The 144,179-nt window shown below is 40.1% G+C and overlaps 2 protein-coding genes and 1 long non-coding RNA gene across 8 annotated transcripts in view; 1 reads left to right on the top strand and 2 right to left on the bottom strand.

Moving 5' to 3' along the window:
- The window catches only part of MAST4 (microtubule associated serine/threonine kinase family member 4), a 294,272-nt gene extending 270,656 nt beyond the window's left edge, over positions 1-23,616 (bottom strand). For 4 of the 5 annotated variants that reach the window (XM_035309516.1, XM_035309517.1, XM_035309518.1 and 1 more), the window contains exon 1: positions 23,271-23,615. In XM_035309516.1, the coding sequence (XP_035165407.1) occupies positions 23,271-23,474 (204 nt within the window). In that variant the 5' untranslated portion in view covers positions 23,475-23,615. Of the gene's footprint in view, positions 1-23,270 lie in introns of all 5 variants that reach the window. The other variant, XM_035309515.1, reaches the window with a different exon arrangement.
- Positions 23,617-72,189: 48,573 nt separating this feature from the next.
- LOC118155707 lies at positions 72,190-99,258 on the bottom strand. Its single transcript, XR_004745977.1, has 3 exons — positions 99,217-99,258; positions 93,026-93,031; positions 72,190-72,616 (listed from the first exon to the last, which is right to left on the bottom strand). It is a non-coding gene; the product is annotated as an uncharacterized LOC118155707 (long non-coding RNA).
- A 9,051-nt stretch (positions 99,259-108,309) lies between these two features.
- On the top strand, positions 108,310-143,678 carry LOC118155703 (interleukin-6 receptor subunit beta-like). 2 transcript variants are annotated; one of them, XM_035309105.1, is made up of 15 exons: positions 108,310-108,675; positions 111,108-111,155; positions 111,357-111,407; positions 118,648-118,759; positions 122,192-122,358; positions 123,492-123,631; positions 124,470-124,611; positions 124,766-124,848; positions 127,695-127,905; positions 129,944-130,102; positions 131,224-131,346; positions 131,816-131,968; positions 133,722-133,865; positions 136,082-136,178; positions 138,316-138,403. In XM_035309105.1, exons 2-15 carry the CDS (start codon positions 111,113-111,115, stop codon positions 138,401-138,403), a joined length of 1,713 nt encoding a protein of 570 aa, XP_035164996.1. In that variant the 5' UTR covers positions 108,310-108,675; positions 111,108-111,112. The 2 variants fall into 2 exon arrangements, with proteins under 2 accessions (XP_035164996.1, XP_035164995.1); XM_035309104.1 differs by lacking the exons at positions 108,310-108,675; positions 111,108-111,155; positions 111,357-111,407 and adding an exon at positions 142,097-143,678 and having other exon boundaries at positions 118,455-118,759; positions 138,316-138,379.
- The last annotated feature ends 501 nt before the right edge of the window (positions 143,679-144,179 follow it).

The raw sequence follows: 144,179 nt of genomic DNA, 5'->3' as shown, positions 1-144,179 counted from the left end.
AAAATAATTACCCCTGAGGTGAAACAATTCCGCCTGTTAATTTTATATATAAGCTTTTAAGCTGCATGCACAATTCAGCTGTGCATGAGTAAGACACATTCACAGATCAATTCAGCTTGCTAGAAGGAAAATATTTATGAGTGTTCCTCTTGATTTTTTATTATTCTTGGATTATTATTTTTTTTTAAATAAAATACTAACTACCTGCAAAACAAGACACTTACAGTTTACAGACACCTTTTCAGCAACCCCGATTATTTAGTACCATATCCCAATATGGAAAAACAGGGTAGCAGAAGCACTCCTAAGTCTTCGTACATGGCAAAAAAAAAAAAAAAACATAGTGTACCCCAGGCTGCAAGACCAAAATTAAAAAAATAATAATACAAGCATGCTTATTAAGTGTGTAAACTACAGACTTACTAGTTTATAAACATCGCCTTTGAGTCACGCACGTACAGCTACAAACACAGAAACAGCTACAGCCCTTTCCCCCAGCACAGGGAATCGGCCCTGCCAACCAAGCAGGAAACCTAGGACACGAGTCTCAACTGAATCAAACAAAGCAGAGATGCAGAATGAGACCTGTTGTGCCCCTACCATGTGCAACCCAAGTGTGTGGCTACCATGTGAACAGAGAGGTAGACTGGCAACTTTCTTAAGAAAAGATTAATAAGAATCCAAAGAATACGGATTCTTAAGAATTTTAATAAGAGATTCTCTCTTGAATCAGGAAAAAATACATGTATCCATTAACAGAATTATTATGACTGCTGCTGCAAACAGCTCTGCTTCTGTTCTCAACAGAAGATCAGTTTGGGAGAAGGCACAGAGTTTGGGACAGAGCACAGAGGCTTTGTCAGTACATGAAGGCCTATATAAAAAAATATCCAATATCATATAGTCCATTGCAAACTGGTGAGTAGTTACTGCAGCATTCCTTTCATTGGGGATGTTCAGGATTCACTATCAGCATTCTTAACTGAAGCCCACGGTGTGCTCTCCTTACAGCATCTTTAAAGAAAATCAGCCAACCCAAAACCTTGGATTTATCCATTTCCAATATTTGGGGGGTGGGGGTGTTTCCTCTTCTATTTAAGAAATTTTTAAATCACATGACCATGCTGTCACATGTTTCAGTAGAAGGCAACAGAGAATAAATTGCCAGTTGATTATATCCAATTATCCATACCATCAAAATGAGTCTGTGTGGTCATGCTTTCATGAATCCAAATGACTATGTTTGGATTTGTTGAAAGTGCAGGTAGGACTGTTGATCTCAGAGATCCAAAGTTATGACAGCTCAATAATCATCTTTTATTCTCTAGTTTGAGCAGGTGTGTCCTAGGAATACGAAAGATGTTTGAAGAAACAGAGGAGTCACTTTCTTTCATCTAAAAAAAAAAAAAAAAAAAAAATAGCTCAACTTCCTACTCAAGTAATAAGTGCCATACCACCCGAGAATCAATTAGACCTCTGACCTGAGGCTCTTGCAGTTATTTTCCCCAAATTATGACAAAGCTGTCCTCAGGCACAGGAATAGGGTGGAGGGTTTTGTGTTTGTTGTTTTGTTTTTAAACCTGTGATTGCTGTTCTGTAAGCAAGATGGAGTGATGAGGTAGACAACGGTAATATAAAGTATACATAATGCATATAAAGTCAATTTTCAGGGTTTACCCTGAGAAACCCTCAAGGTTTACCATGACAGAAAGTGCATAAAACGCTCTCTTTTTTATTAGAATAGCTACAATGCTTAGAATCAAAATAAAATACACACCCTACCACATTTTAATTCTAGCTGACATTCACCTAGAAAGAGATACATACAGATAGGAAGAAACATTCAGGTCATTTATAAAGTCATTTATGATTTACTATCGTTACAAGAAATGACATGCAGTAATGAGCACCAGGCTTGTTTCCATGAGCAACATAATTCCATGGAGAAGAGGGACATTCCATTCAACCAGCGTAATCCCAAGCACAACCAAGCAGATGAAACCTGGAAACACCTACAAGAGCCGCAAGTATCACTCACCTCTTCCCACGTCCTTATTGAAAACAAAGGTGGCAGAGATGGATGAGTACGCATGATAAGTAGCTAGCACTCCCTGAAGCACTGAGAGTGCAATGTTACAGCAGCCTGGATCACCAAGTACCAGCCAGTGTGAGGAACAGTACAGGACAACATCAAGTTCAGAATTAAGACATGCTTTAGAGGAGCTTCTTCACGTGTTAAGTAGCTCTCAAGATAGTCTTCATGCAACATGAAGAGCAAAGAAAAACAGGCATAAGCAGGAGCATGAACCACAAGAATATTGCACTAAGACATTCAGATATTCCTACTTAAACACCACCTATTCAAGCATGTCAATGGAATATTAAAGTCTCTCAAAAGCTACATTGATGCACTAGTCTAAAAACAGCCTTTTAAATGAAGAATTCTATATAGCTCAGACTGCAACTCTTGTAAAAAATTATAAAGTTACAATGCAATGTTCTACAATGAGAACTCAAATTTTGAAAAAAGTGGATGTCAAACAAGCTATCTGACAAAGACTTTCATTAGCATTGTAATCAAGAGCCAATAGATTTTTACCACAATAATCACTCACAAAGCACGTGGGACAATACATCTCAATTATGAAGACCCAGGCTAAACATCTGCTGCTATAAATTCACTTGGGGGGAGGGGAAGAATCAAATCAAGTTCAACTGTAAAATTTAAAGCCTAGAGATCTCCTAGTTTATTTTACATTTACACTGTCAGATGAGCAGCAAAGGCAGTGCAGGTTAAAACATCCTGAAAATATATATATATATATAAATATAAGTTTTATATATAAATATATATAAAGCTTCCTGCTACTTCCATTTATAGTACACAATTCTGTAAGCAAGCAACCATATTATATACTACCTTGGCATGTTATTCTTTATGGTCTCTTTCTGTAAGGTTTCCGATCCCGTCTTGCATTGCAGCATAGTATACAAGCAAAATAACCTTCTCTGTTTCTGTGCTGTGACCATATTTCCTCCATATATAGGTCAGGAGAATAAAATTTTAAATAAACTCCCCTGGTCTCAGCTACTGCTCAATTGGAACGCACGAGTTTTCTTCTGTACCTGGAACCATTACTTTTTGGGAGTATGTTGAATGTGTCCATTTAAAACAGCTCTGTGCTTGTTAAGGTAGATTTGCAGCATAGTTAAAAATTAAGATTTCAACCTTTCAACTTAAGTTTATCCACATTTATCTATTTCATTATTTATTTTTTTAATCTGCATGGAGATGCCCTATTCCAGCAAAAGGCTGAAAGTGAAGCTGATAAGCATTATTCATTATCTTAAAGTCAAGCAGTCAAGCAAACAGTAAACTTGGAACAGATGTCCTCGCTTTCAAGGAGGCTCAGTCCTTCAGATTAGCAGCAGAGCACTTCCATCAAAAATAACTGGTTTACTTTCTCCTGTAGAATGAGCATAAACCACAAATGTTACTGAACTTGCCTTCCCTTCCACCCCTCCTACTCAGCTATGCCAGTAGCTTCACAGGGTGGGATCGCCCTTTGTTACTGCACAAGGGTACCTGGTCATCTGTGCAGACTACAAATGCAATCATGTCTGCAGAGAAAAGGGGAAGGATGGAAATTAGATAGACATTTATATCCTCCAAACATGCTGAGAGACAGACTCAGCTGAATTGTAACTTTAATTAAGAAAAATAGTTTAGCAACATGTAATGGAAACTGGCTTATTAAGAGGCATAAAACAAGAAAGCACAGAAATATCGCCAACATCTTTTGGAGATGACAGCAGTATTTCCTGAACTACCAGTGTCATCAGAAACTCTTGATGAAATGAGCCTCAGTGCATTCATAAAAAAGGTACAGAAAACTGCAGGAAACATTTTACTGCTCTTGTGCAGCAATCAGACCAGTGAGGTACAGAGATATCAGTGGAAATAGCCTGAAAGAGAAGGAAGTCACTAAGAGGACCAAGCCATGCTATTTCACAAAAATAAGTAAGTTTTCACATTCCTTCTGCTGCTTCCTGCACACTCACAGTACTGAGGTCTCAGTAAGTTTCTTTCTTAACAGGAATGCTGTTTCTCTATTTGCCTTCTGCCCCCTCTTATGTGTCCCAACATCTGAGTGACAAACACGCATCATGATTTTTAACCACTGAACAAAGGGAAAAAAAAAAATACAATAGCCATCAAGAGCATGGTACTTCAATACTAGGAAAACAACCTTCTAGGCTAACTTTGAATACATATAGTTTTCTGTTTATTTGTGGATTAGGTTTTGATTCATATGCAACAGAATGGGTTTCTTAACATCAACTACCAGACTTCTGTGCAACACATATATTTCATCATTAATTCTAACACTGTAATAGCTAACAGATCATTAAGAGTTCATATACAATGCAAAGAGAAAGAAGATAACCCATTTACCTCTTGACATTAATCAGGAAGAAAGGGAGCTCATTTATGTGGCCACACCACTAAAATTACCCCCTCCCCCCCCCCTTTTTTTTTTTCTAACAGAAGAAGATAAATGTGCTAACAGAGTGGTCATGACATTTCTGATGTCACACACTGCTGTGGAGAGACCAACAAAGCATGAACTTTAACATGTCACATCAAGGGAAGCCAATTTTCAAGTGTTGCAAGTCTCTCAAAATTTGCACATCTTAAAAATATAGTTTAAATATTTTCTGTTAGCATGAGCTCCCAGGCCGCCTGCCTTTGTTAATACAGTGTAATCCATCACGCAGGCAATCCAGCTCACTTCCATTTGGTTACACAGCAGCAGGATTATTTTACCTACACTGCAGATTCTGGGCCAAACCTTTCCTCAGTGCCCAAAGCCTGCCCAAAAATACTCATCTTTTTTTCCAAGCACCTTATCTTCAACTAAACTATCTACCAACATTTTCATCAAGTTTTAACTTTACAGCAATATAATATGCAACAGCGTGACACCGTGAGGGTGAAAAAAAATGCTGAGTTTCTTGCATTTGAGGAAATGCAAGGTTGGAACAGATAATTAGAGGCGTGAGACTGAAGTCTTGCTGATGCCTGCTCTTGGGGCTTTAAAAGAAGAATATTTTAATGCTGTCACTGCTATGTTTGAGAAGCCTGCCACTAGCATCATACCTAGAAACACTTCAGCTTCAGAATTACCTACTTCAAAAAAAAGTGCACAGAGCTGTATCCTTTCCCCCCAGTGACTTAATGATCAAACAAATTCCTCATAGGCAGATGCAATATGACAACAAGTACAATGGCTTAGAATATTTAATAGCAGTCTAATGTACTGTATCATCAAAACAGACATGGAAAACTAAGAATAGCAGATCATATAATTTTCTATGGCATTCCAATTAAGCTAAACAAATGTTAAAGAAGTTATTTTGCTAACATTTGTCTAGAAAAAAAAAAAAAAATCCCAATTGCTGGATTCTAACCATGTTTTCTTGACCCTGCTATCCCATAATACAAACGAAAAGTAATTACGACTTTAAAATCTTATCAGCATAAATCCCTTCAAAAGGGTCACACAGGGCTGAGTCTTTTCATCCACCCCTGTATCTGTAGCAGGCTGTGATGAACAACACCAGTTAGGAGGTTACAGGTAATCTATTTTTTACCTTCATTTGGAAAGTTATCCTGGAAGTCAGTGGAAGGAAGGCCTGGGTTCCTGCAAGTTTATCACACCACTGTCCCAACACGTGCATGCAAGTGGAGTATCATGTAGGGACTGTACCATCTCTAAGGCCAAAGCTACTGGACACAGCTAGGACCATCACCATTGTTACCAGGGAGTTGATTATATCTGCTAACAACACAGCTTCCAAAGTTCATCAGCCTCTGTATGGGTCAGATGTCCTGTGTACCAGGACACACACTGCAAGAATCTTCAACTGAGAGATGGGGATGCTACACAAAACTTAATGAGGTTTCCAAGCTTCAGGATTTTCACATGCATTCATGAATCCTTCTCAACCTGAACCTGAACTTCTAAGCCACATTCACAACCAGTTTGTTGTAAAGACATTATAGGAGAGAAGATTAAATTCCTTTCTCATTTGTTTTTCTGAATCTAGCCACCACCTCTACTCTGGAAACATGGTGTCATCTTCAATTTTCTTGTCAATCATTATCTCACCGGGGTAGACAATCTGGACCACAATGTCTTGAGTAAAGCAGCCTGATTATCGAGATGAATCCACAATGCTGCAACTCATCTCTCTTAGGTAATGATAGGGTAGGAACCTCTCCCAAGATTTAACAACTTAAAATGCTCATCAGTTCTTAGAAATTCCCGTTTGTGTGATGCATGAGACAACTTCGCATATTTCATCAGAAGTATATGGATTAGAGAGTTCTATTACAAGTAGCTTTTGGTTGGTTGGCTTCTTTTATAGGTGTTCTCCCTACAACAGGAAAGTTGTTCCTGGAAAAATCTTCAGTTCAGCTGTTGGTTTGAAATGCATCTCCAAAAACCCCATCCCACTTCAGACTGCCATGCTCTATTTTTCACAGACGACACACAGACAGCTTTAAACAGGCTGAATGCAAAATGTCTGCCAGCTCTAGTTTTATTTCTGCTGAAAGATCTGTCTTATGGGTATGTAGGCAAGAACTTGCTACTGACATTGCAGATAAAGTAGCACCAGTGCTCCTGCTACTACTGAAATCATCAAATTAGGCCAACACAAATAAACCAACTATTATTTTTCCCCTCTGTGCTTGAGTAGCCAGACTGCCTCCTCCTTTGCCTGTAAAATCTCTTTTTTACATTGTGTCTCTTAAACAAAGGAATCCAGCTTTTTTAGCATCTAACCTCAAAACATATCTCTGGAACTGAAGCATTGTTACAAGACTTTCACTGCTCAGAAGGAGCTTGCATGACTTTACTAAAGCAGCACATGCTGGTGGCTGAACTGAGGTAAGAACCACCACCCACTGAAGGAAAAAGTGGTGTCAACGAGCTTGGTGAAAATAAACTGAAAACACAGCGGAGGAAAAAACTCATCTCCACAAAAACAATTCTGTATACTCTTACACCCACACCAGGGCCCTTACACAGCAGGTAAATCAGCCACCCTAGCAAATGCTGGAAGCTGAAGCCAGGCACAGGCTGAGGAACGAAGTGAAGGCAGCAAATGGCAGCTGCAGACCCGTGGCTGCGTGCGTCCATCTTGCCACACGATCAGCCACCACAGGCCTGTGTACCACACGGCGCCACAGACCCCTAGCTGAACAGCACAGCCATCTTCCTAACTCATCACCTTCCCTGGCCCAGGAAACACTTTTTATAGTCTGCAGAACAGCAGAAAAAACAGCAGTTGTCTTGTGTCTTTTCTGCGATACCACCTGTTAGGGGGAGGAAGCCTTAATCCAATTAGACCTGGAATTTTCAGTCATTCCTACAAAACAAAAGGTCTGGAAAATCCAGCATCAGAACAGACAAGCCCTCAACTTCTACCATATTAAGCCTTTCTCCTAAGCCCTACACTCCTACTCTTAAGATACTTACAACATCCACCTTTGACAAATTCCACATATTTTTACAATATTTGTTGAAATGAAATGTATGTAGTATGTTGCACAGCATGCATGCTGATTTGATTTCTAAAGACTTCTCAACTGACTCCACTTATTAATCTAGTCAGTCCTGTAACCTCCCAGTGGAAAAAGTTATACATCTACCCAGATGAACATACCAGCACCACTGAGGTTACATTAGCTACTAGGAGAGTCGATCACGTCACATAACCCAATTTTTCCAAGCCCTCTCTTTATTCAAGTATTCCATCTTATCAGTAGACTTATTTTATCTTGTCTCAAAATAAAAACCAAATAGTCTTCCCTTCCTAAAAGTAGAGTTCACTTTGGAGGCACACAGTTGAAATATAAGTTATTTGCATTTCCAGTGTTCAAATGAATGTTGCTGCTGCTGATGATGAGATGACAACTAACTGATGCACACACACTGCAGCTCTACATAGACAGCTGTTAGAGCTCCCGACCTGAACTCATGGTCGCTTCTACAGAACTCAGCAGCACCAGTACCCACTTCCCTACATATATTTAAGGACTTCATGAGAAAAAAATAAAAAAATAAAAAAATAAAAAAAGAAATACATTTTGTATATAGCTTCGGTAATTATCTAAAATACTGCTGCAAGAAGAAGTCAGTCAGAGCTCTTCCACAAATAAACACTCCCATGATTCACAGAAGAACAGACTGGTTTGGATTGGAAGGGACCTTAAAAATCACCCAGTTCCAAGCCCTTGCCATGGGCTGGGACACCTCCCACCAGACCAGGTTGCTCAAAGCCCCATCCAGCCTGGCCTTGAACACCTCCAGGGATGGGGCACCCACAGTTTCTCCGGGCTACCTGTTCCAGCATCTCACCACCTTGAGTGGAGAACTTCTTCCAAGTATCTGTTCTAACTCCCCTCCCTTTTAATTTAAACCATTCCCCTTCGTCCTATCACTCCACTCCCTGACAAAGAGTCCCTCCCCAGCTTTCCTGTAGGCCCTCTTTAGGTATTGGAAGGCCACTGTGAGGTCTCCCTGGAGCCTTCTCTTCTCCAAGCTGAGCAACCCCAACTCCCCCAGTCTGTCCTCATAGAAGAGGTGCTCCAGTCCCTTAATCATCTTTGTGGCCCTCCTTCAGGCTCATTATAATATTTCCACAAAAAGGTGATTCCACACCTACTGTGCATAAATAAGAGTTAACAAACCCATTCTGGAATCATAGAATCGTTAAGATTGGAAGAGGAGAGCTTCAAGATCACCTGGTCCAACCAACTCCCTACTACCAACATCACCCACTAAACCATGTCCCTAAGCACCACATCCAACCTTTCCTTAAACATCCCCAGGGACAGTGACTCCACCACCTCCCTGGCAACCCGTCCCAATGCCTGACTGCTCTTTCTGAGAAGAAATGTCTCCTCATTCCCAACCTGAACCTCCCCTGGTGCAACTTGAGGCCATTCCCTCTAGTCCTAGCACTAGTTATCTGCGAGAAGAGGCTAACCCCCAGCTCCCCACACCTTCCTTTCACGTAATTGTAGAGAGCAATAGGTCTCCCCTGAGCGTCCTCTTCTCCAGACTAAACCACCCCAGTTCCCTCAGCAGCTCCGCATAGGACTTGTGTTCCAGGCCCTTCACCAGCTTCGTAGCCCTTCTCTGGACACACTCCAGGGCCTCGATGTCCTTCTTGTAGTGAGGGGCCCACAGTACTCAAGGTGCGGCCTCACCAGAGCAGAGTACAGGGAGACGATCACCTCCCTGGTCCTGCTGGCTACACTATTCCTGATACAAGCCAGGATGTCATTGGCCTTCTTGGCCACCTGCGCACACTGCTGGCTCATGTTCAGGCAAGCATTGACCAACACCCCCAGATTCTTTTCCTCTGCACAGCTTTCCAGCCACTCTGTCCCAGGCCTGTAGTGCTGCATGGGGTTGTTGTGACCAACGTGCAGGACCCAGCACTTAGCCATGTTCAACCTCATCCCACTGGCCTCTGCCCATCGACCCATCCTGTCCAGGTCCATCTGCAGGGTCTTCCTACTCTCCTGCAGGTCAATACGTCTCCTCAGCTTGGTGTCAAAAGAGATAAATCACCTGCAAACTGAGCAGTGTTCCATCTGTCACTGTGTCAACCAGTAGTGCATAGGCCTACATCTTCAACACACACGTTTTTTTTTTCCAAACAATTCCTTTAGAAAGGTTTTGAAATGAATTATATACATAAATTAAGGATTGTGGTGGCTTGTCCTGGACCAATTGCCGGATCTCCACCCAGCGACTCTCTCACTCCTCCTCAACAGGAGGAGGAAGAAAATAAGCTCATGGGCTGAGATAAAGACAGGGAAATCACTTAACAATTACTGTCATGGGGAAAACAGACTCCACTTGGGGAAAATTTAATTAAATGCCAATTAGACTTGGATAGTGAGAAACAAAGACAAATTAGAACACCTTCCCTTTTCCCAGGCTCAACTTCACTCCTCCATTCCCAACTGTCCCTATGCAGCGCAGGGGGAATAGGGATTGCAATCAGTCCATAACACTTTGTCTCTGCACCTCCTTCATCCCCAAGCTTTTCCCCTCCTCCAACATGGGCCCTTCCTAAGGCTACAGTCCTTCAGCACAAACCTGCTACGCTGTGATCCCCTACATAGGCTGTGGGGAACTGCTCTGGCACCTGGAGCACATCCTCTTTCTCTGATCTCAGCACCTGCAGGGCTATTTCTCTCACTTCCTCACCATGCAATATACTACCATATACTACCCTTTTTATGATACATTTTCCCAGAGGGGCCACTAGCTTGGCAGATTGTCTGCTGGAACAGGCTGTCCCCTGCTTGGGTTGACCCAGAGAGCTCTCGCAAAGGCCTCAATGCCAGCATCTGGGCACCTGCACCCAACACAGCTGAAGGGTAACAAGAATATCTGAAGACTTCACTGAGAACAAGACGCACTTGCAGAACCACATCAGATATGATGGATTTACACAGGTGTTCACAAGCACCAAATCTGGCTTTCAGCTATAGAGAAAAACAGAAGAAACACAGCTCACATTTTGCAAAGCTACACAGATTTTTGTTTATAGATGCCCTCAGCAAACTTGACCTGGAGCCATCCAGACCAGACTGCAAAGCCAAGCTTTAGTCACTAATGGCACGAGACAGCAGCATTGGTGGAGAAGCTGAGATTGAAAACAGAACTTGACTTATTCTGACAACTTCAGACAAATTCAGAGCCTTAAAACACCAGTGCTGCAGCTGTGTGTAACCACATGCAAGACTCATGCAATGAAGGTCTGACTCACCTGTGGTACATGTGTCCAGTACAGTTTTCGCCTTATGACATTTTACACAGGCTTACAAATCATTTCTGTTCATCCACATAAAAGCACTTAAAGGATAATCACCAGTGCATGAGTGCTTGACTGAGGTATGATGAGTACAATACAGTAAAACAGAAAGTGATTAATTTTGATGGAGGAGCTTTTATAATCATTTATGGGCCTTTGTGTTTAGTTGTGTTGTACTACAACTCCAAGCACCCCTGCACAGCGCTGAAGCACTCAGTAATATATAGGACATATCTCAGTGGCTTCAGAAGGCTTTCCTCCACATCACCCACACATGCACAGTCACCAGAATTACTGAATTTAAGTGCTACATCTGTAGAAAAATGCTTTCAAAGTTAACTTCCCCCACACTTTCACTGCATTAATTGGAACTTTAAAAAGTGTATTTATGTTTATAAAAATCTTGCAGTAAGAAGAGTTAGAGCTGTCCTAACATACAAGTAAATAAGAACAGCTATACACTCTACATATACCTTCTGTCAATATACACTCCAATATATCAAAAACAAATTCAAGCTTCTTCTGAAGGTTTCTGATATGCAAGTATCACCAACCCACTACAGAGCAAGTGTTCTACACACATGCACTAGAACTGTAGTGGTTCCAGTCCTTAAAGCCTGTGACCTAGCTCTACACTTACAGTAAACAATTATCTACTGTTAGGAGAATACATTTTGCCCACATGTTTATCTAAGCAGCTTAACTGGCTTTATTTGGATGCTATCTGTACAAGTACAAACACGGCACAATTACCAAAAACACACTGCAGGAGGCATCTGTTAGCAGCACCACCAGAGAGAGATAAATACATGCCAAGATATTCCTCTTGCCCACGTCCCTTACAGTGTGAGGCAGACAACATAATTCCTCCATGTTTACTTATGTATGTATAACATCTTTAAGGATTAATAGCATGTGTAATGGTATTGCTCTGTCTCCTAGGAGATGGGCAAATCTGTTTAGAAGTGACTATACCTAAACACAGGGATGAAGTTGCCAAGGAAGCTGCTGTGTGTAGGAAGAAAGTTCCTGTTCTAAAAATCCAGGCAGACAAAAATCACAGCCTTCGACATGCAGGGCATCTCAAAGGTGATTATCAAACTCAAATCTAAACAGAAAGGATTAACACACCAACCACCTGTTTATTCTCTCATGAAAGCACATTACCTCAATAATAATCAATGAAGACAGAGGGATTAACAAATAATGAAAAACACCACACCCATCCAGAGATTTCAAGTGAAATGATTTTATGTTTACAGTTTAACCAAAGCTGTAACTGCAGCACTTGCAGACACATTCAACTTAAGCTCATCCAGAAAAAACAACTCATGATTCAACAGTTGCATGAAGCTCAACAGACACTCTAAACAAGTCAGTGAGCTCCCCCCCGTCCTTTTGACAAGCCCTGAAGCATCTCCAGTTCCTGCACAACTGGCAGCATGTCAGTGCATCATCCCATAGGATCAGACGAGGGCTGGTCTGAAGTCAGTTCCCCCAGCGTCAATGCAGTCCCCAGCACCGTCTGTTTCCCTCCTCAGATCTATTCCCCATGCACCATGCTACTTGCTTACGTGGATGGGAAAGACTGTCTCTACTGCCCTGCATTTTGTAGGAAGAGGATTTCTGTACTTCTTTCTTCATATAAGGCTCATCACCAGACAACCATAGCATCCGTTTTCCAGAAGCTGAGCACAAGAAGTTTTAGCATCAAAAGAACTTCTCTGCAACACAATCAATTAAAGCTCCCAAATGCAAAGAATTAAAGGAAAAGCATTAATGTAATTAGAGGGAGAACACCACCATTGAAGTAATTTGTTTATAACAATAGCAGTTGTTTGTTTTTAGAAGAAATTCAAGTAGCATCCAAGATGTCAGTAACTGCAACTAGCTACAGGCAAGACACTAACACGCACTTTGAAAGAGGTTCCTTACTTAACCTGGATTAGAGCCCAGGTCCTCAGAGATCTTCAGCTTGCTAATTCCAACTCTATCTTTATTTTCTAATGACAGATCTGTGACTTACTGCATCTACATTTGTCATCTGCAGTTTCTGCAATTTACTTTCTTAATATAATTCCCATGCCAAAAAACACCATGTGTAAGTGTCGCATTGGGAAAACAGACCTGGAATGAAAGCACTTTAGCTCCTACAGCTATAAAACCTGTCCCTGCTTGCTTGTAAGTCACCAGGGCACACAGAAGGCTATTCGTCTGCTGTGTGCAAAGTACATTGCCACAGCCCCTGGCACAGCTGCTCCCTTGGGTAGCATGGGGATGAGGTAAGATGGTGCTCACATCTCCCAGCTGTCTGAGTGGTTACTGACATACCAAAGTTCACAAGTACACCTTTTCCTCACCCTCCAACAAGTTTACACCTGAAGTGCCTGACAGTATGGCTTTTAGCTTTTGTGTATCTTCGACATGCTTATTTCTTCATTTTGTGTCTACTGGCTCTCTTAACACAACATAGTCACATGCTTTGAAGCATGAGTTGTTGAAAACTGGAAGTTTTTCCTTAGTGGATGTCATTATACCTTAACTGAACCTCTCACTTTCTTCATTCATATATCAGACTTCACAGCCTTACCCTACTTGTAGCTCTTCTACTTTAACAGTATGACCAGAGCTGTCTGTGTGTAACCCTTAGTTTCAGCTGCTTCAATCCCCAGCCATCAATCATTACCCCAATGAGAATTAAGCATTTGAGTTGGGATGTAAGTAAAACGGGGAGATGACAAAAACAGCAGCCAGGATGAAAGGTAATACTCAGCGGAGAGCGATAGCATTGTAAACCATTACGGATATTCTTCAACCCACATCGTCTTTCTTAGAAGAGCGGATACGAAACGACTACCTAAACGCATACTTTGTTTGAGGATATATGCTCTCTAAGCAGAATTCAATGCAACTGCGCGCAAGCTGTAATTCCAACTCACAGTCAGCAACTCAAGATCTAGCCACAAATTCAGTGACTATAGCTGTTCTCCAGTGACCAACACGTGATATGCCCAAGTTTACCTCCTTGCAGTTTCAGTTACTCAGTCTGTAATTTAGACAAATGTGTTTTTTTGTTTATTTTTTTTTTAATAAAAACAAGGACAGCACATTCAAATCAGTACCCTGCTTACTACAGATTTGCTCCAAATCAATCAATGGCAGCTTTAAGTGTGGAATATGTCCTCCAGTGGTGTAACACATTATTGCCACTGCTCCACAAATAACAACAGTATTTGAACAAAGGAAGGAACCATAGATAACAGGTTAAAACAAATCCAGAAAGTTTACATTACTCTGTGTGCTTATCAAGACTATAAAGACCCAATTGAGCTCCAGGCTTTCCCATGACTTTTTGTAAACAACCTATTCTTTTAGCTAGCTCAGAACATCGTATATCAGGCACATTTCTTCCTGCCCTTCACTGTCATGTACTACACACAGAATCTGAAATGCAGCATGAACAGCATCTGAGACATCTTTGTTATATGATCTGAATAACATCCTTAAAATAAAAGCATCCACTGAGCCATAGCTACAACATTATCACATTCCAGTAAAAGTTTCCTGAGATAACAATGAAAATCAAATTAACAGTTTAGTGCAGTAGTTCATCTGCTCCATTCACCCACAGCTCTAATAGCCCAGCAACCCTGAGGAATACATACAATAGGATCATTAATAGTCCAGGTACAATTAATTATGCAGTCCTACCAGAATGTCACTATGGCCTCACAAAAAGTTTGCCACTCTATATGTAAGCACTACCCTCTTGGAATTAAAAATAAAAATAAAAAGAAGAAGAATATATTGAGATACACACTGTTGTTAAAATGCAACACTGCAAAACACCTCTAATACAATAAGTTTATCTGCCAGGCAACAGGGAATTCATCTTTCTCACTTGGCTATACAGGCTGCCATCCTATAATTTGTTATTGTCATCCACATTTAATCATTTTGGAAGAGCTTTGTGTCATCTGCGTGTCTTTTTTTTTTTTTTTGCACTGGTTGAAAATTTTAAGCAAAAAATTCTCATTTAGCAGTTCAAGACTGTCGGTGGTAGCAGTTAAGGGGAAAAATAGGGAAAAAATGTTCATCCCACATTCTCACATGAAACCTAAAACATTCACTAAGAAAGGTGGTGACAAGGACTACCAAACTATACAACAGAACACTTAACCCCTGACATACTTGCAATTCATCTTTGGATGGACCAAACTCATCAGTTTAGTTATATTGGTAGATCAGGGCAAGATGCCCATTCTACTGTTTCCTTGGCTGGAGCAGGACAATCTTTCAGCTGGGAAAGGTGACCAGAGCATCCTTCCCAGCTATGAGAGGATTAGTAAAATTACCTGAATATGCAAAACAAAAGTGAAGACTGGTTCCTGGCTTGATATTAAGGTGGAGTTTGCTACCACTACTCAACATTTATTTTCACCTTCTCAGCTAGCTTGTCCTCAAGTACCTGCATCTCTTTCCTTCCCCCCATCACTTCACACAGAGCTACCAGCACTTCAGTTTTAAGCACAAGTCTGTCATACATCTCAATGCCTTAATAACACCCAACTATAAAAACCTTGTTTCAAAAAATTTTGAAGTCCACAGCTGCAAGAGAAGAACTCAAAAGCAAATCTTAAGGCTGAAGCACAAGGTTACAAAAATTTGTGGGGTTGGCCTGTCAATTATTTGAAGCCCACATAACAACTTTGAGGGGCTCAGGAGAGACTGAACATGCCATTTTCCAACACAGCAGCTGAGCAGGACAAAGCCTGACTCCCAAATTCTTAACAGGCATCTGCTTCAAGGTATTGACTATAAGAGAAAAACTTTGTCTGGTGTCAGAGCAGTTCTGAATAGAGCAGTTCAGCTTTAATAGAAAACTTTGCCTTCATTTGCATTCCTATGTTTCTCACATTCATCACACCTCTTCAAGTCTCTGAATTCTGCATTTCAGATATTTACCCTTATTTTAGCAGCAAACATCTTCTCTTGCCTTGCACAGAAGAGTATTGCTGTTAATGTTCACCAGCACAGTGTAACACAAACAACAAGGTAATAAACCATGCAAATTGATATGCGTTGATGCTTCAGCATGGCAGTGTATGAGATGGCACTTTTCCATTGGTGGCAGGAGGGTTGGAACATACCAAAACAAAAACCAAGAGGAAACAGAACCAAGTGAAACAAAACCAAGAGGAAAGGAACCCCATCACAAAGATTCCCACAGTAAAAGGCTGTCTAGCTGCTCAGCTTACTAGCTCAAGTGTCTTCTCATTTATGCTGCACTTGACAGCCCTCATACTTTCTGCCTCAAGACTTAGGACTCTTTCATCCCTTTGTGTAAACACAACTTTACACAGGCTGTTACTGCCAGCACTGCAGCCCCATCATACACAGCTTCCTCACTGTACAAAAGTAGCACTACGCTGTTGCATTTCCTGACATTCAGTTCAAAGCAGCTTACATCTAGCCAAAATGCCATCAAAGCAAAGACAGCAGACTATGCTTTACAGAAGTCCTTCTCCTTGTATAGAGCTACAGCTTTTCAGGAAAGGTGTTTCTCCACATTTGATTTCACAGTTAAACATGCAGATACTATAGATACTAAAATACTAAGAATAGCCTGGACTATTTTACCTTGCTTGTAAAGTTTAAAGGGCACAAGAGGCCCACTTTTATGAATGCATTCAAATTTTGTTTTGAACACTAGAATTACCAGGTCTTCACCCACTGCCTTTCATGAGGATTTTAAGTGCCCAAAGAGTTTTGGCACATGAAAACATATACACAAGTCAATTTATGAATCGGTTTCTTCAGCTCTCACTTATTCCAAGTGGGAAGGGAGATGCTCTCGTTATAGGTTTATTTATACACACCAGATGTCTGGAAAGTCGCTCCAAGGAGCTGCAGATATTACTATTGTACAGATAATCTAGAACCTCAGGAAACAACACAGCTGTGTTAGATAAAACCCATAACCATGAGCCTCTCATCTTCCCAGCACGTTTCTGTGTCTGTAAGGTTGCAAATATGTGTTGGGTTCACATGGAAAGGGTTTGGTAGCAGGGGGCTGCAGTGAGCAGAGCCCAGCAACTGCCCCATGTCAGGTCAGAGCCAGCTCCAGCCAGCTCCAAAGGAACCGCTGCTGGCGAGAGCTGAGCCAGAGTGACACTGGGTGGGTCGCTGGAAGAGCAGATTGAAGAAAGGCTAAAAGTCACCATGAAGCAGGTTGCAAGAGGGAGGAGTGAGAAGCTGTGGAGAGAACCAGCCCTGCAGCCCCCCAGGTCAGTGCAGCAGAAGGGCAGGAGGTGCTCCAGGCCCGCAGCAGCAGTTCCCCTGCGGCCTGTGGAGAGGCCCCTGGTGGAGCAGGCTGTCCCCCTGCAGCCCATGGGTCCCACATGGAGCAGATCTCCACGCTGCAGCCCGTGGAGGAGCCCCTGGTGGAGCAGGTGGATGTGGCCTGGAGGAGGCTGCAGCCCATGGAGAGCCCCCGCAGGAGCAGGCCCCGGGCCGGAGCTGCAGCCCGTGGAGAGGAGCCCACGCAGGAACAGGGGTCTGGGGGGAGCTGCCGCCCGTGGGGGACCCGTGCTGGAGCAGTTTGCTCCTGGGGGATGGACCCCATGGCACAGAGCCGTGTGGGAGCAGGTCTTGAAGAGCTGCTGCCTGTGGGCAGCCCCTGCAGGCTCAGTTCGGGAAGGACGGCATCCTGTGGGAGGGACCCCATGGGGAGCTGGGGCAGAGAGTGACTGTGACCAGAGAGATGAAGTGCCAGGACCTGATCACAGTCCCCATTCACCGTTTCCCTGCGCCACTCAGGATAAATGTAGAAGAGGGTGGATGGGGGGTAAGTTATATTTCATTTGCTTTTAGTTTTTGCTGCTCTAGTCTGTAAGCAATAGGCAATACATTAAACCAGTCAAGCCAAACCATTTTATGCCTGTGATAGCAGTTGCTGAGTATTCTCCCCATCCTTATCTCAACCCACAAGTTTTTCCATCTTATTTTCCCCATCCTTCTGAGTAGGAGGAGTGGAAGAGCAGAGACCAGCTGAGCTGGCACCCAACCAAAGTCAACCCACCACAACATCAGCATGCACCTTAAAAGTCTCCTTCAAACTTAGGATAGGAGAGAAAAATATTCCTAATTAAAAAAAAAAAAAAAAAAAAAAAAAAAAAAGTGTTTTTACATGACTGTTGAGACAGCCCTACAAAGACTTTAGGCAATAAGTATTTAATTCTATAGGTAACTTATCACAAGCATATCTAAAAATGAAGGCAGTGTTGTTTCTCTGCCTCACATGACACAGAAACAGTTTGAAGCCTGTACTAGACTAGATGAGTCTTTAGTTAATTCCACTGCCATCACATTAACACAGAACTATACATTTTATGACTGCATTACCATTCCTTAGTGTGATCTAAAGATCACACTCTTGCAATTAGGCAATTCATCTTTGGGTAGCTGCAGCATTCAGGCTGTGCAATAACAGGGAATGATCCATCGCTATCAGAGACAAGAAAGTCTGAAACAATTGAAAGAGGAAGTCCCTATGATATCTCCCACACTGTTCAAGCGTGTCCCACAGTTAGCACTTCAGCAGGACAAGCAAGAGGGAAAAAAAGAAAAATCAACAAAAACGTTACTGCTAGCTGGGTCACAGTGACATAGGGATAGAATTGCAACCATCTCCATTACATATGGATGCACATGCACACATTACCACCACTTGTCACTTACTTTATCCCAATGCATTTTGATTTCTCCCCCTCCCCCAAATTACAGTTTTGTTGGGGTGAAGATCTGGCAGACAATCTGTAATATGGAAGGACTGTAGCTCTATAGCAGACATATGCTTAAGCTCAAATGTGTGAAAGAGCAGCTTTCAGAGCAACACTCTCTTCACCGCCCCTGCCACCTTGCTACGAATATTTTCACGACAGAATCTTAGCTTCCCAGTAAAAAATTCCTACCACACAGTCCTCCTGAAGCCACAACGGATTGGACTATGAACAACAAGAAGGGAGATTCAGGTATTTCTATACAAGCAACAACAAATAAAGCTTTTGTAGTTTTCTGCACAGTGAAGGATCTTTTTGATACGTGACACACACCAAGTAGATAGTGTGGAGGAAAATGTGGAACAATGCATATCTAAGGTGAGTGACATTTTTACATCAGAAATCAAGTTTTTTCATGGTGCTCATCTTTTCAGTGCAGGTCCAACTCTCATCAACTTTGACAGCCACCTCTCAATACCAAAGATTTAATTTACAGAAAATTAATTAAAATTTGAGAACAATACTATGTTTGCTTCCCCTCCCCCTTTTTTTTCCTTAGTTCTGTTTTTTAGAACGCATCTAAAGTATCCAAAATAATGAAAAAAGGACCCAATATGGTAATTCAGCAGATTCTGGCAGGTTCAGAAGCTTTTGGAACCATTTCAGACAACGGCAACAGATGTGCTATGTGACAAAATATTATCCTCTGAAAAACTACTGATCCACCCCAGGTTACTACTGTGCAATGGTAAGCAAAGTGTATTCCCTGTTAGTGTGACAAGGTTTGCAGAAAGACGGGCTATTTTAGTAGATCAACTAACAGAAATGGAGAAGACTCAACTCAGACAAATTTCAGATCCTTGAGATTACTGATGTAGGCAGAGAATCTATAGCTTGCCTTCACCTTCATTTTAAGAAATATGAATAACCCAAGGGAGTTCTCACATGCCCTGTAAACTTTAAGATTTGGAAGCCACCATCTACAAAGGGTACATCCCATGCTTGACTGAAGTGTATAAAGCATTTTGAATGAGAGCAACTAATGCAGCCAGTGACATTTGGCATCATTTCTTTCAATAAGCCTCATAAAACAAGCTTCCTGTTCACAGTTACTTTTTTGCCAAAAGTAAGACTAGTGTACAAAAGTTAGAAATGCAGCAGAAAGGAAAATGGGAAAATCCTGGGGCATTTTGCATTTATCCCTTCCCCTGTAGTCCCAATCTGGTATGCCATCTCCACCATGCAGTTCCATCCTGCCTGCTTCTGTCAGCATAGCCACTCACTCATGTCACTAGAGCACAGACAAACTATTTGCTTGAATTAATTTGAACTTCATGCTTTTGCTTTCCACAGCATTCAAATGCGCTGAGACTCCAGAACCAAAGTCTTCCAACATAAGGTTAAAGCTGGGTTTCATTTTCATGTGTCTAAGGTCTCAGAGTAAGACACCAAAAACACTTTACTAACTAATGGTCATAATCTGTTAACCTAACATTTACTCTTGCATTTATGAAATGAGAGAAAAGACAGCTTTTCTTTCATTGCTTTTTTGTTCTTGTTGGTTGTTTTTTTAAAGTGAAGTCTATGGAACAGTAGATTAAATAATGATGGAGAAAAGCGATCTATCTTCTCTTCCCAACCTGACCTCCTTGCCTCATTTCCCTCCAGGAATTAACTCTTTCAGATGCGATACTTAGAACACCAGTTACCAACCTTTCAGTCCTACTGTTGAATTTCTGGACATAAAAGAAGCAGCCCTTTTGTAAGTGACAGCACCAAGTTTCCTTCACTGAGGCAGAGGAGCCAAACCATTGTTTTTTTAGCAAAATACAGATATTGATATAATTTTTCAGAAAAGAATATAAAAATCATACTGCATTACAAACTGCAAAACAGCACCCTGGGCTGTATACAATAACATCCCTTGAGAGACATGTGAAGTAATCCTCCTGTTCCAGTCAGCTCTGGCAAGACCCAAATTTGGGTATGGTATCCTGTTTTTTGATGTCACACTTCAAGACAGATGTGACCAGCTGGAAAAAGTCCACGAGACAGCAATTAGAATGATCAGATGTCTAGAAACACGTTCTATAAGAGAAGATTAAAGCCACTGGAGTTGTTTAGTCTAAAGAAAAGGTCTAGGAAGAGACAAGATCAGAGTTGTCAAGAATATTATATACAATGTCACAGGAGAATAAATAGCTCTACTGGAACAACACATGGAGTGTATGGGAAAATGCGCATGCTTTCTAATTACTCGTTTAGTTCAAAAATAAATTTTATGTCATAGCCCTAAACAACTTAGTGACAGGTGAAGTAGCAGCAAGGGAAGTATCAGGACAATCAGTTTCACAGCTGTCTGGTGGACACTGAACAGCAGTGACAGACTCACCACTGCCAAGCTGACAAAGGAACAAGGACAGGGCAAGAGAGAAATGAAACCTGGATGAACGTGACCAAGTACTGGAACCAAAAGAACTGGGAAGACAGAATATCAACATTTTCATTCTGTGACACTACTTAGTGGAACATAAATATGAAGATGGGATCTTCTGGAATTTCTCTCACTGCTCGGCTTTCGGCAGGCAGCACAAAGTCTGAAATTATCTGTATATTCATCTCAGACTTTAGTCTTGTCTTTCTCCACTAGCCTTACAGGTTTCAGTGTGCAAGTAACAAAGATGATATCTCAGTTTTAAGTTAGTATGCCTTGGTTCATTTCTGCACCCTAATGCATTTTGGTGTCCTTGCACAGAAACAAAAATAAAATAATGATGATTATACAGGTTGCTTTGTCAGGTGGCTCTGCAGGTACACAGGAATTCAGCTGCAAGCACTGGTTCCACAAAATGGAAGGGCTAGCAAAGCCAAAGCACAAAAATCACAGACATAAAAAAGGTCAGTTTTTGAAATAATGAAACAATCTAGCAGCGAGGAATAAAGAAGAAGGGAGAAGGTTGTATATTCTAAATAACCTTTCCCTATTACATTAAAGTGAGTTTACACTGGTCTCTTCCAGAATTACTAACTGCAGATGAGGTATCTGATTGCCCATACAGAGTATCCAAATTCCAATGAATTCAATGTTGACTTTGGGGGGCGCTTAACCTTCCTATATTTTCAGCTCAGAAGGTGCCTGTAATTCACTTCCAAAGCACACACCAAAATAACCAGCCTTAATCAGAAGCTAACTGGTCTGCCAGTGACTGTGAGGTCAGCAAACTGAACAGGCGAGCTTTGTGTGTTTCTACACAATATTTTGTAGGCTTACCAGCTAAGCACCCAACCAGCTAGACACCACATAGCTGTGGTAAGCACAACCTCCAGCCTACGTGTACAGGGCCTGCTGAGAAGCAACATGTATTACCTCACAGTAAGCACCATTGTAACATCAACTACAGACCTTGTACTCAGTTCGGGGAATAAAACAAGTTCATATTTCTATGAAAGAAAAGATTAAATGTGTATATATCCTCATTTATTCTTCTGTTATTGCTACCAGAGATGGACCATGCAGTCAAACAATTCCGCCCCTTAAGAGATCATGTAGTTGTATTATACCAGGAAGATTATCCAAGACTGAGCATTTGAAGTAAAAAAAGGAACAAAACCAGGGTTTTTTTGAATCCAAATCACCGTGCATTAACTGAATAGAGTGGGTGAAGCGGAAAACAGTAGCTACATAAACAAGCTGTTACTATAGAAGGAAACATTCTCAGCAACCACAGCTGAACAAGCTGCAAATAACTTTAGCCACTGCTTCACGGACATCCCATTAAAGATGCCAGGGTCTCCCAAATGCCCAAAAAGGCTTTGTGCAGACAGCCGTGTAAAGGCATGGAATAAAGGAACCTCACCTAAAAGGAGATCAAAAAGTTGCCCACAATAAAAGGTAACTCTGCCACTACACTAAGGCATGCAAGCAACTGTGAACTGAGGCGAAGTAAAGCAGCAGTCAGGGAAAATACAGAGTGGTCGGGGTCAGGGAAAGAAATACCTTCAAGGAGTACAAACCACACGAACGATGATAATAATAAAAAAGCCATCTCAGATATAAAAGGGTGATTTTACCGTTACACAGGGTTTTTTGTTTTGTCCCCCGCCCAAGCGTGCCGCTAGCAGGTATCGTGGCTCAATCAGAAGGGAAGGGAGGGGAACAGCACGCGTATCCATGTATCAAGCACGGATCTATCACCCACGGAGCTCTTCCATAATCCACGGCCTGTCACCAGCTCTCCCGAGGGGATTACCGTAGTTCGGGAGCCTTGCCCATCGCTTCCCTCTGACATTGAGGACTTTGCTTCGGAGCGACGCTACTCAAAGGTGATCCGCTAGCACAAGCGACACCGCTTAAAGCCCAGAACACCCCCGCCAGACAAAAATAAAATAAAATAAAATACAAGAACAAAACCCCCAAAGCCAGAAGCTTCACCCAGCGGCAGCCCCAAGCGGCGAGCCGCGGAAACCACCGGGGCGCCCCGGGGCGATGCTGCGGAGCGGCTCCGGGGGGTCGCGCAGCGGCACCGGGGGGTCGCAGCCGACCCCGGCTCCCCATCCCCATCCCTGTCCCCGTCCGCATCGCACCTCCTCGTCCCGCTCCTCCAGCGATGCGGCGGCCTCCGCCCGCCCGCCGGGGCTCCCCGGCTCCTCTCCCGGCCGCCGCCGCCCCGCCGCCGGCCCGGCTCCGGGCTCCCCCTCCTCGGAGAGAGTTTCGGAGCCGGAGGAGGAGCCGGAGCAAGAGGAGCCGGCGCCCCGCGGCCGCTCCGCCGCCGAAACTTTCTCAGCCATGGCCGGGGGGCTCCGAGCCGAGCCCCGCCGTGGAGCGGCGGCGGGAGGTGCCTGCAGGCGGGGCCGTGCCGAGCCGAGCCGTGCCGCGATGCGCGGAGCCGGGCGGAGCTGGCGGCGCGGGGCGGGCGCAGCGCTCGGGCAGGTAACGGGGCGGGGACCGGGCTGCTGAGGGCTGGGGGAAAGGGTAGGGGGGTTGGGGGGTAGGGGGAAAAGGGATGTAGGGGAAGGAGCAGGACCCGCACTGCGCTGTGCGGAGGGGTGATGGCAGCGGGTTAATTAGGGGCAGGTGCTCCACGTGACGGCAGCCTTCCCTCCTCCCCGGTGCTCCTCCGGAGCGAAACGAGGCAGGAAAAATTCAAAGAAGAAGAAGAAATAGCTGTCGGGGGCGTGCAGAGGTGGCTTGGCCAGCCCGGTGTCACTTACGAAGGGCTATCTATCGTCTGCAGCGAAGTCCGTGTGGGTGTTTGACTTTGAAACGGGCATTGACATTGGGATTTGTGGACGGGCTTTCAAAGGCACTGAAACCAAAGCAGCTCATAGGAGTTAGGCGCCCGAAAGCTTTTGCAAATCCTCCTAGGGAACTCCTTCATCTTTAAGGACCTAAATGGCTTTTAAACCTGAATGCCTTTACAATTTTTAAAACACTCCTTTAAAACACTTTTTTTTTTTTTTGGTCCTGAGATGTCTGCAATCATAACATAGGTCCTAGTCTGATGTGCCAATATTATATTTTTCTATATATATCTATACACTTGTGCATACACAGATGCCAGAGTGCTCATGCTTGTGCAGCCCAGAGTCCCCTGGGCTAATCCAATTGTGGAATCAAAACAGATTAAGCGCTTTGGTAATGAATAAAGTCTCACAGCATCACTATAGAGTAGATATCATCTTCATTTTGTAGAAGAAATGTGAGCACAGACTAGTTATTGATGTGCTCTAATTAACCAAGTACATAGATAATGAAAATAGGAGGTATTCTCACTTTTTCAGATTTGTGATCTGACCATTTATCCAGTACTCCCAGATGGTAAATGAAAAAAAAAAAAAAAAAATACTTTAATGTTATGATGACTTTGTGGATTATCAGATTGATAGTGGAAGAAAAATGACTCTATAAAATGCTCCAGATCTCAGTCTTTCTCTGCTTTGAATGAGATATTTAAGCAGGATAGTATGCTGTAACCATGCTGATAGTTCTCTATGGTTTCTTGACAGAACTTTGATCAAGCACTTAAAATGCCTAGAAATTAATTTGTTGGGAAAGAGAATTAAAATAGTCCCTAGAGAGAGAATTTGACCCAGAAATTTGTCTATACCTGCATTTAATGATAAGAAAAAATGAGCTATATTCAGGAAACAAACACACACAAACAAAGCAAAACAACACAACAACAACAAAAAAAACATAATGGTTGAATGAATTATACATATATACTTCTCTAAACCTAACCATAACGATTTTAGCTAACCAGATAGAATAGTTCCTCTCTAGCACACCAGGTTCTGTACACTGGCATTTGCACCTCCAAAACCTGGACTTACTTGTAATTCTTGAGCCCCCAGACTTTAAAGCCAACCCTCCTCCAGTCAGATTCAGCCTCTGGTTTAGTGTCATTCCTGTAGCAGAATAACTGGCTTAATTTCCTAACTGGGAATTTGCAATGTGTAAGAAAATTGCCAGGTGGTGAAAAGCAATGCTGCAGGTTTTTGTCACTTCCTTTTTCTTTCTCTTACAGCATGAGACAAGACTAGGAAACAAAAAAAAAAAAAAAAAAAAGCTTAGCCAAAGTGCTTCTACACAGCTATTATAGCTGCCAGAACAGTGCCTGTAATCTGGGGACAGCAAGGCGTATATTAGAATAGTCACCGAACTGCTCTAATTTATGCCATAAATTGAAATCTGAGAAAGCACTCAAGATTTTTAATATCACCCCAGAGTTACTGAAGACAAGTGAGAGTATTGTTCTGCTCTGGCCTATAGACTGTGTCAGATCACGTGCTCTGGTAGCATTATCTTACACTGACAGGAGAGGGTTGCCATGCTGCCCGTAGTTGTTACAAGGAAGCTGAAGCCAGAAGCTGCAAAAATAGAAGTTTACAACATTTTCTGTCCTGGTGGAAATGTTACTTACACTTTGCTGTCACAAATCAGTGATACACTCCATGGCAAAACACTGCATATCTGCTGTGGCTTGAGAAGCTCATTTTGAAAGCATTTCTAAGAAGATGGCCAAGCTTTTGTAAGCTTTGGGCACCTCTTGTCAGGTATTATGTACATTTGGTGGGGCAGTCCTGCCCAGCTTTCCCCTTCTGTTCTGCCCTAGCACACACTGCAGCCTCCCACTTCTCATCTCACATCAGCAGCAGACTACTTCTACACCACCACTGCTCCTTTCCTCCCCCTCCTCCCTGCCAGCAGGATCATGCCCCCTCCCCACAAGCTGTGGTCAGCACCACACAAACTGGAAGTAAAAGACAATCATCACATCATTTGTAATTAAGGAAAACAGTTCCAAGGTTTTGTGCAATTGTTCACACTGTGTGCTGCTCAATGATCATAAGTCAGCTAACTGAAAAAAAAAAATACAAGAGAAATAAAATGCAACTCACCCTCCCCTCTGAATTATATATATATATACTCAGCAGTTAATGATTGGCAAATAGTTATGTTGTTTGTGGCCTCGAAGAATTGGAACATTGGTTGGCTAATAGATACTGATTGACAAATTTAGTACAAGGTGACCAGGTGTAAGGGAAACACTGCAAAAAGCATGATCAGGTATAGCAAAATCGTCAGTAAATCTTAGATATACATGAGACAACATGAAAAGACGTAGGGAAATATCTATTGATTTTGTTACTGGGCCTCAAAGGTAAGGGTCAGGGTCTTTCCCAGTAAAAGATAGCAGGGCTTCAGAGAAGTAGGTGTATGGTTGTAGTGGGTTTACGCAGCAAGGTTTTGGTAGCAGGGGGCCACCGGGATGGCTTCTGTGAGAAGAATCCAGAGGCTGCCTCATGTTAGATAAAGGTCCCACCACTGGCCAGAGCCGGGTCAATAAGAATAAGTGATGTTGTTTCTGCTTGTGTGAGAGCAGATTTAAGAAAAAGAAAAAAGAAAAAAAAAAAAAAGGAAGAAAAATAGAAACAACAACAAACAAACAAACAAAAAACCTGCTGTGCTATGGCAGCTGGGAGAGAGGGGTGAGAAGCAGCCCTGCAGCCCCCCAGGTCAGTGCAGCAGGAGGGCAGGAGGAGCTCCAGGCAGGCAGCAGCAGTTCCCCTGCGGCCTGTGGAGAGGCCCCTGGTGGAGCAGGCTGTCCCCCTGCAGCCCATGGGTCCCACACGGAGCAGATCTCCACGCTGCAGCCCGTGGAGGAGCCCCCGGTGGAGCAGGTGGATGTGGCCTGGAGGAGGCTGCGGCCCATGGAGAGCCCCCGCAGGAGCAGGCCCCAGGCCGGAGCTGCAGCCCGTGGAGAGGAGCCCACGCAGGAGCAGAGGTCTGGGGGGAGCTGCCGCCCGTGGGGCAGCATGTGGCACCACGTAGAGCAGGGGCAGAGAGTGACCATGAAGGAGCAGTGGAGACGAAGTCAGGGACTGACTGCAGGCCCCATTTTTCCCAGCGCCATTCAGGGGAAGAAGGTAGAAGAGGGTGGATGGGAGGAAGGTGTTCTTGGTTTCTTTCCTTTGTTTCTCACTTCTCTAGCTTATTAATAGGCAATAAATGTTACGATCTCCCTTCTCTGAGTCTGTTTTGCTCATCCCGATAATTGTTCCGATCACCCCATCCTTATCTCAAACCTTGAGCCCTTTGCATAGTATTTTCTCCCCCTTCCCTTTGAGGAGGGGGAGTGAGAGAGCATCTGTGGCTGAGCTCAGCAGCCTACCTGAGTAAAAACACCACAATGGTAAAAGCGACAGGCAAAGAAAGTGAAGATAGTAGCAGTTAATTGGGCCAGTTTGTTAAGTAAACCAGAGAAAAGCCACAAAGTGTGTGCAACTCAGAAAGAATTTAAAACCAATAGAATAAGTACTTTAGCAGAGAAAACAACTGTCCCATGGTACAGCTTTAATGTGTCAAATGCAAAATGTAGGGCTTTGAAATAGCTATCACATAGTTTTATGACATTAATCCTCTTCAAATCATTGCCTGTTAGAACTAGGCAATGTTCCATCAAACTCCTTTTATACTCCTCAGAATATTCTCTTTTTGCTTTGACTCTGTGTAGTAAGACAAAGGTTCACATCTACAAAAAAAAAAAAAAATAAATGAAATTTCAAAGCACACTGCGAGGGTGGGGTTAGCACCTGAGGAAATCCCTAGACAAGACTGGGAGCTCTGGCAAATGCAGGCCTCTCCTGTTATGCTACTGGCAATAACAGCACACTGCTTCCCTCTCTGAATAGTAAACATGCATCAAACCTGACCTGGGATCACCACTTCTTTGGATGAATAAGCCTCCATGCTTATTCAGTTCTTGCCCTCCCCGGTGAGACTGCCAACAGTATTGCCAATTAGTGCCAATCCTGAAAGCAAATTGTAATATGAATAGGCTTTTCAATTTTTAATTCCAGACTCTTGCACTGGTGGTGTATAAATGTTTCATTAGCACTTTTTTTTTTTTTTTTTTTTCTTTCTGTAAGAGGTTCATTCACTTCTATTTCTGCCTTACCTTTGGAAAAAAAAAACAAAAAAAAAGAAAAAAAAAAAGCTGTCTACCTGGAGTACTAGCAAAGAGTAGACTGACAGGAACATACACTTCAGTGTGCTCCTCCCAGTCAAGCTCTCAAATCAGAGTTCTTTTCTTGGGAATCCAGATCTATTGAAAATCCATATTATGGTGCCTTGAATACCACCTTAATTTTTTACCTGATATGTTGTATCTCCATTCTTTCTCTCTTAAGCAGTATCCAAGATGATGAATTCAAAAGTTTTTCTTTGGTGGAGTACAACCTATTGGCATCGATAGTAGGAATACATGGTAGGTTGGAGGAAGGTAATGCAGTGGCAACTCCTGTCTCAGGGCTGGGGGCAGGCGCTGCCAAGCATACAGCATGGTGTGGAAGTCCTTTCTTCTTATATCTGAGGGTATCCTTAGATCTTAGGGTAGGGTGAGGTTCCTACTTCAGAGTAAGCAGAACCCACTTCGTTCATTCCAAAAGAATCAGTTCAGAGTCTCTTTCTCTTTTAAAGAGACAATGAATGTGAAGCACAATATACTTTCTCTATCACTTGCAGAGCATGAAGCAAGGGCATTTGAACATGATGATTAGCCGCAGATCATCTCAAGAAGCATTAACAGGCTGGTCATGCTACATATAAATCCTTGCAACAATAGGTACATGCTTGAACAGAAATAGCCCATTGAAGTCAGCGGAACATGTGATAAACCTGAGAAAAATGTCATGTATTGTATATTAATTGAACATGTTACCAGATGTAAGGTGTCCCTGCCAAGGGAAGAAAAATAGCTGCTGGAGGCCTCCACCTGCTGCAGGTGCTTTTATCAAGTCCAAGCAATGCCACAATCTTGTCAGCTAGAGATGATGTGATCAGGACTAAACAGTGTAATTGCTAAAGACACTTTCCCTGATTACTGGTACTTGAGGAGCTGTATGAGCAGTGTATGAATCACTGTCAGAAGAACTGCAGAAAATCATGCTTAGAGGAAACCTCTTGCAAATGTTTATACTTTGACATTTACAGTTCTGATACCTTCAGGGTAAAAAACAAGAATTCTGCCTGACATTCTTTAGGCTTTTTTGTACCGCAGAGCGTCAGGAGGTTATATGGAAAGAGGGAGGCCAACCCCATCAGTTCACTCTTCAAGTCTCCTTCAAGGCATTTCTGTGGGGTCGTACCACTGTGAGTAAACATCAGAAAACCCTGCTCTCAGTTTCAGGCAGGTTCAGAGGCGCTGTCAGGCTGTGTGTCAGTAGGGACCAATAGAATTGATACCATCTTCATTTGAGTTGAGACACAGAAATGTGCCAGCAGCAAATCCTGAAGAGCTTTTCATAGAATAGAATTGTGGAATATCCTGAGTTGGAAAGGACCCACAAGGATCACCAAGTCCAACTCCTGACTCCACACAGAACCACCCAAAAATCAGACCATGTGTCTGAACAGAATCATAGAATATCCCAAGTTGGAAAGGGTATTTTGCACAAGTCCCACTGACTGTGGCACTATTCTTATTGATGGATAACCTTTCAGCAAGGAGCCTTCCACAAATTCTTTTTCCCCTTCCTAACATATGTGTAGCAGAGGCATACAGTGATACATCAACAGCAGGGAAGAGCAGCATGAGCCTGGCACAGGCCTGTTACCAACTGGCATACGACAGCAAGGTTACTCAGTCTAGGAGTCCCATTCCCAAATTCACATTCTGCTTTACGAAGTCTGGATTTTATATAAAATTCAATATTATGACTTTCATCAAACTATTGAGAAACTATTGCTTCTCACATCACATTTTAACAAAGGTTATCAATTCCTTCAGAGTGCTACAATCAGAGAAGTATGAAGGAAATGAAAATCTCTCATTGTACCATGCAGGAAGGAAATGCTAATCTCTCATCTTACTGCACAGTATCCTAGTGTCCAGTCAAGAGCTCTTAAAATGAACAGATAGATGGTTCAGATATGGTTCAGACTCAGGGTGGAAACCAGAGATAACCAAAATCTTTGCTGCAGATAGAGCAGGGAGACGCAAGGAGTTATTGAGAGCTTTGCTGTGCTATGGCTACATGGTCTAGTTGAGAGGTGTAATCAGCTGTGGACTGCTAAATATAAACTAGACCTGCATGACTGCATCCCGCTGTGTATTCTGATCACTACCTTGAGAGTTGCAAAACCATGTTTTAATTTCTAGCTCAACAGAAATAATGTAAACCTATTTTACACCTGAACACAGAGCAATGCTGGATTTTCTAGGCTCCTGGATCTGATGGACTTCCCTGGGCAGGTTTATATGTCCTCAGCTTTCTACTCAGCATCCCTTCTTTAAATGTCAAGACCCTATTGACAGTATTAGTACAGGTTGTAGACAGAAATCCTTCTCAGCAAATGTTAGCCAGAGACTCTTTAAAAAACAGCATGAAAATGGGGAGCGAATATTAGATCCAGTGATTGCCCTGAATTGTCAAACTCTCCAAAGCTCCATGGCAACAACTGAGGCAGAAGCAGGTTTGAGGCAGCCCACGAGGTTTTTCTAAGCTCTGCCTGCCCTCATCCCAGGCCTCACAATTCCTAAATAGAGCAGGCACTGTGCATGGGGAAAAGCTGTGATTTTCTCACAGAAATCAACTCTTGTGTGGGAGCCCTAAAAATGGTGCCACAGTATGTGCACACTATAGTTTTGTTTGTTCAGACAGTCTTGCTTACAGAAAGAATAAAAGCTAAGTCCCTATAGAAAATACAAATAGGATGAATATTCTGAATTTCAGTCTGTTCTGCTCTCTCTTCCATTGATAACTAGGGCAATCTTCTCCCAAATGTAGAATGTCATGACACAAAAGCTAGGAAAACATTACATGCTTAAGAAGATGCATTCAAGTTTTAGTGCATATACCTTATGTGTAAAGTAATATATTTGAAAGCTGATTTTTACTTGCTCAGTCTACCAGAATTAGAAAAAAAATTGTTTTACTTTTTTTTTTTTTTTTACTTTTTTTTTTTTTCCCATGTATTGCTTTACTTTTCTTTGGCATAAGATTTTTATAGTAAAAATGACATCCTTCATCTTCATGGCCTGCTTCCCATTTTCAAAGTAAAATCATATGGTAGAGGGATTTACTTTTTATTTATTTATTCTATAATTCTTATTTGGGTTGACAATATTTGTGTCATACCACGTATCAAAACTCAGTTTTGTATTTGTAGGGGAGACTGAGTAGGGAAGAAATTCATTGTTGAAACCATAATTCCATTGTTGAAACCATCATGTATGCACTTTTCCTGAGGTTTTCTAAAGATGAGCAGATTCTCTGCTTAGATTATCTGAACTGGAAGCTTATTACTGCCAGGAGATATGCTTTATGTCCAGATCTAATGTATCTTTGCCCAGGCTTTATGCAAGGTATGAAATAAGGGTAAGTACTAATTCAATGGATGCTAGGCCAAATCTGGTCTTTTTTTGATCTGTGTTTTGATGGATTAATTATATCAGTAGTACTATTCTGTGACTACTGGTATACTTTGCTGAAAATATTACCTAAATAATAGTTTTTTCAACTTGTTTTTCTGTGTTGTATTTGCCTGATTAGCAGTTTCATATTATGACAGTTAGGTCTGAAAATAAAGTAGTGTCTTGGGTGCTGAAGTTGACAATTCCATATTCTTAGATACACTTACTGCCAAAATTTCAATTCTATTTTGTATCAGAACTGCCAGTTTAAAAGAAAAAATCTAATTAACAGGAATGTAGAAAACTCTCAGCTTATGCACAGATCACATGTTTAAAATTCAAACATTCTATTTTGTGTGTGTGTTGGACAAATTGGATGTAGTGGCCAACACTTAAAAAAAGTCAATGCTTGAAGTCAGATTCCTAAACACCTACAAAAATTCTTAAAAGCTACTTACAAGTCTTCTGAAACCAGGTTGGTTTTATGTAGGGAGCTAATGTGACGCAGCTAGCTGTGAAAGTATTACACTTCATTGTGCATTTGGCCTATAAGAATTGTGGAAAAACTTAAGGGCCAGTGCCAGATGGGTTCATAGTCAAGGAGATCATTCCAGATTTGGAAATCCAACCAAACTGTCAAATGTACTAAGGCAACAAATTTTTCTCCCAGACAAAAATTAGTAAGAACTTCAAAAAGAGATAAACTAATATTAATAATAATTATTATAATGATGATGAAGTAATTCAAGATTTGTATGCATCAAATATGCATTTTCTCAATGTGTTATTCTATTTCTTTTATTTTCTAAGCAACTGTCTCTGAATTTTGGTTTTAATACTCTAGATTATCTTTGCATATGTTACATTTCGTCTTTCTAACCTGTTTATGGAAACAACTATGTAATAAAGTTGAAATACTTAAGCAAACTTGTCTTTGTGTATTACCTGCTGAGAGTTTATGCTTCTCCAGTGATAGTTTTTACCTGCTGCAGTTAATGAGTATGGTAGTGGATGCACTGATTACCAGAGCTCGGAGATATGGTAAAGCTATTCAGATCGAAAAATACAATCTTGCGCATTAATGAAAAGCTGTCCATATGAATCACTGTCTTAGACTAAGCTTTTCCGATGCAAACAATTTAAGTGGTATATCAAAAATAGGGACATATACTGAAATAATGATTCATTCTTTATACCAGATTGAAATGTGTTAGTACGGTTGCCCAACACTTCCCGTATCATAAAAGACTGTCTTGGGTTGTTTATAACTATGCAAAATTTCATCATTCAGGCTATAGTTTTCCATGACAAGAATTTAACTGAGTTTATAACCCATACATTTTTTTTTTTGTTTTGTTTTGTTTGTTTGTATGTTTTTCTGTTGTGGCTATTTTTTAATTATCACTTTTAATTGTGGAATTTTCAAACAAAACAATTCAGACACTTTCCAAGCACAACATAGCATTTAATGCACTACTTAATTACTATAAAAATTCTTACAGCCATTCAGTACAAAGCTCCTATGCTTTTATACTTTAAAGACAGGGAAAAAAAAAAAAAAAAAAAAATGGTGGGAGGATCACCTAGCTGTCAGGGATGCGATTTTAGCATCACTATGAGAATATAGCCAAATTTGACAATAGACCTACCTTAGTTCATTCAGGACCAGTAGGAACATCTTTGTGTATGACAGATAATTCACACAAAGTTTGTCTGAAATAAGTGTGCTATTCACACATGTATATGAGAGTCATAAAGACTAAGAGAAGACTTTACTGGCACTGCTTTTCAAAATGCTGAACATTGCTGTGGGATGTCTTTCCTGTGCTTTCAGTGTCTTTGCTTCTGAATCCATATAGCAAAGAGCATGCAGATACAGACTGGAGAGAAGCAAAAGCAGTAGGAAAAGAAGACGAGTGGAGGTAAGACACTGCAAAAAGAGCACAAGGTAGGTCAGAGCAAGAACATGGAAGAAAGTGTGGCAGGTAGGGTCACGAAAATGATCAGAGGGCTGGAGCACCTCTCCTACAAAGAAAGGCTGTTCAGCCTAAAGAAGAGGAGGCTCCAGGAAGACCTCACAGTGGCTTTTCAGTACTTAAATGGGGCTTATAGAAAAGATGGAGATTGACTCTTTGCTCAATCAGATAATGACAGCACAAGGGTGAATGGTTTTAAACTAAAGGAGAGGAGATTTAGATTAGATGTTAGGAGGAAATTCTTCACTCACAGGGTGGTGAGGTACTAGAACAGGTTCTCCAGAGAGGTTGTGGATGCCCCATCCCTGGAGGTGTTCAAGGACAGGCTGGATGGGGCCTTGGGCAACCCGGTCTGGTGGGAGGTGTCCCTGACCACGGCAGGGGGGTTGAAACTAGATGACCTTTAAGGTCCCTTCCAACCCAAGCCATTCGATAATTCTGTGATTCAGGTGGAATGAGTATATGCAGAAATTATTGGAAAGAAAGCACAGCATGATCTCAGGTGAAATAATAATAATAATAATAATAATAATAATAATAAAAGCTTTAAGTCATAGGAGACAGACACTGGGGCACCAGGGCATATCCGTTGGGCATAACCTGCATGCAATCGCCTAATCTCAGCTCCCTATTAATACTTCTGCAAAATGACCGTGGTGAAACCTTACAGTTGGATGGAGACAAAAGAGCTAAGGTGATTCTTTGTGTAAGGAGAGCATTTCTTCCCTGCTAGTGGTTCAGCAACATGAAAAGTAAAAAGCTTCTGTTTGTGGTGAGTTGCCATCACCCCCAGCTGCTTGCTCTCTCCTGACCCACAGCAGAATGGGAGGAAAAAGCTTGTGGATCAAGATGACAGGAAATTGCTTGCCAATTACTGTCAAGGGCAAAATAGTCTTGACTTTGGGGGATTTAACCTAATTTATTGCCAAACATTCATTAACTACTGACTTAGGTTTGGGGAAGCAAAACCAAAGGAAGATAGCAAACATTAAAAGACTGAGGGAAAACACCTTTTCTCCACCATCCACCTCTCTGTTCCCTCTGGTGCTTCTCACTCTATTTTTTCCCCCTTCCCCTTCTTCTGTGTTGTGTTCTACCCTTTCTTGAAAGCCTTTTTGCCAGTATTGCCACCAGCTTGGCCAATGGGCTCAGGTGAGTCTCACAGTGGGTCCATTGCAGAGCCAGCTGGATCTGACTGTGTCTGGCTGTGACCACCCAGGGTAGCCCCAGCCTCTCCTCACAGAAGCCCCCCTGCAGCCCCTGTGCTGCCAACACCATGACACAGGCACTCAGCACTCCTACTTGTACTTAGTGCATGAATTCAGGTGGTTGAAGGCTGTATTGTGGGGCCTGATGATGGTCAAACTAGTTCAACAACACAATTTTTATGCAGGCAGAAATTGATAGGAAAGGGGGGTGGTTTTAAACCAAAAGGGAAGGGTTAGATTAGATGTTAGGAGGAAATTCATCACTCAGAGGGTGGTGAGGCACTGGCACAGGTTGCCCAGAGAAGCTGTGGATGCCCCATCCCTGGAGGTGCTCAAGGCCAGGCTGGATGCTTTGGGCAACTTGTTCTGGTGGGAGGTGTCCCTGCCCACGGCAGGGGTTGGAACATGGTGGTCTTTAAGGTCCCTTCCAACCCAAACCATTCTGTGGTTCTATGATTCTGTGAAGATTTAGATGGAGGTTGAAACTTGCTGAGAGGGTGCAGGGGTGGGGTGGTTTAGTTTGGTTTGGTTTGGTTTTCTGCAGACAGAAGAACTGTATGGCTGCATAGTTAAGCACCCCAAATTTAGGAAATATCAGAACTAAGGTTTCCCTGGTAACCTTAGCTTGCCTCTGTCAGCATGCATATGCTTTACGGTGATCTTTAATGATGTGTTCAGCATCCAGCCTTTTCAAAAAGACTCTGTTCTATTCAATGCACAGAGAGGCGATAATCCAGGAATTAATTGGACTTAGGTAGGGAATGAGACAATCACATAGGTGCCTCTTTTACTTGTAACAGAAACGAAAAATGTGTCCGGAATGATAAGGGGACCATGAAACAGAGTGCTATAGGGAAAGAAAGAAAGCAATCTAATGAAGCTATCTAATGAAAACTCAGAGAGTTCGGCAAGAACAGGAATTATACGGAAGGGGAAGATCAGAAATGCCCGTGTAACAATTAAAACATGCTTTGCTTTATGTCACTCAACTACTTCATACTACTTAATTGCATTACTTAGACTGTAAAAATCTGGACTTTTAAATTATTTTTTTATTATGCTGTGTTTTAGTATAAGGTAGTTATTTGCTGTAAACATTCTTTACTATAAGAGAAATTAGATAGGAAAAATCTACCAGAAAAAAACTTTAAATAAGCCTTACCAAGCTCTTTGAAAATCTGGCCTCTTGCATCTTCACCAAAGCTCACCACATGAGTTTGTCCTTAGCAGTTGAAATGCCTGTTTTCCCTGAATAAAGATAAGATCTACTTCATTTTCAGAACTGTTGCAAGAAGAAATTAATTAATTTACAAAATATTCTCATCTTAAAACAGTAAGTCTCACAGAAAATGCCAGGCAGAAATTAATAATGCTATGTTCATTTTAAGGATTGTTTTTTTTTTTTACGACTTATGTCAGGTTTGAGGTCATCCATGAGGCAAGCAAATATAAAAGAATATAAAAAAGATGCCTACTCAACAAGCATTTGATATATAAGCTATAACATGAGTCTGTTTTTAACAGTCATAATGCATATGATTATGATTTTGTGCAACTACTCAGGAAATACTGTTTCTGACCTGTTTAAAATTCATTAGTTTATTTAGGGATTTTAAAATCTTTTTAACATTGTAGGTATACAAAACATTATACTCTGCAGAAAGTGAGTAAACTGTCTTAGCCTTCCCTTTAAAATGAAAATAAGCAGTTATTTCCAATAATGCAATCAACGGAATGAAAAGAGGTTCAATTACTTTTAAATAGTAGTTTAAAAGGCTTTTTCAACAGACATACTTTATCCTTTCATAAAGAATGTTTTCAAGTTCTCAAAACCATTTATAATGATTTTGATGTGTGACATTTTTTCTGTCATTGCAGTGCATTTAATGTGGTAATTAGAACTGCTAGCAAATATAAGGGAACTTTATAGGGATATTAAATCATTCTAACACAGCTCTAAGTCCTCATGGATTTAATAATAACTTCTAAAATAAAATACTAGACAAATCAAACAATTAAATGCTTGATCCAATCAAAAAAAAAATGTTGCCAATGACATTTAAAGTATAGAAATCTTGGAAAGGATATGTATATATCTCTCAACTCTTATGTCATGATAATTTGTTGAATGAAAAACTTACCCAATTTTTCAGTTCAGTTGTTATGGTTGGATTTAGGGAGTTAACAGTAATAAGTTCTCCTGTCCCCGCAGCATCTTATTCCAACTCCAGGAGGATTAAAACCATAATTATTTTCCATAGGGAAATTATTCTGCTATTAACCCACTATTATATTTTATGTAGTACAGTTAATGCAAACACCCTATAGTCTTGTGTAACTAAAGCACAATTCATTAAATGAATACAAATTTTAAGTGATATAAGTAATACAAAGTAATACTTTAACTTTTCTGCCTTAGAAAACTGAGGTCAGAAAGTTCACTGGGAACCAGAGGGGAGTGCCTGCCCTTCACTGAGTGTGTGTGGGAGGCTGGCACCTTGGGAAAATTTCAGCAGGAATCCAGACTGGCCAGCTGTGACACCACACATTGTCCCCTGTGACAAGTCTCACTGGAAGCAAGGGGGAGAGAGATAAATATATAGGTAAGCCTGTCGTGACAGACATTTAAGTAATACAGTAATACAAAGATCTGAAGGTTCAAAGAAAAACTTACACATCTGTAAAAAAATAATTTCAATGCATAAGCAGTGTTTTTATCTACAAAATAATACCTTCAAGGGGGAGAATAGTATTTTAGGTTATAAACATTATTTTTTTACAGTCAGAGTATTTATCCAGATTGCATAAATACTTAAAATACATGTAATAACCATTTGCCTAACTTGAAATGACAGTTAAAATTTTATTTGCCAAACTATTTCGGCTCCGCAAATGAGCCAGTATGTGCACTAAGCTTATGGTTTGTCTTTCTTTATATTTTATGGCCATTTAATATGTCATCAAGTACATTTAAATATTAACATATATTTTCAGACAAAATTCACTTCTGAATACTGTAAAACATACACATTAGACCATTGATTTTTAAATACTCAGTTTTATATCACAGAAATGAGTAATACAACTTTGAAAACACAAATCTCAAACAAGTCATAAGTTATTGTGCCAGGGAAGCCTAGTTCCTTAAGGAGCTTCTAAAAGAGAAACTCAATCAAACAGGCAAGGTTAAAGTGCTTAAGTCCAGGAGAGGGCTGTAAGCTGGTCAACCACCTAGAAGAAAGCAGACCATTTTTCAGATGGCTGTCAGGTCCCAATATCTCAGAGAACAGCATTTATTCTCTACGTTTCCAAATAGCTACATCTAAATTGAGTATTAGATTCAAAGTCTTAATTCTCCAACTGTCCAGTTTGTGAACTTGAATGACTACACTCCGGATTTTCGGGGGATAAAGTACCCAGGATTCTTTGCAGCAGAAACCATAACAGGTTTCTCGGGTGTGAAGAAACAAGGGTGTACACAGTGATCTCACCCAAACATACAGCTGGGACAGAGCCAGAGCACATTCCTGGACCTGGGAACTAGAAACTGCTATCAGCTCCCACAGTAGCCTTAATATCACAGTTACACCTAAGGGCCTCCATGAGTATAGGCTCAATTTCCATGCATTATGCTAGAAAGAAGAGACAGCAGTATGGCCAAGGACAAGAGTGGACGGTTCAACTTTCCTGCCAGATTTGAGTTCTTTAGCAAAAATTCAAAGAATAGAATCGTATGTTGCATATAATATGCATAAAAACATAAATGTATGTATATATGTTGCAAAGTTTTATAAATTTTACAGACCTTCTTCATTTATTACTTGCTGGGTCTCAATGTTACAAAGTAGAGGGTGAGGGAATCATTCATTTCTGATATCCTAGAAAACAGTTTAATGATTACATCTGGTTCTTCTCATAAACTAGAAAGAAATCTGAAGGTTAAGTGAAGTGTTGTACCTATGGACATTAGATTGTTTCAGGCCATTATGGTACACGCTTGTGTACAGTGGTTGAAGCTAGACCATGTTTCAGATTGGGTTTATCATGTCTGCCTTACTCATGTTTAAAACAGTGTATGTTGTCATTGTTTCCATGTTAGGAGGCAAAATGGGTGTCACAACTGTTATATACAAATACACATTTGTGTAGGAAATTTCAATGGCAATGTAACGTGTTTAAAATCATCAGGTTTTGCATGCGTACCAAAAAAGTAACTGCAAATATAGCACAGGAGTCAAGAAAAGGAAAAAAAGACAAAATAAGGAAGAAGGAGAAAATCAACACAAGAAAGGTCTTCTCAAATTCCCACACATATTTATCATTCCTTGTTGCTATTGCCTTTTTTATTTTTTCATTTTTTCCCCTTTTCTTTCTTTCATTATTTTTAATACTAGGTCACCACTCCATCTGGAATACCCATGCCCATTGGATAGCAACACAGCTCAGACTCGGGTGTCTCAAGTATCAGCTTTTTTTCCTAGCTATTCAAACAGATGTCAAGGCCTTTATTTCCTGGCAATATCTATTTTTAATCTATCATTCTTTGCAGATGATCAAAATTATAGTGTCACAGAGCTAACTTGAGGCATCGCCCTGAAAACAATGGATTGTCTCATACCATTGTGTCTCCTTATGTTCTGGAAGGGTTGAGAACCAAAACCAAAGTATAAAAGATGAACACAGAATCCAGTTTAAGCCAGGCAGGCTCTCATTTCAGCAGGCTGCTTTGCAAGAATATGAGTGATTCCTGCTAGCTTTTCACAACCTCAAGGCACCCTAGAGGCAGATCTTTGCAAGCTGGCAGTAAACTGACTCAAGTGGTAAGAGACAGTGCATAACACTTTAAATCATAGCCTAATCCCTCAAGCAACCCTCAGCTAAAGGCTGGGAGTTGCAGCAGTATCAAAGTGGTATTTTTAACACCACTAACTAACACCACTAATGACTAAGAGAAAACAAAGAATGAAGGCTCACAGTTGTCGTGTTATTTCATACTGAAAACTGCATAGCAACATCTCAGTTTTAAAGGGTGATCTTGGCAAAGGAACCTTGCAACCTGGTGTTAATGGTAAAATCTTCTTTCAATGAATGACAGTTGCTCGTCCAACCTACCTAAAATGAACATTATTGAGTCCATTGAAAAAATTTTACCTATTTTTCAGCAATGTTTGTTTTTTAACAAGAAGGATTTCTCTAGGGGCGTGCAGATCACAAAGCATTCCTCTGCAAAACAACCTTTCTAACCAGTAGCAGCACAGTTCATCTTCTTTGCATGCAGCAAGCACAGAGTAATAAAAAAATACTAATCTTTTGAGAAACATACAGCACTAAATTGTCTGTTTGTTCCAAATATGCATCCAGAAAAATCCAGAAATTATCACCCAAAGTTGGCAGCTTCTATTCTGTTTCACTAATAACAGTTCTTCTGACAAGAGTTTCTGATTTAAACTTATTTACACCCAAACACAAATGGGACTCACTGTTCTAAGTTCTTATTTTAGAAATGGACCCCCTTTTCACTGGAATTCATACAATGTTGTGCTATTTTTCTTAAACATGAGCAGATGTAGATGATAAAAATGTTTTGACACACACTTTGAGTTTGCAGATTTTATGATCACAGAATCAATTGTAGAACAGCTTGTGTTGGAAGGGGCCTTAAAGATCACCCAGTTCCAACCCCCCTGCCATGGGCAGGGACACCTCCCACCAGACCAGGTTGCCCTGGCCTTCACCCTGCCTGTGTCATGAGCACCTCCAAGGCTGGGGCATCCATAACTTCTCTGGGCAAATGTGTTGTATGAACAAGACTGGCTTGATCAGAGAGAGACATTCAGGCCACCTCAGGGCTTCATTCAGCGATTTTATTTTTGTATCTCTGCATCTGTGTCTTCAGGAGGAATCTGAGTTTTTGTTTTCCCATTTTTAAACCATTTTTCCTGGTTTTAAACCATTTAGAAATAAGTGCCATGCATAAAATAGACCATATAAAAGGGAAGAGAAGTAAGCTGCTTTCCAGTTAATCCTTATCCAAAAATCTTCCAGTTTTAAGCTGAAAAAGTGTATTTTTTACCATAATTTCATGCCTTTTTTGAGTTATTTCTACTACTGTTACTTATTTCACCAGCTTTACTGGCATTAATGGTGCTTTTATTGTTCTGTGATGTGGCATCCTGTATAATGCAGTACACCTACCAAAGGGCAGAAAATATTGCTGGGGCAAGGAAAATACTAAAAAGTTTTTCACTATTTGCTCAGGTCAATGTAGTGTGCATGTCTTTCTAGTTTCCTTTTTTGTTTACAAACGTCATTTAGTTTATAGCTAAAATTCTTTTGAGTGTTAAGACAAATAAGTAATTCATGTATTTTTACAGTGCTAGTGAGAAAGTATGGTAACTGGAAGAGAGTAGAGAGGCTCTATTCCACAATATATTTCAAAGTGTGTTACAATAAGCCCACAAGCTTTTCTAGAAAGAATATGAATATCCATCAATTTCTTGACACAGATTGTACTAGGTGTTTACATTTGTCATCATGCGTGTGGGGGAAATACTTGTAGTCCTGCACTTTAATAACCACAGTGCCACAAAGAACTGAAGGACCATATGAAGATTAAGAAGTGAAGGTTACTAGTTCAGACTATACAGCATGCAGAGTTTAATTTGATTCACAGCAGGCTCAACAGAAACATGGTGTTTGGTGTACATACTGCATGGAAGTAAACTCTTCTTCCATAAGGAGATTTTAAACTGTCAAAAATGTGAAACAATAATCAAAATGCTAAGTTATTCAGAATCTTCAAAAAGAGGAATGTAAATAAAACACTTTTCAGAACCCACAATTGCTAGAATACTTATTAGCCTGTGGGGCATAACTAATGGTTTGTCATTAACTCCAAAGAACCGTGACAAATGTACAACTTTTTGGCTTCTCTCTTAATTTGACATTAACACCGAAGCATAGCTGGACCAAGCAGATTTAGTGCCATCACTAACTAGTGGTGAATTTTACTCTGTGTGAGACTGTGTAGAAATGCAGAGATGGGTAAGCGCTTTCCCAGTCTTACTGCCTGAGATGGAGCGATGCATGTAGCCCCAGGTACATTACGTCTCCATGCAGTGTTTCATTTCTTCCAAAGTCAAAGGCCAGCTAGGCAAAGTAACATCACTGTGGAAAACAAAGTATCGGCCACATGGTGCACATCTTTAACACATGAATGTTTCTGTAATCAGAAATTGTGGTAGAAGGATTGTGATCCTGCTTGCCATGAAATGTGCGCTTATGTTTGCCTATTGAATCATGCAACAGTAGTAATACTGGTACAGTATACAGCTTTTAGTAGAAATGAAACATTTTAATATATAGTTCCCACATAACCTATTTGAATTAAGTAAAGTGTGATCAATAATTATCCTTGCTTGCTTTATACATGGCAGGCTGAACTATACATGCAGTGGGTAGTAGCTATAGTTCATGCTAACAAATTATCCACATCCCATAGTGTGCAAGAACAATCTTAGTTTTCTACAAGACAAAGCAGCATGCAGCAACTACTGACAACAAAATACATGTTTTTTTATGAATTTGCTCAAGTAGCAAGCAGCTTTTGCATAGCAATTATTAAGCATGTGTTACAAAAAAGGGGGGACAGGTACTGAGCAGAGTAGGGCAGTGGGTAATGAGCTTAGGTGAACAAAGGGTTTTCATCTTGCTTTTGGATGTAATGTTTCTACCCAAGTTCTATTACCTCTACCTCTCTCACACGAACCTGACTGGAATTTTAACACTAGCCTACATCTCCTGGAGAGCTAAATTTGATAGAGGTTTTCTCAGCTTATTTAACGTGCAGATAGGCTCAGGCTCCCATAAAATGCAGTTATTGCAGCTTTCTTCCTAAATGCAGCTGCAGAACCTCTCCCTCTCCCTGATCCTTTGATTAAAAGCTACGAAACTAAAGCATTCACTTTGAAATCAAGAAAGGAACATCACTACCTCAATAGAATGGAAGATAAATATACATTCATACATTTAAATTAGATATTAGAAGAAAGTTCTTCACTCAAGGGTGGTGAGGCAGTGGCACAGGTTGCCCGGAGAAGCTGTGGGTGCCCCATCCCTGGAGGTGTTCAAGGCCAGGCTGGATGGGGCTTTGAGCAACATGGTCTAGTGGGAGGTGTCCCTGCCCATGGCAGGGATTGGAATTAGATGATCTTTAAGGTCCCTTCCAACCCAAACCATTCTGTGATTCTATGTTTTTAGGTCACAAGAGAGTCTCCTCCTGCCTGCTGCCAGTGGGACACACCTCACCACCACAGCTGATGCCATGTCCAGAAGGTCTTTATGGGAAGTGCTTTATATTACTAGGCACTGTGTCGGGAAGCAATACATCTAAATCAGCAGAGCACAGATTAGTGGATCAAGTGGAATATAGATTGTGCTTCTGTGCACAATGTCTCAGATGTTTATTTTTCTTTCCATAGAAAAGTGGTCAGTACTTTTCCTTCATCTCTTTTTGAAATGTGGTATAGAAGATGGTTTAGTAAGGCAATGATGCAGGACATTGTAACACCTACCTTTGAAAAGTCTACATCTTTGGCATTAGCCCAGGATAAATACGTGATCCTTATTCTTTTACAACATCGTTCAAACACTGAAATAATGCCTGCTAATGGAGTTAGGTTGCTTCCTTCCAAAAAAAAGTATAGAGCCAAGGTCCACAGGATATACAGCATAGGGTGCAAACCAATCAACCATAACTGTTTAACTTTAATCCCCACACTGTCATTTCTTTTTAGGTCTCCATTTCACCTCTGGAATTACAAACAAAAGTGATGGTTCTGATTAATAGTTTTGGCCACAAGAAACTAAACTGAGATCATCATTTGTTTTAACACAGTCATTAAAATCCATCTCTGTCATGTTTACAGTAAACTAACTGATTGTGTGGTCACCATCTTACATACCCAGAAGTTATCTCAGCATGTCCTGCCCAGTCTGCCTGAAGTCTCTCATCAAACAGTTGGGCTGAAAGCTCACTACATCAGGTTGTGTACCTGTACAGTACCTTGAGGAAGTGGGCTAGACTCTGGCCCTTTGCCAGCTCAGCTTCAAACAAACAAACACACGCCCGTGCACACACACATATTGTTGCCATGGGGTGCCTCTGGCTTGTCTAGAAGCATCCATCTACCACAAACACGCCTTGTGGTCAGACCAACAACAAATCTCTTTAACCTTATGGCCAGAAAGTTCAGGAGCGCATGGCCAACTATAGATGGCATCTCTGATGGCACTTGCAGATACTGTTGTGGTGCATCCTAAGGGATAGCGAGGGTCTAAATTTTCTCCATGGCCTTCTCTGAAGGTCACTTTGACAGGATTTACAACCCTTTGGAAACAGAGTGAAATTAGTTTTATGTAGACCCTCAGCCTTGGGCTCTAAACGTTGTTGAAATGTGGTATTTGTATATCGTATTTAACACAAAAGGGATGATAACTTTTTTTGGACATGTCAGCATTATGTATGATTGACAACAGATCATTGTTACCTGGTATTAGTGTTTTTCTGGTAACAGTTAAATAACTGGACTAGGAAGGAATTGATGTCAGAATGTCGAATCAGGAAATACTGTGTCTTTCTGGACTGAGGAAGCCTAAGCATTTTATTATTTCCATTATCAGGTTTCTAGCTGTCTGGTGTTTATGTGGCAAGGATTTGGTAGCAGGGTGCTGTGGGGCGTTGTCTGTGAACAGAGCCCAGCAGCAGCCCCAGGTCAGGTCAGAGCTGGCTCCAGCTGGCTCCAAAAGGGACCCACTGCTGGCAGGAGACGAGAAATGAGGGACACTGGGTGAGCCTCTGGAAGAGAAGATTGAAGAAAGGGGTAAAAAACCTGCTGTGCTACAGCAGCTGGGAGATTGAGGAGTGAGAAGCAGCCCTGCAGCCCACCAGGCGGGTGCAGCAGGAGGGCAGGAGGAGCTCCAGGCAGGCAGCAGCAGTTCCCCTGCGGCCTGCGGAGAGGCCCCTGGTGGAGCAGGCTGTCCCCCTGCAGCCCATGGGTCCCACACGGAGCAGATCTCCACGCTGCAGCCCGTGGAGGAGCCCCTGGTGGAGCAGGTGGATGTGGCCTGGAGGAGGCTGCGGCCCATGGAGAGCCCCCGCAGGAGCAGGCCCCGGGCCGGAGCTGCAGCCCGTGGAGAGGAGCCCACGCAGGAGCAGGGGTCTGGGGGGAGCTGCCGCCCGTGGGGGACCCGTGCTGGGGCAGTTTGCTCCTGGGGGATGGACCCCGTGGTGTGGAGCCGTGTGGGAGCAGGTCTTGAAGAGCTGCTGCCTGTGGGCAGCCCCTGCAGGCTCAGTTCGGGAGGGACCCCATGGGGAGCAGGGACAGAGTGTGACCGTGAAGGAGCAGCAGAGATGATGTGTCAGGGACTGAATGCAGCCCCCATTCCTTTGTGTTGCTCAGGAGGAGGTGGTAGAGGGTGGGTGGGGAGAAGGTGTCTTTATTTTTTTGGTTGGTTTTGTTTGTTTCTCACTTCTCTAGCTTGTTACTAATAGTTAAAAGATTTCTCTAGTCTCTCTAAGATGAGTCTGTTTTGCCCATGACAACAGTTGAGTGATCTCCCTGTCCTTATCTCAACCCTTGAGCCCTTTCATTGCATTTTCTTACACTTTCCTTTGAGGAGGGGGAGTGAGAGAGTGGTGTGGTAGAGTTCAGCTGCCCAGCAAGGTAAAAAAACACCATCGTAGCCCAAAGGATGAAAGTGTATATTGGTTGTCTTGTTCAGGACAGAAGTAGCATCTGCATTTCAGCAAGATCTTTTTGTATAATAGGTTCTGTTGAATATTTTGTATTTAAATCAGGTATAAGGTGAACTGATTTTATATGCATAAATAGCCACAACTAAAATACCTGTCATGCACTTCTTTCAGATGTAATCTCTACAGCTCAAGCAGTTTGGACCAACAGCGGTCAGTACCTCACACAGTTAAGCAACCTCTAAAAAAGCCTTGAGAAAGTTACTGGATATCAAGCATAATAACTAAAGACACATATTAAAAATAGAGAGATATGTTAAAAATATCATGGGGCCAAAAGGGAACTGACAGAGTCAGAGGCAACCCTTCTTGAAAAGTTCTGCTCCCTACCACTTCTCAGCTTCTGGCATTTTCAGTAGCAGACTGCAATTAGTGAAAGGATGAATTCCCAAATGCACAACGTGCCCTGCTCCCCCCTCCCCCCTAACTGCTCCGTGCACACAAACAAACCACTGGTACCCACTAATGAAGCAGCAGCTTTGTAAAGTTGGTTACAACTCCTCATTTTGATTACTGCTTGTAGGAAGCAATTAAAAACAAGCAGCAAAATTAACCATATACTCTTAACTTCACTCTGAACATGTTTCTTGGGAAAGCTACAGAAGAAGGCATGTAAGACTGTATAAGAGAGAGAGAGAGGTCTGATTTGCAATAATAACATGAATCACATTATATTACTACAAACCTGTTTACTATGCATATCAAATTACCTCAGTTGCTAACTTGTCAGGAAATGAAGAGAGTAAGGAACAATTGCAGAAATATCAAGCTATCAGCAAACATTCAGGACCACTGACTTTGGGGTAACACATGTTGATTCTGCTCAACTATCCAAACCAGGTTAACCCAGCCTTCGAAACCACGTCAGAACACAATGCAGAACACAGCATTTATGGCTGGTGTAAAAGGGTCAACTGAGCAGACAGCTAGGACAGATAAAATGCAGGACAGAGTTTATAGGTAAAGATCAATATTGACTAAAAATCAAAAGAACAATTAGTAAATTAACTCAGCAAGCCTATTTTCTGTGAGCCTTTGTTGTCATATTAAAATTAAGTAATATTTCAAACAGAAAGTTTTTTGTAGCTCCCTTATGTATAGCTACAATACCTAAAAGGAAGAAACACACATACCTGGAGGAGTCAGATCTGCTGGGGCACGTGTGGCTGATCCACATTGTTGTGTGACCCAGAGCAATCCAGAAGATTAGAAGAGATTGCAGAGGAAGGTCAAGGTGCAGACTGCCTTATGCCACAATTAAGGGCACCCATTTTCAGTTCACACTCAGAAGGATGCTTTTGCAAGCAAGAAATCTCAGAAACGTTGTAGTTTGCAGGAGTTGCATTAGACAGTTTCTTACATGCCACTGTATTGAAACCAAGTCTTTAGAGAATTTCAGTGGGTGTCTTCTAGCAAAAGCATTGACTGTCAGACATTTTGCCTAATAAGAATCATACAACAAAATAGCAGCTTTTCATCTGTACAGGCACATTTTGTGCTTTTACTTACAAACAGATTAATAGAAATTCTTGCTTATATTTTCTCCCCACTGCTGTGCTATATTCTTCCCCAAATGACAGTGTGAATAATATGCCACCAGTAATGGCATTTCATTTAATGGAAATGACTTATAAAAACAAATATCAAAGCTTAAAAGCAAAAGTTCTTAGTATTCTTCTTAGCTTGCCTTATTTAGGGATCCTGAGATGGGTTTTTTTGGTTGGTTGTTTGGTTGGTTGGATTTTTTTATTATTATTTTTATTTTTTCCCCTATAATTTATTCTTCACTCAAATTCATAACATTTTTTCATTATGACATCACAGTTGATTGCTGTAGAAAAGCCCTTTAATGATTCTGGAATAATGAGAAGGGGACCAGGCAAACTTTTTACATCAACGATATTGAAGAAGGAGATATAAAAGGAGAAACTAACGATGGCAGCAATAGGAGATGCTGAAAGAAATGCAATCTGTTAAATATTTAGGCTAGAGATTTAGATACAGTTGTAGATAGCATTTTCAGTTGTTAGGTCTGTTCTCCTTGAAATTTACTTCTATTAAAAACACACTTAAGGAGAGAACTATACTAAAGGTCTCTGTTTTCTAATTTTGGTTTTATTTTGCAAAGTTTTATGCATACAATTACCTTAACAGTGGCAACTGGAGTCAGGAAATTCTGACCTATGTCATATAATTAACAAGCTTTTATAACCCTTCTGTTCAGAATAAGATAAATGTGCATCAGAACATAATACTTCATTCCCCTGCAATTTAAATGGGAAAAATGAAACCTGGTGTAGAGCTTTCAGATGAATATTCCTTGAGACAAATTCTGGCTTCCAGGTCTCTGGCTAAGAATACAAAGTCTGTCTGTACTGTAACAAATTATCTTGTTTATTTTGCTGCCAGAAAGGCCTTCCACATTTTGAGGGATAATAAACAAACTAATCAATTATTGAGAGTAGTTTTGACTTGTCAATCTGTTTCTCCAAATAGTTTTCATAATATTTATTTTTTGGAGCTACATCTCATTTTAATTTTGGCCAGGTTAGTGATTGGCTTTACCTCTATAGCCCTCTACTTTCTTGTGAATTAGGACAATTTTCTGGCTGCTTGTGCAAAAGGACTGAAAATATTTTATATTCACATTTCATTAGATTTCCAGGTATCTACATCCAGTATTTTATGAGTACTCTAAAATAACTGCCTTAATATTTAGTGAATACCAGCTATTCTATGTTTTCCCCCCAGCTTGCTTGGCAATATAACCTTTGCATTTATTTTTTTTAACTAGACTGTTAATTTACAAGTAAAGCCTCAGTTTCACCTGGCATTCAATCCCACGTTTCTCACGGACAATTTATAGTTACCTCTATCTTCAGAACAGTTGCAGAACAATGACACTAAGACATTTGATTTTGCTAGTTGCTGATTTTTACCCAAAAGCTTTTCTGACAAACCTAGTAGCACAGAGTCTCATTTTTCTCTGCCATACTGTAATGGATAATGTTCTAATGCATTTCTTCCCACAGCTTTTCCCTGCTGTATTTCATTTTGCCTTTGTTGTATAGGCACAGCTGAGCCCAAGTTACTATTGGCTTAGCTTCAGCTTGCTTTGAGATTATTCTCACGTGGCCTGGTTTAATTATTTTCTGATTTTCATTTTATGTCTTTGAACCAGTAGCTCATCTTATCTAATTTTCCCTAGCTTTTTTACCTGAAAATCAGATAAAATAGCTCAAGATTTTCAAAGCTGTATGTGGAATTATACAGTTATACAATTAAAAATCCAACTCTTCAACTAAACAAAAAATACCCCAAACAGTAATTGTTCTTTCTCTTGTTCTTTGCAGTTCTGAAATGTACTTTTTTTTTTTTTTTTTTTTTTCCCTCTTCTTCTTCTTTTGGTGGGTATATTTGTTTGGTTTGCTTTGGTTTTAACGTGGAATTTGGAGCTTTCACATTCTAAATGGATGTTTTCCCCATATCTCATCTGGTACAATTTCACATTACTTTATTTACTTACTCTATAATTGTGACCCTATCATAGAATCATAGAACCATAGAATGGCTTGGGTTGGAAGAGACCATAAAGATCATCTAGTTCCAACCCCCCTGCCATAGGCAGGGACACCACCCACAAGATCAGGTTGCTCAGAGCCTCACCTAACCTAGCCTTGAACACCTCCAGGGATGGGGCATCCACAGCCTCTCTGGGCAACCTGTACCAGTGCCTCACGTCCCTTACAGTGAAGAATTTCCTCCTAAAATCTAATCTAAATCACCTCTCCTTTAGTTTAAAATCACTCCTCCTTGTTCTGTCATTATCTGATAGAGCAAAAAGTTGTTCTACATCTTTTTTTAAAGTTCCCTTAAAGTACTGAAAAGCCACAATAATATTACCCTTGTGCTTTCTCTTCTTTAGGATGAACAGCCCCAGCTCTCTCAGCCTTTCTTTGTATGAGAGGTGCTCCAGCCCCTTGATCAGCACCATAGGTAGCTTTCCCCTTAAAGCATTCTCTTGAATCTCCTTATATTTTGCTTTTTCTTGTTCTTCTTGAAGGGTGTCAGATTGTTTAATCTTAGGAAATAGAATACGAGGTGATAAAATGGTCTAGTATATTGTACCAGGCTAGGAATCAAGTGCTCTATTTCTTTATCATAGTGGATGATGTTGTTCCTTTTATTTTCCTTTTTGGTAAGAAATTTTGAGGAAAGATCATGTACTAGTACAACATGGCTCAGATCCCCCTGCAAATCTCTAAGACTCCTAAAAACACTAGCACAAATTATTCAAAATAATTTAGCAAAAAGATGAAGACATGTTTTAGCCATTTGTGCCCATAAATTAGCCAATACAAACAATATTCTTTTCTGTTTCATCAAAAGGAAAAAAACAAATCTAGGCAAAGCAAGGAAGCCATCCTACCTCCCAAGGATAATGAGAAGGGACATAAGAGCAATGCCGTCCCTTAAAAACAGTAAAATAAACAACTACATAAGTATATCCATTTTTAGAAAAAAAAAAAAAAAAAAAAAAAGTTAAATTTTTTGCGGGTCCCTAATCGTCAAATCGCTAATCCAAGAACACCATCTTTTGACAGCAGCATGTAGAAGTTTAACTAACCACATTTTATTGGTTTTCTACTACCCAAAAGCAATGAAAAAAAATTCTCCCCCCCAAATCATCAATGACCATATTTTGCCAGAAGCCATATGAAACACTCAGGTCTGCTCCCCAGGATGCAGTATCTTCACGCCTGCTTTAATTCCTTGTCATAACATCGCTTTGTCTGAGTGAACAGCAGGAGCATTTTGAAGGAGGCCACTTGTCTACCAGATCAGTCAAAGTCCTGACACAAACTATGCATGTACCTGAACTGAATCCAAAGGAGAATCCATCAGACAAAACAAGTAGATATACATAAAAATGGCACCTCATGTAATGCTACACAAAAAGCCATAACTTGAGATAGCTGCAGGTAGGAAAATAGAGGAAACAGCAGGGAGCTGGGAGGAACCTTCTGGAGATACCATGAAAAATCACCTGTCTATGAAAATTATAGCAAAACAGCATGCTGCTGAATTTCAGCAAGATTTCTATGCAGATGGGATTTACTTTTTCTGCACCTGCTGTTAGTAAGCATTAGACCATAAACATCAGCAAACATTGATTAAGCATATTGCTCAAATGAAACATTAGTCAAAGACAGGAAGGAAGCATGTCAGAAACTCTAGATCATCAAATACAAATAACTTAACCTGCAGAAATTTAAGGCAGAATAGAGTCATAGAATCACAGAATAATATAATATCCCAAGTTGGAAGGGACCCACAAGGATCATCGAGTCCAACTCCTAGGTCACCAAAGGACCACCCAAAATTCAGACCATATATGTCTGAGAGTGTTGTCCAAACACTTCTTGAACTCCATCAGGCTCGGTGCCCTGGGCAGCCTGTCCCAGTGCCCAAGCACCCTCTGGGTGCAGAACCTTTCCCTAACCCCCAGCCTGACCCTCCCCTGTCCCAGCTCCATGCCGTTCCCTCGGGTCCTGTCGCTGTCCCCAGAGAGCAGAGCTCAGCGCCTGCCCCTCCGCTCCCCTCGTGAGGGAGCTGCAGGCCGCCATGAGGCCTCCCCTCGGCCTGCTCTGCTCTGGGCTGAAAAAAACAAGGGACCTCAGATGCTCCTCATAGACCTCTAGACCTTGTACTGTCTCTGTAGCCCTCCTTTCGATACTCTCTGGCAGTTTTATATCTTATACTGTGGTGCCCAAAACTGCACAAAGTACCAGCACAGAGTAGAGTGGGACAATCCCTTCCCTCAACCGACTAGCAATGATGTGCTTGATGCACCCCAGGATACGGTTGGCCCTCCTGGCCACAAAGGCACACTGCTGGATCATGTTCAGCTTGCTGTTGACCAAAACCCCCAGATCCCTTCTGCAGGGCTGCTCTCCGTCATCTCGTCCCCCACCTGTGCCTGTATCCAGGGTTGCCTCTTCCCAGGTGGAGAATCCAGTGTTTGCTCCTGTTAAACTTCGTATTATTAGTGAGCGCCCAGCGCCCAGCTCTCTAATTTTTCTAGATCTCTGCAAGGCCTCACCACCCTTGACAGAGCCAACAGATCCACCCAATTTGGCATTGTCTGTGAACTTACTCAAAAAACCTTCAAGTCCTACATCCAAATCGTTTATGAAAATGAGGACTGGTCCTGAAGTGGAGCCCCAGGAAACCTCACTAGTGACAGGTCGCTATCCTGATGTAATCCCATTTACAAGAACCCTTTGGGCCCAACCCATCAGCCAATTGTTCACCCATCTTACTATGCTTTTATCTAACTGTATTCTGGTCATTTTGTCCAGAAGGATACTGAATTTACTTTACAGAAATCCAGAAAGATTACATTGACTGGCTTTCTTTGTCAACTAGATGGGTGATCTTGTCATACAAGGAAATGAAGTCTGTTAAACATGACCTTCCCCTTGTGAACTCATTTTGGCTGCTACCAGCATCTGTGTTGTCCTTTAGGTGTTTTTCAATAATTCCCAGAATAATCTCCATAATTTTACCAGGCACTGAAGTGAGACTGACAGGCCTGTAATTGCCAGGATCTTTCTTGAAAATTGGAACCATGTTTGCCAGATTCCAGTCAACTAGGACCTCTTCAGATTCCCAAGACCATTGATAAAAAATTGAGAGAGGTCCCGCAATGGCATCAGCCAGCGCTCCAAATACGCTGGGATGAATCCCAACAGGCCCCATGGACTCATATGCATCCAAGTGGAGCAGCAAACCCCACATGAGTTTGGGGTTGACTGGGAGTTTATTGTTCCCTCACTCACTGTCCAACTCAGGGCAGCTGGGGTCCCAGAGACAATCATTGGTGTTGAAGACAGGTGAAAAATGAGCTAAGTATCTCTGCTTTGTCTATGGCTCTGTGTTTTAGGTGACAGTCTTCATCAAGTATCAGACCAATGTTTGCTCTGGTCCTCCTTTTCCTGTTAATATACTTTAAAAAGCCTTTTTTAATTGTTCCCCACACTGCTGGCCAGCTTCAACTCTAATTGAGCCTTGGCCACGTGAATTCTCTCCCTATGAAGGCAAGCAGCATCCCTGTAGTCCTCCCGTATTGTCTGAACTTGCTTCCAGCAACCATACACTTTCTTTTTCCACCTAAGCTCTTGAAGAAGATCCCTTTATTTGTCATTCCTTTTTCAAACCGATGGAATACAAATTCAAAATTTTGTAGGTTTGTTTTAATAAATGCAACGCAACTTTTTGTTCAACAGCTCTCAGAGTCCAGTAGTCTTCAACCTCAGCAAAACTATGGAAGTCAAATTACTGCTCAGCTGCAAAAGGGGTCGTTCTTGTGCTGCAGCTCGCTGGAGGAAGCACCCCAAAACACACTGCCCTGCTAGAAGGGGCTGGAAGTGTGGAAGGGGATGTAGGAGCAGGAGCCCCTGTTAACCCTGGAATCTGCAGGCTGAAATGTGACTCCTCTACTTCTTACCAAAATTTTGGTTTAGAAGTGTTTAGGCAGAATACAAGCATCAGGAGCCTGACTGTCCCTTGCTCTCTTGTCTCATAGCGGAGCTTAAGCAGCCAGAATCTGGCCAGCAGTGTTTAAAGCAGTGTGAGGTAGAGATAAGGCCGTAAAAGTTACAGATAAGCATGGAAAACCCAAGCAGCCGTGCAGTTTCTTTTTCCTGGTGCAATGGACTTACTCAGAATTAGACCTCTAGTATTTAGTGACCTTTTTCTCTCTGATATCACAAAGGTTTGTGAATAATTGCAAGCTGTGTGGGTTGTTTTTGGCATGAATTAATCCATGCTCCAGCTGTTATGTTCAACAGCATGAGGCACTATAGGTAAAGGTTACCTATAACATATTGGAAGTCTTGTTTCTGCATGTTAACATATTGCAGAAGGGTTTCATTATGCAGACATGCTTAGTTACAGATAGGCATTGATAAATAATAAAAATGTTAACATACTGCTCTAATAAATAAAATATGTGTCATATGGGGCTTAATTGCTGCATGCCTGTGTGTCTCCAGATAATCCTGAAGTTAATGGAGTTTAGAGGGATTACACCTGTTCTGTTTTCTGATATTGGAGATTCTGATTGCAGTGAAGAATTTTTTTAAAAAGATGTCCCACAGTGATGCCTACATGAGTTGTATGTCACAGCCAAACAGTTATTGGAACACAGACTCTTGCTAGGACAGGTGCTCTGTGTACCATGCTACCTGATAACTCCACACCATCATTGTGAGGCTTAACCAGCCTGGGGAGATGAACTAGCCATCCACAGCTCCATATGCCTGACGTAAGAGTGAACACTGACTTCTCTTCAGGCTGAGTTTCAAAGGATTTTCATAAGTAACTCTAAAACAGTTTTCTTCCATCTCAGCTCATCCCTAACAGAACAGTTATAAAGCTGGAAATTCTTTAAACTCCTCAGAGCTGATTCCTCCTAGCCCACATATAAGTGCTGGAGCATGTTTAACCTTAAAGAAGGTTAGCTGGAAAGTTCTGGGAAGGAAAACTGCCAGTGCAGAGAGTTCACAGTAAAACAGCAAGGGAAAAAAAGTAAAAGAAAATAAAAGAAAAGTCAAAAAAAAGAAAAAAAAAAGAAGGAAAAAAAAAAAGGAAAGGAAAGGAAAAAGTTGTCTTCTGACTTGTAAACCTTATTATGTACTGATGTATAACTTTTAAATCACATTTGTAATTCCCAACAAAGCTGACTAACATACTGTGGCTCTTAGGAAAGTAAAAGATAGCATCTTAGCTGAGTGTTTCGATTTGCAATATTTCAATGTCTTTTCACACTACATACTGAACACAAAGCTTTCCTATTGCCAATGTTTCAGTTCTTTATTCTCATATGCACACACATTTTAGATATTAAACACTTTGTTACCCAGCTTTGTTTGCAGTAAGCAGGAAGAGAAGTAATATTTAGCATAGTAATTATTCTTTTAGCCAGGCAATTTTTCTCTTCGAAAATAGGATCTGGAATTCAGCTACTAGAGCACCTGGCCTTACTAGACTTATTCAGTCTAAATACCATTTGATAAGCCTTTAAATAAAAATTAATTATATACATTGATGGACTGAAATTGATTTTATTTTAATTCACCTAATTCATATCTAAGAATGTAGTCTGCTTTTCTGTTTGCATTGTGAATACTTTGATATGCAATATTTTGAGGTGCCACTGACTGGATAATATTAATGAGAACACACTACCTTTCTGTTCAAATGACAGGCATTCATTTCAGTGCTTGTAATAATATTGGGTGGTCTGATGCTTAGGAACTTGACCATCAAGTTTTCTGAAAGCAAAGTGAATTGAATTTCTACTCCTTTCCTTTCCTTTCCTTTCCTTTCCTTTCCTTTCCTTTCCTTTCCTTTTTTTCTTTCCCTTGGCCCTGTTTTTCTGTCAGTGTGAAGTGGTATGTACTTATTTAGTTCTAAAGCAAGGATAAAATAAATATTGATGTGCCAGTAGCCTGAAGCAAGGGGATACTCTCCAACCAATGGTAACTCTTTAAAAAGTGTATTTTGAAGTAAAAAGCTGAGGCACTTTTAGAACTATTGATCTTCTCCTTAAATAGCCAGAGGCAAGTTTGGGTGTATATATATTACAGGACTAGCTATTCCAAGCAAAAAACTCAGTACTCAGAAAGCATTACCCATCTGGAGGTGGCCCTGCTAGCTTTGACAGTAGCTGGAAACTCACCATGACCAAGGCAAATGATTAATTCTCATAGCAAGAGGCTAAATAATGGCAGAGCCGATTTACTAAGAGCTGTTGCACACCTGGTTTGAAATGACATAGGCTGCAATTTCCTTGTTCTGCAGAGGTCTGAGGGTGCTCCTGGTGTTCAGCAAGAAGGGATGGGATCAGACGGGCCTCACCTCCAGCTGCACCACAGGGACAGGTAGATGGTGCTCTCAATTCAGACATGACAATACATAATTCAAATATATACTCAAATGTGTACACATACATACACATACTACACACTCAAAACGATACACAGCCTACACCCTCTGACAGTAATCTAGCCTTTTTACTCATCCACAGAGTCCGCAGAGCAAACTGTCAAGTTCTTGCAATTTGAGAAGAAGCACAACAGGCTTTCACAGCATTATCCTCTCCCAGGCAGTCCTGTACTTCATGAATTTGAAATATAACACCCTGGTCTCCTTATCCTCATGCTGCCTGGTCTGTGACCACAGAATGGGAGGAAAAGTGCTGTGCTGCACTAAGAGAGAAAAGAAAGTGGGGAGTTTCTAGAAAGCCATTGAGACCCCCAGTTTCCTAGAGCTGGGAGAAGACAATAGAAAAAATAGGGTAATTGAAAAGAAAAGAAAAGAAAAGGAAAAAAAAAAAAAAAAAAAAAAAAAAACACTTTTGATCCTAAATTCACCATCTATATTGTTAACAGATTCTTTAGTCTATACACAAAGATCACAGTTAAGAATAGTCGAGGCCAATAAATTCCATGCATTTCGGTGTTTCATCACACTTTACTGTTATAAAATGTGAGAAGTATTAGCCAAAATGTACAGTGGAAGCGGACACAAAAAGAAGATAAAGGGAATGGGAATAAAGGGAAGAGAGAAATCAAAGCTGCTTACAGACACTTGCACTTTTAAAATCCAGCTCTGGGAGGGGGTTTGGGGAGGGAAGGGAAAGAAGGTTTAGGTCTGAGAGATATAAATTGGAGTGAGAACAGGAAGGAAGGTTTAACGAGGAGAGAAGAGAGAGAGCAAGCAAATCTCAACAGCCCTAAAGGGAGCCATTGCTAACAAAGCTAGGGAGGAGATACGTGCATTGAAGCTGATTTAGGGGAGGTCAGCCCTAACAGCCAGGGGCTAAAATGCCCATTTCCTAAGCTAAGTCACTGGTGCAGCTAGGAAGGATCCTGGTCATTAAATCTATTCTATATTTTCTTTAAATGCTTTTCTTTCCTAACTGTGTTTGCAAACTGATACAGCAGCAGTCAAGATAGAGTAATACAGGTGTCAGTGCATCAGACTGTAATCCAAGGAAGATTATGGGCTATCTGGCACTGTGACTGGTTATATTGGTTATATCACATTGTCACTGTCACTAAGTTGCTATGCATGACCAGAGGTGTGCTTGTGCCCACTTCAGAAATCTACCAATTTCTGATTTGGTATATGGCCCCAGATCTGGATACAATAACTAGAAGTAGTGTCTGTAGCCAGCTAGGGCAGGAATGAAGTCTTGCTCCTGACCTAAGATTCCCCTGCTTCATCTCTCTGAGCTTCCTGGTCCCTGTTGTAGAACTGGGACATGGAAACTGAAAAAAAAAATGGGACCTGAGATTTCCACTGATCTTTAAGAGCTGCAAAACCCTTTGGAGCTTCCTGAGGAGGGGACGTACAGAGGGAGGTGCTGGTTTGTGCTCCCTGGTCGCTGATGACAGGACACAAGGGAATGACACAAAGCTGTGCCAGGGGAGGTTCAGACTCACATTATGAAAAATTTCTTTACTGTTGTGGAAAGCTTGCAACAGGCCCCTTTCTCCTCACCATTGCACTCCTTTGAGGTCCCATCTGCCTCAAAACTGGAGTCCTTGAGTTCAGAGGGACCAGAGAGACTCTTCATGTTGCAAGCAGTGGCAACACGCCAGAGCTGCCAGCTACCGCTCCTCTTGCAGCAGGCCATGGGACCTTTAATGCTTCCCATACAAACATGGACTGGTGCCATGCCAAGCCCCAGAATTTCTGTGGAGCCACCAAGAGGCAACATAGGGGCAAGCAGCAGCTGTATGCTTGTTTGTATTGGACCAAGAGCAAAAGAACTGGGTATAAACCTCCCTAGCCATTCACTCAAAGCCCTGCAGTTCCTCCACTTTATGCTGCTTGCTCAGCATTTGCAAATGTATGCATCCACACTGTTACAAAAGTTTTTTATTTATTTATTTGTTTTATTTTTGTGCTGTTGAATCACTAATGTGGAAGCCTCTCGGTGCTCCTTCAGCCAAGCATTTCTATACCCCCAGACCTACTGTCCTGTGTTGTAAAAAAATACACACACGTACACACACACACATTTATGTAAAAGATCTCCCATACAGGCAGACGATGACCTTTTCTTTGCACTGCTTTCCCTGTGGCACAAGCAGGCATGAGCACAGAAGGAGCTAATAATGCATACGTGCACATAAGTGCATTTCAAGAATGCCAAGAGATATCCCAAATGTGACTTTATTGTACAAAGTTTGTTTTAAACACCGCTTCCCCCGAGGCACGTACCAGCTCTGACAGACCCTCCGCAGCATCTTTGCATGCACTGTTCTATGTAACATTAATGAAAGCTTATGAGGCTCATTATGCAAACGCAGCATAGCCCAGCAGGCTGTGGCACTCTGCCAGTGGTACCCTCCCCCCCAAATCGTGACAAGCAACTTAAAGCAATGTAAAACGTTATGCTAAGTATATACCCAAAACAAAGCATCACACTTCAAAGAAACTGCTTTTCCCTCTTCCCCACCACCCCCATCCATCTCCTAAGAACTAGAAAGAGCTGGCTGAGGAGCAGGCTGTGTGGTATTTGGATGCAGTTGTAAAGTAGCTTTCACAGGAGACATGCACTTGCATAGGAGTGCACTGGGTCCTCTTTCACCCAGCATCTCCTCCAGTGCTGTCTTTAAGTTTTTGATAAAAATCATGCTGAAGGTACGTGCTTCCCATTTTTGAGTGTAAAATATTTTTTATGATTTTGTAGCAGATGGAGATAAAATATGGATGTATATCTATTACTTCTCAAAAAAATAGACTGGCATGAAGATGGTAAATATTCTCACCTGGAGAGACAGAGCAGTCACAGAAGCTCTCTATTCCCAGTAGTGCAGGTCACTCTGAAGTTTGTCATCTGACAGCTCTTCCCCTAAACAGACAGGGACCAAACATGGTCCTGTGCTTTGTGTAATCTTCTAAACTTTTGCAAAATGGGGATAAAACAATGTCAAATCAGAATAACAGCATTTTACATGCACTTTACCCAGGTGTAATTGATTGCATAAAAGGCTTGTTAATTTATATAATTCTCAGTATTTTTAATCAGGTGAAATTACATAAGCGTGAATATGAATCAGCACCATAGCTGGTAAGTTTTTTTTACTACATTAGGAGCCAGACATTTCTGCCTCTCTGTAGTATGTATTAGTATTTTAGTATTTGTTTTCAGATAAATAAGAATTTCCACTTTCAGAAGGTTTATAGGAGAGCTCTAGTTATCAGCTTAGTTTACTCTTCCATCTTAGCAGTTCGTGGCCAATAAAAGTTTGGAACAGCTGATCCAAGTTTCAGTGATCTCAGTTTAGGAGCAAAGAGAAGCCTCTCATTTTGCCTGTAGGTTTACTGTGATCCCTGCAGAATCTGGGACTGAAATATTGGCTGGACTGCAAACAACGCTGATAGTAAAAATCAACTAACAGACACAACAGGCTTTTTAAACTGATGTGGTGTGTGCACACAAAACTGCAGGTACTGAAGTATCTATACTTTTGCACCAACACATGGACACAGAATCTAATTGTGAACAAAGTTCTGGTGAATTCAGAGATTTCCATTCAAACAGGAAAGCAGGCTGATAACTTTCTGTAAGTTAGGGAAAACTAGTTTTGTACAGAAATACTAGGTGTTTAATTCTAAGTCGCAAAGCAATAGTAATGAGACTAATTAAATCCTAAAGACTGAAAGTATCATCTTTCTGTTTTCAGAGATGACAAAAATGGGCTTTGCTTTGTCCAAACTGGAATCCACATTATATGTCTGGTACCCTCAGAACCTGGCCTAATAGGACTCCTCACACCTTGGAGCGTGGTTTGCAGATTGCATCTTTTCTTTTCCTTAATAATTCAGCTTGGTTAGATTTCTGATTCACGTTCATACTCACAGACTCCTGTAAAAACTTGGTTAACTTTTTGTGGTGATAAATTTTACCAAGTCTTTTTTCTGGTTGACTGTTTGCATCAAATAGTGGTACCAGTAACTCACTCCCCATACCAGCCTTCATACCGTTTGCCAATAAACCCTTTCTTTTCATTTCCTTTTGTCCCCATCCTCATCCTTCTCCTTTTCTGTGTCCTCTCATCTCATAATAAAACTAATTCTCTCACTTAAAATAGCCTAAAAGACCCCCCAAATTTGTGTTAACATTCTGAATTCCTACATCTTTACTTACTCTTATTCAATCTGCAAGCTTAATGGGACACTGATTGTGTTTGTTCAGAAAACATCATTCTTTGAGCTATTGCTACAAATGCAACCAACACTAATATGGTTTTGCTGGTTCTAAACCAATGCTGGGCACTGTACCATTGAGACCCTGGCTAATAAAACACTCAAATATGCACAAAGCTTTTAGGTAGAGTATCGCTAGTAATAATTTACTTCCTGTTGACCTGCCTATCCATGGCTAATTACCAGGATAGGTTTTAAAGTGTGCAGATGTAAAGTGAGTGTACAAAAACCCATCTGGAGTTCCCTGTTTACTGGTTTGGATTAATGAAACATTAAAAGTCAAATAAATCCCCAAGTACAATAAATCATACGTGCTATGCCTAATGTGACAGATGAAATAATTATATTTCCTTTTTAGTATTTTTGTAAGATGCATCCAGTGGAATCCAATTTCAGGATATCTAGAAACATATTTTTAAGAATTCACACTTTTCTTCTCAAAGACTTTTTCTCCTTTCTTCCTTCCAAGCTTATATTAATAAGTAGTAAGGTAGGACTTAATCCTTTCATGCATCCCTTCATGGGCTACAACAACCATAGCAACTAAGCAACAGCAACAATACCATAAACTCAAGGTGTATAACCAGTATTGGGTACATATTTTAACTCAATGTTAATGGACATGGAAAGCAAAATCATTTTTAGAATATGATGGAAAGGGAAAGGAAATACACCTCTGGTAGATTTTAGTGTGAATATAGACAAATAACTATTGGAAATCTCAACTACTCTTGACAAAATACTAAATGAAGCCAAGACTAGGGACATCTGCTGAGTTCAAACCAGAAGTATAGAGCATGGTTTGAGTGAACTGAGGGGAAATGTAACCCTGCAATGGGGGATAATGCATGCTTTTCTTAATTCTGCACTACAGACTTCAGTCAAATCTGGCATTAAACTTTGTTCAAAAACTGAATCTGACTGATAAAGATATTTTTTATTAGATCTTTTCATCATGATTTCAAAAGGCACTTGATGTATCTGTCATATATATGAACTAAATTACATGTTCTGCACAGTACATTTACCATTAAAATAAGCATTTTAGGCCCAGTCAATCATCCTCAAAACAGAACGGTACATTTTCAGGAACTGTTGATGAAACTACTGAAAAACAAGCAAATGTGTTTTAGCACAGAAGTTATTTAACAGAAGATGAAGGAATTTCCAGAACGGTGGCTGTTTGTTCAAAATTATTTTGTCTCCTAAGGCATATGCACTCTAATTATCCAATCACACACCGTGTTCCCCACTGGCAATCTTAGTTCTGGCATTTCTAACTTTTAGTCTGTAAGTCCTGATAGTAATCTTTTCACGTATTTGTAATGTAAATATGTAATACACACGAATAGCTTTCACAACACAGAATAATTCAGGTCAAATACATAACCCAAACAATAGCAAGCTTTTAGTTTCAAAATGACAACAGTTGGTTGCTTGAGTTTACAATCCCATGGGTGGTGAGCTTGAAAGGGTTTATAACGCTGGCTTGTTCCTTTTCACCACCAAGCTGAGACAAATAGTTCAATTCATGGTATTATCAAGGTTATGTCATGTAAACATCTGTTTGTAAATAACTGAATAATCACAGAAAAGCTCTTTCTTGATCCTCCATTTTTTCTATCAAAAATCATTTAGCAACGCTAATTGGGTTTGTTCTCATTTGGTCTGGTCATCTAAAATGAGCTTTTAAGCCTTTTTTTAAGATTTGGTACCAGAAAAGATAGCCAAAGATTTTGTTTGACACATAAAAAGGAATCTCACAGCTCTAAAACATCAACTTGTATTTGGCTTCCACGGCCAGACAGAATATTTAGGCTATTTTCTATTGAAAAATGCCATCTAAAAATGCAAACTTTCGTATAATTGATCAAAATGAAACCTAATGAATGCAAACATATTAATAACTTCTGCACTAATGCATACATCAAAAGCTCATTCATAGAAATACTTAATTTGAATAACCAGAGTAGTCCTGTCAGATACTCTAGTATCTTTCCCAGATGAATAACATTATTCATGTTACCTAATTTTCACCTTACTAGATTTTCAGGATCAGCCCTAACACATCACATCTCATCCTCCCTTACTGCAGTTCTGGTGAAAGTCATGGAGATACATTTCATTTTTCCAACATTTTCACAAGTATTTACCTTATCTCCAGATCCTGGGGTGCAAAAATACCTTAAGGGATTTTCAATCTTAAGAAATACTTATTAGGGTTGACTTCTTCACCTATTTTCAATGCCACCACACAGGAAAATAAACACATTCTATGCTAAAATTAATCAAATCCAGCTATCTTTTGACAGTAGTGCTCTAGCTTCTTTCACTGCTTCATCAATCACAGATAAATCATGATGGCTGGTGAGGCTCCAGAGGACTGACATGGCAGGGTGTCGATATCTGTAACTGAAGTATTGTTGTTTCCTGGTAAATTATCAGCAGCATGGATTGTTGGCTGAGCAGCAATTCCCTGGAAGTTTGGAGCCATTAAAACACATTATTTTCAAAGTCCGTCAGCTCAGGAAGATTAAAAACAGGTTAGAAGTAGCAAAGGTATAAAATTTGTTCTGGGCTATCCATGTCCATGTCCACAGCATTTTCATCAATAGATGTGGAGCTTGCAGCTGTCTCTCAGCATGCAGCTGGGGAACCATCACTGAATGGACAAGTTACTAACATGGTTCCTTCCCTGTGGAACCTCTGGCCATACGACAGGCCATTTTTTAATCAATGACTTGGAAAAAAAAAAAAAAAAAAAAAAAAAGTCATTACATATAACATTTCCAATGGTCATAAAGACTGATGGAGGGCCACATGAGAGAACAGGTCCTTAACCCCATGTAATTTTAATGCCTGGAAGCTAGGCACAGAAAGTACATTTAATAAAACTAAATGTAAGTCACATAGTGTCCAAGCAGTGATTGATGAGTGATCTCTGTGCCCATTATCACCCCAAAGTGATTATATTCTATCGTTTTCAGGTTTCAAACAACAGCCACTACGGAGCAATTCCTATAGTTCTGGAAGGTGTGACTGACATAAGACAGGTTTTCTAAGTCTTACAGAGTCATTGAGTAGAAGGCTTTATGCAGAACTGGAATGCAAGGCTACTCAGCTAGAAGGAGCTCAAGCAGTGATTTACCTGGGGGCACTCATTAACAGGTCATGCTAAGGTCATGCTGGGAGACATCAGTGACTGGCCAGTCAATTAGGATGGGAAATGATCAGTTATTCAAAGCAAGGGTGATGGTGTATAGTTTCCCTATAGCTTTAGTTACTTTGACCTGTTGTTGTTGGAGGTGAACAAAACAAGAGACTCTTATCTTGGGGTCAGGTCACATTGTTTGCCAGGCACAAAGAAGGAGAGAACAATTTTAGGGCTGGCCTTAGAATAAGCAGAGACTGTATTGCTGTCTCATTTCTGACACCTGTAATTTAATCATCTATCAGGGATTTTAGAAATGAATTCTTGCATTTCCTCATGCCCTTAGCATGGCTGAAGTGTGGTATCTGGTCAATACACAGACATTCAGTTTCTCAGACCATAATGATACATATTTTGCAATGCTCAACTCTATAAAACATAGCACCATCAGCTCCATTTAGCTTTATGAGTTCATTCCAGACTTAGAAATGCAAGAAAATACATTTCCACATTTCATTTACATATTTTATTTCATTTCATATATGCATTAATTACTATTTATTTTTATTTACACAATAATTCATTCTAACCCTCACCTCTATGAAACATGTACGTAACTATTGTCATTAAAATACCCATTCATCAATATTCATGAAATAACCTTCACAGACTTCACTTACATCAGTCAAACAAATTCCCCACACCAAAGTCAGCATAACATCATCACAACGCTGACAAAGGTGGACAGTTTACACACACTGGTGTCCTCCCTTGGTGACTTCACCACATTAGAACAATGTAAATTCCTCACAACTATTACACTCTGACAGTGTTGTCACAGATGGAAATGATATGCAACTCACTCTTAAGAGAGAAGCAGAAATGTATTTTATTGATATGATGTAGTAATATGATGTCACAAAGCCTAATTGTGAATAAGACAGCAACTCAACAAGAATCAAGACGGCAAAGTATGCTTCAATATTTACTGCATAGAGGACAGGGTTGGACAAACAGTCAGGATACCCTCCCATTGAGTCTCAAGTTCAGAGTGGACCCCCTTGTTTTCCAAACTCAGAGAGGAGCCTAGGTGCAGCTGGTTCCAAACTTAGTCTCAGACTTGGTCAACAGTTTGTCCGTGAGCATTATATGTGCACCATCAATCTAAGATACAATCCTAGTGAATCTTGCAAAGTTTACCAAGCTGCTCGTTACTTACTGAGTATCTGCTGCAGATGAGGAATCTCTCAATAGTAAAGAGTCACTCAACCTCAGGAAGCAGACCTTGAGAAGTGTCCCTACTCCATGGAGAGATCCTGGCATTCAGCCTGCTGCTGTGCGTGGCTCTTGGGCTGTTCATTATTTGTGGGGTAAAATGATGGGCTAATAGTCATATTTACATTCCAACTGAAGATGTTAGTTTCTTCCAGATTTGGTTTGAGTCAGACATTGACCAGCACTGTGATTAGGTGGGCATATTGCTCAACTAGCCCCTTGGCTATTGTTGTCTCTCTCCCAGATACATGGTGAGCTGGATACAGCCATCACAACAAGATGCCATCCATTACAAGTGCCACTGACAGTTATCAGCTTAAGCAAGGTTACAGGAAATAAAGCTGAAAAGGGGCAGACACTGTCACACTCCACACACATTGCACTCCACACCCTGTGGCTATAGCCAATTCATCTTGCTCTCAAAGTGTGGTATGGTCACCTCTTGCTTTGGTGCCATACATAGTATGTTGATAATTCATGCACTTACAGATCCAAAATACATAGATAGTGAAGTATTGCTATTTGTTATGTGTTAGTTTGTGTGTTTGGGGTGGTTGGAGTTATTTGCTTTATTATGTACCAACCCTTTATATACAATATAATTATAAGCAATAGACATAATAGAGTGACAATCCAAAAAGAGTTTCCCATCAATGGTGTTCTCCATCCTTCCAAGACGTGGTATATCTCTTCTATATTAAGATGAATGCTGATTAGATTTGCATCACTTCAGATACATTCTAGCAATTGACACAAGCCTTTGTGTTACAGTTGTTTCTTCAGAAATGTAAGGTTCATTTTGATGGGGGCATGCAATAAATTTGACTCAATATACAGTTAGATTGTAGTAATTGATAAGATGTAACAGGAGCTGAATAATTAAAGTCACATTCTATAATGTTTATTAAGTTACAAACACAAATTACGTAAAGATTATGTACAAACATAGAATCACAAAGAGTTCTCATGGAAATTCCCATTCCATGTTTTGCCTATTACCCCTTCCAGTTATCGTCCTTAACTCAAACTCCTCAAAATCCCCATGTTGGGTGCCAGGAAGGACTGTGGTGGTTTAACACCAATAGTTAGCTCAGCTCCAACATGCCACTCTCTCACTCCCCCTCCTCAGACAGGCACAACGAGAAAATACCATGAGAAAAAGGTTTCCCATGGGTCATTCATGGGTTGAGATAAGGACAGGGAGATCAATCACCAATTACTGTCACAAGCAAAACAGACTCAGCATAGGGAAAATAATGTAATTTATTGGCAACTACTAACAGACTAAAGCAGTGAGAACTAAAAGGAAATGGGGGTTGTTTTTTCATTCCTCTCTCACAGCTGCTGTTGCACAGCACTTTTTTTTTTTTTTTTTTTTCTTTTTCCTCTTTCTTCAATCTTCCCTCCCAGAGGCCTAATCAACATCGCTCCCTGGCTCAGCTCTGGCCAGCAGAGGGTCCTTTTAGGAGCCAGCTGCAGCTGGCTCTGATCTGACATGGGGCAGCTGCTGGGCTCTGCTCACAGAGGCCACCCTTGCAGCTCCCTGCTCCCTGCTCCCAAAACCTTGTCATGTAAACCCAATACAGGGCATAATGTTTTAACAGATTTCTAAATAATTCACAAAAAAATACCCTGCATTTGATTACATTAAGAAAAAAATAATAATTAAAAAAATGTACGCTTTCTGTGATTTAAAGTGATTACAGAATATTTTCCCCAAGAATGGAATGTAACGAAAGAAACAAAGTAGAACAACCCTCCAGCATATTTTACCAAGTTAGTCCAAGGATGATTCTACTTCATATAAGCAGTCGAAGCAGTACAATGAAAAAGCAGGATCTTGACTGAGGGAACAAACATGAAATTTAGCAGAGTTTTCTTATATAAAATGATAGTATAATTTGAAGTGTCCAGTTTCTCGTTATTCAGTACTTACAAGAGGAAATTGAAATAAAAAAGAACACAATCTGTAAGTGATATAGATGGGTGTGAAAGAAGTTTGTTCCATACTTGGGTAGTCATGAGACAAAAAAGTCAATCAGTCTGACTGGGTAAATAACAGCTAATTCAAAGTGAGCAGAAGCACAAGGACAGGTTTCATTAAAATCAAGGTAGTGGAACAGAGAAACAAAGCCTGATGTAATGCATCCACAGCGGAGTTGTCCACAGTGTGTTTTTGTTTTCTTATCTAAGCCCAAACTATCCTGCAGGAACAGAAATATTTTCATTCAGAAACCAAACCAAACCAACCAAACAAACAAACCCCTCTAAATTTAAAGCACAACAGGACTCTGCAGATCATATTCCACAAAAAACATTTTGATTCAACAGCAGAAATGCTGCTACTTTCCATTGATGTGATGTAATATTTGGAATATGTATTTTCCACACTGAAAAATACGATTTTTCTTGTTTGCTGAGACTAAAGACATGTTTATATGATAAAGACTTAAATTATCAAACTAGAATGGATTGATCTATGTTTTTTGTCTTGAGTTCTACAGCACAGATTGCATGATTAAATTAAAATAAATAAATAAATCTTGTTTAATTATAATACCTCTCCCAGAAAAACATTGAAGCATTAATTAAAAGTTTCAGTGATAGGTCATATCACAGTATAATCTTTCTAAACATTCCTTAATTAATAATTACTCATTTAAAGAAATAATAATAAATCTATTACCAGTTTGAACTGTCTTACTTCAGCTCCCAGCTATTTGATCTCACCATTTATTTGTCTGACGGACTGACAAGCTCTCTGTTATCCTATTGCTGTATTGCTTACAAGTATTTATACAGTGCAATCAAGTTGCCTGCAAACCTTGTCTAGACTTAGTTAAAATGGATTGGCATATTGCAATCTAATAAATTAGGAAAAGTTTTCCAGTATTTCAAATCCTTCTCACTGGCTCTTGGAACTCTCTCTCATATTCTGGTAGTAAATTATTTGGTGAATGATGTAACCAGAAGATTTTTCTTTTTATGAAGATGCCTTGTATTGAGTTCACTTGGCAAGGGTTTGGAAACATTGGGATTACAGGGGTGGAGTCTGTGAACAGAGCCCAGCAGCTGCCCCATGTCAGATCAGAGCCAGCTCCAAAAGGGATCCTCTGCTGGCCAGGGACAAGCCAGAAACATGGGTTGGGCCTCTGGGAGAGCAGATTGAAGAAAGGGGGGAAAAACCTGCTGTGCTACAGCAGCTGGGAGAGTGAGGAGTGAGAAGCAGCCCTGCAGCCCCCAGATGAGTGCAGCAGGAGGGCAGGAGGAGCTCCAGGCAGGCAGCAGCAGTTCCCCTGCGGCCTGCGGAGAGGCCCCTGGTGGAGCAGGCTGTCCCCCTGCAGCCCATGGGTCCCACATGGAGCAGATCTCCACGCTGCAGCCCGTGGAGGAGCCCCCGCTGGAGCAGGGGTGTGGGGGAAACTGCCGCCCGTGGGGGACCCGTGCTGGAGCAGTTTGCTCCTGGGGGATGGACCCCGTGGTATGGAGCTGTGTGGGAGCAGGTCTTCAAGAGCAGCGGCCTGTGGGAAGCCCCCAAGGCTCAGTTCAGGAAGGACAGCATCCCGTGGGAGGGACCCCATGGGGAGCAGGGACAGAGAGGGACTGTGAAGGAGCGGCGCAGATGAAGTGTCAGGGACTGACCGTGGCCCCTACTTCCTGTTCCTCTGCACTGCTTGGATGAGGGGAAGATATTTTTAATTTGCTTTTAGCTTCTCAGTCTTGCAGTGATAGGCAATAAATGATATTAATCTTCCTATGCTGAGTCTGTTTTGCCTACGATGACAGTAGTTGAGTGATCTCCCTGTCCTTTTCTCAACCCTTGTGCCCTCTTCCATTGAATTTTCTCCCCCTTTCCCTTTGAGGACGGGCAGTGAGAGAGCTGTTGTGGTAGAGCTCACCTGCACAGCTGGGTAAAACCACGACATGCCCATATTCTGTTTTTAAATATTTTGAAAAACAAACAAACAAACAAACAAAAAACGGTGATTTGACTTCTACTAATACTACAACTGGAGTTTTGATACAGTAACAAGTACTACCTCTGTGTTTTGTATTTCATGTTATGCACAGATAACCTAGGACCCATAAAGGTTAACCAAAACTCAAGAATAAGGGCCAAGAAGTCTCTTGTAATTCATCTCTCAAAATTAGATTTAGTAGACTTGATTTTTTATTTCTTATGTCTTTGGTTATTTGGTTACTGAAATCAGAACTGTAGAGCTTTTCACATGCTTCCATCGGTACGTATGTTATATCAATAACTCTCTGGAGGCACAGGACTGGAAGGAACCTAAAGATGTCATTAAATATATTATTGCTTTGCCCCAGAAAGAACAATTATACCAATGTTATTTCTGACAGATATTTTACTAGTTGGTTCTTAAGGGCTCTAAAGATGGAGATTCCACCAATTCTCCAGGCAATTTATTTCAGTGCTTCACTCTCCTTCCAATTAAGCTGCAGTTTATACCCATTATTTCTAGGCAGAGAACATGAAGAATGGATTATTCCCTCTTTTTGCAACCATCTTTTATGTATTTGAAGATTGTTGTGTTCTTGCAGTCCTCTCTTTTCCAGGTTAAATAACCCAATTTGTTCAATCATTTTTCATAGGTCACATTTTTAGACACCAGAACATTCTCATTTTTCTCTACTGCATTCTTTCCAAGTGGTACATGTATAATTGGCAAATTACTCTGAGTGAAGCCTTTAAATGCTGAATCAATAGGAAGGATTCCTTCATGTCTTGCAGGCTACACTTAGGGTTATAAATTCCATTTGATCCCAAAGATCTGTGGTCTTTTTTCCATCAATATGACATTGCTAAATCATGTTGAGTTAGCCCCATTGTATGGCCAGCTTTAACCCCTATGTCCCTTTCTGCAGAACTGCTCTTTAAATTATTTTTTCCCATCCTGTCTAAGAAACAGACAATTCCTGCCTAATGTATGTTTCCCCATTGACTAGTATCTTATTGTTTTCAGATCATACCTGCAATTTGTCAAAATCACTTAAAATTGTTATGCCATTCTCAGTATGTTCCTTCCTAGCTTTGCTCCATCTGCAAATTTAATAACCATACTCTCTACTCCATCATCCCAGTTATTAATGAAACTATTGAACACCATATGGATTAGAAACAGATGCTACTCTATACGTTCTGATTTTGTGACAGTGACCCATTGATAAATACTCTCTCAGTATGGTTTGCAAACCATTTCTGAATCAATATTCACACAGGTCATGTTTATTTAGCTAGCATATAAGATTATCATTGGAGAATGCTAGAAGTCTTAGAAGGATAGAAGGATATAGTATGCATACAGATCTTTGGTCCACTACACATTTTCCTGTCATTGAAGGAAATACAACTAATACCTAACTGAAAGTATCAGAATATAATTCATTCAAAACAAAATGCAAAGCCTGGGTGAAGTCCTTGCAATGGATTGTTATTCCCAAATTGTGATTTGTTTCCCACAATGGAGTTTCCTACCCTCACACCTACTGTGTTTGGTGGTGTTGTTGTTTATCTAGGCTCCACAGTGTCTTGGGAATCTGAAGTACTTGGCATACCTGCATAAGTAGCAGAGAAGTTTGAGCCGCATTCAACTTGTGTTAAATGAAAAAAATACTGGAAATGGGGAGAGGATGGGGGGAAAGAAGTAGTTAGCAAAGAGTATATAGCAGAAGGTTTAAAATGTAGAAGTTTGATAAGGGAAGCAAAGATGACAGAATAGTCTGTGGATGGCAGGACTGAGTCCAATAAGAAGTTGCCCTTGAACTCAATTTTGAGCAAGTGAAATTCTTAGAATGGTATAGGCTCATTGTTCAGCAGAGATGGTAGATTTATTCTCAATGGTGCAGGAGTAGAGGTGTTTATGAAATATTTCCATTCTGTATTTGAAACGACAAGAGATCACAGAAGGATGATTCTTTCATGATGAAGAACTTTATAGGCTATTCATGACAAAGGACATTAAACAGCTACTGCATGTAATCATTTTTTAAATGAACAGGCTGGGAAAACTTGCATCTAATTCCTAGAAGCACCATTTGAGGAACTCTTTGTCTCACTTACCTTAACATTTATTAAATTTTGGGCTTCCCAGGAAATTCCAGAAGATAGAAAGAATAATGATGTTTTGCCAAGAGTCTAAGGGGACAAGTGCAATAAGCAGGATAAATGCAAGAGAGGAAGATCTACTCAAGAGGAAGCATACGGTTTTAATAGATAAAATTTTGTAGAGTAACAGATTTGCAACAAATTTATCAAAGTTACTTTTAAAAATATATATATAAAAAAAAAACAACTGAATTTTTGCCCAGTTGGAACAGATGGTAGGCACTGCAGTGTTTCCAGACACTAGCTTCAAGTTTTGAAGGAGGCTTAAAATGAAGTAAAACAAAAAAGTAATTGAGCTGTCAGACATATTCTCTAGTAAACAATTACTCACATGAAACAACTTGTCACAGCTCCATCAGTCATATGAGGTGCAGACCAAGATTAGTTTGGATGTAATTGGCAGTGGTTACAATACTTTAACAAATTAGAGAAAACACACATCCTCCTGCTGATCCATGTTTTGTTTTGTATTTCATTCTTGTGTTTATGCTTTGTGAACAGTGTCATTGAAGCAGCTGCATTCAAGATGTGCTCTGCATAAGCATTCATTTTGTATTATCATCAGCCTTGTGATCTTACCTGTACTGAGCTATGCAAATTTAAACTTTGCCTATAATTATCAGAAAATGGACGATTGTCAGATCAGCATTCAACCAGTTGCATGAGAAGAGTTGATGGGGACCAGGGGAAAGGTCAGCACTCTCTAGATGTCAATCCCACTGAAAATGCTTAAAACTAGAGAACCAAGACCAGAGACATCAGAACTGACCATTCTGAAACTTTGGTCATCAACTTTTATAGTCAGTCAGCTTGCTAACCTCTGAGTCCAGCTGAAAACAGGACAAGAAGAGACATTAGGAGTTAAAGCAAAGCCCAACCCAAATCACTTTCAGAAACAAAACCCAACAACTTAGGAACTCAACACCAACTACTTCAATTCAAAGGACTTAGATGAGTGTTTTTGTGGATTTTAGCATGTGGCAGACACCTTTATTTGTCCTCATTTATTTATTTATTTGTTTATTAATCCATATATAAAGTCTCTTGGAGCTAGCTCCATCCCTCAGAGCCAATATTGCAAGTGGCTTATTACTTTTTTATGACAATGCATCTTTGGAAGACTGGGTCTGAATTCTGAGTGCAATTCATCTTGCCCCAGAGGTATTTTAAGAGCATGATTCATCTAGTCCTAGAGTAGGCATCTAAACTAGGTCAGATGAATCAAGACTTAAAATACCTATTTCTCTCTCCTTTCTATAATAGAACTTAGGTGGCCCCCAGATGTCAATGTCTTGATCATGGATAGCTAAAAGGTAGGAGAGAAAAATCCCAAACCTGTGCTATCAAGCAGTGGAAGTAGCCTATGTAATTTCATTTTATTACAATTTCCGAGCTTTAACAACCCAGCATATACTAGCAACATATTAATTATCCACTTTCTATTTGAGTGATTTTTTCTCACAATCAGTCTATTGTGCAATCACACAACATGTGCAAGACAACCAAGGGATCAGGTCCAGCCAGCATGGGTTCATGAAAGGCAAGTCCTGCCTGACCAACCTCATCTCCTATGACTAGGTGACCTGCCGGGTGGATAAGGGAAAGGCTGTTGACGTAGTCTACCTAGACTTCAGCAAGGTCTTTGACACAGTCTCCCACAGTATTCCTTGGAGAAGCTGGAAGCCCATGGCTTGGACAGGTACACTCTTTGCTGGGTTAAAAATGGGCTGGATGGCCAGGCCCAGAGAGTGGTGGTGAATGGAGTGAAATCCAGATGGCGACTGGTCACCAGTGGTGTTCCCCAGGGGTCGGTGTTGGGTCCCATCCTCTTTAACATATTTATTGAAGATTTGGGTGAGGGAATTGAGTGCACCCTCAGGGAGTCTGCAGACAACACCAACCTGGGGGGAAGTGTCAGTCTGCAGGAGGGTAGGAAGGCCGTGCAGAGGGACCTGGATAGGTTGGGTCAATGGACAGAGGCCAATGAAATGAGGTTCAACATGGTGAAGTGCTGGGTCCTGCACTTTGGCCACCACAACCCCATGTACCACTACAGGCTTGGGGCAGAGATGATGGAAAGCTGTGCAGAGGAAAAGGATCTGGTGGTGTTGGTCGATGCTCACCTGAATATGAGCCGGCAGTGTGCCCAGGTGGCCAAGAAGGCCAATGACATCCTGGCTTGTATAAAAAACAGTGTGGCCAGCGGAGTTAAGGAAGTGATGGTCCCCCTGTACTTGGTTCTGGTGAGGTCGCACCTCAAGTACTTTGAGGTACTCGAGTGTTCAGTTTGGGGCCCCTCAGTGCAAGAAGGACATTGAGGCCCTGGAGCATGTCCAGAGAAGGGCTACAAAGCTGGTAAAGGACCTGGAACACGAATCCTGTGAGGAGCAGCTGAGGGAACTAGGGTTGTTTAGTCTGGAGAAGAGGAGGCTCAGGGGGGACCTTATTGCTCTCTACAACTACCTGAAAGGAAGGTGTGGGGAGCTGGGGGTTGGCCTCTTCTCACAGATAACCAGTGACAGGCCTAGAGGAAATGGCCACACGTTGCACCAGGGGAGGTTCAGGTTGGAAATGAGGAGACATTTCTTCTCAGAAAGAGCAGACAGGCACTGGGACAGATTGCCCAGGGAGGTGGTGGAGGCACCGTCCCTGGGGGTGTTTAAGGAAAGGTTGGATGTGGTGCTTAGGGATGTGGTTTAGTGGGTGATGTTGGTAGTAGGGTCACGGTTGGACAAGATGACCCTGAAGGTCTTTTCTAACACTAATGATTCTGTGATTCTATGATTTCTATTTTATTATTTTAAAGGTCTTAAGTTTGGGTCAGTATACAAGCATTTCCCACATCTCAAAGCTTTAAGCACTTGTTTACTAACCACACCAAGTACCTCTATAGACACCTGCATAAGCAGGTCTATTAGTTGCTAAGATTGCATTTTTAAGTCAAGGTGGATCAACATTTACTTTTTTTTTCCAGCTTTCTATACAAGATCAACTATAATTCCTCTGCACTGACATCTAAACCATTTTTGGCTCCGCTCCATATCCCATTTTAAGTCAGATTGTCCTCACAGTCACAAATGAAGGACATAATACTTTGTTTCACTTGTAAATGTCAAGAGATGTAGCATTATCACCTATGTTACCAGTAGCACTAATAACATTGCAGACTAGACTGCTCTATCTTCATCAAAGGCTATGCATCAGTTGAGACACAGTGCTTATGATAACCTGAGTCAGCTATCAGTGAAAAGAGCTCTTTATTATGTAGGTCACTGCCAGGGCTCATTTCAGCAAACACCTGCAAATCACAATTCACCAGAAAAAAAAAAAAAAAAAAAAAAAAAAAAATCTCATTGTCAAAGATCTTAAAAACAGAGCACAGAGGAGACGTATGAATTTAGTAGGATCCACATGCCTAAGTGTGCACGCAAGAAGCTTGTCATAGCTTGCTCATTATTTGTTTATTGTATAAACCTCTTTCACACCATTTTTGTTTGCTTTCTTACTGATTTTTACAGACTCCTTCCAAGACATATTTTCACTCTACCTATTCAGAGGCCGTAAGAAATACAGCAGACTAAAACATGCCAGAGACATTATAAAGCAGCATATACAAAGACAGTAACAAAGGACACTACACAGTAAGTCTAGTGCAGAACTCCAACCATAGATGTACTGTCTAGAAATTCCTGCATGTTAGCAGAGTAAAAAAAAGTCTTTAATTTATCCTCAGTTAAATATGTGTCCAAGAAAACTATACACAGGAAAATTGCATGTTGCAGGGAAAATTGCCCTGAGTGACAAGCTAGGTCTACCAGCCCTTCACATATTTGTTTCTTATTGTGTGCACTGTACGAAGTGAATCTACAATTTTTAGACTAATTTTTAGTTTTTAGACTAATTTTTAGACTAATATGCAATTAGCCTGCTTCTTTTTTTTTTTTTTTTTTTTTTTTTTTTCTTTACCAGTAATTAGTGGGGAGGGAAGTGTATGAAAATGAGCTCCCAAGTATTGCTCAACACTGAAATCTAATTAGCTCACTGTACAACTTACACTCACAACTAGTGTGTTTAAATAATGCATCCCTTTTCTGTTTTTGCATGGTGGCTGCTGCCTTAAAAGTCTATCTGTTCTTTGCAATCAAGGGAGTATATATTTAGGACACCTATGTGTTTATATGTATTAATATTACACACTTTAGAATAAATTAATGTATATTAAAATTATTTTGTATATTAAATAAATCTTCTGGTGATGGAATCCTCTTGCTCTGTTTTTCATATGCAGATGAATACAAGAAATATGTTGAGCTACTGTGCACCATCTGGGTAAATGTCAGCTAGATCCCTACCTAGAGGGTCTGAGGTTTATTTCTCAAGAGGGCGGGTGTTGGTTTTGCTTTTCTTGCCTACAGTTTGCACAGCTGAATAATTTAAAAAGGACTCAGTGCTGAAAGATAAAATGAAGATGGAGTATATTGTTTCTGGCTACAATCCCCAGTGCTGTAGGTGGCATTTTCTGCTAATACAGCTTGCAGTAGTATTGCTAACAAAAACATACTTGAATCATCATCATTAAGGCCATGTCAAATTCTTTTTTTTCTTCACAAAAATACATACACAGATAATATTGAGCACAAGTACCTTTAATATATATTTTAATTTCTATATACATTATATGCCTAAAAGAATGATTTAATCTTTTAGTGAGCTCACTGAAATTAAGACCCTAATAAATAGACCAAAATAGAAACATAGAAACTAGAGAAATGTTCCATAAGAAATGTTCTGTGCAAGCATAAATGCCCTTGAAACACAGGATTTTTTACCACATAATTAGTGAGCTGACAAAAGGTATCAAACTTCAAATTTTCTTTCCATCAATAGAATTGGAGTTTTATATATATAGCAGGGCTGACACTGGTGAGAGAGAGTTCATTGAAATAGCATACGAGCATATAGTATGGGGCTTTGTCCAAATCAAAGAATTTGCAGTATAAATAAGGGAAACAGAAGTCTGGAAAGGTCAAAGTGAAGAAGCAATTTGCCCAGGGCCATATATCAATTAAGTGTTAAAGCTCCAAACTGATTCAAGATCCCTGGCTTAACAAAATGATGTGCTTTCTGTTTATGTGAAGGTAAAGGGGAAGGTGCCTCTTTTGAAGAAATGCCATGATTCTGCACCAGGTACTAATCTTGTGTTTGTCTCATGGGGTTATTTTTACCTGCACTAACAATTTTGTGTGCAACTCAACTCCAATTTTTTCAGTGCAGAATTCAATCTCTGGCAAAATAAGAGCTGCATGTGTGCAGCTGCACACTGTTGTTCTTCAGATTGTATCTTCCTGAACTATATATGCTTTATTAACAATGACAGTATTTTGTAATTGAATATTCAGATAAATTCTGCATCAGGTCAAAATGGTTTATCTACGATCAATCTCTGATTGATTTGCCTGTACAGCTGAAATACTTGCTTGTCTCCTCAAACACCAAGATGAGAACAGACTGAACAGTCTAGTGAAGCATCCCTGAAGAGTCAGTAGTTAGAGGAGGGTCAAGGTGAGGGTCAATGCAATACCTGCTAGAGCAGCCCTGAAGTCACCATTTTGAATTTATTCTCAACTGAGGGACAACCTCATTTGCTCCTGCACATTGAGGGAGGAGAGAAAAAGAAAAGAAAGAAGGCAAAGGTGGAAATGATAAAAATGTTAGGGAAAGAAGACTTATGGACAGTGGAAAGATGCAGAAGAAACTGTGAAAGAAAAGTGGGAAGAAAATTCATCTATAGTCAATGTAACTCAAAGCAACATTAAGAATGAGCATCTCAGCTGCTCTTGCTGTCTCAGTGTTGTTCTCTTCCTTCCTTCATCTCCCAGATTCATGGCTCATGCTGGGGGCTGTAAGAAATTTCAGGAAACCATTCAAATCACTCCTCCAACTGAACAAAGATGAGCTACATCTCCATCTGCCTAACTCCTTGCAGATGTTCATCTAACTTGTTCTTAAAGTTGCTACCGGATCAAAACTACACATCAGCCCCAGACAGCCTGCTCCAAACCATACCAAACAGCTTCTAATCTCTAACTTTGTGGTTAAAAACTTTCCCTTGCAGGGTTACTGTGCCTTTAGACAAAGCCAATTGCAAGTGCAGGATCTAGTCAAATGAAGCCACACACCACAGCTTGTTTTTTGTCAATTACTTCTCACAAATCTTTTGAAGACAGTCCACATAGCAACTTTAGACATACATGAAAATTAAAAACAATTTGTTTCCTCATAATTAATGTTTTCTAGACCTGCCAACATTTGAATCCCTTTGCACTCCCTCTACTCCCAATTGAAAAGTTTTGTTGGACTGAGGCAATACTTAATGGGGTACAACAGCCCAGCTGAAGCCTTGGGGGTCCCAAGGAAAGAGGGAAGATAGCTTCATGTTTCCACAGGCTGAAGTTCACATTATGTAGCACTATGAGGTATCTGTTCTTGGGTTTGTTTGGCAAAGGGGAAAAGGCAAGGGATGATGTTGTTGACTTGGTCTTTGTTTATAAGCCATACAACCTACAAATAAAGATCTGCTACTTAAATAATTGTTCTCTTTTTATTTGTGCAGCTGATTACTCCTGCCTAAATATAGTTCATTACATCTGTTGCCAGTGAATAGCATCCTATTTATTTCAGACCATACCTCCAATTTGTCAATATTGCTTTATATTCCAGTCCTGTCCTCCAACATACTCTCAGTCCCTTGCAGATTTGTGGCATTAGCAAATCTAATAAGCATGATGTCATTCCTTTCATTTTTGGAGATCTCCTGAGTACTTACGACCTTGCTAAATTGTTGGGATAAGATAAATGCTTTTCTGCAACACTTTAAAACAGCAACAAAGAAATGATCTTTGAGGATGTTTGTCCTCAAGAATTCAGTGCAGGTCTCTAGGAAGATGGGGTGTGCCTAAACTGCCTTCAAGGAAATCCCAACACCAGTACCAAGGTTTTGCGCCCAGCCCCTCCCACAGGCCCAAGCCAACCCAGCAGTCTGACACCCTCTTTTCATACCAATAAGGTCCCACTAGCTAACCCATGGTTTCCATTCGTGCAATATGCCAGCTGCTTTGCAGCCCCTTTACAAAGGCTTTCTCAACATGGAGATGGTCTGGCCATTCTGATGCATTAGCTGTGGAGAGCTAAACCCATAACAGAGCAAGAGAATTTGAGGACATTTGCCCTGCACCATGAGAAGGGTTGCAGATATCTGCCATCAATGGAGATGGGCAAAAGAACCCAGACATGACCCATTCGGGAGCCCAGGCTCCCTGCCAGGAGCAACCAGAGCCTGTGATTCTTCAAAGCAATCCTGCTATGATTTATTAAAATTTAATCAGGTTGTAACTACAGCAGTAAGCTACAGACCCAGCCTGCCACCAGCCCTGGCAGAAAGCAATAACTGGAACAAGCCCTGCCAGCATTGACTTTTCCCCTGAACCCCCCCAAACCAAAGTAATGGAGCATCAGTCAGTTTCAACAATATGCTGTCTTAAGATCATTCTGCATAGAAACACCAGCTTTTTAGGCCCTCAGATGCTGATTAAAATAACTGCTCAGTTCTACAGGTGACCTGAGTATTGCTAAACCCTATTCCCTCTCCTTCTGGAGATGGAAATGCTCAGATTTCTAAAAATCAAATCTCAAATATTTTTTCTTCAGCTCACATGATTCCTACATTTAGAGAAATGTGATCTGAAATGGAATTTAACTCATCAAAATCTGTCTTTTATTTAGATGTTTGTGCCTATTGTCTTCAGTTACTGTTTATTTAGAAAAGAAAAGAAACAGACACCTTTATTTCTATGTAGCATGTTCACAGCTCTTCCCGACACCTCCAGCTCCTTCACCTACTTCATACAGGAGAATCTACCCACAAAAAGTAAAATAAACACTTTATCTGACAGATTGCTTTAAACTTCAACACCACAGTGGGTATCATGCATACTAAAATATCTTGCTAGCACTTGTTAAGAAAAAACACCTCAATAAACAAAGTGAATAAAATATAGATTTGCTCAACTTTCAGACAAATATTGTTGAACAACAGTGGTATATGCTAAATGTGCTGTAAATAGAATTGTTCAAAATTGCTGAGGAGGATAAGCTAATTAGACACTTAAGAGTCCATCTCCTTCTTTCATTTTCCAGTTAATCAACTGAGTAATGTTAAGGGTCAGAATAACTCTCTCACACTTACACCAAGAGGAAGAACAGGAGATTCTTGTTAGGTTACTGGTATAGAAAATTAGCAGATAACTTTCTGATGAAGGAGATGGATTTCCTTTGCTGCAACTAGAGGGAAGTCATATTAGTTTTAATAGATCTGTTCATGGAAAACCCCATCACAGTTAGTGATCATCATTTATCATCATCACAGTTTCACCAAGAGATCCTAATTACTCCTTCCCTCAATTACTCACGGAAAGAAAGAGCACTATTGTCAAGTGTTGAATGCAGGAGACACACTTTATGCCTGGTAGGAGACATAAGATGCCCATGGCAGATCTGGACAATTATTTTTACTTTTCTTTTGGCTTAGCATAAGAAAAAAAAAAAAAAAATCACCTTTAAAATTACAACACTGTAAAGGCTCAGCCATTGAAAGAAACTGAAAAGCAACTCTTGTGGGTGCTGAAACTCCAAGGAGAAAATACTTTATCTCTGTGTTTTTCTTCTCCTTCCCTTCACCCACATTTCCCGTTTACAATTTTTTTTCTGACTCTGGATAAATTTCCCATCATGTGTTCATTACATGAGCTTAACCATTCTCTATCTACTTCATTTTTACCTAGCTTGCAAGAGATGTAGAGTATGTACAAATGAGTGCTATGCAGCTCATTGGTCTGGGTCACTTCTGTACCATTACACCTGAAATGCATCAGAGGTTGCATGTCCAAAGTGACACATGGCATTTTTTCTTTCCTATATCCTTCTACCTGGAACCACAACACAATGCTGTAGTTCCTCCCTGCTAGAGAAAGCCACAGGCTCACAAAACAGCTGAGGTGGTAGGAGACCTCTCTGGGTCACCTTTGTCCAGTGTCCTGGATCAGATCCCCATGTTTCTTGCTGCTTGAAGGCAATGAAACAGCATAGATAGATAGATAGATAGGTAGGTAGGTAGGTAGGTAGATAGATAGATAGATAAAATGCATGCTTGAGGCAACCATTCTGTTCTTTACAGGTAACTGGTAATGATGAAAAAGGAGAGGCATTTATTCATCCCTCCTGTATCGTGTAGGGCTGAGTGAGAAGAGTGATAAATTTGTAAATATGCTTATTTCCAGTAATGTGTGTCAAACATGTATGCATGTGCTTATTTCCAGTAAAAGCTGAACCACTGGTAAGGAAGTTAATGAATACATTATAAAGTCTGGGGTACCTGGCTGCCCCCCAGATTAAATATTGAGCGCTGAGAGGAGCTTATCATGTATTGCATGCATCAGGCCTGCTAACAAGTGAACAAAACTAGCACTTAAATATATTGGGGTGTGACCAAGCTTTCCCTGCTCATCTCATACTGCCTGGTTGCAGAAGGCTTAGTTGCACTAGGTATATTGACCTCCAACTCTTTATATTGATTTTACAGCAGATGGTTAGATCATGTGCTTTATACTCTCTGGCTTATATGTTCTTTATCATTCTAGCAATATATTTTGAGCTGATAGGTCTTTTATTCCTAGTATTTTTTTAATGCATATCTTGTCTTGGATTCACAAATTCTACCATTTATTACCAGTATTTTCAACAATATCTATTCCATGCTGTACAGGAATATGTACTTAGAGACTTGTTGTTAGTATAAACTAGGAAAAAAAATCTACATACCTCATTGCGAAAAGTAATAAACAGCTACATAATTGAGAGATCATATTGAGAAAACAGAGATCATTGTATGTCTTCGCATGTGCCATTGCTTAAAACTTGTCTGACTAGCAGAACAAAAGATTAAATACCCTTCAAAGTTGAAACAGGACATAGTTTGCATGTATGGTGTAACCACCTCTTTTTATTCCATAGAAGAAAATTATGTAAACTTTATTTGGATGCAATAACATTTATTGCCCCTGTGTTTGTTCTAACAAGTTCATTATTTCCTTTGCTGTTTAGCAGTGATCTTTTATTAGAATATAGAGGCTGTGTTTCATTTAATTTTCTGCAGGCCTTTTTTGTTTGCCTCATTTATCTTTCCTTATCCCTTGAAACCATCTACAATAATTCAGTTCACTACTGCTAGACTTTCTGACAGAGCAAGAAATAATCAGCTCTAGGCACTGCTGATTCCAAAGTCAGCTAACGAGTATTTCATGATTCTGACCATTCTATGCCTTTTAGGTTATTGGAGACTTTTGGATAGCATTTCTTTTGCCTTTGTCCTGTCAAAGAGTTACTTCTTCCTTGGAACAATTTGTTGCTTAAAACATGTTAGAAGTAAGACAAAATCATGTAAATACAATATCAGTTTTCTTTAACCTTGGTTAGAAAAACAAGGTATTTGGTGGTTTATAGTCAAGGTAGTGTACTTAATGTAAGTGATTTGAGTCATTTGTCTTTTCCTGTCAAACCCAGTGTTCATGAAAACTTCCCAAGTGACAGGTATACACAGAAAAATGCACGGGATACAACCAGGGCAGCCACAGTCCAAGGTCCCTCTGCTATCTGGTAGTGCTTTACAGGTCTGCTCTGCAGGACCTTTTAAGATAGGGAAGTCCTTTGTCCTGTTATGAGACACAGTTCTTAGAGTTTTTCTTATCTGAATGTAGGCTCAGTATTTTTCTGATAACACCTGGATGGTATTTCTGTTGTGCAGGAAATCTCATCTGTTGACATTCATTTTTGCTGTGAACTGGAATGAAGACAAAAATCTTCAAGGTCTCTCACACAATGAAGCTAACAAAAAAAAAGCTTCAGATGGAAAAAAATCAATGAAATCAAATGCTTCTTTCTGATTTTGACTTTTCTTTTTTTTTTTTGAATTAATGTTATTAAATTTATTTTTGACCTGATAATTGCCAGCAATTACTAATTGGTAATTACTACCAAGTGAAGAGTGAAATACAGCCATAAGACCACCTGTTTAATGTTGGTCTGACACTTGTTAATATCACTGTTTGCTTTGCTTTTCTCCAATACTTCTTCACTGTTTCACCAAAGATTTGCCTTCATCTTCATGGCTCCTTGTGGACTATCACAGCCCTATTGCCATTCAGTGCTACTGAGAAGTTAACTCCTGTCACCACATAGCTCACACTGTCAGCTTCCTCCCACTCTCATTTAATGTTTTCTTCCTTCTCTTTTTATGCCTCTTGTCCTTGATAGGAATTCCCTGTACACATTTGCAAAAGTATCAAAGAATTCCCATTCAAATTCCTTTTTCAAGTCCACCTTTGCTGAGAAACAGTCAGAGAGTGATAGTGATTTGGCTTTTGTTGTGTTGAGGTCACTGGCTACTGGTCTGACTAATGTTTTTTCATTACTTATTTTTACTACCTTATCTGGCTGTATTCATGCACGATTTTGACTTCTATATTTGTAGGCCACCTGGGATAGTTACTGCCTTTTTTCTTCTGACTATAATACTTAACAAAATGAAGTCCAAATCCATGTAGGGATCTCCAAGTATAATTTGTAGAATAAGGAGAGATGAAAGGAAAGCCTTACTTTAATCCAGCAGCATGGCTCTTGATGCATGGAGTATTTTGAAGCATCAGATACACTGCTAATGAATCCAGTATGTCCACAGATTTTAAGTGAATTTCTTTAGGATGTACCCTAGTGCATTAGAAACAGTATTGTATGGAGTGACTACAACTAGCTGTTAACTATCCTTTTTTTTAAAAAAAAAAAAAAAAAAAAAAAAAAAAATGAGTGTTTGACATTGTACACTCATTGTGGGACTGAGGTTTAAATTTTGTAAAAAAGTATATATATGTATTTGAAACAGCTACCTTCTGAACTACGAGACTGTGTATCTAGGGAAACAAATTATATTCTAGTCCACATCCCTCAGTAAAATAGATGTCATTTAGGAGAAGCTCTTAAAAAGAGATTGCTTAATTGGAAAAACATCCTTTTCAATCACAAGTGGCTGAGCTGAAGAGTGCCCTCAGAATATCAATATGAGCTGAAGCTATTAAAATGTCATGGTTAACCTTTTTAAAAAGCCTAATTTAATTAGAAAATAATAATTAGAGTATTCTTACCAGTAAGAAATGCCTGCCTCAAATGAACTTCCTGTAAATTCTCAATTTCAATGGATAACACTCCGCAGGAAAAGATTCAGCATATGAACAATGAGACTGAGTTTGCAAATACTGTGATTAACTTACAGGTTTGCTATTGAAGGTAATTACTGGAGCATGCTGGAGGGCAGGGACAATTTACTTCCTGATCACACGTTGTAAAATGTTTTTTGCACATGTCAGCAGCTCTTAAGCATAATAAGAAAAAATAAAAATAAAAATAAAAAATCATAAGACCAATCGATGTTCTTATACACAGTGTAGTTTTCTTGCTTCTCCTGAAATCAATGAGAGCCGAGACCTTGTGAACTGAGGGAAAAGACAGCCTGGCACCCTGCAGGATACCTCTTCATTTAAGCTTGCATGAGTTAGAGCTTCACTCTGGCTAGCATTTTGCACTTACATTTTCATCTAGATGAAACTGTTACATCCCGTATCAGGGCTGGAGGGATGCTTCCTTTTCATGCAGGAGATACTTGAATAAGAGCAGTCATATTCAATAGAAATAGATTATTTGAGATAAATTGTGGTTCTAGGATATAATTGCTAGATTCATACCCTGAGCAGTATTTGGAGAGCAGTTAATGTAACTTCAAGCAAAGATCACTCACCAGCTTCCAGAATTAGAAATAAATGTCCAATATATCTCACTGGCTGTGGGGCTGGAGAATAACTATTTCAGAAAAATAACATTGAAGTGTTGCAACAGTGCACTTAGGACCAACAATTGAAAAAATACACTTTTAAGATATGGAAGGACAGTTCTAGTTGCTAGCCAGGGCCAGTAAAATCACCCAAGCCAGTTTGCCAGGCCAGTTTGCCAGTCTGCAGCAGTTAATTTGCTTGAAAAGTGTCATTTGTCCATATTTATTTTGTTTTTAATTGGATTGATTCTTGGTTGTGGAGTTATCCTGAGTGGTTATCCCCAGTATGGTCACAGTGGGTAGCCAAAAGTCCCCCTTCAGGAATAAACATTTTGGCCCCATAGTCCTGGACAGAAGACCTGGCTTTTATTTTATTCTTTTAATACAAAGTCCCTGTACTTTGTATTCAGCCTTAGTGTGAGAAGAGGCATGAGATCTGGATCTTTAAAAGGCAGTGATAAAGCAAAGTAAAGCAGCAGCACTCACAACTCACCCAGGGCCCAGGGCAGAGGCATCCTGGACCATGCAATATGCAGTGAATGGTAAAAAGAGTCCCCAGTCTGTTGATACTACAACAAATTGAACTTTGATTTTTGCAAAAGATGCCTCCAGCATGAGGAGGGAGAAAGCTAGCCTCCTGGAAGACAACGCATCATATTCAAACCTTTTCCCTCAGGAGCTACATTTCTCATGTTAAGTATTTTATGGGATTTCATTAAATGGGGAATCATTAGAAGATCCAAAAAAATCACATGCCAGAGATCCAGGTCCTGCTCTAAATCTCTGTGAGAACAGCCACATCAGCTTGGAGCACAGTGTTGTCCATCATCTTACAAAACAAGGAAGGGAGGAAGTGCCCAAGTTGTCCTAATCTAAGTGTGGCAGAACTGAGAGTTTCTCTCTGCTTCTGTCACTGACCTCCCTTCACACAACAGACTCAGTGTAGGCCCTGAATTTCTCTGAGCTGTGAAACCCCATGACCACTGCCTGCACTTGCCAACCAGCTCTTCCTGATTTACTCTGGTCTTGCTGCCCTTTCTCACCTTGGCAGGTTCCATACAAGATATAGCATGCTGGCACCAGAGTGGTTAAAAAATAAAATGCAATCAGGTCTCCATACCTCGACACAAAGACACGCATTGTGCATTTCCCATTCAGCTTCAGAAAGCTAGGAGACCAATAGACATGATACCCTAACATACAGCTTTGGGAGCACACTCAGCCTTCCCTGAAGTTGAGATTTAAAGAGATAAATGGCTCAAATCAGGCTATGGAGACATTTCAGAAATCTTGGCTCTTTTAAGGCAAGATTATGTACTTGCCTCTGTAACAATTGCTACAGAATTCTATTAATTTTGCAGTTCTCTTTATGCTGATTTAGAAGTATCCTGTGAAATGAATCAGAGCAAAGACAGGCTTTTGATGCTGGCATGAATTGTATAGCAAAACAATGCACTTAGGCCTGCTTTTGTGGCTGGGATTTCCTTCCCCTCCTATGGCACTTGGGGAACCTGAGGAGTAACACTGCCTAACTCCCTGCTTCACAGCTCTAACTGTGTTTCCTTGGCAGCTGTATCTAGCCCTAGTCTGGTCTGGATCAGGTCTCTGACCTGCATAGCATGGTTGTGTAAAATACAGGCACATTAGATTCCTGCAAATCCACTGGCCACCCCGTGCTAAAAATAAATACAGCTCAGTCTTTAAGCATACAGCCTTTGGTACATGAAGCCTGTGATAGGGATGACCCAAGGAGAAAAGTAAGCTTTGAAAGGAGCTGGGAACACTGTTGCAAAAGGTGGGATGGGAAAGCATGGTGGTGCAGCAAGCTTTTAGTGGCACAATAAGCCCAGGAGCTGATCTCTCAGCCAGAAGTTGTTTAGCTGTTACCTGACCACTCGTGGGCACTGCATGTTCCCTTACAGCTAGATCCGGGGAACTCTCACGGCAGTGACCATCGCTGTGGCTCCGTAAAGGTTTTTAGAAAAGTTGCTTCTGTCTCCCTGCAACCCTGCTGCTGCTCGCTGCTGGTTATCATGCTCCTGCAAGTGTACCCTGTCCTGCCAGTCCCTGCTGGCTGCACGCTGGGGTATGTGGACAGGCTGCTGGATGGCTGTTCTGAACAAGAGTAAAGCTGTACGAATGTCATTATTAACCATTAGCTGGTATAACAGAGAGATACAAAGTGTGCCTCAATTTAGGATATCAGAAGTGTTGCTCTTAGAGCTGGTTAATGAATTGATGCTTCCTCATGGTGCAGATTTGGACTGTGAGGAAGAATGATTTCACAGTTTTAAAAGGCTCTTTAAGCAGCAGTTTTCTGAACAAGTCTGCACCACAATACAACTCAGAGTGCAGTCTTATCTAAATCAGTTTTATAACAGATAATTCAGGATCTTGTAGCAGAGAGCTCAGTGAAGGATATAAACCTACCTATGAAATCAGAGAAGCACTTGGACGATTATTAATATTGCTAGTACTTCTTGAACTCATTAGTTTAAAGCTGTCTTGGGTATGTCTGTGCTGTAATGCAGTCAAAGAAGAAATTACAGACCTTGCATCAGCTGTGTGCAACCTGTCTGGTCTTGTGATGGGTGGATATGTGGTGTCTAAATCCTAAATCTCTGTCTTGCTAGATTACAAGCAGATCAGGATTGTAGGTTCCCTAAACAGTTGTGTAACTTTATGTATGTTTGTGCCTCTACTGAGAACTACAGTACTCAATAGACAAGCTTTTGGTGCTTAGTATTGAGAAACAAGTTTAAAGTTACTGTGACAAAACAGGGCTTCCAATATTCATGAGCTGTCTCTGCATTGGTCAGCATTTGCAAACAGGATACCAATTTAATGAGATTTCCCCCATGTCCTGGTGCTTGATGGTATCAGTCCTCAGATTGCTTCTAGCTCAGCAGGAAATGCAGTCCCAAAGACTTTTCATAACTCAATACCAAATGGAGGACATGGCAACATCATCCTCTGTCCATGGCCCTCTGCCTTAGGAGTATGAAGGTCACTCACCCAATGCAGCTATGACAACACACTCTTCCTCCTTCCCTTTCTGAAATTTAGCTTCTTCCTGTGCATGTTTCTCTGGGTTGAGTTGCAAAATGTGCTTGTGGCTAGTAGGGTCCTTTGCTCATTCTAAGGACGTTTCTGAGGTTGCAGTCCTACTGTATTTTGTATTTCTAGTTTACACAGACTCTATGGGGATTGCAACATTTTCAAGGCTGTCACAATATTCTATACATCAAATGTGATAAACTGTATTCTCTGTACATTTGCTTATTAATTTTGCAATCTCTTGGTCACCTCTACATATTGCTACAGACCGTCCATAACATTAATAATACAGAAGACAGGTTTAGTAGTAGACGTACTAAGTCCTCCCCAGCCAGCTTGTGTCAGCATTAGCAGTTCTTGCTGCCCTGTAACGCATATGCTTAAACTCCTTTGTTCATATCGTGCTGCTGTGCTGCAGTTTCCTCCCCATTGGGCTGTCCTTCCCTAATTCTGTGAAGGCTATACTTTCATCTTTCTTTAATGCAAAGCAGGTCATTACCTTGAAAAGGCTTGTAGGTCACTTGAATACATTGTGCAACTGACCACACGTGGGTAAAGGACACCAGCAAGTTATAGTCCTAGGGTTAAAAAAATAGTGTGTGAGACTATGTTATAATGCCTAAAGCAATATGGTTTAGTTTAAGGTATATGGATATGGTTTAGCATGTGGCATTATGCACAACTAAAAGAGTTATTTTTGTCCAGAGATAATGTCCCTTCTTCCATTCTGAAGATAGTCCACACCATTTGTTCTGCCGGGAGGGCTTATATTCCAAAATCGTAAAATAATGAGGATTTGAATACTCTGACACTGTTCTGCAAAAATCACTGTTCACAGAAGTTCTGATGCACAAACCCACCACAGTTCATGAGCACTTTGTGCAGACATTTGCCCTCTATGCTGATTCAAACAGAAAACAGGCCTTTGAACAGGAAGGTTGGAGCTATTAGCTGTTTTTCTCTTAGCAGATAGCCAACTGCCTGGTGAGTTACCTCTTTTAAAGGGCATTTGCAATTACCAGTACATTGAGAATGCCATTGAAAACATCTCATGGTCCTTGCCTGATGATATAAAATACAGCAGCAGCAAGAACATGGAAATCAGCAGCTTGGAAAGGAAGTGTAGAACTGCAGTCGATGCATTTGACAAAGCAACACAGACCTAAAAGCTCCTGCAGCAATGCAGCAAATGTTGCTTCAGTTTCCAATTGGAAATTACCAGTATGGGTGAAGCACAGAGGAGCCCACACCAAAGACTAGACTCTGCCACAAAGAGAGTTGCAGAAATTGTAAATGAGAGCAGAAGCAATCACTACCTTATGACCACTTTTGTAAAAAGTAAATACTGTAAGGGGAGGAAAACAAGGAGATGTTGATTCACAGGTGCACAGGAATAACATTTGCAATGAAAGGCCATTTTTTAAACAGACCTAGGAGTGACTTGTCTACACTTTTGTTAAAAACAAACAAATCAAAACTATCTTTTTATAAAATGTATCCTTGAAAATATATGTGTATGCTTGGTACAATAGGTTAGTCTTTTTTTTTCAGCACTGTGAGTCACATCCAAGCTATTCTACCTCCTTGGTATGAGATTTCCTACTTCAACCCATTTTCAGAATTAACTAACATAACAAGTTCTAGGATAACTGCCAGATCACAAGATATTTTTACTTTTATTTTTTGCAGTTGAGGACTAACACATAATAATACACATAGAATCACACCAACTCACATTGAAGAGCACTGGAAAATAGGCTCTTCCAGACAGAAATGCTAGCATATTGCAGCTCTCAGTATCTTATAACTTGCATTGTGATTCTAAGTGGGAAATCCCCTATGGCTCTCTGAAAGTATATATAATGAATTCAACACATTATTTATGTAAAACTCTATCCTGTTGAATATTCTGCTCTTAGAAGACACAGCTTTCAAAATTAGATTTGCCAATAAAAATCCTTTCCTTCATTGATAATCAGCAGAGTATCCCAGTCATTTGCTTCAATTTATTCATGACAATGGTGGAGAAGGAGAGGTCTACTAAGGAGTAATCTCTGCTCCACGGGATCACTCAGGGAAGTCCATTCAAGGGAAAGATAGAAAAAAAACATTATGCCAAGTATACATAAATTAGAGATAGAACTAATACTACTTAAACTAGAGAATGTGCTAAACAGATAATTACTGTTTGAGAGTTAAAGTAAGGCTGGTAGCAAAGAACGGAGAGGCTTGGGACATCTCTGAGTGTCACTAAATTATTGGCAGTGCTAAAGCACAGTTTTCATTTAGTCTTGCTGACCTAGAATCTGAAACAGGACAAACTCCTTCTGATGAGATCAAATACTATACCATCATACTGTCAGACTCACATAGTGACCTCTCTTCCTTCTCCAGGATGGCAGATATTATCCTACTTTCATAAAGCAAATATTGTGGAGTTCTCCAACTTTTTTATCTTTCAGGGGACGTGCATGTAGAAATTTTCTAGATTCGTTCAGCAGAAGTAGCCAGGAATTGTTCAATACAGTTGTATACACTGCTACAGAGCTTTTCTGTCACCTTACCGATCTGTTCCTTTGCAGTCAAAGCTGTGACTGCATCCACTTCATGTACTAAAATCAACTGAGCAGTGGTTGCACAGACCTCAGCTTCGGACTATTGATAAAATCCCTATGCATGTCTTACTGTCAAGGCTACCTCAGCTTGCACTTAACGTAAATAGTCTGCTTACAGAGGCCCCTTTTAATGATTCAGTAATGAATTTTAATTGCAGAATTAATTCCATACCTGTTCTACAAAGCACTTTAACAGGCACTGAAATTCTACCAACTTCAGAAGCACCCAAGATCTGCTCACACGTCTCTGAACTGTGGCCAGCCCTCCCATTTCTGCTCATGCCACATCCACAGAGCATGGCTCAGAGCAGTCAGCAGTGTGAAACCTCCAAAGGCAGAGCATGGCATGGCAGTGGGAGCAAGCCCCACCACTAACACTGTCTACCTGGAAAAACTCACTGGTGGGCTACCACCAGGTCGGAGTTGAAGGACCATGTCTCCCTGGAAGGGCTCGGAAGGGCTGCTTTTTTTTCCAAGGCGTCGGGTGCAGCAACTTCAGCACTCACACTTCCTGACATAAGCAGTGCAGAAGACAGCATCAGCACTTCTGGAGCACTCATTTGCTTATATAATTATTTAATTAGAATTCGCATGTGGTTAGTCTGCAGGTTTATTGAACTTTAATAAAAACTTGAATTCTTTTCCTAGGTAGGCATGAAGAATTAGTGATTGATGCCTACCTGCTACATACTTGGTGATATTTTTCTAATGTATGTCACTGTACTAATATTTTAGTGGTTCCTTTTTATAAATTTCTTTGTTGCCAAGTATCCCATGAAACGTATAAGCCACAGCAAACCAAAGATATATTTTTGGATTTCCAAAGCAGTCTGTGAGTAAGGTGTAATATCATTTATTTATTTAGATGGCACTGCAACGTTTGTCAAAGTTACAAGTTTCAGAGAGGAAAGTGGCCTTCTAGTATTGTTTGTACTGCAAAGAACATGGCATTTACAGAATACAGAGCAAATAGACAGCAAGTTCTTCACCTGATTAATCTGATTCAAATTAATAAATCTGATTTTTAACTAAAGTTCTCTGACTGGATGAAAGTCAGGAGAAAAAATATATATATATATATATGACCCCAAAGGATTAAGATGAAGACACTTTTTTGTCTTCAGCAAAAGAAAGCAAAATGTTCTGTACCATGAGATATGCATTAGTCTCAGCATCACTCAGGTAACCAGCACCCGGTGCACACAAGGGACTTACTCATTCCCTGTCTCAGCTATTATTTCTGAGCAAGCTGTTGATTTAATACTACACGAAGAAGGCAAGACTAATATTCAGTAACTGTGATGCAAATTAGCTTCATCTTTCTGAAAGTCTAATGATTGAAGTCTCTCTCTTGCTTTATTCAAGCAGTTGTCGATATCCTGGTTGCATTTCGAAGCTGTGTTTTCAGTCCATTTGCTTGTGTTAACTGTATCAGTTGGCAGGAACAAACAAAGTTGATCCATTCAAATCATTCTGGCAGAGTACTGTCTTGACAGGGTTTTTCACAATATGTATTTTGTACAATAATGTTATACACTGAACACAACTGCCAATAGCAGCTATCTCTGTAGGCTCATTTACTTTTTGTAGCACCTTTGTTTTTCATCTATTCTTGCTAAGGTCTGGGTGCTCACATGGCTTGCAAACGTAGTAAGTTACCAAAGTTGCTGGATTCACAGAAATAACCCACAAGCAACAAGATAATGAAAACAGAAACATCGCTAGCACAAGTTCCAAAATCTGTTTGTATAGGAGAGACAGTCACTGAGTGCAGGAACACAGGTGCTTCCTCAAGATCACATCACTCCAAGCTCTGTAATGCCATGTGTCTCATGACTCTGTCACCTGCTGCCCCTCTGCAGCAAACCAGATGATGCAGTGCTGCACGCCTTGATTAGAAAAGCCTCCAGAACATACAGATCCACATCCCCAGGTAGTTCACTGTTTTTCAACAGAGACTGCTGGTAAGCATGGTGAAGAATGGATTCCTGAGTTCTGTCAGCACCTGATCAAAAATTGTGCAATTAAACAAGTGAAGTGATTGTGGTTTTGTTGCTATGGTCCTTTCACTTACCTTTCCTTTAGTTACACGTGTATTTCTCACCTACCTAATGAAACGCAAGATAGTCTCTGCGAGCTGCTGGATTTCCACAGAAATTTTTGCTGCCTTCATTCTGTTTCAGAGCAAGGCAGGTGCAGACAGTCAGCTTTTTCACAGGTGCACAGAAGTCACCCTGCCTGTCCTGGGTTCTGTTTGCAATGCAAAACGTTGCTCAGGTGTACACAGATTTCCTCTTTTAGAATAAATGAGCATCCTGCTCATTTCTTATCCAGCCTTGGAATTTGTAGGGTGTAGGCATGTAATGATCTGACAGGCCAGGCTCTTCAGGTGGATGTGTCGCTTGTCAGGAATGGAGTGCTGCAGCAGAGGTGTCTGCTGTGAAGCAGAATAATATGTGAGCTACGAGAGGTATAGATGCTGATAAGGAATATAAACGGGGAATAGTTCACACACAGAAAGAGAAACAAGTGTCAGTCTGAGGCACCTCATCTGGTCACTGGGATGTGCTTTCTGCTCTAACATCAAAGGCAAAGGCTCATCAGATGGTCTGCCCATGAAGGCCAGTTTCCTGTATGAATGATACAGCAGTGGGAGGTGGCATTGAGCTCCAAGGGCAACTTCAAAAGGAGCAAAGATGTTTTGTGGGTTTGTTGTTGTTGTTTTCAGTAAAAAAGACTGGTTAAAACAGAAAAAAAAGGCTGAGCTTCCCACTAGAGAAAGAACGCTCTGCAACCCACTGATATTTGGAGAAACAAAGACTCCTGCTGGAAAATATGTGTTTCTTTGGCACAAAGCATCTGCATGTTGGGGCCTGGGACCAGGAGTGGCCACACAGCCTGGCCTGTCTCGGCAGAGCAGGGCGGGCAGTGGCAGAGCCAGCAGGGAGAGTGGTCCTGGAGGAAACACACCACCTGGCTGCCCACAGCACAGCACCAGCCTCCTGTGGCTGATTTACTTCTGTACATGGAAGCTTTCACTGAATGCCACCTGACAATTGTATGCATCATTTCAAACAAACAAACAAGCAAAAATCCCTTTTAAAGATCCCACAGCCAAGCTGCAGCCTGAAAACCAGCAGTGCCTTACAGAGTATCACACAATTCATCATTTTCTTATATGAAAAAAAGAAGAAACAAAACCAAAAACAAACTAACACTATGTACACATTTTCCCATGCAGCAGGCATGTGATGGAGCCTACTGGCAGGCATAGTAAATGGCCAGCTCTCTCCTGCAATTAAGGTATTCGCTGTGGTTTAGCTCGCCACTGAATATTCAAAAGTAGCCTCCCAATTTTCCACTGAATCATAAAATTGGGGGACAAAGGTCCTTTCAAAATTAATCATCCATCAAGAAAAAAAAAAAAATCATGTTGAAATCAAGTAAAAGCGCACTTACAGTGTCTATAGGAAAGGTTAAGTTACAGGGACTTGTACAAAAGAAAATGATCTTGTTGGCTCAGTACTTTTGCCTGTGAAACAACATGGTACCAACACTGTGGAGAAGGAATAATGCAGATTGGTTCCATAAATTTCAGTTCCATATGGGTCCTTATATTCTGGTCAGCTTCATAGTGTGCAAGGAGCCTCAGAGTTGTTCCATTAGGCAACATCAACTCTCTGTTCTTGTTCTCCCACTCTGCCTCCACAGTCACCTAGTCTTTGTTGCAAAAACAGCGAAGATAGAGCATCTTATTAAAAATAAATACAAATAAGTAACCAAATAGCAAAGATGGTAAACCCACCATATGCTTGGTTACTACTTCTTGTAGTTTTTATTTTGCCAGTATAAAACTAAAATTATCATAAGGAACAATATTAATTAAAAATTTTCTTTGTTTTCTTTTTCTCAGATTCTGGGGAATACATAAACTTGTGATTCTGTTTATTTTAGAATAGTATTGTTTGGATGAAGACAGAAATCTGCAATATAAACATATTTTCCAATGTTACTTCAGTAGGTGAAGAACTGTTTCATATTAAAGATTTATCTCTCATCTGACAGTCATACTTTCAGTCATGCTGATCTCTTTAGTCTCTTTTCTCTTTTTATTTTCTTTTTTTTTTTTTTCCTTTTCTTTTTTGGTGAAATTCCATTTCTTAAAATAACAGCTCTTTGTGAGATGACTAGGTTATCATTACCTCAGTAATCTCACTTTGAGATTTCAGACTATTCATTTTAACACCAATTCTAATCTGCCTTTTGATATTCTTCTTTTCCTCTGTTCAAACAGGCTTCTGATTGCCCTGGCTCATCACTGAGGGGGCTAACGCTGAAGACAAAATGAGCTGACATGCCACAATTTCATTCAGCAAACCTTGTGCTCATCTTTAGGTACTGTCGAGGAGGTCAGGACACGGTCATAGCATCTCCCTGTTAAATTCTTCTAGCCATTATCCTTATATTAGTTTTAATCTTTGCATCAAAACATAGCAGTTTTGACATAAAAAGGGAAGTTGTCTTTTTACATCTCTGACCCTTGTGCACCTCTATTGTTTGGAAACAGAAGAGAGTGCCTTTCTGCTTCCCTATATGTTGCTGCTGGTTGACACCTTTATAGTGCAAAATGTTCTTCTCTGCTCATGGTTTACTGTTTCTATTTTAACAGCTGATTATATGTTTCATAGCTGTGCCTTTGATTTCATAGTTTCTTTGTAATTTGGCTTAATAAGAAGTGTTGTCGTTTCACAAAAATTCAATGAACCTATTGGAGTGCTACTCAAAAATTTATTTTCTATTTTTTTCCAGTCTGTATTCAAAACCATTGTTGATAGCAACATATGTGCAGGAGCTTCTTTCTAGCTTTAAAGAAAACGTTGCATTATAGAAGCGTTGCTTACTGGGAACATGGTATGCTTGCTCTTCACTCCTTAAACCATGCAGGAAAGAGGGAGAAAGTAATCTAGTGCATATTTAAGCAATATCAGCTTCTTTGTGCTATGTTTTTGTCCCAGTCAGGACTCAGCCTCAGCAGGGGCTTATGTTCAAAGAGATGATGCATGTTGCACACAAAAAATATTTCATACTAGTATTGCTATCTAAGGGTGAACACTCTTTTCTATCTTGCTGTAACTCCCTTTGCCCTTATGACTTCTTGAGAGACTTTCAACAGAGTGTGATAGGTCAGACACAATGAAAACAAGCACTGACTTCATCTCCACTGCCACATTTCTTGATCTTTTTAATAGGCTGAAATAACAAATCTGCTTGGCAACACCACATTTTTGGTTGCAGAATTCAGAGTCTCTTGCCGTGTAATGGAGAGCCATCCTTATCTCACTCTACAGGTACCTTAAAGGAGGCTGTAGCGAGGTGGGGGTTGGTCTATTCTCCCACGTGCCTGCTGACAGGATGAGGGGGAATGGGCTAAAGTTGCACCAGGGGAGGTTTAGGTTGGATATTAGGAAGAACTTCTTTACTGAAAGGGTTGTTAGTCCCTGGAATAGGCTGCCCAGGGAAGTGGTTGAGTCACCATCCCTGGAGGTCTTTAAAAGACGTTTAGATGTAGAGCTTAGGGATAGGGTTTAGGGAGGACTTATTAGTGTTAGGTCAGAGGCTGGACTCAGTGATCTTGGAGGTCTCTTCCAACCTAGACTATTCTGTGATTCTGTGATGCAGACAGCAGTGGCACAACCCAGGTGCAGTTGCTTATTGCAGCGGTGAGTTCTGCTCTGTGCTTGAGGGTGTCGTGAACACACAGTAGCCACTGGTAGATGTATGTCTGCTTCTCTAGCTCATCCTACAAGCACTTTGCAAACATTCATTCGTTTCACCTAGGCTTACTTGTTTGGGTTATCCTTGCCTAAACCAACCAGTTAAAAAAAAGGGATAACCATTACACATCAGCACAAAGGAAAGAACATATTGCACAGCATATAGGTAATAAACTTGGTTGCAGTGTAGGCTGTTTCTAGGCTTGGAATTCATTTATCTGTTTTATTTTATGTAAGATGTTTGAAACTCTTTTCTTCCCCTCTTACAGTACTGTGCTTTCATTTGTTTTTTTTGTAATGCATTAGGACAGTACTTCTTTTCCATATTACAGGATTCAGTTTTGCTAGCCTTTCCTGTCATGTGAATCTATCTGTTCCAGGTGCATAGAATCTCACTTCTCTCTGTGCTCTTGTGTCACCTTGCCTACCCAGCTAACTAGCACACCATGTAGTGTAAGATGGGCAAAGGCAGTCAGTCAGGAGACCAAGAGCCTTTTTGCTGTTAGCGTCTCTGTTGGTGAGGCACTTCCACATCACTCCTAACACAGACCTTTGTTTTGTAGCATACTTCAACTATAACCAGAAAAGGAACATAAAGGAAAAGAAGCCACAGCAATAAAGCCAACAAATACAAGATAATAATAGAACAGGGTGTATTCAGAAAAAATAGAGGATGAATACATCCTTTACAATTGGAATCAAAGAAATTTTTTTCACTCTTTTTTAAAAAAAAAAAAATAGTTATAGGCTTTAAACTCGGAACCTATTTCCATGAATTCAGTAGTCATAGTTTCTATGGAAAATCCATAATGCCTCCTCAGGGCAGGCAGCAGGTAAAAGTGAGTGTCACAACTCAAGTCATTTGACTGGAAGCTCAGCTGGGCAGTACTTTTCCTTCTTGCCTAACTGAAGAGTATTGGTAATGCTTATGGGCACTTTGCAAATATTAACAAATCAGCTGAGAATTTTTGAGCTGGCTGGAAAATGAAGAACAATGCAAATAAGCAGCAGGGGAGGTGGAAAATGCATGCAAATCAACTTATACTTTCTGGTCCATAGGTCCCAAGCCTCATTACCTTTGAAACTTTTGCTTGCGTTTAAACAGCACACCAGCTTCTTTCTCAAACATGGAAGCAGGCAGGGTCTGCCACCCACAATTTAATGAGCCTCAAGGAGATCAAAAGAACCAAGTGAGACAGATTCCAATTTTCATCTTAAAATAAATTATTTCTGTATTTGTTTATTTATAATTCTTTATCTTCTTTATCTTATAATTATTTTTACACTAGTTTTATACATATATTTTGGGGGATGTCTAGCAGAATGCAGGATTTTTCTAGCTTGAGAGAAGAGACAAAGTGCTAATGTGTCCTTTATGATCAAAGTAGTATTATATTTATCATACATTGCTTTTCATCTTCAGTATGCTCTGCAAACATGCATGTATTAAACCTTAAAACATTCTTGTGAAGTACATGAGATAAGATCATCTTCATTTTCTATGTGGAAAAAAGCTGTCAGAGAGAATTTTACTGCTCTGTGCATGAGAAGAATACACCGTAGATCAGAATCAATGACAGTTTGTCTTGGTATGGAAGAGAAGTCCAAGCAAGGTATATAATCAGAGCAATTAGAGGCTTTTTTCTTCTCTTATTCCCTGTCAGTGAAAATTTTAATTCTAAAATTTGGGGTGCTAGAGGGATTTGTTTCCCTTAGGGGAAAAGAGGTTAAATTGTAAAATAAATTTATGATGGGGGACAAAAAAAATAATAATAAAAGGAGATTACACATGGCAAAGGAAAAATTCAAATGATATTCCTATCATGTGACAAGAACGAAACTTGAGCAGGTAGTCTCAGCTCAGTTTCCTTGCATGCATTATGAAACAGTCATTACTAATAGGCACGAGTGCTACTTTTTGTTCTGCAGAGCTTCTATTCCTTCAGTGGAATGAAAGGTTATTCAGTATTCAGTTTGTCTTTTCCTTAACCAACATACATTTCCAACCCCTTTTTGGTGAGAAATATTCAACTACAGAAATACAAATATCTTTGAGGGTTTCTCAAGCAGGTCCTCAACACTGCCAGAGGCATCAGGGTCATCAGTCAGAGCCCAGCATGAATAGGTGCTGCAAATACTTCTGTCACCTGAGTCTCTTTGCAGATGTTAAAGGCAGAGGTAACCACGTACTCTGTGGCTACCTCCCTACTATGGTGCAGAAGAGCTTGGTGGCACAGCCCTCAGTCTTAACCTCCAGGTGTGCACCATTGCATCCTTCTTTTCTCAGGAAAGAAGAAGAGACTGGGGAAGGAATCAGAGTTGCTTTAAGAGGTTGTCAGAAGACTTCTCAGAAACAGATCAGCCACTGTACCCCAAACCTTCCTCTCAGTGACCTTCCACCCCCCCCCCCCCCCCAAAAGAAAAGATGACTCAGCCTGAGACAGAAACCTCATTGAGAAAAAAATGGTCCATATGGTGTTTGTTCTACAAATTGTAGAGGTTACACAAAGCTTACCTTCAGGCCAAATTACCAGCCTCAATCCTAGCACTCGTATATGGGCTCAATATGTATGTGCAAAAATATTCTTAATACAAGTACAGTCGGGGCAGCTTCTACTTGGTCTGTGTGAGATGACAGGGAGAGTTACACATAATGCAGCCTCACAGAGCAAACATGGCAGGAAAACCACATGTGAAATGTCAGCATTATATTAATCCTGAGGATTGCTCCTCTCAAATGCAAATGTGTGATTTAATGGCTTCTAGAGACCACGGTTATTTCAACCACATAAGTAAAATAAGATTTTTCCATTAAAATTAGAGTGAAAGGTGAATGTTTGTGTGTACCATAAGGAAGCCAGAAATATTTCATAAAACAAACTCAAATCTTGCTAAAAACTAAAATGACCTCGAATTTTGGTCATTGTGAAAAGCCATTGTTATAAATCGGTTGTATGTATGGATTATTCACAGTGCTAGCACTTTCATATACGTCCCGAGATCAGAATTGACAATCCCTGGCATTTAGTGACACCCAGTGGTGTTTTTTTAGAGGACAAGCCACATTCGGTCTTTCTGAACAATGTACGGTTTTGTTAAAAGAGTGGCTTCTCTGAATGCTCTAGGGAAGTTTTCCTCTCTGCTTCCCTACTGCTTTCTGAATCATACGGGAAGGTAGGGGAGTCCATAAGGATGCCAAAAAGCACCACATACTCTATAAATGAAAGAAAAGTTTCATAAAATACAGGAATGGGAGAAAAATGATTGTTCTCTCTTCATATCAAACCCAGATGTCTGGGAATGAATTTCAGCATACTCAGAAATCACAGCAGAGAGAAACATGATGCATTGCTCTACAGGCTGGAATAAGACCTACATGGTGCAGGACCGCAGTCAAATATTTCATGTCTTTAGAAATACACAACAGGAAACGTTATGGGGTTGTGGTGGTTCTCATAACGTTTTTAATGTTCTTCTGGTATTTCTGATTTACACTTTTTGGTTGTGTTTATTTTTGTTTGTTTGTTTTTGTTGTTGGGTTTTTGTTTGTTTGTTTGTTAGAATTAACTTTTCTATGTCCTTTTCCAAACTTGACAAGATCCTGGCATCCAGTTTGTATGTAATTCATACTAAAAATACCTGTCTAAGGCATTACCTGTCTAAGCATGAGACCTTTTCCTGCAGGTGTCCCTGTCAGGTAATGAATGCAAAATTCCCCCCCTGCCCTGTCATGCCAGGAGCTGGGTGGGAAGCAGGACTCCCATGGGCCTGGCCACCAGTGGCCTCTGTGCCAGCGCGCCCCAAATCGGCAGCAAGCACAGGCTGATTCCTACCCCTAAAACTGCCAAGAGGCTGCCAAGAGAGTTTCGGAGGAAGAAGTCAAAAGTTTTATCTAGTGTTTGGCAAAGAAGGATTGTAGATTTTGCTGGCTGGATGGCCGGGCCCAGAGAGTTGTCGTGAATGGAGTCAAATCCAGTTGGAGGCTGTTCACTAGTGGAGTCCCCTAGGGCTCGGTACCGGGACCAGTCCTCTTTAACATCTTCATCGATGATCTGGACGAGGGCATTGAGTGCGCCCTCAGCAAGTTTGCAGACGACACCAAGTTAGGTGCGTGTGTTGATCTGCTCGAGGGTAGGAAGGCTCTGCAGGAGGATCTGGATAGGCTGGACCGATGGGCCAAGGCCAACGGTATGAAGTTCAACAAGGCCAAGTGCCGGGTCCTGCACCTGGGGCACAACAACCCCAAGCAGAGCTACAGGCTGGGAGATGTGTGGTTAGAAAGCTGCCTGGCAGAGAAGGACCTGGGAGTGTTGGTTGACAGTTGGCTGAATATGAGCCAGCAGTGTGCTTAGGCGGCCAAGAAGGCCAGCAGCATCCTGGCTTGCATAAGAAACAGCGTGGCCAGCAGGTCCAGGGAAGTGATTGTCCCCCTGTACTTGGCTCTGGTGAGGCCGCACCTCGAGTACTGTGTTCAGTTTTGGGCTCCTCGCTACAAGAAGGACATGGAGGTGCTTGAGCAAGTCCAGAGAAGGGCTACAAAGCTGATGAAGGGTCTGGAGAACAAGTCTTATGAGGAGCAGCTGAGGGAGCTGGGACTGTTTAGCCTGGAGAAGAGGGGGCTCAGGGGTGACCTTATTGCACTCTACGGGTACCTGAAAGGAGGCTGTAGCGAGGTGGGGGTTGGCCTGTTCTCCCACGTGCCTGGTGACAGGACGAGGGGGAATGGGCTAAAGTTGCACCAGGGGAGGTTTAGGTTGGATATCAGGAAGAACTTCTTTACTGAACGGGTTGTTAGTCCCTGGAATAGGCTGCCCAGGGAAGTGGTTGAGTCACCATCCCTGGAGGTCTTTAAAGGACGTTTAGATGTAGAGCTTAGGGATATGGTTTAGTGGAAAATTTGTTAGCGTTAGGTCAGGGGTTGGACTCAGTGATCTTGGAGGTCTCTTCCAACCTAGACTATTCTGTGATTCAGTGATTCTGTGATCTGGGACATGCCATCATCCCTGGGCAGCATGCGTCTGCCTGAGGTGCCCATGGGTTGGGCTGCTCCAGAGTGTCTACCTCTGTGTATGAAATATCTAAAGTCCTATGGAGGTTGAATTCCTGCAGGCATACGTAGCAGAGTCTGAATTTTCAAGCTTGGGCTTTATAAAGCCCTTTATTTGACATCTATATAATGGGACAAGGTTTTATAAGTCTTTTAAAACTGTGACTGTACAGCTGCCTACCTAAGAACTATCTTTAAGAAGCCAGACTTGAAAATGTCACCATAACATTTTTGTTTGATTGTGGTCAAAGTAAAAAACTCTGTTGTCTGCAGAACTCCAGTTCAGGCTTGTTAGCTTTTTAATCTTCATAGTGGTTTTGAGTTTTTGCTGTTATAAAAATTTGATATGTACATGTGTGGGAAATTAGCTAATTCACTTGTAATAGCTTTTACGAGCAGTTCATTTACGTAATTTATATCAATACTGTCATACAAAATACACCACAAGTAGATTTAGACAAATAAATGGATGAGGAAGTTTTCTGAAAGCACGTTTTCTCTGGAAAATGTTGATAAACAAGAACATTTTGTGGAACCACACCAACTTTGACTAATCTTCCTTTAGAAGGTAGTAAAGAAGGACAGAAGCACAGAAATCAAGAGCATCTAAAAGTTGATGAGGAGGGCACTCTGCTGGGCTCCAAATGACCTGCTATATTCCAAATCATGTTTGTTTCTGTTTCTTGGCTGTTGCCTTTTAGAGTGCCAGGACAATAAAAATCCCTTGTGCTGGAGCATTCTCTCATTGTAAATATTTCATAAGAATTTTCAAATGCTGTTCACCTTGTCTTGATTACAAATAATTAAAAAAAAAAAGAGAGGGAGAAAGAATGTTTCTGTGAACATAAAATAAATCCCATTCACCTCTACTTAAAGAGCAAATGTTCTTTTATTTCAGGAAGTATGCATTAGAAAAGGATTTTGTTTTATTCTATTTCAATACATGATTTTCTAATAGAAAATAGAAATAGAAATAGAAAATAGAAAATAGAAATAGAAATAGAAAATTTCTACAGAAAGAGAAGCTTAATTTTGCCTTTTCCTATAAAAAAAAAATAACTATTCTCAAGAAGCCTAACCAACTTGCTTATTCATGACTGATAGTATTATGTGGTTATAAGGGTTACACAAACAAGACTTTCACAAATAATTTCTGATCAGCACATGGTGTTAAATGTAACTTCATAATTCTAAACAATGCTGATTCCCACTGCAGTGGAAATCAAATGTCTTTATTTACTAACTGTACTTGAAATAATGTACCTTTATTGTGCAGTACTCTGACAAGACATTCTTAAACAATTTTCTGTTTTGTCAGTAATTTAGAAAGTGCTCTGTAGATTTTGCCCTGTTACCATAAGTTAATAAAAAATAAGAAAACTTTCTTGGACTGATTTGGATATTTGAAGCTATTCCGAATTTCAGCCCTAGTACCCTGCAAAACATACTTTTTCAAAGACAAGGCTGAGTTCGTGGATCCCCTGAAGAGGTATTTCAACACAAGCATCAGATTGTACTTCAGTTTTAAGTTTTGCTATTTAAAGCATTCAAGGTGACGTGAGAGAACATATTTCTGAGTCTGACTTTTGTCTTTTGATCTCTGAAGATAAACTTCCTTGAGGTGAGCAGATTAACTAGTACAGGATGCACGTTAATTGCTTCTGTCCTGCACTGTAATTTTCACTTTTTGAATTACTTTTAATGAAAAAAACCCTTTCATTTAAATAAGTTGTAAGAATGTAATGTAAAGAAGTGTGACCTTACTTGGATTTTTCCTTCCATTAATTGCTTCTTTTCTCGTGCAAAACTTATTCAGTACCATGAGTGAGAACTTGATCATACATAGATGTACAAAGCCTACACAACACTACTTAGAAACTTATCAAAGTTTCAGATCTGTGATATGTGTCTTATTTTTTTCTTACTCTTCATGGTTCAGAAACTCAGTTTAGCAAAAAGGCATTACTGGATTTGTGTCACAGTGCAACACTGACAAGTTTAAGCTGTCTTCATATAACTCACAGTCAGGTTTTATATGGAAAACTGATGACAGGGAGACAATGGGATGAGGACTTCTTCTTCCCACTCAAGGAGAGACCACTGCAAAAGGGTTTACAGACACGTGTTTATTTCATCTTTGGCCTGTGAGCAACAGCCCCAGCTCTACAACTGTCTTCTGTGTGGTGCTTAGAGCATGGCTTTTTAGACCAGCTGACAATGCTCCATTCCATTCATCATGCCTTACACAGGACCATGGTCATTGCTCGAATCATATTTGGTTTCTATGTTAGTAGTTGTCCACTCAGTGGAAAATTCTACTTTGGTTACTGCTAAAGAAGGGTAGGAGGGACAGAAGAAAACAGTGAAGCCATCAAGAGCTGGTATGAAATGTTAGATATAAGTTAGATTCTTTCTTTCACTACCTACCTATGTTACTGATTAAGAGACTTAAAGACTATTCCATCTAGTAAAATTATTGAATTGTGAATGCATCCTGTGCTATGCTTTTGTGATGCCAGTTCTAGTACTGTATGACAAAATCAAAGAAATCCTGACCTTTTCATTGACCAATAGAAAGTTTACATTAAAGGATGCTTCATGTCCCTTTTATTTTATAAAGGGTCTGTTTTGTATTGAAACCCTCCTGAGCTGTCATTAAACATGGTGTGAAGAGCTATTGCCATAATCAGTCAAAAGACATTAACATTGCAGTGTCTCCTAAGAGTGTATTCCCCTCTAAGAAAGAAAAGTGATTTGTAATATTCCTTTATAATTCTGCCTCCAAATTATTCCAAACTAGAAACTCAGATGTTTTTTTCCCAATGATCTCTCAGAGACACACAATTCTGGAACAGCGTTCTGTAAGGAGTAATGGGAATAAGAAACAACCAATTTTAAGTTGGCGCATGACCGATTTGCAAACAGGCTGAAAGTGAACACCTTCAATAGGAGTGGAGCTGATGACTCAGAAGTTCCCTTATTTCATTTAAGAACCTGAGGCAGAAGGGATAAAAAAGAAAAAAAGAAAAAAAGAAAAAAAGAAAAAAAAAAAAAAGAGTAAAAGAGTTCTCTGTTTGTTGCAGTGCTGTTTCTTCCTGTAAGGGAGAACTTCTTAACTTGGTTTCACTTCTAGAAAGCTGAATTTATGGCTGAGCATGGACTTAGTTCTCCATTCTCTTTTAAAGCTGAAGTGATGTTTACAGAAAGTTGGGTTAAACAAGCCAGGCCATAGCTTTTGTCTTTTAATAGCAAAGAAACATAGATTTGCAAAACCATCTCCAGCTTTCTTCCATTCAGAGCTGATCTGTCTCACTCCCATGGCAGGAAAAGCTCCCGCACTGGGTGAGGCAGGACACTGCAAGGCTGTTCACAGGACGCAGCACTATGTTGGTCAGAGTCCACTTTATATAGCGATCAGGCAAGCTCTACTGTTTGTCCAGCTCCTGCTTTTGTGAAAGCTGGGTGGTATGTATAGATATCAGATTAAATCCACATCCTCTTATAACCACATAGCCAAAAGTAAACCTCTCAAACAAATATATCTTCAGTGTGATTGTCTCTTGCCTTGAACCACTGCAAAGTATGTTATCCCAGAGTGGTAGCATTTACTTTGTCTGTATATACAGCCATATGTCATTGTGAACTAGATTCTTTATTTCCTTCATTATTTTACAGGGAAGAAATAAAAATAAATTATTTTCTGTCCTTAAACCTCATGTTCTATATCCATCTTCCTCTGAGCATTCAGAAAGAACTGAAAGACGTATTAAACTGGACAAGCAGTCCAGCTCTCCTCTTAGCTCTTGCCTTGCCAGTAGTCCTGTTCTGTGGCCAGCAAAGTATGATGAAGCATTTTCTCTTGACTGCAGTTCCATCTTCTCTTGCAGTGGCCCTTTCTGTAACCTTGAAGGCCTGTCTTTCACATATTTTCTTGCAACTTGCTGAGTGCTAGAATCTCCATATTGACTAGAGATACTATTTTGTTGCCAAGAACCTGTGTTTGAGGAGGAAACTGAGCACTAAACAATTCGTTATGTAAATGAGAAAAAGCCACAAAGATCAGATCCAAACTTCCCCGATTTCAAGGTTGCTTATATCCTCTGTAGTTCAGGTTTACTCTTTGGCATGTCATTTCACTCTTAATATGATTCCTTTTTTCCTGTCATGCTCTCTCCACAGCCTTCCCCTCTGATTATGAAAAAAGGAGCTTGCAATTATGACAATTACACAGAGTTTCACTGCTTCATGCAGACCCTTTCACCTCATGTCCCCTGTTATATTGTTTTAAGGCTCTTGCTCAGAACTTAATAAGTTAACTCACCACCATTTGACAGATCTAAATCCACGGTTTTTTGTTGTTGTTGTTTTGTTTTTGTTTTTCTTCAGAAAGCAGAAGAAATTAATTTGAAATTTTTCAATGTAAACTTTTTTTAGCTGGAGAGAGCTAAGGAGGTTCTGTGTTCTTCAAAATGGGATGTCTGCATGGAGCAGTTTGGCATTGCTTTATTGTAAAGAAAAAGAAGTGCTTTGGTAACTTTGCTTGAAATGTTTCTTTTTTTTAATCAAAAATATAACCAGGTTTATTATTATTATTTTATTTATTTATTTATTTATTTTTAAAATGGACTTTATATGCATTGGTTACACAGCAGGGCCATGCCTGCACCCATTAGTTAAGGTGCCCTCTGTGACTGTGCCACAGAAGTGCATCCTGCGCCCTCAAGCATCCAAATCAGCCTCCTCACTGTGCTGGGATATCATCAGATTCAAAGAACATGCCCATTCAAGCCCAGACTGCCACATGCCATGGCTGACCACTGAACGACACTTAATCAACACAGAAATGAAAGTGTGTTCCTCTGTGGTCAGCAGGAAGAGACTTCACCACGACAGCTCCTCAAGTCAAAGGGAGATAAATAGATACAAAAACAGTCTAAGCAAGCATTATTCTTTAGTATTATTTAATTAGCAGCAAAATCTCAGAGAAACAGACTGCACAGAGACAGGATAATGAGATAATCAGGAAAATAAAATATTTATCATGTAATAATAGACTAGGAAAGTATGAGTTGCATAACCTAGGAAAACACAGACTGATAATCAGTGTGAGGGAGGAAAAAAAGTATTTAGAGAGAAGTTGGCAGAAAAACTTACAAATATAGCCCAGCCAGGAAGAAATATGATGCTGAAAGCTAGAAGGAAGTCTCACCAAGGATTTCTAAATTCAGGAACAGCTGCCGGTATGAATGGCGAGGACCAAAAACCCACTATTTTTAAGATGGAGCTATTTCAGTTCATGACACAGACTGCAAGAATTGGTTACCTGTGATAGCAGGGCACTAAATTCAGGCAGCTACAACACCCCTGGTACTCCTGTGTTAAAGGCAGCCAAACTAAACTGGGAGATAAGATGGATTATGAACATTCATGCTGTGCCTAAGAAAGCCAAGAAATACTCCTTACAGCTGTGTGAGAAATAGAAGTTTACAGAATTTATGGACAGACAGACTTCAATCCTGAAGGAGACATAGTCAGGGCTGTGTGAGTAATCCATTGGAGGTCAAATCAAAACAAAAGTTGCACAAATGTTTGGTTCAGATCTATGTCCTTATCCAGGCATGCAACAAGTTTGGATTTCTCAGTTGTCAGAAGAGTACCCTAATCACTAGGGTGGCTGGGTATTTCGGTTAGGGGCATGATTTGGTCACTCTTGCTATAAACTGGTGCTCCAGGTTTATGCTTTAAGATACTAGAATGGCACATGACTCACCAGACACCATCCTTGCTTAAAGGATTTTTCTGAATTACCAATGACATAAAGCAGAATAGTCTAGATGGGGAGATTCAATATAGGCCATGTCAGGATGTCATATGTCATATGCAAAGCCCTCGTGCAGTCAAAGTAAGTTCAACCAGTTGTATCTTCTGAGCAATTGTTCCAGCTGATGAGCTTTAGAAGATATACAGGATAATTAAAATCATGACATTGTTACTCCAGTTGGACAAATCTAGCCCCTCCCTGGCTTTCTGTTCTATACAAAAGTGGCAAAGACCAACCTGTGAATTTTAAGATAACCAAAGTAACATTTAATAAAGCTAATTAAATGATCTCTCAAAAATATTTCCCCCAGGTTATCTATTGAATAATAATGGGAAGGAAAAAGAAAATGGTCAAAAACAATAAAGCCACAAGTGAGTATGTAAACAGTTCTCAATGACTTGATTAATTATAATTACTATGTTTAAATCACTTTGTCCCAAAACAGGAAAGACACTTGAAAAGATTCGGACTAAGAAAAGGTAATGACTTTTCAGCTCAAAGACCATTCTAATGCTGGATAGTATTCTGAAAGAAATATTACTACAGAGAAAAGTTTGTGAAAGTGTTTGTTTCACAATCCTTGAAAAGGATTGTGAAAATATTACACTAGCACAAACTAGCACAAACACATGCACTGTTACTGCAGTAGGAAAGGCAGGACGATATACAAGGACCGCAGGACAGTATGTAAAAAGTTCAGCTACTGCCCTGTACTGAGTTACTTCCTAGTCTTTTCTTAGGATTTCCCCCAAATTATGCTTTCTACAGTAGTTGTGTTTCTCTGCCCAGAAGAAAGCTTGGGGGGTGGAGGGGAAGGGGGAGAGAAGGATATGGACACGACACGACATGACATGAATCAGATTGTTATATCTCCTCCCACTTGTTTAAAAATAAAAGTCATTTAAAAAAAAATCTTTGCTGAATCTTACTCCCACAAGAAGTGTACATTGGGAGACTGTAGACAAACTTTTGTCAAATTCTTTTTGTTTCCACACCTCATATCCCAAAATAGCTCCCTCTAGCAGATGCAGGCCTACTGGATAAGCCGAGCAGGATGGCAAGGACGAAGGCTTGCCATTTTCATTGTGTAGAAAATGTACTAAGTTTCCTTCAGTAAAGTCTTACATGTGATGGAGAAAGATAAGAATGATCCTTAATTCCTCTGGCTACACAAGAAAACATAATGAATGCAAATCTCAGAAGGCCTTTATACTATATTGTCAGAACAGTCAGAGGCTACAACGTAGTTGTACAACTCCTGTTGTGGTTTGGCCCTAGTAAGCAGCAGTGTGCCACACAGACACTTGCTCACTCCTCCCCTGACCCCCAAAGAATGGTAAGGGGAGGAAGAGAATTAGAAAGGCAAAATTTAGAAAACTTGTGGGTTGAGATAAAGACAGTGGAAAGGCAGTGGAAAGGTACAGCAAAGCAAGCAGAGGCAAGGAGAGGTGAGGAGAGGAGAGGAAAAGACAAAGTGAATGATGCACAATGCAATTGCTCAGCACCATGCACAGGCAGTCCCAAAGAGGCAGCAATACCCCACAGGCCACACCCCCAATTTTTATTGTTGAGCATGATGCTGTATAACATGGGACATCCCTTTGGCCAGCCTGGGCCAGCTGTCCTGGCTGTGTCCCCTCCCAGCTCCTGGTGCACCCCCTGCCTCCTCACTGACAGGTGGAGAAGCAGAAGAGTGCTTGGTTCATCCTTGATATTATGTTAGCATTGATCAGCAGCAATCCAACCTGTGTGTATTATCAACAAAATTTTCATGACACATCCAAAACACAGCACCGTATGAACTCCTGTGAAGATAATTAACTCTGTCCCAACCAAACCAGGACAGTAAGAGATGCTCAAATGTGATCTAGAGAGACAAAGATCTTGTTTCCGATTCAAAAGGCAATACTTAAGACTCTGTTTATATACACAGCTCAGACGACTTGTGTCTGTTGAATTAAGTTTTCAAAGCACAGGTCTGAAATATGCCAGGGAGGACGTCCTCCAGTTATCCCAGAAACAAGCCAGTAGCACTAACTGTGATGTTGTAGCTAAAAGAAGTTGCTTGTCTCATCAGGTCATACTGCCTCAATTCTTATAAATATTCTATCTAACATACCAGGAAGAACTCTGCATTCAGACTTAGGGAGATCTACCATCACAGCACTAAGAGTGGTGAGACCCTGGACCTGCTCTTGCACAAGCAGAATTTGGTCCACACTTGTTTTAACAAAATCAATTTAGTTTCCTCTTTTATCTTCTCTTCCAAATAATCTTCACCCAAATATACAAATTGCTGGTTCTTCTACACTCTGCATCGACTGCCTAGTTTATTCAGCAATATCTGTGCTTCATCTGTACTTACATTTTTTATACCTCCGGGGAAGACCTCCTTTGAAGGTCTATCAGACAATGTGTTGGGGTGAGTATTGTCATTTTCATTAAGAGAAGGCCAAACTGTTTGAAAAATTAGCTGTTTCACAATGCAATTTCAACTCAGACAGAGTGAAAGAGTGTGTGGTGGAGACCTTTCCTATCACAGTGAATTTCCCCCAGGGGGTGTGGCTGAAGACTGGGTGGGATTTATGCTTTTCAAAGACCTTATCAAAACTGCTTTTTAAATTCAGATATTGATGTATTTCTCTGGCAAAAAGCACTGTAACAATCAGTCAAATATTTTGCAGACTTGCAGGTTTGCTTATCGGAAGCAGAGTTATTCAAGAAGTTACTTGTGAAAAATAGTGCAGCTCTATTTTAGATCCGGAGGAAAGATGTGGGACTTCAGCATGTAGTAATAATAGGCTAAAAATGAACTTGTATTTGTTACAATATTGAATTTGTTGCAGTATGCATGAAACAGAGCAACTGTAGTCAACTGAAACTGAACATTTTATTGGAGAAATGGCAAGCTAATTTACAGCAAAAATACACATAATCAACCAGATGAAAATGAAGACCTCAACAACTGCTTGCACTTCAGAGAAGGTAAGACTCTGAATACAAATGAAATATTCCTTTGCTAGTGCAATATTTCTGCAGCCTACTTTCTGCTTCAGCTGCCTGCTGGAATCTGAATGGGGTTGCCCATCCCATATAACCTAAGCTGTTTTAGGATGTATTTAGGACTCTGAACACACAAGATTTCAGACTCCTTCTATTTCATTAGGATCCATGGGCATTGGTTGCAAAAATGTACTCACAGGCTCACAGTCTGCCTCATTCTCCCTTTGATGTGCAAGGGTACAAGAAAGTTCTACAGGTATAAAGCAGGATGAGGGGGGCAGCAGGGTGTTCCTGACTGTGCTTCAGTGTCTTGGGAAATTCTTTTTCCTTTGAAGTGTAACAGTTAACAGCTGAAATTGGACAGAGTGCAGGGAAGGATTCTGTGGGGTTTTATATTAATTCACATGATGTAATCCAGGCTAAATGGAAGAGGTTAAGATTGCATTCAGGGGAGACCGAGAGCCTGCGTTGTCTTTTACAGCAGAACTTAAATAAACAAATGACAAGTGAGGAAAAACATTGAGAGAAATCCAGTACTACATCTACAGTAAGGTATAAGTCTAGGTCTGAGAAACCATTTAAACCACATGGAAAAAGTTGGTAGTCTCTTCTAGTCATTACTGCACTATTGAGCATATCACAGGAGACAGCATAATTTATCCTGGTCTGAATAACAGGAAAATTTAAAGCATTTGCAATTCTTAGACAAGTCCATGGCAGTAAAAGAGTTGAAATATTAAACACATGAAAAAGTGTTCATATGCAAAGTTTACCTTAAAAGTAATAGTTCAGCTTTTGTTTTACATTACAAAGGTTACTATGGCAACTGGATACCTGATCTATAATCAAAAATAGGTTCTTATTCCTATGACAAATTTCAGTTTTTGAGATTATTTCATCTATTTTGATTGACAACGCATTTTCTGTATTTCTTACAGTTGATTTTTTTTTTCTTTAAATGGAATTAACATCCACACTGAGACCTAGAGATCCAGCAACACTCATATGGACTTATTTTATTGCATTTCTTTCCCTACAGTATGTTCTTCCCTAATTCTATGCATGCTGAGTTCCTGCTGTTGTACTGACTTACATGGTTCTCATCTGGGATAGGTTACTTCAAATGTGATTATCCTGATCACTTCAAGTCAAGGTACATAGTTCAAGTAGCATTCTTTATCTCTTGACCTCCAGTTTGCTTTGAGTCTGTAACTCTGCAAAGCCCTATCAAAACCTCTCTCACGTATGACTTGCATTGTGTCTTTGTCACTTTTTCCTTACTGCTCATAAATTACTACTATCCTCTCTCTATTCTTTGTGGGAAGTGTTGTCAAGGCTGATATTTGGATCAGTCAGATAAGAGGGACTTTGAACCTGCATGCACAAACTGTATCTACCGCCCCTCAGCATTTTGAAGCTTACTCCCAAGCCCAAGCAACCTAATTACTAGGAAAACCCCTGTAACACCCAGTAGAATTCAATTTCTATTTTATGAATGTGCCCTTCAAAAATCTGATAAGATATGGCTGGTGCATTAGTCACATGCCCCCACTGTAGACTAGACTCAAGCCCATAACTCTCTCTTTAAGATGATTCATTTAAAATAGATTTTTCGTTGCTATTCAATACTCAACCTGAAATATGCCATAGTTGCCAAAATAAGTTAATAATTTGCCTATCACCAGGTAGGTTTGAATCCAGACTCTGCTTGCAGCTATCTGAGTACAGAAGGGAAATTTCCTACAGTAGTGGAATTTTCTGAAAATTTCCCTTTACTGATTTAGCAGCAAGAGCTATGGTGGTTCTGGACTGCCTAGAGTTATTTTATATGTTCTCTGATCAGACTTCATGGATGTGGACCTGATTTACAGCTATGGTGACTTTTGTCTACATAAGGGCTCCCCATTTTGCTACCAACAATGCAGATACAGCACCTCTGCAGTGGTGAATTTATTTTAAATGGAAAAAGAAGGCAGGAAGAGAAGACAGGCAGGGTCTGCTGCTGCTAATATTTATACAGTGTCTGATCATTCATTTTAGAGTAAGTCAAATACTTTGCCTTGTTTTTTTGCACATTGACATTTAGCATAGATTTTCAAAGAAGCTTAAGCTTAACCTAAGCTTAACTGGGTTTACACTGCTGATATTTTAGACACCTTTAACAATCTCATTGTGACTTCTAGTGCACACCAAAGAGAAAAGCTTCTGTTTTTCACAGGTGAAATTAGAATTTCCTAAATATATTTAATAACTTGGAGCCCAAATGTCCATCACATTGTCATTAACAAGTGGGTTAGGTGTATTCAGCCAGCAAAAGTATAGGTAGTGGAATGAATAGGAAAGTTGAAGAGGAAGTATGAAAAATAGACTAAAGAGAGTATAACATTGATGATAATCATTATGCTTCTTTTCAGAGAAGATGAAGAACTCTCTGCTTGCAGCTATCTTTTTATTTGCAACAGGTGAGTTTTCATTTGATGCATGACTTACTGCTGTTTATAAATGCTAAAAATTCTTAACACTACTCAAAGGCAAGGATACATGACCAAAGTCATGACTGAATTAAGTTCTCTGTGTAGGAGAAACTGCACTCTGCAACAGTTTATTTTATTTTATTTTATTTTATTTTATTTCAGTTAAATGCATTCTTTTTTATACCCTAGATTCCTGTAACTGCTTAAACTTGGATTTTCCATTGTGCAAGCAGCTTCCAGGTGGGTAAATATATTTCACATAACATCTGCTTAATTGTAAAGATGAACATTCAGATTTCCTATAATTGTTGAAGGAAATCTGCCAGCTGAAGTGATTTGGGTTTGAAATATAGGCATAGGGTTGTTTGGCTGAAATCCAGCATGCAGAAGCTGTGAATTTCTGACCCTTTCTCAAGGCCCAGATACTCATTACAGGGCTGCAGGCACAGGGTCTGTCTCTATTTCTTGTTTCAAGGGGCCTCCTAGTGGCCTAGTCAAATGGCAGTAGAAAATGTGATGTTTATATTGACAAACATTTATGGTTTAGATTTAACTAATACATTACAGTTAAAGGTAAAAAAGAGCAGCCAAACACTTATCAATGAATATCAATTTCACAGTAGCTGGTGGTCATGCTGGATTTATTGTAGGCAGAAAAAAATCCTACATGCTAGGATTTTTTCTTGCTAGGAACCACAGCAGGGAAGACAATTTTTTTTTTTATTACATAGTAGCACTAGATGAGACAACATCAGTATGACTGCATTTTTCTGAAATTAGCTATGCATAATTATCTAGTTCTTGCTATTACTCCATTGGACTAAAGCATCACTGAGAATACCAGGAAAAAAAAATACATACAGGAGTGCAAAAGTTGAGCCTTGTTAATTAGTTAGTTTGTTTGAAAGAGGAAACTGGATTGTGATTTTTTTGGTACAGGGGAAGCTTTTCCTCTGTTTGCACATCTCAGAATACAGTCTTGTCATGGGGCTAATATTCTAAGGTGCAGAAGAACCAATAATAATTAATTCTTTAAAAGGAAGCAGTACAGTAAACCAAAATGGAATAGGATAAAACAGTATGCACTTGTGTACCCACAAATATAGTACAAGTGGAAAAAAAATGTGGGTGACATCATATGCTCACCTGAAGAGTGTAATAGAGGACTTTACAGGACTTTATGAGACTTTATAGGACTTAGTATTTTGGCCAGGGCAGTGAGAGTGAGGTATGTAAATACACTGTTTCCACACATAGAAGCTACTATTTTTGCCTTGGCTGTTTTTAAACTGTCTCATAGAGAAAACTATTTTATAGAAAAATACTTTTTTTTTTTTTTTTTTTTTTTTTTTTTTTTTTTTTTTTGGTAATACCAAGAGAATGAAGAACAACACAAGGCCCTGTGCTTCTGTAGGGAGAAACAGGTCTGCAGCACTGTGGTCACCACATGGGTCTCAGTTAACAGAAATGGTTTGGGAAAGAAGTTCATAGAAATTTATTAGAAGGGGGGAAATGTTTCTATTCGATTTCATCTCTCCAGAACTGTTATTTCACAGTTTCAGGAGCAGTATGTTACAAACATACAGATGTGACGTGTTACAGCAGTTCCAAAAGGGTTTTGTTTCCAGTTGTTAATTTAAAAGAAAAGAAAAATTACCAAGTCAACAAAAGGCGCAATTCAGAGTAGAAGAGGAGAATAATGTGAGAGTAATTGCTACTTTCTCCAATTCTTAGAGAACCATATCAAGAGTGCAGGTGGCCAAGGTTTGGTTTGGTGATTGGACGAGGAAAGCAAAAAAATAAATAATTATTCACATTTGCTGTAGAAACAATGAAGACCTGACCTCTACCTTCCCAAAAGGAAGCTGCACACACCTGGACTGATGCAGCAGACTTTCATTAGAAATGTGTATTTCTTTTGGTAGGAGAAAGGAGGTGTCATGGGGTGGGGGTCTTAAGTCTGAGCCATAATGACACAATTTCTGGTCCAAACCAGCTGTTAATTTAAATACAGCTGCCATCCAAGTGGTGAAAGGCCAGGGACACTCTGTAATTCAGGTTATAGGAAGAAATCAGTGTGAGGAAAAGAGGAGGACTACTCTTTTACTGCGTAATTTGGCAAGGGTGTTCTGGGAAAACAAGCAGGAGGAGTTGGAAATCATGGTGCAATTAGAAAAATATGACCTGACTACTATCACTGAAACGTGGTGGGATGGATCACGTAACAGGAACACTGGAATAGAGGGGGCTCTGTTCTGTGCTACAAGCTCTTCAGAAGAGATGGGCAGGGAAGGAGGGGCTGGGGTGTTGCCCTCTATGTTAGGGAAGGGATTGATTGTGAAGAGATGCCTCTGAGAAACAGCCATGGATAGGTTGAGAGTTTGTGGGCAAAAGCTAAGGACCACACCAAAAAAAAGGACAGCTTGTGGATGGTGTCTACTACAGGCTGCCTGAGGAAGGAGAACCTGTGGATGAGGTTCTAGTAGCTTCAGCTACTAGAAGCATCACGTTTGCACTCTCTCACCCTGATGGGGGACTTCAGCCACCTGGATGTCTGCTGGGGAAGCAGCACTGCAGGCTGTGAGCAATCCTGGACCCTCACAGAGTGCACTGAAAATAAATGACTCATCCAGATATTAGACAAACCAACCAGAGAAGCATTACTGGACCTGCTGCTCACCAGTGCAGACAAACTATTTAAAGAGGTTAAGATTGGAGGCAGTCTGGTATGTAGTGGCCATGCCCTGGTTGGGGTTTGTGATCTCAAGAAATATGGGCCTAGCAAAGAGCAAAGTCAGGACCTTGAATTTCCAACGAGTGAATTTCCAGCTGTTTAAAAGGCCTAGTGGATGAGATCCCCTGGAACATCATCTGTAGGGACAAAGGAGCTGAACAGAGCTAGCAACTCTTTAAGGATGTTTTTCTTAGAGTACAAGATCTCTCCATCTACCTGTCTAAGAAAGCAAGCAGGGGTGGCAGAAAACTGGGATCCCATTTTTAAAAAGGATAGAAAGGAAGACCTGGGGAACTACAGAGTCTCTACTATGAGCCTGGGAAAATCATAGAACATATCCTCCTAGAAGCAATGTCAAGGCACATGCAGGACAAGGAGATGATCTGAGAGAGCCAGCCTGGATTCACCAAAGGTAAATTGTGCCTGACCAATCTTGGGGCCTTCTGTGATACAATGACTGCATCAGTTGACAAGGGAAGACCGACCAATGTCATCTACCTGGACTTCTGCAAGCCCTTTGACGTGGTCCTACATGACAACCTGATCTCCATATTGGAGAGAGCTGTATTTGAAGGGTAGACCATTCAGTGGAAAGGAATTGGTTTGAAAGTCACACCCAGAGTGTGGTGGTCAATAGCTCTATGTCCAGGTGGAGCATGGTAACGAGTGGTGTCCCTCAGGAGTCTGTCCTGAGACTGGTGCTGTTTAAGATCTTTATCAACAACATGGACAGTGGGATTGGGTGTACCCTCAGCAAGCTTGCAGATGACACCAAGCTGTGTGGTGCAGCTGATACATTAGAAGGAAGGGATGCCATCCAAAGGGACCTAGACAGGCTGGAGAAATGTGCATGTAAAAATGTACATGTAAAAATGCAGAAATGTGCAGTAAACTGCATGAGGTTCAACAAGCGCAAATGCAAGGTGCTGCACCTGGTTTGGGGCAATCCCAGCCATGAGCACAGACTGGGAGAAGAATTCATTGAGAACAGCCCTGCAGAGAAGGACCCGGGGGTTCTGGTGGACAAAAAGCTCAACATGAGCCAGTAGTGCACACCTACAGCTCAGAAGGCCAACTGCATCCTGCATTTTCAGAAGGCTGTGCTTATTGGTGCACTGTCTACTTGGAGGCCTGTAGCTAGCGGTGTCCCCCAGGGGTCGGTACTGGGTCCAGTGTTGTTCACCTTACTCATCAACAACCTGGATGGTGGAATGGAGTGCACCCTCACAAGTTTGTTGATGACACAAAGCTTGGAGGGTTGGCTGATAGCCCAGAGGGCTGTGCTGCCATTCAGAGGGACCTGGACAGGCTGGAGGGTAGGACCGAGAGGAACTTCATGAAGTTCAAGAAGGGCAAGTGCAGGGTCCTACACCTAGGGAGCATTAACCCCAAGCACCAGTACAGGCTGCAGGCTGACCTGGTGGAGAGCAGCTCTGCAGAGAGGGACCTGGGAGTCCTGGTGGACAGCAGGCTGACCATGAGCCAGCACTGTGCCCTTGTGGCCAAGAAGGCCAACGGTATCCTGGGCTGCATTCGGAAGAGTGTTGCCAGCAGGTTAAGGGAGGTGATCCTCCCCCTCTGTTCAGCCCTGGTGAGGCCACACCTGGAGTGCTGTGTCCAGTTCTGGGCTCCCCAGCACAAGAGGGACATGGAGCTACTGGAGTGAGTCCAGAGGAGGGCTACTAATATGGTGAGGGGACTGGAGCACCTGTTGTACGAGGACAGGCTGAGAGAGCTGGGCCTGTTTAACATGGAAAAGAGAAGACTGAGGGGAGACCTCAACAAAGTGTATAAATATCTGAGGTGAGGGTGTTGAGAGGATGGTGCCAGTCTCTTTTCATTTGTGCCCAGCGACAGGATGAGAGGCAACGGGCACAAAGTGAAGCACAGGAGGTTCCGGCTGAATATGAGAGGCAAATTCTTTACTGTGATGGTGACAGAGCACTGGCACAGGTTGCCCAGAGAGCTTGTGGAGTCTCCTTCTCCAGAGATACTCAAAACCTGCCTGGATGCCATCCTGCACAATGTGCTCTAGGTGATGCTGCTTGGCAGGGGCATTGGATTAGATGATCTTCAGAGATCCCTTCCAACCTTGGTCATTCTATGATTCTGTGATCTTGGGCTGCATCAACAAATGAGTGGCCAGCAGGTTGAGGGAGATGATTCTGCCCTTCTGCTCTTGTGAGGCCCCACTTGGAGTGCTGTATCCAGGTCTGGGGCCCCCAGCACAAGAAGGGTGTGGATCTGTTAGCGTGGGTCCAGAGGAGGGCTACAAGGATGATCTCTCTCCTATGAGAAAGGCTGAGAGAGTTGGGACTGTTCAGCCTGAAGAAGAGAAGGCTATGGGGTGACCTTATTGAAGCTTTACAATACTTAAAGGGGGCTTATAAAAAAGGTGGAGAGCAACTTTTTGCTTGGGGAGACAATGACAGGATAAGGGGAACAGTTTTAAACTACAAGAGGGGAGAGTTAGATTAGATGTTAGGAGGAAATTCTTCACTCAGAGGATGGTGAGGCAGTGGCACAGGCTGCCCAGAGAAGCTGTGGATGCCCCATCCCTGGAGGTGTTCAAGGCCAGGCTGGATGGGGCTTTGGGCAACCTGGTCTGGTGGGAGGTGTCCCTGCCCATGGCAGGGGCTTGTAACCAGATGGTCTTTAAGGTCCCTTCCAACCCAACCAATTTTATGATTCTATGAACCTGGGTAAATCTTTGAACCACAACCATCCTTCATTACCAACTCCAGAGACACATATATTTACTTATCAAATGGCAAACCTTTATTGTTGAAGACTAATAGGTCTACTGGCATCTTATTAAACCTCTTAGATGTAAGAAACACGTGGCTCTACTTATTAGGAAAAAATCATTATCATATTAAATATCCTGTACATTTTGAGATCCTTATCTACTTTTCAGAAGAGAAGAAAAACCAACACATTTTATTTCTGTATCTTTTTTAAAAAGTGTGGGTGGTAGTTCGAGACACAATGAGTGATTCTTCTGAACTAATAGTTCAGACGGTAAGACACAAAGCAAAAGGAGAACAGTCAGATTTTATGATTAAAGTTTCTGACAAGAGATTTCTGAAATACTGAAATTAGCTTTACCACCAGAAACTAAAAGATGAGATTCTAGATGAGATTCTTTAAGAACATCATCAGTTGTTAATTTCTCTTTGGGTGAAAAAAAAAATAAAATAAAATAAAATAAATAAAATAAAAATGAAGTTGTTTCGTATATAAATTTATATTCCTGCTTTGTAATGTGATCTTTTTGAATCTGGAAGTATACAGTATTCTGTTGTTCTCCGGCAATTATTCTGAACTTTGGATCTCTAGATAGATAGAGATGATTGATAGTTTTAGATTAATTCTGGAGTCTAGTCAATCAGTTCTGGTGCTGATAATTATTCCTGTGCTATGGTGACATAATGCTTTGCAAGAAAATCCCCAGTCATTCTTTCAGTTTGGAAACTGTGGAAATTCCACATTTGCCCTTAGTGATAATCACCAAAAGGAAGCCACTCTCTCCCTCTGACTCCTCCTTAAAAATAATTATGCAAGAAATTTTTAATTCTTGCCTGACTTTCTAAGATGTTTCACAGGGATGAGTGAAGCCTACAAGATCCTCAGTTCTGACCTACGCTTTCCAAAATGTCTACAAAATCCTGTTTAGCTGTCAATAATCTGCTCCAAGCAAAGCTGTTGCCAGCTCCAGTTTGTAATTCTGCTGAGGAACTGTGCCTCCCCTCCATGCAAGGCCAATGCCCCATGCTCTGCAAGATTTCCAAGCCACAGTGACTCCCCTGGGGGATATGTTTTGCACCATGGGTCTGGAGTGACCCACCAGAAGCCACTGCCTTGCACAAATTCGAGCAAATCCTTGAGCAGTGGCACACAGCTGCTGCTCTGAGACCACTGCTTTTGCAGACACTGAGAGCACAAAAGGCACTAACTGCCAGATCAGGAAGGTGTGAAACCAGAGCAGAGCAGACGTGGGAGATAAAAATCGAAGGTCTGTTAGCAGAGAGGTGCTAACATTTTGGTCATCTACTATAGGGAGACTGTCTTGCAATAACTTTCTTCAAAGTTAGCAAAATATATTATCAGCAGCTGGAAGTGCTTCCTTGAATGCATGGAATTAGTTCTGCCAGAGAGTGCTTCCAGTAGCATAAAGATATTCCAGTCAGAATTGAAAAAAATAAAAATAAAAAACCAACCAAACAACAACAAAAAATCAACATCAACAACAACAAACAGTTTAACCAGTTTAAGCTTTAAATAAGCACAGAGGCAAACTGCAAGCAAGATGTCAGTGTTGTAGGAGAGAAACACAGTTCAAAGGTGTAAAAACACTGAAGCCACAAGAAAAACCATGGCAAGCATTTCAGTACTACATTATTTGGTATGTAATAGGTGGTAAAGAGAATGCAAAACATTGGAACAATTCTCCGTTTTTACTGCCATGTAGGAAAACTAGTTTTTCCTTGGAAACATTGCAACTCATAATGTTTAGTCTCTCTAAATGTTTCTGTCCCTTGTTCTGAGCATTAGTGAGGTGCTTGCCTTGAGAATAAACATGGCATAAGGGATCACACAGCTAGTACTTATTTCATTGCACAAAGAATATAATGGTTTTATATATATATATATTTATTTTGATTCTCCTAGCCATCTTGTACTTTTTTGATGGTAAATATTTGCTTGCGATGGGTGTTTTCCAATCTGCATGTTTCCATTTTGCAGACTGGGACAATGAATTGATGTGCTACAAAGAAATAAGTGAGGATCTAACTTGCACCTGGTTGCCAGCACCCAGTGCTCCAAATACTGTTAATTACACCTTATTCTTAAAATGGTAAGTCTAAAAGTCACTTCAGAAAATGAAAAGCTCTTATCGCTGTTTGGCATTATTCTTACCTGCCTGAGATGTGTTCTGATGCATTTCATCCCATTATAGGTTATTATACAATACTGATCAAAATCTTTCCTCACTCCTCATATTGATTTGGTAAGAGCTGCCCGTTCCAAACTGTAAGGAGGTTGGCATTGCCAAGCACACACAGTGCCAAGCAGAAGCTTAGATTAACTTAATTGTCAATGTAGAAACAGCTATAACCTCTTCTTGAATGGAAAATATATACAGAAAAAATCTGAAATAGGTGCATAGATTCAGCAATTGCTCTGTCCAATCTGAGGAAGAGTGATTTACCATTTCCTAATTTTGTGAAAGGTGACTGGCAAAGCTACTCTGGATCAGACTGGGAGGACCTCAGCAGCAACTGTGTTTACCTGTCTCTTTCACGGATTCATTAAACTTTGATCAAGATTAGACCCGTATCTTCACTCCCTGTTTAAAAAATAAAAATAAAAATAAAAAATAAAAATAAAAAAACAGGACAACTTTGTAAGTCAGTAGCACTGTTGCAGAGAAGTGAAACAAGCTCTTCATACCAGTAATTTTCTTCACTGTCCACTGACAACATGTAAATGGTCTTGCAAGAAACCTCTTCCCATCCAGTAAATCATGCTTATCTGAGAAGCAATTATTTTTTCTTTCTATATTTTGCTGGTTATTAGACTTTTCATTTTTTTATACTTCCAACATGTCTGTTTGAAAAGCTATTTCCACAGATCACATTAATTGTTTCAATTTTTGCCTATTGATTTGCACTGAATATTCAACACTAATACACGTATTATACATTACATATTATATTAAGCCATGTATCAAATGAGATATTAGATGTGGCATGTACGAAACATAGATTTTGAAGTATTTTACTGCAATTTTGAATTATCAAGTTTAATAGCCAGAATTAACTTGTAGGTGTTAATCTCATAATATGGGTATCTTCAGTTTTCATGCTCCGTTTTTTGAGGAAGTTAAAACAAAAACCCATTTTTAATGCGGATAGGCAGATTAAATAAACATCTGCACAGTGCTTTTTTAAAAAGAACAAAGCAGGTTGCTGTCTCAGTACCATCATTATAAAAGGAATTTTCCTCATTTTATATCTACATATTTGGGATCTCCCACGAGATTAAGGGCATGTTTAGAAAGAGGGAACTGAAATCAGAAGGCACAATCTGTGCCATAAGGCCACATCGTGGGGTACACAGGTTACAATACTGTATGCTGTTGGCAAATCCTGATACTTATAGCTGAATATGTTACCACATATCACACTGCTCTTTGCTCTCTGCCTTTTTTTTTTTTAAAAAAAAAAAAAAAAAAAAAAGCTGTGGTTAGGAGCATCTCCTGAAGCTAAGAAAATGTTCACTACGCTGGCAAATTCCCCAGGTGATCTGCACACTGCAGACTAGCAAGGCAGCTACCTTCTGTGTGTGATTATTCTCCCTGGCTCCATCAATACCTTCCCACTGGAGGTAGCAGCAGGTGCCAACTTGCAATAAGTACAAGTTATTTAATATTCTGTTATGATCAGCACATTTAACACTTGAAATAAGTAGGTAGGTAATTTGTATACCTACCCATTTCTTTTTAAGAACATTGAATCGGCACAGCTTTAGCCTGGAAAAATCTGTTCCGTGTGTGTCAGAGATTGTGAGGGAAAGCCTAGACAGAACAGGAACAGCCTACCATTTAAGTCCTTTTCATGAAGGAAACATGACTGAGTGATGAGGAAACACCAAAGTAAAGTTAAATCTTTCCCCTTTAAGTGTTTATTCATTATCCCCATCCCTGCTGTTCTTTACATATTCTTTACATTCACATGCTAGTCCCAAACCCTCCACTACCCAAGAGAACTTTTTTGTGGCAATTGGTTGCATGTAGGACATTGGCAGAATTTCAGTTTTCACTACAGTTCACTGGAAAAGGCCAAAATCTCAGCTGGCTTCAGCCAGTCCAGATAGCAAGAGGTTTCCTCTCTAATGGAACTACAAGGACAGTGTATATTGACACAGGATTGGCTCTAACACGTGCTCTTCTCCCTGCTGTTGACTGCCCTAGATGATCCTCCTTTGAGCAGTAATATTGGACAAGCTGATATCCAGAGGTCCAATACGACCTCAGCTGTTTTGTGATTCTGTGAACTGTGGACTCCTATCTGCATTAAATGGTTTTGGCCAAAACAGTGTAAAGTGCCTGAATGGCTCCAAATAGTACTGGACAGTCAACATACCTTTTGGCCACTGAATTTGTTTAAATTTATAACAGAGAATTGGCCAGCTATTGGATTTGGGTGAGAATCAAGGTGGCATAAAGTATCTTTCCATCAACTAGTCCGAAGCACATAGTAATTACGGAAGTAATTTATATAAAAAAGCTTTACTGCACAGTCACCATGAGTTGGAGGCACTTTGTATCTTGCAAATATATTCTGTACATGGTAGACTTGCCCTGTTGACTTACTTTTACTGTTGCATCTTCAACCATTACACAAGGCTATGGAGGGGAAAGACTTGGAGACATTTTTAAAAAATGGAGGTATTTCCTGCTTCTAACGAATGCAGTAAAATAAGGAATTTGTAAACAAAGGAGAAGGGAGACTGAATTTTTCCTTTAGTATTGTTCTTGAAAGAGTGTTCTTGAAGGCAAGTAACTGAGGATGAGAGGAGCACCTGCTTAGGCACTTCCCATGTTATTATTCCCATGATATTGCAGTATCTACAGGAGTACAGAGTACTAGTGTAAAATCTGAGGAATAGGGTGTTTGTCTAGGAGGCCCAACTTTTAGTAACCTTTAAGCAGAGAAATCCCCTTCCTTGATGAATGTTGGAACTACAAACACACAGAAGCATCAGGCATGGGCAGCCACTAACTGTGGGTGAAAATAATGAAATTTCTCAGACTTCCTGGGCCATTTTCATACTTAGGTATACTTAGGAGAAATCTACAGGTCTGAGGACTGAGGTGGCATTTAATTATCTATGTCTGGTTCCTGCAAAGCATAAGACTTTAGTCAGAAGACAGGCATAACACCATAATACACAACGTTTTTCATACCTTTGTGGTAATTTAGATTAATTCAAGGAATTTATGTATCTCCATTGTAGGTGGCAAGCAGATTTTATGAAGTAATTTCTAACCTAAAATTATACCTTCTGAATGCTATTTACATTCAATTATTAGTACAAGAAGGCCATACAGATTTTGTCTTGTACCACTCTGTGCATTATAAATTTAAAGAATTTAAGTTTTCTACCACATAAAACAGATTTACAAGTTTAAATTAGCTAGAATTACTGTGGTACTGGAATTACGTTTGTTGTTTCAAGCTGCTCAGAAAAGTTTGGTCTTCATTCTGATTCCTCTTTTGTGAAGGGAAAGAATCCAAAGGCTTTTCCAAAGAAATACATCATCACCCACCATCACAATAGAACGAAAGGATCTCTTCATGCAACGCTCTGCATCTATTTGGATAGCAGTGAATTATGCCCATGACAGCTGTGTGAAAGGAAAGAACATCTCATTAACACCAAGCAAAGCAGGTACAACATCTTCATGATTTGTATTAGTTCATCATCCAGCTGAAACAGTGGTACCGTGGTAGCGTTTTCTTCAAAATTATTTTCAAAATGGTAACTCCTGATATACACTATACACATGCTCTTTTTACTAATTCAGAGTGTTGCAGTTTGGCTTATTTGGATTGAAATAAATTGCAGAAGTCTTTGGTTATATCTTTTTTATATTTTATCAAATGTTTTTTTGGAGCAGGACTTTAAAACATTTGCTAGACTATAAAATAGTTATATCCCACAAAATATATACTGAAAATATCTTTGTGTACCATACTTTACCAGCTTCCTCTGCTCTCTGGTGGTTTTCCTACCTTCTTTATGGGTATAAAAAGGGCAGGCTGACTCAGTAGCAGGCATTTAAGGAATTCTTGCTATAGAGCGTTAAAGTTTTAAGAAATCTTTTCGAGTTTCAACTATTTTCTCAGGCTTGTGCCTGTTACAAAGTACTTCTGGGGATGTATGAAAAAAGAAATCCTATGAACTATGCAGTTTAGATATTTGTTCACAGATTCTCTAGAGTATCAAATCACTGAGATAACTTCAAGATCTTCCCAAAGCCCCACCTTCTCAGAGTAATTATGTTCCAAGTAAAAAAGTGCTTCTCACCACTGACAGGCACTACAGTACAACCAAATTATCACTATGACCTCCTTTGGAGACTTTTGGCCACCTTGCTTTTATTGTAGGGGAAACAAAATGTATTTACATTTAAAATTACATAGCTAAACACAGTTGCTGAAATTGGAAGCCATTAAGTTCTGTAAACTTTTCTACATAACATGATTTTAGGTACTATTGACATTTTGATTTTGCCATTCAGACTCATTCAGAATAGCACCACTTCAGAAAAAGGGTCTTCCTGATATCAGGAGAAGCATTCACAAAAGAATTGCAAGAGGAACAATCCTATTTTGTTGATGCCATAAAGATTTAGTAATAATAATTTATTTCCAGTCTTTTAAAAGTCTTGCAGTGTTTGGTACTCTGAGCCAAGTCTTATATTTTATTTTCAGTGAAACACACCAACACACCTGACACATAATTATCAAAGCTTTCCTGCTTCTCTTGTATTGATAACATATGCATATTTCCCATTTTAGGGAAGTGCTTGACACCATCTAACATAAATGCTCATCAGATAACAAACCAACTGATAATAAAATGGGACATGCCTGCAACTCCTACACAATATGAACTGAGATACAGAGAAGCACTCACAGAAACCACTCAGTGGACACTAGTAAGTATTTCCAGATGCCAATTACTTGAGAACATGAGGTGCCTTACAATAGCACATATGGCAAGATGTAAACAGGATGCTACTGAAGGGCATTGAAATATGGATAGCAAGAAAGCATAGCATTGAATTTGAAGGCAAATCTCAGATCTCTTAGTTTTGTTCTGACAGATCCTGAGCTGTATGAGAGAGACAAATTAATAGGTTTATACAGAAAAGAAAAAGAAAAAAAAAATAGGAAAAAGAGAAAAAGGCAAAAAAAAAAAAAAAAAAAAAAAAAACAATGTGTTAGCTCGTAATTTAACCAGAAAATAAGACACAACCATCAAGAGTGGAAAAGCTGAGGATCTACAGAAGATATTAGAAATATTAGAAATGAGATAAAATCCCAAGTCCTGGTTACACATCAAGTGATGGTCCATATTTCTTTCTTTGCTGGCATCATTAAGTTTTCAGACTTAGTAGAGATCAGATAATTGTGATGTTGTTCTTCAGAATGCCAGCAAGTATCAAAGTTAAGTAACTGATAATTTTTCATCATATCTGCCTAATCCATTTAAAAAAGCAAACAAACAATGTTTAGATCTACACTACAGCTTACATGCCCTGGCTGAACAGAGTTAGAGCACAAAGAAGAAAGCATAAACTTGAAATAATTAGAAGAAACTGACTAAGATATGTAGCAATTATTTTATGATGGGGACTGCTACTTTCTTCTGCAGTCAGAATAATGGTCCTTGACTTAGTAAACAGTTAATAAAAGACTAGGCTTTATTATGTTTATAATATTATGTATTACGTTTTATTACTGCCACATACATTAAACATCATTTGTTTTTAGGTGCCCATAGAAAGCAATGCTGTCAACATCACTGTTTCAAATTTAAATGCTACAGCTTCATACATTGTTCAGCTCAGATGCATAGCCAAGGATGGTCTTCACTGTGTTTGCATTTGGAGTAGAGAGATTTTGGTCCCTCACAGTAAGTGAAAGATGGTTTCATGTGAATAAGCATGAGTGTAAAATCCTTTTCCAATTTTATATCATAGGAAATAGCATTGTCAGATACTATTGAAAATATGAAGATCAACTGATTTATATGAGTGCATGTCTCCCTATTTTCCCATGTTTACCAGAGCTCATGAGCAAGCCAAGAATATCATATAATGCAACTACAGAAATCTCTCCAGGCAGAAGAAGTGTTCTTCTTAAGTGGGAGGTAATGTTCTCTTGAGAATGGGTCCCTTCCGTTATATCCATGCTATTCATTCATTATTTTATAGGAAGAAAATAGTCTTTCTCATTTTATTGAGGCTACAGTGTACAAAGAAAAAGCATTGAATATTGAATTTGTGCTTCAGGATTCACTGAATTTGTGTGGTTCTGTGCCAGGTGCTAGAAACTAGCAAGCAGAAACTACACCAGTTTATAAACTATTTATTTTTTTACTTAAAAATATTAAAATAGCAATTTCTAGGCTCAAGTCACTAACTAGAATTAATATTATTTCCAGCTAACATCAAGAATTGGTGTGCCTCAGGCTTGTTTTAGAATTAAGCTTTTCTTGAAAGATCCTTGCAAGCCTTAACATGTTCAAGAAATGTACATTGTGTTTGACACATTCCTAAGGAACATTCATATTCTCAACAGAGACCAAAACTTTTCAGAAAAGCACTTAGTAAGTCTACTAATTTGCTAATTCAGAAGTGCAAATACATTATAATCCAGAGAGGAAAGGAAAGAAAAAGTGTTCTGGCTTACAAGAACATCTAGCTTCATGTTTCCCCTAATGAAATTTAAAATTGACTTTAGAAGTGAGAGGCTTCTCCCCTTCTGTAGCAGGTGTCATTACCAGCAGACTGACTACAGTTTATCAGTCAATTGAACCAGCTGAAATTCTCTTGGCAAGAAATGGATAATTGACAGTCGTGAATTCACATTTAAGAGGCCCATAGGCAATTTTGTAGAGCAAGGTGTGCCTGCAGGTTTTCATGTGGAAACTAAGGCTATGTGGATGCTGAGAGAAGGAACATCTACAGACTCCCAGAAACTTGTCATAGGGAATGTCTAAAGCAGAAAAGACAGAGACTGGCAGAGTTTTGAAATATCAAGAAAATCTGGAAAGTTTTGTAATTACCCCATGTGGTTTTTTGTAAGGGAAAGAAAAAAATAGCAGAGGAAGTAGACACCTACGCTTCTGATTGGGATGAGATATCCCTTCTTTTCCTTTATCTCCTGAGAAGAAGGCAAAGCTGCAAAGTAAATGATTCATTTTGAGATAAAGAAGTGGATTGTATGTGCCAATTTAAATGTTAAGACAAGAAAGCATTCTCCGCTAAAGTGCTTTGAGTAAAAACTATGTACTTTAAATACAAAATCAAGGCTAGCACCTTCTTTCAGGAAATCTCTTCTCCTAATCTAGTATACCAAATAAGATTAAAGTCCAGATGGCTTCAGCAAACATTGAAGAGGCAGAAGAAAGGAGTATACTCAATAATTAATACGGTAAATGAAGAGGAAAAAAAAAAAAAAAAAGTTTCTGCTGCCTTACTTGTTTAAGCCAATTTGAGATAAACAAAGAAACAAAATAGCTTTAAAATTGTAGAGACTAGGCATAACTCCTCTGTTCTTGTTAATGTTCCATGTGTAAACTCTACAGAGTTTGGACCAAAAGACACAAGATAGATGGCTTCAGCTGTGAACATCCAAGCAGGCATTACATATTGCTTTCCTCACTGGAAATAACATAAGGCCTCCTGCTGCACTGCACAGTGCTTGCCTTTTCCAGTCTCACGTTGCTAATTTAAGAAAGTTAAGCTCTGCTTGTTTCTACTTGTGTAGTAGACCTCATATGCAAGATATTCTATGAATCATTTCTCCTACACATAGATATTTTCTACTTTCCAAGTCTGGTGAGAGAATCATAATGCTATTCCCCCAGCAGCTTCACCAGAGCTTCAGATAAGGGCACTAGTTCATCCCTCCATATGCTGGGATAAACTTCTTTCCTTTCCATTTTAAGAACTTCCACGTTTAGCAGAAATCCCTCTCAGCATGTATGTCTTTGCCTTTTAAATTTGTTGACCATCATCCCATCTATGTTAGTCCAAATTTATCCAATTATTTCACTAAGATAACTTGACCTCCTACTTTAGTGTTTTCTTTACACTATTAATTCACTGCCAATGACTAAGAAATAATAGACACACTGGATATCAGAAGCAATTTTCGCACAGTTCCTAGACTTCCTTGTATTTCTTTCAGTTTCTATCTAGACTGCAGTGGTTTGAATTTCTGTCCACTCATTTTCTGATCTGCTGTGAAGATTCATGCAATAAAATAATGAGTGAACCATCATCACCTAAAAATTTGTATCAATAGCTATGTAACATACTCCAAAGTTGTAGTATAATTATCAGCATTTATCCTCAAAGAGACTGGATGTCTAACAGAGTCTAGTAGATGAACATTCCCAGAGGCATAAACTTCAATTCAACACCTCTCATTAACTTTCAAATTCCTAATTATGAGGGGTATATGTTCCAGTGAAATGTAGAGAATGTTATGGCTGCTTCACTGCTGCTATTACTAGTTGGATGCACATAACCAAGATCCCAGTTAAGCAAAACACTCAAAACTGCTTAAATCCTCTCAATTTAAGAATACTGTTAATATTAAGAAAATACTTTGCTTAATTGATTACTGAGAACCTAACTGAAATATTATTTTATCACCATTATTAAATCTGACATTTTGTTTATACAATTCCATTGCTCTTGATTTTCTACACAGGACATAACTTCTATAAGATCATAGAATCATAGAATATTTGAGTTAGAAGGGATCCACAAGGATCAAGTCCAACTCCTGGGTACCCAAAGGACCACCCATAAATAAATAAATAAATAAATAGATCAGACCATGTGTCTGAAAGTGTTGTCCAAACTCTTCTTGAACTCCAGCAGGCTTGGTGCCATGACCACGTCCCTGGGGAGGCTGTTCCAATGCCCAACCACCCTCTCAATGAAGAATATTTTCCTGAAATAATCTTCTTCCTCTTTCTAGGTAATGCAAAGTGAGAACATCCTTGGATACTACATTGATGTTGAAAGAATACCCAACAGTTGTGCAGACTCACAAAATCGCATCATTCTAAAGGACAGAAATGTTCTTCTAAATCTCTCTATGGCTTATTATAGGGTTCATATTTCTGCCTATAACAAAGAAGGAGAATCTCCACAGACCATCTACATTGTCCCAGATTCCTCTGCAACAGGTACTAACTTTAACATTTACTCAATAAAGTTGTGGAGAAGTTTTATTATTTTGATATAAATTAACAGATTGAGCAATTTAACACTCCTTGTTAACATCACCATGCAATTTATTATTCCTTGTATTTAACATAACTTGAATGTATACTAAGTAAGTTGGTGGTCAACACTAAATTAGGAGGAGATGTTGACTCCATCAAGGGCAGCGAGGCCTTGCAAAGATACCTTGGCAAATTAAAGGCCTGGGCAATCGTCAAGCACATGAAGTTTAACAAGAGCAAGCGCTGCACCTGGGAAAAGGCAAACCTTGCTGTACATACAGACCTGGGGATATGAGGCTTGAGAAATGGATCTGGGGGTTCTGGTTGACAGCAAGTTGAACATTAGACAGCAGCGTGCCCTGGCAGCCAAAAGGGCCAGATGTACCCTGGTATGCATCAGGCACAGCACTGCTAGCTGGTCGAGGGAAGGGATTGTCCTGCTCTGCTCTGCGCTCGTATGGCCTTGCCGCAAACACTGTGTGCAGTTTTGGGCCCCACAATATAAGAAGTGTCCAAAGGAGGGCAACCAGGATGGTGAAGGGTCTAGAGGGGAAGAGCCCCCTTGGTTTGCTCATCCCAGAGCAGAGCAGGCTGAGGGGAGGCCTCATGGCGGCCTGCAGCTCCCTCACGAGGGGAGCGGAGGGGCAGGCGCTGAGCTCTGCTCTCTGGGGACAGCGACAGGACCCGAGGGAACAGCATGGAGCTGGGACAGGGGAGGGTCAGGCTGGGGGTTAGGGAAAGGTTCTGCACCCAGAGGGTGGTCGGGCACTGGGACAGGCTCCCCAGAGCAGTGGGCACAGCACCGAGCCTGCCAGAGTTCAAGGAGCGTTTGGACAATGCTCCCAGACATCTGGTCTGATTTTGGGGTGGTCTTGAGTGGAGTCCATGATCCTTGTGGGCCCCCTTCCAACTCAGGGTATTTTATGATTCTATTACTCTTCTTCCTTCTTCTTTTTTTTTTTTTTTAAACAAGGTACAGAATGCTTTGGTGAACAAGGGTGCAAGCACCAGATATCTGCAAACAATTAGTTTTCTAATTGTTTTCTATAATTTTCTATCACACACCCCTCATTACATTCTCCTTTGCCCTGCAAATGCACAATTCATTTTGGTCCTTACATTTGACTGCTTCTCTTTCTTCTGATGTAATACATACTTTCACCTCAAGCCATATTTCATCTGACAGCTACCTGTTTACTAAATTGCTGCCTGTTCTTCACAGCAATCTCCAGATATCTGTTCTAGATTTGGTTACTTACAGGCAGGTTCTCTATACCTATGATGAATTACTGGGAAGATACTTGCACGAACTCTGCTCCCAGGATAAATTCCTCCTCTGCATGCACAATTTTTTCTTGGCTAGTAAAGATATTTTCTTTAATTCTACTCATTGGTTTTCAGATACAAGATAAAATGGAGAATTTTTTCTGCCTGCCATAATATTCACCTCTTATAATACATGACAAGTTGTTTCTTTTCCCCATTAGTTTCACGCAGAAGGTGTTCCCTAGTTTAATAATCTGTCTTAGAAAACAGCAGAACTTTTAAAGCATTTTGATTTTTTCTGGAAGAATATAAAATATGAAATTGCATAGTTACAATCTGTAATTTGCCCCTTCTCCTCCCCCAGGTATAAGTGGTCTCACATTTGCTCTATATGTAGCAGTTAATAGCAGTCCTCAGGAGGCTGTTTAGCAATGTCAGGCTGCTACTTCTTGAGCCATGGAACAACCATTTCCACATATCCAATTGTAAGAAATTAAAGGTCATGAACATCAATTAACATTGGTGTTCCCAGAGACCACTGCAAAGTATTAGCTGCTAAATTTTCTTTATTGACATAAAAGTGTAGACATTACTATATACCAGTCATCCTCACAATAGCTACTTAATGAAGAATCTTGAAATGACTCAGAGCAAAAGACAGAAAAAGAGTGAAAGGGGGGAGGGACAGACTGTTTTCCTGTTCATTCAAGTCTAATGGTACATTTGTTCACAGACTTGCCTGGCCAAATCAATGTTAAACCTCAGGGAACTGATGCAGTTGTCACCTGGACTCCAGAATACAGTCCAAAATGTTTTGTGGTTGACTGGGGCACTGGTAAAGAGGATATGCGCATGAAAATTGTAACTACACCTGCTGGAAATTTCACACTAGGTAACGGCAACAAACACATCTCCTAATGGAAGAACCATTTCATTTACTGTTTTTTGTTTTTGTTGTTGTTGTTGTTGTTTTTGGCTGGGGAGGGAAGAATTTTCATCCTGTTTTTAAGAACAAACTGAAGATCCAGGTAAGCATGCCTTATGTCTTTGTCCAGCACTGAGGCAACATATACTTTTATGAAACAACTAAGTAGAGAGAGTCCTGAGAGAGTCCTCAGTAAGATTCTTCTGGTCACAGCTTGGCAAGAAATGTAGCTAGGCTGCTGTTGTTGGTAAGAGGTCTCTCTTTCCCCACATTTCAGACAGACCTGTACACTACCTGCTGGATAACACTGCGGTATGAGAACAAAAAAAGCTTCCCTACCCCCTTGCTAAACTTAACTTCAAATATAAACTGCTCTGTTACAGACTTTCCCCTATATTATTTTTCTTCCCCATAACTGTACTTCTCAGAGCACAAATTCTCAACTCCAATACTCTGATTACCAAATCAGGCATGAAGATCTGTAGGCAGAGGTCAGTTTAAAGGACAGTCATCCAAAATCTTGATTAAAATCACATAGCTGACTAATGCAAAGACCATTCTGAACTGTCTTTTATGTACAGCAGAGAACATTTAACTACAGTTTCATGTTAATAAATGTAATGTTTTCCCTGGTCCTCCTGCAACATCTGCACCATGTTACATCTAGTTGTTTTTTGCCTGTTTTTAAATATGCTTGTTTAGGGGGGGAAATATCTGTCCTTGAACTAAGAAGTCTACAGCCATTTTAGTTTCATACTTTTTCTTCAGCAGCTTAAGCCTTCCAGAGCTGGATAATAAATAAGTATGGCATCTTTTAAAAGCAAAACAGTGTTACATCTTGTTCTGCTTTTGAAATAGTGTTGTTTTTTTTTTTTTTTTTTGTTTTGTTTTTTTAATTTAAGGGTTTAGAGGAAACAAGAAACAATGCATATACGTTGTGCTTGGTGTAATGCACTGTAAATTTATACTATGGTTTTAGGCTCAGAAAGTAAGAGCTGTATAGAAAAGATATAAACTTGTTGTCCTTACTCCTTTTTTTTTATTTATAACTTTCAATAAAACCTGATATATGTTTATTTGTTTTCCAGACAATTTTCAGCCACGTAAGTTGTACAAAGTAATGGTACATGCATCTGATGTGTGTCAGTGTGAAAATTTCACAAGACATGAAAAGACTTTTGGAGTGACCCACTTTTACTCAGTTGAAGGAGGTATTCCTCCCTTTTATATAACCTCATCCCTTATATTTCTTTTTATTTCCTATCTGCAGAAAAGAAAAAATAAAAATAAAAAAAGTTCTACACAATGTTTTGTTTCCAGGTGACTTAACAGCATTCTCCAGTTAGCATTGCCTTTGGTCCTAAGTGGCTATGCACTGGCAGTGAATGACCTGAATGCTGTTTCTTACTGACAGATCCATAGAAATGATATTATTACACATGACATTACCAAAATAACTGTAAGAGGGTCCCTGAGTTACTACTCCTTGTAGCTCAAGTTTAACTGTGGCAAAAGTCAGATTTTCCAGTTCAAATTCCATGATGTCTTCTATTGCAACTTGAAATGAATACAGCTGTGACTGCTGGAGTAAAAATGTTTGTAATGAGTCAGGCATATTTTCTATGTACTTGGGCATTGCTACTACTAATGCAGAACTTAATTTATTTTCTGAATTTTAAGTTCCTAGGGCAGGCCCCACTAATGTGACAATTCTGAATATCACAAAGCATTCTGCACTTCTGAAGTGGACTGAAATAGCAGCCGAAGACTGTTTGGGTTTTCTCCAGGGATACAGAATCAGCTACACAGATTCATCAGGGAAAAAGTGGCTGGGTAAGTGTTCATTGCTCAGAACAAGGGAGTAAATCAGAGCCATGACAAAAAAAGTTTCATACAGAGACATTACATTCATACAGTATTGCACTGTGATAGTGCTTTTACAATGCACTGCTGAATTAGATTTCCCTGGAACTGAGTGCTTTCAAAAATCAGGTCCTTGTTAGAGTTTTAATGCTTTAGATGATATCAAGAAAATTCTAGGTATTCCTAGGACCACATTAAATATTGATAAGAAAAGTTGCCTTAAAACTTACAGTTCTAAGAATACAATAGAATTCTTCAGTGACACTGAAAAAGAATATGCATACTTTCAGTAATTGAGGTATTATGATTTCAGTTACAATACTTTTATATTTCATTGCAACTTAGCCAGGTTTCAATCTGTCCATATTTCTTTAAAGAATTCAATTAATAGTGAAAGTATTTTGTATTTCTTACCTGGTTTGAAATACCTGGTTATTAATTTAATTTTTAGAAATATTTTTTTTAATTATAGCTTTTTTGTTTAACTTCCAAGGTTTTCAAAGTCTTAAGTTAAAAAATAAATAAATAAATAAATAAATAAAGTATCTATTTTGATAAACATTTTTCTTCTGGTTTGCAGTGAGAAGTCTTCTTGTGGTAAATAATAATGCATTAACTTTGCACATATTAACTTTCAAATAAAATTAAAGATGTTATGAAAGACAAATAGAAGACAGGACCTAGGGCCTGACAAAGGAGAAAAACAAGGGTTCTGTAATTCATGGTGGCATATGCCTTTAGAGAACCATAAGAAGTAAAAAACGCTTCAAGAATGCAGCCCTGGTCCCCTAAGTTAGCAGGGGACTTGACAGTGACTTCAGGGACCTCTATTCCTCCCCACGTACCTATCAGAGAGTAGAAGAGGAGACAGAAGGGAGTGTCCAGGACTGAGCTTCATTTCTTTCCTCTCTCCAAATCAGTCAATAAAATACTGACCCAACAACAGATTGCCATGTTTTCCAGAAAGGAAAAATAATTTTACTGGAGAATTTGGGGAAACTTGTAGGCTACAGCACCATCTCTACTGCTATGAAGATCTCAAATTCTCAGTAGCAAACCTGAAAACAAAATTCAGCCATGTTAAAGGTATTCTACTGCACTGGTCTGTTAAATAATTCTAACTGGAGGAAACTGCTCCATCTGGAAAGAAAGTTTGAGCTAAAAGACCTAGAATACACGGCCATTTTTCTGTACAGAAACTAAGTAGCACTGATATTGATCAAAGTGAATAACTACTGATTAGAGTAGTGAGAGTAAAGCAAAGGTCTAGTCTTGTAAATCTTGTTCAGTCATTATTTACAGGTAGTTCAGGTGCTTTTCTCTTTCCATGATCAAAGACAGGACTTAACACACACATTATTCCCTTACTGCTATGAGAACCTGTCCTTATTTCAACTGTTAGAGTCAGGAGTATTCACGAAAACCACTGTTCAGCAAATCAGGCCTATTGCCTATTATACACAGTCTACTGCACATGTCACGTAGGCATCCTGGTGTGTTAGAAAATCAGTCTTTTTATACCTGGAATCAAAATGCATGCAGTTATTTTGGAGAATAATAACCTCCTATAATCATCCAAAGAAAACCTGCATAGAGAGGCCAGCTCCAGATATGGATCAGAGCATAAAAATGTTGCCTATTTCCGTGTCAACTGCACTGTTACAGACTCAGCCAACAGAGACCACCTAATTGCCTCACACCCTAATCTCTATTGTGTTTTCAGCTGCTAGTGTCAACTCTTCTACCACAAGTTACCGTCTTACTGGACTTAAGGGAGAGACCATCTACCGCGTACAGATTTCAGGATTCACTAATGCTGGAGAAGGACTGCCGACTCTTTCACAACCTTTCAGTACTCTAAAATACGGTACTATATATTATGTAACTCTTATATTTCTTTACCTAACATGCAGAGAAGACTTAGCTAGAGTTTCTCATCTCTGAAACATTTTCTGCCCTTTTTTATGTAAACTATTCACAGAACATTATTTACTTTTGACTCCCATCACAGATTTCACCAGTTTAAATATTCTGTCTGTGACTAGTTAAGTTCAGTAGTCTTTGTTCTTGGCAAAATCCAGAGCAACTCCATAGAGCTGATTTCCAGTTAGCCCTCTGAGCCATTAACAATTAAAAAGTCCCTCTTTCCTACTACAGGTGACAGTTTATAAGATCTTTTGTTTTCTAATAACTAAAGTACTTTTTTACTTTTACCAGGCCTGGTAACTATAGGTCCGTCAGTCTCACATCAGTACCTGGTAAAATTATGGATAAGATTTTTCTGGGAGTTACTGAAGTGCACCTGGGGGACAATGCAGTCGTAGGTCACAGCCAACATGGGCTCATGAGGGGTAGGTCCTGCTTAACAAATTTAATTTCCTTTTATGATAAGATCACCCATGTAGTTATCAGGGGAAACCAGCTGATGTGATCTTTTTGGATTCCATTAAAGCTTTTGATACAGTTTCTCATAGGATCCTACTGAACAAAATGTCCAGCATACAGCTAGATAAAAACATCATATGATGGGTGAAAAATTGGCTGATGGGTAGGGCTCAAAGGGTCATGGTAAATGGGGCTATATCAAGCTATCAGCTAGTCACTAGTGGGGTCCCCCAAGGCTACATTTTAGGGCCAGTTCTTTTCAATGTTTTCATAAATGATTTGGATTGTAGGACTAGGTGTTTTTGAGTAACTTTGGGGTTAGCTAAAACATAAACTCTCAAATATTTTTAACACCTTATCAATTAGACAATCTAACACTGCAGTAGACCCTTTTTAATTTTGACCACAGCTTCACTCGAGTAAAGCTTTCTACAAGAAAAGCCCAAAACCATAACAAAAAAGCAGGCTAAAATGATACCTGTCACAGGAAAAGTACCTTGAGGTATTCAGAGATTCTAATGGTTTCTTACTATTACAGCATTTTTGTATTTATACCCCCTTCATTTAATACAAACAACTGAAGAGTCAAAAGTGTGATAAAGAAAGAAACAGGGAAGAAATTAAAAACCTTCTTTGAAATCAGCATTTTCTTCCCCACATAAATCCTTTCTCCTGACAACACAATAAATCAAAGTGTTTCCACTGGAGCTTATCTGCAGTACTTCTATTCCATCCATGCTATTGAACATATATTTAGATAAAACTTTCAGAGTTAATTTAATGCAATATTATAAAAATTTAAGTAATTACAATGAATTTAAAGATTACATTTACTATTTCCACCTCTCCCCAGTATTTCACAGGTTTTTTAATCTCAGGTTTCTTGGTCATAAAAGTCCTTTTCAGCAACAAAGCAATTTGTAACTTTTCAAATACCTTTTTTTTAAGCAAAATTAAGTAGCTGTTCAATTTTAAAAGAGAGGTTTTTGCTGGAGAGTATATGGGAAAAGAAAAAGCAAACAGTCATTTTGCAAATATAGTTTGTCAGTATCAGCAACAGAACCATGCACTGACCACAGTTTCCTGATCTTATTTTGAAACTTTTGTCTTGGGGTGGCTGGTGGAGAGATCTATAAAATAAGCAGATCTGTTAACATGAGCAATGGTAGATGTAGGTTCACAGTGAAGCCTGACAAATGTCTGACTGAGGATAAAATTATTTTAATATTCCAAATGGGTGAAGCATGTCATCTACTAAGTAAATAAATGTTACTATTAGCATGACCAGGTGGAGTTTGACCACAAAAAAATAATAATAATAATAATCCTGAAACATTAAATGTCAATTTCAATCAAATAGTTTCCTACTAAGTCAGACCTGCAGCAGAGGCCTGACCTGTTAAACAAGCCAGAGTTCACTTACATGGGAAGTAGGCATACTTCTTTTATTATACAGGATTTATCTTTGAATTGTGTATTTAAGAGCTTGGCATATATCAAGATCTGTAAAAAATAAAAACTTGGAAGCCTCAGTCTGAAAAATCCCATATTTTGTTTAAACTAAATTTCAGTTACAGGAATCCCAGAACACGTGCTAAATTTCACATATGTTTGAAGTATTTCTCTAGTGAAGGCAATAATGCCTCTCCATACTTGATACCATAAGTTTGATTCAATCTTTCTGTTGTTTCCCATCAGATAAAGGAGAATTTGAAGGTCTTATGATTGGCATTTTCTTCAGCATGGTGTTTGTTTTGTTTTTTGCACATGTGATTTGTTCTCTGGTGTTTAAGAGGTAAGAAGTGAACACTGAATTATGCTATTAGCAGTACCTCCTTTTTACTTAACCCTGTTTCATAGCACTGGGCTTTTTTTGTCATTGCAAGCAACTCAATTCAAAAGCACAAGACAAAAAGACCACCCTACTCATTTACACAATGAGTGTATTTACAAACCAGTAACAAGCTGATTAAAATACTTTGTCAAAAACCTATAATATTTTACTTTTGATAGAGTTACCTGACTACTTCCTGTCTCAAACACTCTTGAAAAGAGCATGGATCATTTCTCGCAGTAGAAATTAGGCTATGTATAAGGAAATAAAAAGAGTGCATTTCATTATTTTACTCTAATTCCTAAATGATGATCATATGTTTTCCATTGAAATACAAAGGTAAATTCCACCAGCATACTGAAACTGATGTTGCCATCTGAGCATTTTCCTGCAAGCCCATTTAGATGTTAACTGTACAAATTATGCACATAAACCATAATGGGAAGGAGAAACGAATAGATGAGTAGGAAGAGGAAAGAGTATTAAGGGCACCTACAAGATATGGACAAGGGAAGTTGTCTTCTTGCCCTCAAATTAATATGAGGTGCAGGTGCAATATTAGGTGTATACACTAACACTGAAAGAAAAATGTCTTACATAGTAATTGGTTTTAATGCTCCTTTACTCAGAAGCCTATTTGCATACAACCATTCATATCACTATTATGATATCCTAGAATGCCACGGCCTTTTTTCTCCCTTTAAAAAGCACCAACCTCAGATGCTGAATTTGAAGCTGTTAAGAAGGGACTAACCAGCTACACAAAAACCCATATTCATAGGATCAGAGAAGAGATCAGATAAATCTACTGCCTCGGGCTTCACAGCAAGCTTCACCTCAACAAAGACATAGTACCTGACCTCTAATAAAGTCTAGATTTGACTCTAAGAGCAGACAACACTGAAGTCAGCACAGAGGCAGGATGATGGCCTAGATAACCTCATGCAGTCTCTCACAGATGTGTTGATTTTTTTAATTTATTTTTTTTTGTATGGATATGAGTCATTGCCCAAAGCTCCCACCCATGGTGCAGCTGACAGCAGCTGCTGGCAGGCAGAAGCTCAGCTGGAAAACGCTGAGCAATGCTCTCCAGTACCCCAGGGTGGCAGGAGTGATGAGCACACTGCCATTGTGACCTGTCCTCTCAGAAAGGGGCAGGGAGGACAAATCCCCTTACCTCAGCCTGATCAGTGCTGAGGTAGCCAGCTGGGCCTTGCCCTGGCTCCTACCATGGCTGCCCAGCATCACTGCCTTCCAGACACTCCTTCACAAGCGGCCCTTGCTTCATGCCTCTGGTGTGGAAGATGAAAGGCAGCTTCTTCTCACCCAATCTCTCAGCAGCAGGACAGGGGGAGCAGCCCCATGGCCTCCCCTGCACATACCCCCACATACAGCCATGGGAGACTGAAGAGCCTGGCAGCATGCTGCAAGTATTTTTGTTTCTGAGCCCCTGGATTCAAGGAAGGAGCTGGAAAGTCCAACCCTCTAAGCAGAGGACTATGGACAAGCAGCCAGCTGAACCCAATTTTAACAGCTCCATTCTGAACCCTGCTATGTTCAGGGGTCTAAAGCTCTGAAACAAACGTTTTTTTTGCAGCATGTTGTTGTTGTGGATTATCCCTTCATCTACAGCTATGGCAGAAACAGTTTAGTAGAGGTATGTTTATGCTTGTATCAGATGAAATGGTGAGACACTGTAATCTGTCCCAAAAGAATAGCTCAACTCAGACTGTGAAGGAAGAGCAGGAGCCACATTGCCATCCCCGCCCCAGTATGCAGGTCCCAGGGACAGCCTCCTCCAGAACAGCAGGATCACTGCATGAAAGCTAGAAACATGTATTTTTGTTTGTTTTGTTTTTGCTTTTGTTTGTTTGTTTGTTGGGTGGTATTTACTTCACCAATTGAGCAGTTCAATGCAGACTAACAAGCTTGGCCTTCATTTCTTAGTTGGCATTGTGGTTAATAATCATTGTAGAACATCTTTGTTTAATGGTCATGAAAATACCAATGAAATGTAGGTAGGAATTGCAGTTAATTTAAATGTATAGGAAATGCAAGTCAATTAACCTGACAGTAAACTTAAAATATTTATTTACAGGCTGAAAATATCATGCTGGCCCAGCGTACCAAATCCAAGAAACAGCAGTGCAATACAAGATATGGCAAGTACTATTCTAATGGTGTGAAAAAATGCACAAGAGAGATCTTTCTGATTTATTAATCACTAACACTAGTTATTCTTTTCACACTTCATCCTAATAAATGTCTAAATTCAACAGTTGGGAAACTAGGGTAACATTAGAAATACAGGACACTGGGAGTTATTCAGAAAGATACTTTTAGTTTAATAAAGGTTCTCAGATTTATTTGAAAATATAATAGAGCATACTTAAAGGTATGGTTGTTAGAAGAATAAGAAAAAGTTGAATTGGGGGAATGATAATGTGAAGGGAGATGTTCAGTTCTCAAATCCATTCACTTTTCAACAACTGGAACTGATAATTGAGCACATCACTCAAAACAGAGAGTAAGTAACACATTGTGGCCTAATTCCACAAGTGTCACAGGAGGTAATGTATAAGGTATTTTCTGGAATCCAGTCTTCACCCTTCAGTCTTTACGTGCTTCTGGAGCAATCCAGGGCTCTGGCTTGTCAGCTGGTAGCTCTCTGAGGAGACATCGATTAGTCAAGAGGCACCATAGTTCAGTAGCATGTTCAAATCTTGCCCTACCCAATGATTTCCCATGTGTTTTAGTAAGGCTGCCTGAATTTCAGAACTGACAAAGTGCCTGGAAGTTAGCTAGAAACCATGTTAACCATTTTTGCCTATTAATGCCCTTCCTTCTATCTTCCTCTGCTTACCTCCTCCTTTTTAAATAAGAAGTGTTTCAGTTCTATGTTTTACGACACCTCAGTTTATCTCCCAAGTCTCAGACTGCCAAACATCATATATTTAGGACAGGAACCTGTACCGCTTTCCTTTTAATATCATTTTGACTTTCATGGCAGACCTGAACTTAGTTTCACTCTTCTAGATCTAGTTTCTCAAGAAAACAATGTGAGCTTTAGCAAGCAGACGTCTATTTATTAAGGACAAAGGCATGGCAGAGAAAAACTAGCCTCCATAAACAAACAAGTGAAATACACATTTCTCTGTGGGTCCTGATAGGTATAGGTAGAATTGCATCAATTCCTTGTTCTCAAGCATTAAACTGATAACAGGAAACATATGCCAGTGTCAAGCTAAGCTGAAGTCAGGGTCTGGAGAGTTTGATGTTACATATTCATATGGAAAAAGGCAAGAGCACAATTTAAGATCAGGCCAGGAGCTGGAAGGTATCTACAGCCAGACACAGTCCAAATATAGGACACCAGAATGAAACCATTAGCTAGGAAATTTAAGAAGGTGCTGACAGGCTGCTGGTAATCAAAAGGTTAGTTGCAGATCCGCATTGCTTTCTTACTTTGTATAACAACAACAACAAAAAATTGAAATCTGTCCTTTTTGTTTTTCACATTTAATTGTGTAGAAACAGTCTGTTTTCTAGTAGGAGCTGCAAACACTCTTGTACACATTAGTGAGACTGCAGGCACGGTGAGGGCATAGTGCTGTGTTGTAACAGATGAAAGGGGCCTCGGTTGTAATTTGAGGACATGAGACCAAGGCAGCCGGAGTCAAGAAGAATCCTGTATGCATGCAAAGGCTGGCACAGAATGTGCTTTGGTATTATAACTACTCAGGATATCAGAGGTGGGTACAGGCCTTTGTCCTACCCTGTCAGCCCATATTGGTCCTGGGAGATGGAAAGTCTATAACTGATGCTTTTTCTTCTTACCCATGATTAAAAAAGACAAAAACTCACACAGAGCTTATTTTAGATTTGTTAGGTATAGCATTAGAGATGCTGTTCATAATTAATATGATGATAGTAAAGGTACATATCACACAGGTCTTTATTCAAAACAAGACAAATGCTGACCATGCAGAGGGGGTCTGCTCATCCCATTACAAGTGCCAGTTAGAAAAAAATACTTATATTTTATGCAGGATTGCTGAGACTTCAAAGAACAGTGCACTCATTTTCCAGGTCAGAACAGAAATTATAGGAAGAAAGTAAATAAAAAATACATCCCTATTTATATATTGCAAAAGAACTATAAGAGTTTGAACAAGTTTAAGGCAACTGATGAGTTAAAAACAAAAGCAGAGGCTAACATGTATGTCAGAAAACATACCAACCTGGCCATAATTTTAAAAATATTAAAGCAAGGGTGGGAAAGTGCAGAAAAACAATCTAAGTGGAAAACAAAGATGCTTGGCATTACAAATGGTTCTCCATTTAACAATCCAGAATTTGCAAAAGCTTGTAACCTGAGGTATACTTAGATTGCAGCATGGCATTAAGATGAGTAGCAAACTGTATGCTGAGGCTTACATCAAAAGTTGATTTGGCTGCTGTTTAAGCTGCTGCCTTTTTGTAGTAGCACATTGGTAAAACTTTTTGAAAGCTGTGTGTCAGAACTGCACATCCTGAAACCTACGTTTTATCATCACTGCATTTTCTCCCTAGCATACAGAAAAGCAAGAAAAGCTTTGCCTAAATATTAATCATAGAATCACAAAATGGCTTGGGTTGGAAGGGACCCCAGAGATCATCTAGCTCCAACCCCCCTGCCGTAGGCAGGGACACCACCCACTATGTTGCTCAGGGCCTCATCTAACCTGGCCTTGAACACCTCCAGTGATGGGGCATCCACAACCTCTCCGGGCAACCTGTGCCAGTGCCTAACCACTCTCTGAGTGCAAAATTTCTTCCTAACCTCTAATCTAAATATTCCCTCTTTTAGTTTAAAACCATTCCCCCTTGTCTTGTCATCATCTACCCATGTAAAGAGTCCTTCTCCATCCTTTATATAAGAGCCCTTTAAGTATTGAAAGGCTGCAGTGAGGTCATCCCGGAGCCTTCTCTTCTGTAGGCTGAACATTCCCAGCTCTCTCAGCCTTTTTTCATAGGAAAGGTGCTCCAGTCCTCTCACCAACTTCACGTCCCTCCTCTGGACCTGCTCTAACAGCCCCACATCCTTCCTGTGCTGGGGGCCCCACAGTTGGATGCAGCACTGCAGGTGGGGCCTAAAAAGGGCAGAGCAGAGGGGCACAATCCCCTCCCTCCACCTGCTGGCCACTCCTCTGTTGATGCAGCTCAGGATACAGTTGGCCTTCTGGGCTACAAGGTCACACTCTCAACTCATGCCAAGCTTTTCATCCACCAGAACCCCCAGTTCCTTCTCTGCAGGGCTGCTCTCAATGAGTTCTTCTCCCAGTCTGTATCCAGGGTTACCCCAGTCCAGATGCAGCACCCTGCATTTAGAGTTGTTGAACCTCATTAGGTTCATGTGAGCCCAATTCTCAAGCCTGTCCAGGTCCCTTTGGACGCCATCCCTTCCTTATATCAACTGCACCACTCAGCTTAGTGTCATCTGTAAATTTGCTGAGGATGCACTCTATCCCACTGTCTATGTTGTTGATGAAGATATTAAACAGTACTGGTCCAAGGACAGACCCCTGACAGACACCTCCAGTGTATCACTTGCCACCGGTCTCCATTTGGACACGACCTTCAAGCCAATTCTTTATCCACTGAATAGTCCACCCATCAAATATATATCTCTCCAATTTAGAGACCAGGATTAAGGAAATAAATATTCTCACTCATGTTTATAAAACCAATGTAGATGAGATAGAACAGTTAGCCATATTATATAGGCAGGACCAGGCTATCTCTTAGCTTTATTCTTCTGCTATTTATTTCAGTAAATAGCCAATTGCACTTTGCAAAGGTATTATATTGAAATTATACTTTCTCCTTTTGCCTTGCAGACAAATTGGAAACCCATTTCAAAGTCACTGCTTCAGGCCCTGACAGACAATGATACTACCAGCCTTTATGTTGTAGAGCATGAGGCAAAGGTTCCCTTGAAGCTAGAGCACTTTACAGATGGTGTAGAAGTCAGCAAGTGTGACACTTGTCAGTCAGAAGAACGTAGCAATAACATAAACATAAATATAAGACACAAAGGAATCCCTGAAAAAACAGTAACAAGTGAAAAAGAAGGAATCATTTCCATTACGGTACCACTCTTGAGTGACTACACCAGCATGGAGTTCAGCCAGAAAGCGCTGATGAGTCTAACAGTGAAGCTGCCTGCAAGAGCTGCTCATCCTAACCTGGAAATGGAACTAAGGAGTAAGCCAACACAAACTGAGCATCAGGTTTTGTTTGCTCCCCAAGACTACCTCAAACAAAGCCAGGTAGTATTTTTGCCATCTGTACCAACTTTGATGGGACAAGTCAACTTGAACTGAGGAAACTGCATACTTTTCCTTATCAAAAATTCAATTTCCAAAACCTCTGATCATTGAATGGAGGCATTAGGACAGTGAGCTTGTGACAATGGTTATGTTCTACTTAATAAGCTCCTTCATGAAATAGATTGACTATATAATTAGATTAGCTATTTCCCCGTGGTCATTCTGGGCAACTCCTACTGTCTTCACACAGACAAGATTTTCAGGGAACTGTATGAAAAACCTTCCAGTGAGATGCATCTCCTTGCTAATGCCTTAGTCTGAGAGCACTGAAGAAGCCATTTCAAGTCTTCTGATCTAAAAACAATGCTGTTCCAGTCTTCAGAAGAGTTCAGAAGAGTTCACTAATTGGTGTGACCAGTATAAGATCTGATTTTAAAGGCTATTTAGCTCTTTAGTAAAAATTCTACCAAAAGTGCCTACCATGACAAAGAGGCTCTCCATCTGGTCAAAGCTGGCTGAACAAAATTGTGAGAAGCCTTGAATTTAGGAATGGAAAACGATGCTTTTCCACCTATTTAAAGCACTTAATCTTAGATGAATATTGCTGTGTAAGTGAAGTTGATAATAAGCATAATTATTATTACTGGAGTTCTAGTTGCATTAAATTAAGGATATTTCTTCCTATAAAGACATAGAAATACATTCATGTTCTCTTGTGAGATGTAGCTGCAGATAAAATTTCACCTTGTACACAGTAACAAAATCTGAAGAACAGACTTTGAGAGCTGTATAGGTAGTTCAGTTAGTCATCCACAAAAGTTTGCATAAAGAATGTGTCATTTAACTATAGGGACTATAAGGGTCTCCTCTTTCTGATTTATATGTGACTGCATCATGTATCTGCACAACACAATGAGTCTGAACTGGTTTTCCAGCTTTTCCAGTTCATGATTCTCACCCATATAAACTCTGTAGGCATTAATAACCATGCAGTTAGTGTAGAAGACCCAGTTTATTACTGTCAACTCCAGTTTATGAAACTTTATTGAGATTTATTGAAAAAATATATATATTGAGATTATTTTGTGGAGAAAGCAGTTGATCAACTCTACACTAAGCATTGAATGTTCCCAAGACTGGTATCTTTTAAAATTCTCTCATTATAAGTGAAGGATGGTTTGCATTCACTTAAATGTTTCAAGTCATATTAGGCACTATGAATTCTAGAATAAACACATTTGCAAAAATATCAGAGAAATTGCAAATCCCCCACTTGACTAATTCAATGAGGCCCACAGGAAATTTTTTTTAATTCACAGTTTTTACCAACTTGTACTTGACTGTGAGTTTTGCATCATTCTTTCTTAGCACATAAAATGCATTGTTATGTCACAAAGCAATGTACCTGTTACCAGCCACCCTTATTACTTCTGCTTATTCAAAGAATGGATAATAGCAACACTCCCTAGACCATCACAAAAGTTTAAATAATCATCTTTTAAATGTCTTTCATCATTTGTTTAACGTTGATCAGATGACTTTGCCTCATTTGAATTTAGGAGAATTCATTTGATCCTGCTTTTAGCAAGGCAGTTGGTACTTGCGATTTCTAGTAGAGTAGCTGAAATGAATAACTATTATGGACAATACA

This window comes from Oxyura jamaicensis, chromosome Z (genome assembly GCF_011077185.1).
Source record: "Oxyura jamaicensis isolate SHBP4307 breed ruddy duck chromosome Z, BPBGC_Ojam_1.0, whole genome shotgun sequence".
NCBI lineage: Eukaryota > Metazoa > Chordata > Aves > Anseriformes > Anatidae > Oxyura > Oxyura jamaicensis.
This window is presented reverse-complemented; position numbering and strand designations above follow the sequence as displayed.

Coding starts and splice junctions, on each gene's coding strand:
- LOC118155703 (XM_035309104.1), top strand. CDS start 118,533: ATGGTTTTATATATATATATATTTATTTTGATTCTCCTAGCCATCTTG. Junction 123,632..124,469: donor AAACCACTCAGTGGACACTA/GTAAGTATTTCC, acceptor ATTTGTTTTTAG/GTGCCCATAGAAAGCAATGC. Junction 131,969..133,721: donor ATCAGGGAAAAAGTGGCTGG/GTAAGTGTTCAT, acceptor TTGTGTTTTCAG/CTGCTAGTGTCAACTCTTCT.